This window comes from Desmodus rotundus, chromosome 3 (genome assembly GCF_022682495.2).
Source record: "Desmodus rotundus isolate HL8 chromosome 3, HLdesRot8A.1, whole genome shotgun sequence".
NCBI lineage: Eukaryota > Metazoa > Chordata > Mammalia > Chiroptera > Phyllostomidae > Desmodus > Desmodus rotundus.
The window spans coordinates 133,426,268-133,570,446 of NC_071389.1; the positions used below are offsets into that span (position 1 = coordinate 133,426,268).

At 37.3% G+C, this 144,179-nt stretch overlaps 3 protein-coding genes and 2 pseudogenes across 5 annotated transcripts; 3 read left to right on the plus strand and 2 right to left on the minus strand.

Annotated features, from left to right (window-relative positions):
• Window positions 1-12,467: 12,467 nt before the first annotated feature.
• On the minus strand, window positions 12,468-37,188 carry GLIPR1L2 (GLIPR1 like 2). The gene is made up of 6 exons (XM_024579707.3): window positions 36,964-37,188; window positions 31,892-32,137; window positions 29,759-29,862; window positions 19,555-19,640; window positions 12,971-12,997; window positions 12,468-12,888 (listed from the first exon to the last, which is right to left on the minus strand). Exons 1-6 carry the CDS (start codon window positions 37,186-37,188, stop codon window positions 12,545-12,547), a joined length of 1,032 nt encoding a protein of 343 aa, XP_024435475.2. The 3' UTR covers window positions 12,468-12,544.
• On the plus strand, window positions 23,899-24,326 carry LOC128780520 (RWD domain-containing protein 1 pseudogene; annotated as a pseudogene).
• Window positions 37,189-43,946: 6,758 nt separating the features above from the next.
• On the minus strand, window positions 43,947-67,208 carry GLIPR1L1 (GLIPR1 like 1). Its single transcript, XM_024579692.2, has 6 exons — window positions 67,032-67,208; window positions 59,026-59,271; window positions 56,293-56,393; window positions 50,081-50,166; window positions 44,127-44,153; window positions 43,947-44,038 (listed from the first exon to the last, which is right to left on the minus strand). The coding sequence occupies exons 1-6, from the start codon at window positions 67,206-67,208 to the stop codon at window positions 43,947-43,949; spliced, it is 729 nt and encodes a 242-aa protein (XP_024435460.2).
• CAPS2 (calcyphosine 2) lies at window positions 52,400-118,098 on the plus strand. 3 transcript variants are annotated; one of them, XM_053921371.2, is made up of 19 exons: window positions 52,400-52,460; window positions 75,477-75,777; window positions 78,120-78,188; window positions 78,463-78,569; window positions 85,414-85,466; window positions 87,316-87,361; window positions 88,800-88,976; window positions 91,116-91,238; window positions 94,176-94,243; window positions 95,352-95,471; window positions 99,946-100,020; window positions 100,844-100,939; window positions 101,028-101,121; window positions 103,523-103,641; window positions 104,646-104,722; window positions 106,099-106,253; window positions 109,525-109,644; window positions 112,278-112,374; window positions 116,045-118,098. In XM_053921371.2, the coding sequence occupies exons 4-19, from the start codon at window positions 78,492-78,494 to the stop codon at window positions 116,218-116,220; spliced, it is 1,674 nt and encodes a 557-aa protein (XP_053777346.1). In that variant the 5' UTR covers window positions 52,400-52,460; window positions 75,477-75,777; window positions 78,120-78,188; window positions 78,463-78,491; the 3' UTR covers window positions 116,221-118,098. The 3 variants fall into 3 exon arrangements, with proteins under 3 accessions (XP_053777346.1, XP_053777348.1, XP_053777347.1); XM_053921373.1 differs by lacking the exons at window positions 52,400-52,460; window positions 75,477-75,777; window positions 78,120-78,188 and adding an exon at window positions 75,806-75,918; XM_053921372.2 differs by lacking the exons at window positions 52,400-52,460; window positions 75,477-75,777 and having other exon boundaries at window positions 77,942-78,188.
• Window positions 118,099-125,073: 6,975 nt separating this feature from the next.
• Window positions 125,074-128,238, plus strand: LOC112322152 (cyclin-G2 pseudogene; annotated as a pseudogene).
• Window positions 128,239-144,179: the final 15,941 nt, after the last annotated feature.

Below are 144,179 nucleotides of genomic sequence, written 5' to 3' on the forward strand. Positions count from 1 at the left end.
GAAGACCCAGACACAGAGAGAGAAAGAAGACCATGTCAAGGGGTAGGCAGAGAGAGATTGGAGTTATGCTGCCACAAGCCAAGGAATACCTGGTCTATTGAAGCTGAAGAGGCAAGGAAGCATCATCTCTTAGAGGCTTCAGTGGAACTCGGCCCAGCCCGCACCTTGATTTTGAACTTCTAGCCTCCAGAAATGTGAGATAATATGTTTGGCTTGTTTCAAGCCACCAGTTTGTTGTACTAAGTTACAATAGCCCTAGGAAGCCAATGCAATATTTAACTCAGAGTTGGGAGATGTCAATTCTTGAGTGCCAGAACTGGAGAGAACAACAATAAAGTAGAACTGCTTAGAGGAAATTTTCTTGGGAAGGTCATCCTGGGAGGGTAACAAAGTAAGCATTATAAAGGAATCAGAAGTAAAAATAGTGAAGAAATTATTAAACCCAAATATTGAGGGTTTTAGAATAAAGTAAGCTTTTGAATCATTATATTTATAAAATATACTATTTTTTCTTGCTTTTAAATTTATAAACAATTTAGTAGACTACATCCTACTAAACCTGCAATTTTAATCTGTTTTTAATGAGCAGTAATTATTTAATAAATGTTTAATAAAATTGATGTTATAATTTCATTTATTAGAATATAAATAATAAATTTAGCATTAAAATAGGTACAGAGTAATTTTTATGCAAAAGTTCCTTTGACATTAAATAACTATTAATTGATGCCATTAGAATTTATTTAAGACCTAATAATTATGTATAAATTATAAAACTGTTAAGTTGGAGTAAGATATGTGTGTATGTTTACATTACCTGGCGGTAATACAAGAATGTATTATGACAAGGGAGCGGGAGAAGGAGCAAGGAATGTGGGGGCGAAGGACTCAAAGAATAAACAGAAAAAATAGTGGAAGAAACTGAGAAGCTAAAAATCAGTGTCCCACAGAGGAAAACAACTGAGGAATAAGTGACTACACAAATCAATTGAATAAATATGGAGCTAATTTTCTGAATTTGAAAATTGCGCTGAAAAGTGTCAATTTTTACTGATTTAAAATTAGTGCTCCTCAATTCACATCAAAGATTCAAGGAAATTTCCAACCTAGGTGCTGGATCTAAGCACTCTCTAGGCACTTTGCCTCCATAGAGTTCTTTGCCATAAAAATATTAACATTATATTTTATAACTGTGTTGATATAAAGATGAATAAATCCAGTCTGAATTCATTATTATATATTCATTATTATTATTATTATGTTAATTTTTCTTCAGATTTTAAAAGAAGTTAAAGTTAATTAAACCATGTTCGTGGGTCCCAAAAAGTATGACAGGCCCTTGGGGAAGTGGGCCCTAAGTCAAAGCCCTGGTCCTGCGGAAAGAGCAGCCGGAGAGACAGCTCGAAACCAGGAGGAGGTGGAAGATGGTCCTGGGGGCCCGAGCAGTAAGCCAAGTGGAAGGGATTCAGAACCAGCTGTCTCTGAACTTTTCTCCTGTCAACAGGTCACCCAAAACTTCTAAAACTTACAAAGACCTGACTTTGTGGGATGTATGTGGGAATGGGGCAGAAAGGAAGAACTGTCTCCCTTGTCCCCATCGAGTTAGAACTGAACTCCAGCAGCAGGGAATCTCCTTCTGACCACGGAGATCAATAGCCACCGTCATTTATGTAATGCGTTAGAAAGAACACAGGTATCCAATAAAAGGCGACAGGTCATGTAGACAGCATTCACACGGTAGAGACTCTTGTAGCCATCAAGGAAGATTTAGATTATATTGTATTAGTATGAGACAAGGACATATGATATGACACGAGACTTGGTTCGCAACACACAGGCCTTGTCGGCCAGTGAGCCTAGTCGCACCAGTGGGAAAACAGGGCAGGCCTGAGGACCATTCATGGGGTGCCTCAGTACACAAGGTCTGCCCACGGCCTGCCATGTCACCGCTGTCCCAGAGTGAGTCAGGGTTTGGTCTCCCTTCAACTGTACACCCGTAATCCCCAGGCATCATCTGACTGTAGACATTTGATGCAACAATTCCTATTATATCAATAGTTCTTCTGTGTACCCACGGGGGTTAGTGGTGTCTAGGCCCACCATCTCAAAGCTAAGTTTAGACTGCCCATGTTCACCAACTTCTCAGTCTTTGCCAGGATCCAGAAACAGAAAGTCCTCATGGCTCCCATTTCACTGCTATTATTATTATTATTATTATTATTATTATTATTATTATTATTTTATTATTACACATCTGATTCATAAAAATCAGTTTTTGTTTTTATTCTGACTGATAGCTCCCAAACTAATTATCATTGTACCATGATATCATTGTACCAATCTTATATCAAGATTATACTTTTTGCATAGGATTTAGAAACCATCTACAAAAGCAACGCCATTTTCCTGATGCACAAAATGCAGCCATTTATGTAAAGTAAGCCATTTTCAGATCCTCTCCTAGTTCCTACTTAGGAACTAGGTATAAATGTCAATATCCTGATATAATCCGAAGCATGCATTTCTGCTTTGGATTTCTGTTAATACTCTGGCTGACTGTTTTGTCAGGTAAAATTTCCCCTGGGTTCTTAGTAGAAAATCTCAACATTTATTAAATAACCTATTATTCCCACTTCTATTTCCAAATTACAACTATCCCATTAGGCATTGGCCACACCCACAATGTTCATTCATAATTGCCATACAGAATACCATTTTGTCCAAGTCCATAGCAAGGGGCTCAGAATGATTCTCTCAGTGCTGGAATATTTTCTCAAGATCCCTCCTTAAAGGGTGCAGAACTAAATAGAAGAATGCAAGAGCTCATTCTCTTGTTCTCTACTCTCCTTTAAAGTGCCCACATAGGGTTGCCTAATTCTGCCACCATTTACTTTGTCTCCCTCTGCATCTTCCCTTTTCTCTACCAGAGAAGACAGCCTTGAGATACATTCCAATAGCGAGCAGCAAATACGGCCTGACCACACTCTCCCCTCTACTCACTTCAACTTACATCCAACCTACATCCTGCGGAGTTTCTCTCCTCCTGGTTATGAGACTCTACAGCATCTGATCTGCTTATTCATGAGAAGCAGGGCTGATCCAGCCCATCAATCTTATTGGTGAAATTCTAGCAGTCACATTTGTGTAACAAATCACAGATTACTGGAATTTTAATGTTCCTATCTTGGAGACATATAACCAAATCTCTGTTTTTAAAATAATGACTAGAATAAAAATTGTCTAAAACTTATTTGGGTGATTATGATATGAATTACATCCTTTATCACTACCTCTTTATTGCCAACTCTGTCTCTTAGAAACAATTCAACTGATGAGCTACCTTTAATTAGACTTCAGCATGAGTTGAAGTACATTCTTTTAACCTGGAACATTACTCCTTACTGTTCTCTATTACCCCCCCTATTTTGTCTAGTAATTGCTTAAAGTGTCCATCTTACTTTTCGTTAATTCCCCTGCTTTGTGGTTGCTGTGAATTGTTGGAAGTGTGGTTGATAAAGGGTTCTGAAGAAAGTAACCTCACAGGATGATCCGATCATAAGTTTCTATCTGGGCAGGTCATGGCGAGTGGCCATACCCCACACACTTAACTTCTTTAGTAAATGGTTTACCTTTGCCCTAAGCAAGTCCTGTCCATTGTTTCTATTAAACATACCTTGAAATAAGAAAACACATCTTGTTAACTAACCTGTAACCCAATCCCGCCTTACTTTTTTTCCATTCTCATGTGAGCTTCCAATCATTCCCTCCTTAATTTCAAGTGCATAAAAGAAAAGTAACTGCAAAATCATCACTGTCCCGAGCACTTGAGATCTTGCTTCCCAGCAGTTGTCAGTTTTGGCTCAAATAAACCCTTACAGACGTTATTTACAAGTTTGATGGCTCTTACACTGACAACAGGATCCCTGCACGTCACTCCTTGTCCTTCCGATCCAGTACTGTCCTTGCCGTGAAATGCTATTCCCTGACCTGTTGATATGTAAATCTGGGTCTGTACTTGTGAATAGTTTCTTTTTTTGTCTTTTGTAAAGCTTTAGTCAAAACACCCACAAAGTCAAAACAAAAAAAACGTCAATACCAGAGAAAACCTAGTTATAACTTACTGTTCCTGTGGGTGATAAGCCTGTAACCTTGGGATCTGTTTATTGACTACGATGTCTTTGGCTAATTACAAACTGGACAATCCCAAGAAACAAGAGCAATTTCTGGAGACGTGTCTGTTGAAACTGAGTTTACAGCTCCAGCACCCTCGTCTCAGGAACCTAACACTGCCACAGCTTACACAGATACAGTGCTGCCTTGGTTCTCACCGTTAATTCGTTCTGACAAGTGCCACGTGAGTGACGATTGATGTGGCATTTTCTCCTGCAGGGTGGTGTCGTGACTCATACAAGTTCTAGCAAGTGTGACCAGAGGCAAGCAAGCACCGCCAGTGGCAAGGAAGCACCGAGTGCTGAAACATTTTTTCTTGTCAAAATGCGACCAGTACCAGGTTTGATGAGTTCTGAAGCCAAGTACCGAGGTATGACTGCGAATGTACTTCATTGTCTCAATCAGCTAGCACCTTCCTTCTCTGAACGTGACTGATGAGTATCATCAATATGACTAATTCATATTTTTAGATTAAAAGGCTCATGGCTTTTTCTTTAAGTCCAGCATCCAAATGATGGTATTTTAATTTTGGTTCCCTGCGTCCCACTTGCCAAAACAAATGAGTGGTTAGATCACTGGTCATTGGCAGACTCCAATGTGTTTATCTATCATCTATCTATCTATCTATCTATCTATCTATCTATCTATCTATCATCTATCTATCTATCATCTACCTGTCTATCCATCTATCCATCTATCTATCTATCATCTATCTATCCATCTATCCATCTATATCTATCTGTCTATCTATCATCTATCTTGTCTACATATCCCATTGGGGGTTCATGCTAGTCACGTTGTATCTAACTGTCCATTTTCCTAATATACTCCTTTTTTTTTAACCAGAAATTTTCTGTTAGCTGGTATTTTTCTGGCACAAATCTCCATTAGCTGAGCATTGCCATCCATATAGCAAGCTCCATCATCCTGATTTTATTTTTCTGACTGTAGAAATCACAGAGTGGGACACAACCCTTCAGTGTTAGAGTAAATAATCTCGCAGAGGCAGCCTTGGCCCCAGGGAGATGTCTTCCCCTTGTTTCCAGACAGGTTTCTGAATGTATCATTTCCATTTAATCAGGTTACTTTGATGACCTTCCTGGTGTTCTTTTTTGTTGTTGTTTTTGTTTGTTTGTTTAAATGCTTTTCTGACAGTACTCAGGTTCTGGTTCCTACTGGACTTTTTGATCTAAAATTATTGGAGTCCCTCATTAGTAAGTATAGTTCCATTCAATAGCCAGTATAATGCCTCTATTTCAAAGTGACAGTGGTGAGTAGCTGGATTAAGGGTCCTTAGGTCTACAACCCCATATGCTTCCCTGTAGCCCTTCTCTTCGTTCAGAATACAGTTTCCTTTCGTGCCACATCCACAGGGTGAAGGGAGATCTGTGCCGCTAAGCCTCCCTACATCCTTCGGCATTGACCATTCCGCGTGCCCGCTTGCTGAACGCTGCCTCACTCTCAGGGGCAGCAGCGGAGTTTCCTACCCATACCATCCGTACCAGTAATAGGCTCTGATATTCCTAATAACAGAATTTGTTACTGGTCTGCTACTCTAGTACCTTTTACTCTTCCACCAATGCATCCTTCTCTCCCCTCAACAGTGATATATGGATCTTTCCCTGTGGGTTATATTGCACATCAAGCCCCATGCCCAGAAATTTCTGTTCCCAATCCTCAGGCCATTACACCATGACCTCGTCATACTGTTGGTAGTAGCTGGAATGGCACCAGGTGTCAGTCTGACTGGTGGGGTCAGAGTGGACCTTGGTTCAACACCCTCTGTACTTGAGTTCTGGCTAAGAAAGAACTCAGAGCCAAGACTCAAACTGTAAGAGAAATATTTTTTACGTAGTCACAGAGTAGAATGTTGTATCCCGAATGCGAGCAGAAAATCAAATGGAGACGTGTGGAGTGCACTTAGATGGTACTTTATTTTTACCTGCGCAGGGGCGAACTCCCAGGGTGCCCGTTAAGGCTGCAAAGGGGAGTCGCGCCGAACGCTCACAGGCTAGCTCTTTTATACGGTGAGAAGCAAGCAAGCAAGTTACAAAAGTGGGAGTTGCGGTTATCTCTGCATAGCTCTGGGGTCAGGAGGAACTATCTGTCTGTCTCCTGTTGATAAGAACCATCTGTCTGTCCCACTTAATTTGTACCCTCAGTTTAAAGATAAGGGTCCAGACCCGAGATGAGTCTGGCACCCAAAGTTTTATGGCCCTCTAATTGGCTGTAACTCAGAATAAGCCCTCTGCAAATCACGTATTGTTTACCTTTACCCTTACTTTGGCGACAATGTTGTTTCTCTCCCCTCTATTCTGGTGACCTTCAAGAGGTTTTCTGCTTAGCAATGCTTAAAATTGGCTAGCCCTCTTTCCTAGCTCTCAACATAGAAGAAGTGAGTGGTAGAAGAAACTGCTCAGAAAACAAGTTACAGAGGCAAAGGAAGGGGCCTTGGGGGCTTAGGAGAGAGGAGAGGAGAGGTAACACATGGGGGGGGCGTGGGGGAAGGGGAGGAAGAAGGGAGAGGTATGGGCATGCTGTCGGGAGGGAGGGAGAGCATGCTGGGTCCTTTGTCCTAAGGGCTTTTAAGAACTTAAGGACAGAGATTTTAGGGAGGTCCTGGAGGAGGATCCCAAGAGAATATTCATCAGCTTTCCAGGTGTGTCCTTTCAAGTCTGCACTGACTGCTTGGTGCCAGAGCAGGGGGTCATTAGTCCATGCAGCTGGGCCTGAGGTCAGCCATGGTGTCACTTTTCTGGTTTTGCTGCATTTCTGGGCCTGGAGCTGAAACACAGCTGAGGCCTGGATATATTTGATGTGGGTCAGAACCTCATTGTCCTGGGGGCTGAATGCTTCAGGGGTATTCTCCAGCCCCTCTGTTTGTTCTCACTCTGAGGGGGTCTAACCTGTATGACTAGCAACATGCCAGGGAAGGAAAGGTCAGGGGAGAGTCTGAACTGCATGACCAGTGAACGAAAGGTCAGGGGTCAAAACCGCAAGCCCAGAGATATCCTAGGGGAGGGAAGATCACCCTGGTGGCCAGGTCCTTGTTTTCCGAGTTTTGCCTGTTGCTAGGCACCCAGGGCTTTCTGCCTGGGGACCTTCTGCACCTGGCCCTTCCCCTTGCTCTGCTCATGTCTGTCTGACTGCCCGCCACAACACAGCTTCAGCCTGCCTGTCATTTGGAATTTTTATCTCATTCTTGGAAGTTATTATTTTTATAGGGGAGAGTTTAATCTCAGACTCTTTAATCCAAACCCATTCCCCCATTTTTACAATTACTGTTTCCTGTGACATAAGAAACATCCAGACGTGTACAGAATGTTTATGAGTTTATTTGAGCCAAACCGACAATTTTCAGGAAGCAAAATCTCAACAGATTGAGGAAGTGTTCTGGAAAGTGGTAGTTTTGTAGTTTATTTTATACATTGGAATCAAAGGGGAAGACATAAAGAGAGTTACATAAAATCTATTGGTGGTAGATTAAGGAGGCCAAAGAAAGCAAAATGGGGAAATCTCTGGGTTGGATAAAAAGCAAGATGGAGAGACGCATACTTTTTACACATTGGCGGGTACAGGAAGGTAAACATTTACTGTACAGAGATGGCATTTGGGCAGCAGGATAACGATGCAGGCTTCTGTGGTCTTGTTCTCCAGTGTGGGTGGTTGTGCCCTGAGGGGCCGAGACGAGACTACCCTGACATTTCAAAAGCATGTTATCTTAGCCGCTAAAAGACAATAGACAGGCTCAGGTAAGGTGGGGATTGCCCTTTGTTAGGAAGCTGCAGGCATAGGGTGCGACTACCTGCCACAACCCCTTTTAGTGAGGAATTGTTCTGTTCAGATGCGGTTCCTTTTGGTCTCCGGGTTTGCAGGTCTGCCATGCAGGCCTCCCCTGGGCGTGTCAGGTTTAATATGTGGCCTCTTTTCGTCACCCTCACCTCCTCCCTGGAAGCTGCAATATGCGCTGCCTGTATGGCTGGACTCAGCGTGAAGTGCCAGTTACTGTAGGCAGATACTCTTTGCTCACTGTATAGACGAAGGTCCCTCACATTTCCCCTCAAGATAGAAACTGCCGTGAGGAATGCAGTCAGATGACAGCCTCCAGCTGCAGCAACTTTGGAATCTTCTGGAGCATCTTAGCCAAGGCTATACTTTCCCTGTGCAACCCAAGCCAATGACTGAGCATGGCAGCCGTAAAAGCCATCTCTGCTCAATACCTATTTTGAGAGATCTCTGTGGGGGAGTTTTGCATCACAGCTCCCCCTGGTGTGGGCTGGTATTTTCTTGGACTTGCACTTCAGTTATAGCTGTACGATTTTATTTTCTGAATTGGTTAGTGCCATATGGGACAGACTAGTCACAAATGCTGTACTGTCCCAGCTGGAGTGAGTCAAAAGGCTAGCGATTATGGTTTCCTCTAATGATGAGGGTCTATCAAATCTGTTTAATAAGGGGAATGTCATTAATACTCCTCAGATTTTAACTATTTTTGTCTAACATTACCCATAATCACATTTCCCTCACTCAGGTGGTACTTTGAATTAGAGTGGGCTTGTGATTTTGGCAATTTCCACTTTCAGGACAAAAATATTGAATTTTTACTAGGAAAAGGAGGGAAAATTTACTGTCACCATGCTCCCCGCTCCACCCCAGCCCACCACTGCTGACCAACCTGGTTTCCCAGCAACCTTGTGTTGAGTGATAGAGAAGAGGTTCATGGCTGTGCTAAGTAATTGCAGATGCTACCACCTCTACAGCGCCAAGCCCTTCTGACTCTAGCTCCTCCCGCACTGCTGTGTGTTGTTGCCTGTGAACAGCCTGTACTCCTTCCTCTTCTCCTCCAGCCTCCCTTAGTGTGTGGTGTCTGTTACCACACAGCTCATTGCTATGGGAACTGAGGAACCTATAGCAGGCTCAATAATATTCCCCTTTCTCTGGTTTCAGGGAGTAACTTTCTTAGTCTTTGACCATTTAGATCAAAGACTCAAGATAGCATTTAGACCCCTAACACTTCATCAGTATTTATTGATAAGTGTACTTGTTCTTTCACACTTTCTCAAGCTCTTAGCTAAATCAAGGACAAGTAGAAAATCAACACTGCATCACAGTATCATCTCTGTCCCCTTTATTGTCCCAGAGCTTTCCCCACAGAGATTGATCCATGTTGGATCTGTGTCATTTCCGTTGGTACCACTCTGCACCACCGCTATATTGGCAGTGTAAATGGATCGATGGGCAGACAAAGCACAAACACTTGAAAACATCAAACAAGTTTTACTCATGTAAAGAGCACACACACAAAAAGTCAGGATAAATGGCGGAGAGGTCAGCAACGTTCTCCGGGACCAAGAGGGTGTGAACTTCCTAGTGTCAAACCTCACTGGCACGCGTGTGGCTGCAGCAGTTACAGTTTACATGAATGGAGGACAGGAAGCGCAGCTGGCTTCCCTGGACCAGTTGTATGCGGGACATTCCTGCATGTCATGCACTATGGACGTTTGCTGGAAATTACCTTGCCAGGGCCAGGAACAAGCATTTCAACAGTCCCAGAGTTTCCAATGCAGAATAGAATGCACAGCACTTCAAGAAAGGAACCAAATGCTCGTCTATCACCCTGGACTATTGAGGTCAGAACATCCTGGTCAAAGTACATTCCCGAACTCAGTGCCGTACAAAGAGAATAGGAGTGATTTTCCCTGACATCCCCAGAAGTCATGCGAATAATCCCTTATGCTCGCTGAGGGAGTCAACCTGTAACTTGTGCAATGAGAATAAAAAGAAGAACCCTAAGCATATCGGATGCGTGGCTCTGGGAGAGCTGGAGAGAAATTGGGAGTAAGTTTTACTGGGAAATAAAACATAAGCAGACATTCTATTTCCACGATCACATCATGCTATGATGGACATCCATAGATTGGGTTTTAGAGTCATTATTACTCATGCTGTTTCAGAATAATAAAACTGTGAGTAAAAATAACTTTATAGTGAGAATGTCCTGTCAATGGAATGAGTTATAGAACTCCAACTCAAAATATCCTAAAGAAAAAGAAAACTTACTGGGTGGGAATAGGACATAATCTGGAAAAAAGTTTATGTGAAAGGTCGGAATGAAACTAGGCATCAGAGACAATAGTCTTTCACTGCTCTGTTTGTATTTCATCATTTCCTGCCATGTAGTCTGATAAATAGCCTCAGAACTTTACATATGAAAAACTTAGCTACCATGTAGAAACTTCCTTGAACATCTGTTTGTATCCCCAAACCCAAGACTGCAACCAGGCCCAGCTGTGGTTAGCAGATCATCCCCAAACTAGGGAGACAGGATCACAATTAAAACATGATAGTTCCTATGGTAACCTATGAATATGAAAAGGTGAGGAAAGGGGGGTAGGGAGAAATGGGAGAACAATTTTTAGAAAAATGAGAGTTTGAGGAAACATAGTAACATATGATACATCCATAATTTACATGTGTCCAGACTGGAAATAAGCCTACAGCAGAGTTTCTCAACCTCAGCACTATTTTGACCCTTTTTACTGGATAATTCTTCGCTGTGGTGGCTTCCCTGCGCGTTGCAGCATGTTCAGCCTCGCTCACGGTCTCTGCCCGCTGGACACAGCAGCACTTTTCTGATCATGACCAGCAAACATGTTTCTAGATTTTCCCAACGACCCAGAGCAGGGCGGGGGGAGGGAGTAGCAAGATTCCCCTCAGTTAAGAGCCAGCGGCCTGTGGCAATCACAATCCGTGAAGTTGCCTGGAGAATATGTGGAAGAGCAGCGTAGAGCAGCAGAAGTTAGATACACAGACACATGACACGTTAGTCACGGTGGGAACTGAACAGGGCGTGAAGAATTTCTACTGATCATCAGAATGTTCAGAAATTAGTTTGAGTCACTTCACGAATCCACAGTCAGTTTTCTCATCTTAAAAATGAAGCCAATACTAACTCCACAGAGTGATTTCGAGTATAAGCTAATTATGTGAAAGCATCTCAGAAGCTATGAAGTAGTATACAAATGTGAAATAATAAGAATTTTAAAAAATAACTGTAGATAACCAGCCCTGTTTTCTGCCTAAGGACATTTGTTTTCTTAGAAGTCTGGTTGGAAAGAGGCTGACTTTGTTGAAATATATATATATGTATTTAATAAACACATATAATAAATAAATAGAAATTTATAAATCAAACATAAAATATATAAACATGTAAAAATTAAATATATAGTATAGATTTATAAATATATAATTAAATATATAATATATAGATATATTCATAAATAAATAAATAAATATATATATATATATTTATGACCGAGCTCTTAAAAACAAACAAAACAAATTAAAAAAAAACACCTCAGAAACTATCAAATCTGAAAGGATAATTCAGGGCTTTTTTGTGTAATTCTCCTCTTGCCCCAGTAAAGCACAGGCTTTTCACCTAATAGAGTTAATAAACATAGAGTTTATACTATTCAATGTGTTTGTCTATGTTAAGTATTTTTATTCAGTTCATTTATTAGTATTATAGGTGGTAAGTAGTTAATTTATATTACTAATTTATGCACTTTTATTATACTTTCTGGATAACAAGTGAATAATTATTTTTTAAAGTTTATCACCTAAATTCAAAAGCAGTCAGATTGCTCAAGCACACCTAATTAAATATTGACATTTATTAGCCCTTGGTGGCAACAAATCATATAGTCTAGTAAAGAATTACAGGAAGACTTTAATGAAATATCAAACATAAAGTAGAAATAATAAAGTTTTGTCTCCTAACAGCATATACAAGTACCACTTAAACCAATCCAAACATATAACTACAAAAATAATGATATTTGATGCCTTGATATCAAATGGAAAATACCATCACTACCACGATCACCATTACTAATCCCAACTAAAATAGTAATGATAAAAACAACAAACCAGAAGTTATTAAATGGCTGTCCTGAAATGGATTGTCCTACACACCTCACAGGTAAATCTTAATGCTCGAGAAACTTTTTAACCCACTTTAAAAGTATTTAAAACACAGAGATAGACACATATTTAGAAATGGAAATTTTCTCCTTTATCAAGATAACATAGGGAAATCTTACGATTAATTAGACTGTCATATCCGTTTTATATCACCACATCTTTATCTGTTCTTAGTGCCCAAGAGCATGCCTGGCAATACTTACTATAAATACGGGGTTTTTGTTTGTCAAATTTAAACTTGTTGAATAAGTATGGAAAAATAGAAAGGGATAAAAGGTATTGCAATAGTGGTTTGTACATATTCTTTCTTGTTAAAGCTCAATGTTAATTTAAAAAAAAATTTGGCCATTTTTTGTATATTTTTGTCCTTTGATGGTGGTAAACCTTACCCCTCATCTTCTTTATCCTCAACCTCATCCTTAACCTCCTCCTCTTCCTTGTCGCCTTCTTCTTCCTCCTCCCTTTCTTCTTCCTCTTTCTCTTCTTCTTCCTCCTCCTCTTCCTCCTCCTCTTCTTCCTTTACTTCCAGCATTTCTTCTATTCCTGTTACTTCAGGCGTAAATACCATCTGTTCTTCCAATAATATATTTGGAAAATGAGACTGTATTATCATAACAATTGTGGCGCAGAATATAAAACATAGTGTTCTCAAGATGAAAACAAATATGCAGAGTCTATCACACACAAGTGGCCGGGGCACTTCCCATCTTGGGTACCAATATGGATAATCTGTAAATAAACAAGCAGTTGGAAGCAGGATTTCACATAAAGTAATTAAATCATTCAAGAAATAAAGGACAACAATACGTACATTTGGCTTGGTCGCGATCTGCATTACCTAGAAAGAAAAAAAAGTCCATAAGGAATTACATAATTTTTTTCTTTTGCTAGAATATAAAATAATCTTTCCAGCAATAATGACATCATTCTCCTAGTTCTCAGGCATCATGCTATTATCTTTGAGTTCTCCCCTGGTTTGCTGGAGAAGGCATGCAAGTATAGAAGTGAGGAGATGTGAATTCTAGCACTAATTCTGTCTCTAAATCATTGTGTCACCTCATACAAATCACTTCACGTCTGCCTTCTAAAACTGTTCCAATTTCAGCTTTCTAGGGTTCTGTAACATCTCTCAGGATTCTGTTCACCTCTCTTTTTTTTTCCCTGCTGATCATTCCAAATTAATCTTCTGAATCTACTCACTTTCCTCATTTAATCCTTATTTTCAGAAGCTTTCTGTTCTTCATTTCCTACATGGCAAAGTGAACTCTAGAGCCAGATATTCGTTGTTTTTGCGATCTAGCCTAACTCTATCCTCATGTGTCTTAGGAAATAAATGTTCTTTCCCTTGCTCACTTGGGCAGAGAAGGTCAGACAGCCTTTCCTGGATTCCACGAGGACGGAGAGTGGGAGAATAAATGAGTTCTCACACAGGAAGAGCCCAATGGCAACATGGAGCTCTGTCCAGCAAATGATAAAACCCTTAGAGGAAAATTTAGAAAGCACTCTTCAGGCACTTCAGAGATGGACTGATCTTCTGATGGATCTGTGAGGTTATTTAGCCTTTGGTGCTTTGTCATATTTATTATTTTTTATGTAATGATTTATACTTTAGAGAGAACTCCTTAAACACTTTTGCCACAGAGTCTATATATTTCCTCGACTGCATCCTGTGTAAGTGTACCTACTGATCGCTTTGAATAAGGAATGATGTAATTAGTATGTTCTTTTTTGCATCTGACTTCATTTCCCATCACTAATTTTTATCAATTATTCTTTTAGTTTTGCACTTGATTAAATATTTAAATACATTTAAACTTACATCTCTAGATAATATATTTTGGCCTCTGGCTCTAAAAGGTGAGGAAACTTTTCTCTCCTTCTCCCAAGTTTAAAAAAATTACACCATTTGTATATTGCCAAAATTTACTACATTTATATTTTGCTTTGTAGTTATAAACTTCAGATTTGTTTTAGTGTTTGTCTATAAATAAAGATTCAATGCTTATGGATAATTGTTTCATTGCAGCTTTATGCTTTCCCACTCATCTCTTCTTTTTGGTGAATGTCATCCTCTAGGAGTTTATTGAGGAAATGTTCATGAGAATTATACAGTACAAGTTCCTGCGTGTTCCCATAATGTGTGTCTATTTGCTTATATTTGAATAATAGGGTTGGCTGTATATAAACTCTTAGATGACACTTCTTGTATTAAGGAGACTATAAACATCACTCCAGTGTCTCTTAGCACTGACTGTTATTGTAGAAAAGTTTGAGACCAGCCTGAATCTTCCCCCTCTATACGCAGAAAGGTGCTTAGTCCTGGTTTCAGCTCCACAACACAGAGTTCACTTGAATAATGGTATTAGCAATTCACAGTCTGCATAAAAGGCTGACGTTCACGTCACCAGAATCCCAGAAGGAGAAGAGAGTGTGGTGTTGAAAAAAATATATGAAGAAATAGCTGAAAGCTTCTGAAGTTTGAAAACAGATGAAGAAGTAAAGCTAAGACTGACGTATTTCACTTAGCATAATGCCCTCGAAGTCCATATTTTTTTGCACAAGTGGCAAGATTTATTTCTTTTTTATGGCTAAATAACATCTCATATTTTATACTACAATTTCTTTACCCATTTACCCATCAGTGGACACTTAGTTTGTTTCTATATCTTGGCTATTGTAAATAATGCTGCAGTGAACAGCATTATATATCATTTTGAGTTATTGTTTTCATTTTCTTTGGATAAATATGTACAAATAGAATTGCTGGAGCATATGGTAGTTCTACATTTATTTTTTTCCAGTGGGATACATTCATTTATTTCTTTTTTTAAATTGTTGTTCAGTTACAGTTGTCCTGCCTTTTCCCCCATTGCTCTCCCCTTCCCCATCGCCCAACTCCCACAGTCAATCCTCCCCCCGCCACACTGCCCATGCCCATGGCTTGGCTTGCCCCTTCCCATTCTTTTCCCTGTTATTCCCCTCCCCTGCCCCTCTGCTTACTGTCAGTTTCTTCTTTATTTCCATGTCTCTGGTTCTATTTTGCTCATTTGTTTGTTTTGTTGATTAGGTTCCATTTATAGGTGAGATCATATGTTATTTGTCTTTCACTGCCTGGCTTATTTCACTTAGCATAATGCTCTCCAGTTCCATCCACCCTGTTGCGAAGGGTAGGAGTTCCCTTTTTCTTTCTGCTGCATAGTATTCCACTGTGTAAATGTACCATAGTTTTTTGATCCACTCATTTACTGATGGGCACTTAGGCTGTTTCCAGCACTGGGCTGTTGTAAGTAATATTGCTATGAACATTGGGGTACATGGGTTCTTTTGAATTGGTTCTTAGGGTTCTTAGGGTATAATCCCAACACTGAGATCACTGGATCAACAGGCAGTTCCATCTTTAGCTTTTTGAGGAAACTCCATACTGTTTTCCACAGTGGCCACACCAGTCTGCATTCCCACCAACAGTGCACCAGGGTTCCCTTTTCTCCACAACCTTGCCAGCACTTCTTGTTTGTTAATTTGTTTATGTTGGCCATTCTGACTGGTGTGAAGTGGTATCTCATTGTGGTTTTAATTTGCATCTCTCTGGTGGCTAGTGATGTGGAGTACTTTTTCATGTGTCTATTGGCTATCTGTATGTCCTCCTTGGAGAAGTATCTGCTCAGGTCCTTTGCCCATTTTTTAATTTGATTGTTTGTCTTCCTGGTGTAGAGTTGTGTGAGTTCTTTATATATTTTGGAGATCAAACTCCTGTCTGAGGTATCATTTGCAAATATATTTTCCCAGATGATTGGTTCCCTTTTCATTTTTGACAGAGTGGTACTACTGTAGATATTTCTCCTCCTTCATTTTCAACCCCTGGAAGTCTGGTTGCTCTCCTGCCAGTCCTCTGGGACCTCTCTCAGGTCCCAGCTGATCTCTGTGCTGCCGGTTCAATGTGGGCACTGGAGTACCCTCATGTACTTGTTCCCCTCATTCGTCTGTTTTCCCCATCCTTTCCCCACATTTTCCATCCCCCCCAGGATTTCATTCTTGGTATAACATTTTTGTCTCTGTGTTGTATCTGGGTGAGGTCTTCCATTTTTATGTTTTTAGTCTTGTCGATATGCTAATAATTCTAAAATACAGCCCTGAGTTGTACCTTAAACTTACTAGTCTTATCTCCACAGACATTTAACAGGTGTTTAAAGCTAATAATGAACAAAAATGAACTCATTATTTTCCAAAGCTTCCTCTCTTCACAGAATTCGTATCTCAGTAAACGGCACCGTTAGTCGCCCAAACCCCAAACCTAATATTTATATTAGATTCTCTTTTCTCATCATATCAAATTAGACTCCAAGGCTTGCTAATTTTACTCCATGAATATTAATCAAATTTGTCTCGTTATCTCTAAATTCGTACAAATACTCCAGTATGGGCCTAATCTCTCCTCTGGGCTGTAACAAAAAACCTTCACACTGATTTGATTTCTTTAGATTTTGCAATTTTTAAGACATTTTTAAAATTGTAAAAGACTCCCTAACTCTCAAATGTTTCAATCAGTAAAAATAACTTTTATTCAGTACAAATAACTTCTATTTTGAAATATTTTAATGCAAGTTGCCAGTCTGGTACCTCGTCATCTCAGAGTGCTAAGTGTTTCCTGAGGATATTCTTCTGTCCAACCATAATAGAGCCGGCAGAGTCAGAAATCAGCATTGTTACGTTACTACCATCTAGTGTTTAGATCTTGTTCAGTTTTTTCCAGTTGTGCCAATAGTATCCTTGATGGCAAAAGCATCATGTTCAGAATTACACGTTACATTTAGTTTTGATGTCTCTTTAGTTTCTTTGGTCTGGGACCGTTCTTCATCCTTTATTTGACATTCATAATATTAAAATTTTTGAAGAAAGTAAGACAGTTATTCTGTAGACAAATCCTCAATGTTTAAAACAAATGAACGATTTAGATGTGTTAGATGCTCGCTTGTGACTAGATTAGGTTATGGGTCTCTGGCAGGAACAGCACAGGGGTGATGCTGTGCTCTTCTCACTGCGTGCTCTCAGGTGGCTCATAGTTTGGAAATGCTCTCTTACAGATGATGTTCACTCCCATCACTTGATTAGGGTGGTTTCTACCAGGCTTCTCCATTGTGAAGTTGCTCTTAACCCTTTAGGAATTCAATGTTTTTATGGGCAGTTACTTTGGAACTATGTAAATGCACTGTTCTTCACCAAACTTTAATATATTCATATATATCAGTACGAGTCATAGTTTCTTCTGTTTTATTCAATGGTTATAATTGATTACTATTATCACCATTTTCATGCTCAAAATGTCCCAGATTTGACCAGTGAGAACCCTTTAAGATGGCTTCTGTGTCCTTCTGCGTCTTTTTTGTTACCTGTCCCCATCACTCTCTGAGCGCTTTCTTGCTTTCAGGTAGAAAAAGGTATTCTAGGTCTGTCTTACATTTCCCCCGACCTGACCCTGGAATCCAGCCCGCCTCCAGTGAGCTCTAGCCCTTCTGAGTGCACACTGACATTTAGAAACCCAGATCCGTGTGCTGGTTGTGCTCATTGATTTGAGGTTTGAGGGGCCACTGCTTTCGGGCCATCTCAAAGCAAGGGAATATTTACATCAATTTACTTACATTTATTGAAATCCTTAAGTTCTAATACTTCTAATTCCAATCCATCATGAGATTCACGCTAATTTTCTTCCTTTACGTATTTGCACTCCACTATCAGACAGTGAGAAAACTGACTCCCACTCTCCATCATCCTCTTACTTACTTGCTCAGTGCCCTGGTGTGCTTCCAGTCTCCCATCGCTTCCTGTTCTCTCCCCTACCTGGGGGCCCTCCCGTCCTGCCTGGGCTTTGACACTCCACACCAGGCTGGAAGAGTCGCCACATTTAGCAAATGGAAATACAGATGCCTAGCTAAATGTTAATTCCTGAAAACAACAAATAATTTTTTAGGAATATATTTATACTAAAAGTATTTTTCATTTATCTGAAATTCAAATTTAACTGGGCGTCCTGTATTTAATCTGGCAACCTACAATCTGATCCTTTGCTCGGACCCCCTTTCCCAGCTCAGGCTCTGAAACTTCTCCAATGTGTGGATTCGCTCCTTACCCAACTCGGGCTCTGACCCCTCTGACACTAGGCCACCCACTCCATGTTAAAGCCTTCCTCGCTTTGGGCTCTGACATCTCATGCGAAGTTGCTCCTGAACATGGACTCCCTTTTACCTGCTTAGGTTTTAATATCTCTTGCCAGGCCACCTTTCTGTGAATCTTCTCTTTATTCTGCTTGGGTTCCAACAACCAGTGCCAGACCATCCCACTAGGTGTCTTCCTTACCTGTTCGCATTCTGATACCCCATGCCAAGCTTCTCCCTCCCACCGCAGGTTGATGCTGTCCTCACCTTGCTTGGGCTCAGAGGCCACCCACTGACCATTTCTGCATGAACATTCCTTCGTCCTGATGTGTCGCTGATACACCAAGCCTGACCTCACGCAGGGTCACTGATTCGCTCCACGGGGGCTCTAACTTCCCATGCAAGACCATGTTCCCATGAAGACACCATCCTCATCCTGCTCGGGCTGTCTCCCTGTCCACCGCACTGTGTATCGACACCCTGCCGTCCTGCTAGGTGCTAGCCTGTCACATCTGGCTGCCCTCTGTGTGGATGCTTACCTCATTCAGCCCTACCTTATGGCCTTAGCACTTAAAGTTTCAGGAAGAGAAATAAAAGGGGAAGAGGAAGAGCAATACTTTGCACTTTGATTCAAGTGAACCAAGGGCAGAAGTGTTAGAGTGGAGTCACCCCAGAAGTGGCATTATGAAAAAATTGTCCAGTAGTTTCTTTAACACAAAGCATAATATGCCCCTTACATTCCTCTAAGTATCATATATTCCAGGTAATTATACTTTGGATTCTATGCTCTTATGTTGGGAAAAACTAAAAATAATTAAATCAAACATTTTTCCTACTTTTATCTTTTGAATATTTGAGGAGAAAAACTAAAAGAAAACTATTAAATACTTGCTACTTTACTTCTCTTTATAAATATCTTGCAATATATTATCTTTTAGAGGAGTCATTTTCAAATAAGCTGCTATTTCAGGAATTGATTGTGAAGCCTTTTCAGGGTATAGCTATTAGTTTTCATTTCTTCTTCCAGACACTCTGGTAGGACCTTAGGGGCAGGCGTAGAGGTAGGAGAGGGCAGAAAAGGCTTTGCGATTTAGAAAACTCTAAAGATGATACTGTTTCAACCCTCTTTAATAACGTGATACTATTCTGGTCAAAGGAACGAAATTTAGTATTCCACACTTCACGTTTCTTGTCATCCTCTGCTCTGTGGGTGGTTTTCATGTTAAAGTTCTTTTCTTTGTCTTACTGCATAGAAAATCTGTGCATCTGTCCTGTTGGCTGCACTGCGTGCAAATTGCTCCTGACTGGTAAGGCCTTCTCGTCCGAGTTCCTCTACAGAAAAGCAGAAAACATTTAGTCAGAAAAAGTCTCAAATTGTATGTTATCTAAATAACATGGTTATCAATTTTTTGTTAGGTTATAAACGTGATTTAATTAAGAATAAGGACTCAAGGAAGTACTTAAATTGGAGACGCAATCTTCCCTTCTCTTTTTTCCCACTGAAAAGTCTCTTCTTAAACTAATCTCCATATCCTTGAAACAAAATAGTATAACTTAAATATGATTAGGTTTTAAAGCATCTTTCATCTTAGTTTGAAGCAAAGTTTTCCTTTAAAAATGGATGTTACAGAAGTTTCATAATTAACTGCTTTCTGGTTGGCATAAATGTATAAAAAGTTCTGAAGAAATGACATATTAATTTTCTGAAGAGTATGCAGTATCTTGAAATGTTTATTGTCCCAAAGACCTAGGTGCATGGCTTACTTCGAGGTCTACATGAAAAATAAATACATATATAAACAAGGAAATAAATTTAAATGGAGTTTTACCAAGTTGTTTTAACCATTGTATAGAGCAGATAGAAGAAGTGAGAAATTTCTATGCCAATTGCTCAAAGCTAAGTAAGGAAAAGAGGCCCCAAAGTAGATATGACTTGGGAATCTTATATAAAAGATCTAGGATAAGAAAGAACAGGTAGTCAGGCAAAAATACTTTTGAGTGAGGGGAGGGTCATTAATTCTGGTCATTTAAACAAGATTGCTTATTTACTCAGTGTGAATTGGAAGCTATAAAAACAAACATTAGGCCTGTAAGTCTCCGGAACTTTTCTTAAACTCATACCTGGTTGTACCTTCAGCATATGGCCACCTACGGGACATGTGTCCAGGCCCTAGGTAAGAACATGTTGCCTGGCTTGCCTAATGGGTAACATACCCATGTCCAACCCAAAGTCCATTAGAAAACCACTATTCAAATTTTGTAACAGAACTCTACTGTTTCAGAAGGAGAAACTTAATTACTTACACCATACCCACTTCTGCCACTACTTTATTCACGAAGGAGGTAACTCAGTTCCAGGGATTGACAATGTAGCAACTATGATTTGTAAGCAGATTTTTTCTCAAAGTTTCCATGTACAGACTCACATAGTTCGTACATCGTCCATAGCACAATGGCAAGACAAGGTCAACAGATGTTGATCTTTCTGTGTCATAGTTACAGAATAGTTACACCATGCAAACAATAACCGCTTTCACCACTTCGAAATACCACAATGCTGGCTTCTTGTTTACATCTGGACATCTACAGTTTCCCAAGCAGATTCAAAGAATCTATCCCAGTAAGCTAGAGGGAAATACAACACAATAAGCAGCAAGGAAGATTGTATTTTAGAGAGCCTATCTGGCTCTCCTTCTGATACATCTAATATATTTGTCTTTGCCAAAACTTTATGATTACTTCCTAGATTTATTCAAGGTCAAGGAAAGCATGGATCCTTTTGTTTTCTGCCTCAAATTATCCCTTTATGTGCCAAGCTATGTGACTTTGTGTCACTTTCGGTAAAACTCAGTGGGTCACATCTCTGCCTCTTCCACATCTTGGAATTAAATGGCTAGGGACCACAGTTAAACATTGACAAAGCTCCTTCAAGGCTGATATATTTTGCTGTACCATCCTCTAATCCTCCCTGAGACATTATCTTCTTTCTGATCATGCTTTCTTACTCATTTTGGTGCCTGGCTCACAATTTCCTTTTCAGTCAAAGTTTTGCCATTGTCTTAGAATTTGGGACCTAGAAGATCACAATGTGCTCACAGGTGATTGGTCCAATAACCTGATCTCTCTGTTACTGGGTGTCTTTACCATCACACAACTTCCAAGTACTCTGTAATTGTCGTACTTGTAGCTGCACTCTGGACCTTGTTATCCCCTAAACTGCTCCACCTCTGAACTCACAAAAACCAAACATTACTCTCACTGACTGCAGCCTCCCAGCCTTCCAGGCTGCTCACTTACTTACTTATCCATTAATTTCGCTGGCACTGCAAGTCTATTTTCTCCCAATCTACCCTGTTATCTCTTCTCTATCTGGATTAGGTCTTGACATATTCTCATATTTGCATATCCAGCTAAAAACCTGAAACTCTCTTGCACTATTTTGCCTTCACATCCACCTGATCAAACCCCAGTGTTGGAAAACATGAGGTCATTTCACTGTCTGAATGTTCCATGTCTGCTTCAGGGCGCTGGGTGCTGCTGGAGAAAAATTATTAAGCTAGGCAAAGAATCTTTCTACAGTTCCTCAGTCAGATTTCTCTCTCATTTTCCGTAACAATTGCAAACCTCCCCAAGCTTAAAAACTCCAGCGTCACCGTCTTCCCCTTTTATTCTCAGGTTATCATCTGTCTTACTTCACAGAGAAACATAATGGCCCTCAGATTGGAACTTGAGAAAATTTTTGTCACTAAATATGACAAATATTCCCACCCCATCTTTCCTTCTTTTCTGATAAAACTGAAGAACTTCTTCTCCTTCTTTCTAAAGTTAATAAATTTTATACCATTATTATTGATAAAGAATTATTTTTATTCTATATTAGATACTTTATGACAATATTTAAATATACTCACATCATTCCCATTTTAAAAACAAAACAAAATATAAGCAACGACAAACAGTCCTTGGTTCATTCCAACCTGGATCACTTTCCTCTCCCCACACCAGTGGCTCTTCCCAGGTTTATCAATGAACTGCTCTTTAAATCTGGTATTTTTAAATCTTTACTTTGCATGACCTCTTAGAACTTGAAGTGTTAGGCAAACCTTCCTTCCGAAGACATTTTCCCCAGGCCTACTATGATATACTCTTCTTGTTTTTTCCTTCTATCTGTCTGGACACTCTTCTTGGGTGGCCCCTGCTGTTTATCTTCCTCTAACTGCCCTTAGCTGTTGGCACGATAGTCCAGAGGCCCTCCTCCCCTCTGACGCTGTGCGCTCTCGCAGACAATCCATCTACTCCCATGATTTCAACTGCCACCAGCATTCCAGACATTTGTTCTGTGCCATGCCTCACTGGCGAGCTCCTGATTCATGTAACCACCTGCCGACTAAACATCTCAAAGTGAGTATTTCACAGCCAACTCAAATTCATTACGTCCCAAGTGGAACTCATCATTTTCCCTCCCGAAAGGTCTAGCGTTCCTCATGCAGTTAATGGCAACACCATTTATGACTGAGTCATAAATCCGAGAATCTTCCTTGACTACTTCTTGTCTCTCATTACTTCATAAAACGGTATACAAATCCTGTTATTTACACCTTCTAAAATGTGTTAAATACATCGCCATATCATTCCAGGTATCCTTTGTTGCTATAAAAGTAAATAAATAAATAAAAGTAGTGCATGTATATTTGTAAGTATATGATAGAAGAAGGAAGCAGAAAAGGGCAACCTTAAATAGGAAGAATGGCCCTGGCTGGTGTGGCTCAGTGCATTGAGCGCTACCCTGTGAACCAAAGGGTCGCTGATTCGATTCCTAGCCAGGGAACATGCCTACGCTGCAGGCCAGGTCAGGTTCCCAGTAGGGGGCGCGGGAGAGGCAACCACACACTGATGTTTCTTTCCCTCTCTTTCTCCCTCCCCCTCTGTCTAAAATAAATAAAATCTTTTTAAAAAGAAAGGAAAAATGTCTCCTTCTTACACTTTTCATCTGTCTCCCAAAGATAACTTCTATTAACAGCTTCTACGATTTCCAGGAAAAAAGTTTTTCACAAAAATTCTCAGTACTCATATATTTGTGATAGAGACTGCTAGTTGTTAAATATCTCTTGAAATACTGAAATGAAAATATTTTAGCTCAACATGTTAAGGGAAAACTGTATTTCCCACACTATATTTTCCAACTTGTATCTTAGATGTGGCACGTGACCAATTTTCTATCTAGTACAACAGAAGCAGCAGCGATGTGCACCACTTCCCATCTGGTACTTGAAGAGATGATCAAGCTGCCAACGTGTTCCTCTTACTTACTGTAAGCCAGCTCATATCGCCAGGAGTTGGAGGCACTGGAGTCCGTCTAGCCCGACTTCTCTACAGTACTATCAGAAAATGCTCCCAGCTTCACCGTTACTGTGACAGCGCAGGCTGGAGAAAGTGATAAAACTGTCCACACAACCCTCAGCTTTACATACAGTGAAAAACGCCCAGATAAAGCCCCCTCTGTGGAAAGTTCTCCCAGGAACATCTAGAAGATAATAATGTCTCAGGCATTTTAAGATTATTAGTGTTACAGGCAGAAGAATACCTTGGTATGGTGATGATCTTTACTTTAATGGCAGCTGTGCCAGACAAAATAAATGAAGTAGTAGATCAAATAGAAACTAGAACATAAGGAAAAGAAACAAAAAGAAAAAGAAGCAGAAGCAGCTGAAAAGCAATTATTTCATGGCACTCCTGTTACTATTCAGGATTTCCTAAGTTGGAAAGCCAAGTTTGAGGCAGAACTCTTGGAAATTAAAAAGAAATGAATGAAAGAACAAGCAGGAAAAAATGAACTAAGTGGGGAACAGCTACTTAAATTATTATAGATCATATCTTGGCACATGTGATGGCCAGGTCTCGGAGGGTGCTGGAATCAACGTGGAGGTAAATGAGTCTTCGTTCCAGGAAATGGCTGACGTGGGGCTGGAGGATGATGAGGATGACCCTGCTGAGCCCGCAAGTGACTCGAGCAATTAACAGACAATCCCAGTCTGCAGGGGGACCTGGCTGCCACAGTATCTGTGGCTATGCTGAGAGGGTGTTGATTTTCCTTTTTTTTTCCTAAGAAAAAATAATTCAGGGGAATATTCTTTTGATAGACTTCATCATGGGATTTAATACGCTGACTTTAAAATTTCAAAAAGATAAGAGGAAATCCAAAACAAAACAATTCTGTTGAGAACACTTGGAAGCCAAGTGAAGAACATAAGGCGAGATGCGCAAGCTGGCAAACTGCACGAGATGCTCCCGAGACAGTGAAGAAGATGAGGAAGAAGACATGGCAATTCCATTTAGCAAAGGCTGCAGATGATGTTTTATTGAGTCGTCCCCTTGACAATCCTATGGTTTTGTGAACCAATGTCACATCAATGAATTAAATTAAACAAGAAAACAGAACATATAAGAGATGGGGAAGAATTGAAAAAGCAAGTTCTATCTAGAATAAGACAGGAGAGAATTAAAAGAAGAGAAAATGTAGAGAAATTCTTGATAGTGAAATTTTTCTTCCTTTAATTGGGCTCTTGAGGGTTTAATGTATTTTATTGATCTTTCAAAAGATTTGTAGATTTATTTATCCTTTCTCATTCTTTTTTTGTTTTTTAATTATTTTGAGACATTTCATCTTTTAAGTATTTTTAGGGGGGGGCTATTACATGTTCCTGTTTCTGTAAAGATATGCAATATTCCTTTACCTTCAACCCTACTTACTAATGAGGATATGTACAGTTATATGTTTTCTAGATTACAGTTGTTGCTGGGCCTTAGGGTCCCATATGATACAGCCTCTTCCTTGTTGCTTTCTATGCATTATATTTTAGTTCAGTTCAATAAAACCTTTAGTTCATTTTAATTAAACATTTAATACTTGATACCTATTCATGATAGAAAATTCAAAGGCATGAAGGAGAAAGTAATGTTTCCATACCAGTCTTTCAGTTACCCTCCCCAATATTTTATCAAAAGAGACATTCTGTGCATGTGTAACAGTGTATCAGCCTCTGTGTGTGTAGCTTCATGATTCAGACAGGTGCACGTTATACTTCCTGTGGTGTTAATTATTTTACCTAATGACATGACTGGAAATTTCCAGATCCTGTTTAAGATTTTCACAGTGTTTTTTAATAGAAGTGTAAAGGATTATTTAAGTAATTCTTTCCTTTTGATGGGCATTTAGGCTATTATTTATATTATAGCCATAATTATTCAGGTAGATATGTAATTCTCACATGAGTTAGTATCTATAATATAATTTGATAGTCATGGAATTACTGGGTCAAAGATCATATGTACGTTTAATTTGGGTAGATATTACTAAATATGTATTCATCATGGTCATAGCACTTTTATTACAAAATTATTTTTACATCAACATATGAAAGGGACTGTTTTTCAACTCCCTTGCTAACATATTTTCAACATTTTGCTATTCATTGCTTTGAGTTCAGTATATTTTTAATTTTCATCTCCTATTTTACATGAGTTTAGGTATCTTTTTGTATGTTTCAGAATATTTGGATTTCATTTTCTGGGAATTGACTGCTCCTATACATTTACTATTTATCTCTTACATTGTTGGACTTTTTCTTTCAATTGTCAGAGTATTTTATATAAGTAAGAAAATTAGCTCTTTCATGTTATGTCATTCACCATTATTTTCCCACTTTGATGTTTAACTTTTGACTTTATATATATTGTAGTTTATTTTTGCCAAATATAATTTTTTTATTATAGAAAAAACATATCCATAGTTTTTTCTTGGGTTTTGAGATTTGTGCTATGCTTTTACAAGCCTTCCAAAAATATTATTGGGATGACCAAAAAGTTTGTTCAGTTTTTTCATAAGATGACTCTAGTAGTGCTCGCTGTCTTTAACTTCATTTGAAACAATTTTGTTAGATTGTACTGTGACAGCTGTCATATTAGCATGCATTTAAAAACACTTATCAAAATTGGTGGGGTTTTGTATAGCCATTTTAATATTGAAGATGGAAGAAAATAAGCAACATTTTCAGAATATTATGCTTTATTATTTTAAGAGAAGTAAAAATGCAACTGAAATGCAAAAAGAGATTTGTGCCGTTTATGGAGAAGTTGCTGTGACTGATCAAAAGTGTCAAAAGTGGTTTGCGACATTTCGTGCTGGAGATTTCTTGCTGGAGGAGGCTTCATGGTCAGGTAGACCAGCTGAAGTTGATAGCGATCAAATTGAGACATTAATTGAAAACATTCAGCATTATACCATACGGGAGATAGCCGACATTCTCAAGATATCCAAATCAAGCACTGGAAATCATTAGCACCAGCTTAGTTATGTCAATTGCTTTGGTGTTTGGGTTCCATATAAATTAAGTGAAAAAAGCCTTTTTGGCCACATTTCTGAATGAAATTCTCTATTAAATGTAAGGAAAACATTCCATTTTAAAAGTAAATTGTGATGTGTGATGAAAAATGGATGCTTTAACAATAATGTGGAATGGAAGAAATCGTGGAGCAAGCAAAATGAACCACCATCAACCACATCAACAACCGGTTTTCATCCAAAAAAGGTGATGTGTATATGGTGGGATTGGAAGGGAGTCCTTCTGGAAAACCAAACAATTAATTCCAATAAGTACTGCTCTGAATTAGGCCAACTGAAAGCAGCACCCGACGAAAAGTGTCCAGAGGTGGTCAACAGAGTAGCACGTAATCTTCCATCAGGATAATTCAGTGCCACACGCTTCTTTGATGACCAGGCAAATACTGTGTCAGCTTGTTTGGGAACTTCTGATTCATCCACCGTAATACCAGACATTGTACCTTTGGATTTCCATTTATTTCAGTCTTTACAAAATTCTCTTAATGGAAAAAATTTCAATTCCCTGGAAGACTGCAAAAGGTACCTGGAAGAGTTCTTTGCTCGAAAAGATAAAACGTTTTGGGAAGGTGGAATTATGAAGTTGCCGCAAAGATGGCAGAAGGTGGTGGAACAAAACCGTGAATATGTTGTATAATAAAGTTATTGGTGAAAATGAAAAATGTGTTTTATTTTTACTTAACAACTGAATGAACCTTTTGGCCAACCCAATATTATCTCACATTTTCTTCTAGCAATTCTTTATTTTTTTAACTTTTATATATTTGAAACACTTTACTTCTAGGTGTTATGAAAGTTGGTATAAGAATTAGTCTCTTGCCCTGGCTGGTGTGGCTCAGTGGATTGAGCGCCGGCCTGCGAATCAAAGGGTTGCCTGTTTGATTCCCAGTCAGGGCACATGCCTGGGTTTTGGGCCGAGTCCCCACTGGGGGGTGTGCAAGAGGCAACCACACATTGATGTTTCTCACCCTCTCTTTCTCCCTCCCTTCCCCTCTCTAAAAATAAATAAATTAAAATCTTAAAAAAAAAGAGAATTAGTCTCTTGCTTAAAATAACCATAAATAAGCGCACTCTCCTTCCTGGAAGCACACCTTCACCTTTCCCTTGCCCCCCTTCTTCCCCTACAGGCAAGCAACTGCTAAACTTTAAGGGGCCCCAGGAAACTTGCAACCAGGGAGCAATGGGCAATGGCAGCTTCTCCCAGGCTAATGCACTGAACACGTCTCCAAGGCCTCATTCCCCCAACTTCTCAGTGAGCCAAAGTAACCCCTCCCGGGCTCTCCTACTGCTGCTTCTACCCTAGGTCCTTCCTTGTTTCACTGTCCAGAGCCTTAATAAACATTCTCAAAATAAAAAATAAATAAATAAATAAATAAAATTAAAAAACTTTTAAAATAACCATAAAGACTGGACAAAGTATACAGGGAGTGAGCAAAGTAGGTTTACAGTTGTTGTGAGCATGTGAAATGGAGTTTATTCTTGCGTTATTTCTTATTAATTACTGTATTATTTATTTGTATTCCCATTGTCTTCTTATTGTTATTATTTCATATCCATACTTATGATTTATCTTTTGGCTAATAATGGCTTGTAGTTTAACCTACTTTTGCCCACCCTCCCCTGTATATGAAGTAACTGTTTTCAGGCATTAGAAAACAACCAACGTAGGGCTATGATCTCTGCAAATAAAAAATAACTCAATAGGAACCATATATTTGTCTGGTTTTTCTCCCTGAGAGCATTTTCCAAACATAGCTAGAGAAACAAAATCCAAGTAAAGCGTGTGTATTTTCTGGAAAAAGGAGATATCAGCGTTTATTGATGTTAAGGTATCTGGTATTTAGAACCAGGATCCTAAAGAGGAGGAGCTACCAAAAAAGAGCTCCCAAAAGCCCATGCAAAAAATTTCCATGGGTCTTTGGCCAGTTCCCAAGCTGCATGTGTCAAGGCAAGATTCTGGAAGGGTCTCGGAGTTGCTTGGAGGCTGAAGACCCGCACAGAGATTTCAGAAACTGCACAGTGCTGAGTAGACAGAGCTGCAGTTTGGGCCCGGCCAAAATGGAGAGCTCTTGGAAAACAGAGTGGGACCTGACCAAGTAGAACATAGAAATCCAGAGAATATGGATATATTTGATTCTGTAAAACCTTAAAACTAACTTACGGCTAAAGAAATATCATAGACATTGTCAAAGAAAAAAAATATACTGGGAAAATTATTTCTGGGATATGTGGCAGATTCAGTTGCCTTAATTTACAAAGAATTCCAACAAATCAAAAAGAGAAACAATCCAGGAGAATAATGTGCAGAAGATATAAAGAGGTTATTTCCTGAAAAGAAAATGGCCATTAATCGTATGAAAAGCTGTTGTCCCTCTCATAATTGAAGTGATTGAGGTAAAAACAAAAATAAATGACCACTTTGCACTCATCCATTTAAGCATATGGAGAAGCTTAACTGATACCCTGCACATGTCAGGGAACAGGAACTTGGTGCAATCTTTCTGCAGCTCAAATTTCATATGGATAGTTTGACTGGAAGACTTTAAAAGTACTCTTCCATCTCTGAGATGCTACAGTTCCTTGTATGTATGATATTAGCCCCAATTAATAATGCAATCTCAAGAAATAGTCAATTAAAAGTGTCCTTCATATTACAAAGTAGATGTGCTCTTGAAATAACTCATACAGCATACATTTTAAGACATCTAACCTTATCTTCTCATTACTTTTTTTTATAATATAGGAGTAAACTATTTTGAAAAATAATTTAAACCCAATACTAATTAGGCTAAGTACTGTGAAATAATACTAAAGTTAAGATTTGTTTAGGAAGTAATAATTAGCTAGTCAATACATAATATTAATATGCCCAAATTATAACATTGATTTATTATGGAATTGAAAATATTTCAGTATAACATCTTTAACATCCTATGTTTAATTCTTTTGTAGAACACAAAGACATCTGTAAAAATATACTGGAAGTTAGGAAAACAAAATAATTCCCAATTTATTTGTTTTTACAGTCTTTTTAAAATTTAAAGTAACTTACCCCGGTGCATAGTTGCATATGAAAATTGCTGCGTATCGAATACGTCCGATTTTTGAACATGGAGTAACGGCACAGCCAACTTTGTAAGACTTGTCCCAAACAAGCTGAAATAAAATTTTCAAGGAAAACATGAAGTTTAATGCTAAACATTCACTCTGCCGTATTATAAACAATGCTATATTTAATTCACATAGAACCTTTACAATGGAAGAAATATGAACTATTCTTCATCTGGGAGCAGGTAGAGAATTATCATGGCTGTAGGGAAGCATTTGCAACACTGTGTTTAGAGAAATGCTTTAATAGATTCTAACGGTAAGTATTCTTAGGATAAAGAGTTCGAGAAACACTGATCCAGAATAATGTTTTAGAGCCAAAGAAAGGCCCACCTGTTGAATCAGTTTGCATCTTCTTGTTGGATCTGAACTTTCTGGAGGAAGATGGAAAGAGAAAATTTTTCTAAGAATAAAAGTTGTAAATAAAGGGGAGAGAAAGAGAGATACTAAGGTTATAGAAGGGAAGGAAACGTGATACAAGAGTAAAGAGTAATTGAATACTGTTAGCACTTTTCTTTTGTTGAAGAAATTCCATTATAAAATAGAGTCTGAGCGTTTCATTTAAAAAATGAATAAAGAAGTTTGTTCTTATAAAAGGAAAAACAGGTCTTAAATTGGAGTAATGATATGAGGATAAATAAAGATATTCCAGAAATTCTCTGTATGACTTTAATATTTCTAATACTCTCAAGTGACAAAAATGCAGGTTTTGTTGTGTTCATCTCTGTGGGAGAGAGAGGAACAATTTCCATTTTATTTTTCTTTTTATTCCCAACCTTGTTGGTTTTAAAAATGTGGTTCTTAAAGAAATAGAGAGGCGCGTGAAAAGAACAGAGAATAGAATGTCTGCAATGGTTAAATTAGAGTTGGGTCAGATGCAGGAAACCAAAGTGTCTAAGACACTGGGGTTAAGGAGTACAGTGTATACAGTAGTGGGTCAGGGAGCAGACTGTTAGTTCACCGAGAGTATGAAGTCACATTAAAGAGACTAGTTTTTTGGGTTTTTTGCTGTTGTTGTTTTTTTAATTTTAAGAGACTAGTTTTGATATGAGTAAGGCAATGGAAACCACTGTAACTTTCCAGAATAACAATAAACAGATCAAACATTTTTGCAACATGATTAATTTGATGAAAGAGATATGAGTTCATGAAAAATTTCAAAGATTTAAAGTTATCCATAAAACATGATATTAGAGTATATTGATAGAAAAATAATCATATTTTAAATAAGGTTGGAAGTTCACCCTGATACAAATATTTATTGAAGACCTAAATAATGTCATGGTGTTGTGTTGAGAATAAACATATGACGAGATCCCTCCTCTTAGTGTAGTATCACATGAGGATGATTATTAAACAATGTGATGTGTGAAATAACAAGTGTATGTACAGGAGATAACAAGTGGTTCAATGCTTTTGGAGTATCAAGTGTAAGGGTGGAGTATTGAGTGTAAGGGCAGATTGTTATACATGAAGTAGGGAAATACCATTAATTTGCATTTAAATGTTTTAACCCATCAGGTACATTGTCGTATATGTACTGATCTGTGCAAATATCGAGTATTTTACTTACAGTATGTTTATAGCCAATAATTTAAAAATAAATTTTATTTTCTGGTTTCTTACTTCCTTTTCCAGTATTTATTATGTTTTAAAAAGTACCTTTCATCTTTGGTTTAGATTTCCTATATGTAAAAGAATGTTTTAATTGTAGGGGATAATGGGGGGAAGGGGGAAGGGTTTTCAGGAACATCTATAAAGGACACATGGACAAAACCAAGGTGGGGTGGGATCAGGGGAGGCAGGTGGGGGTGGCTGGGGTTGGGGGGAGATGTGGGGGGAAAATGGAGACAATTGTACCTGAACAACAATAAAAAAGAGAATGTTTTAATTGTATAGTTCACATAATAAATGAAATTACAGACCTTTTGAAGACCTAGGACTGACAAGAATTTCATTCTATTAGAGGTAATAATTTTACTATTTTAATATATTTATAAAACTGAAATAATCAATAAAAACTTAATAGTAAAGCAATTAAGGAGTCCACTGAATTAATAATATAAAAATTAGATACCTGTATATAATTAGAACAGTCACCAGAACAACTGTTATTTTCAAAATTGTACCTTTTCCTCTCTGCATACCAACTTCTGATAGCAATGCTTGCAGTAAATTCATTTTCAGGGCCGACCCACATATTTTCACCAATACCATTAAATACAGGATGGGCCATCTGTAGTTCTTCTAAATGAGTGTTGTGTTCAAACACACACTTCTTCCCCCATGCTCTCGCAGTCCGTGACAAAGCTACATCCCACGTCTGAAAAAGATGCAAAAAGCAAAGCAAACAAAGTAGTAATGATGGGTGTTTTGGGTTTGTGTGCTCTACATTCTTTTTCTTGAGTTCTCATAGTAAGATTTAAGGAAAACAATCCTAACTTTGTGCATATGGGTCTTATTTGTGGAATTTCTGTGAGGCAGTTTTTTAAAGATAATCATACATGACACAACTATTTCCTGAGACAAAGGATTATGCATATATTTGTAATTAAAAAGTCAGTGTGTTAGGTGATGCAAAGGACTGTGATACTTTTACAGGTAGTCCATTCAGAACCCTATAATACTGTATAATACTCATGTAGTCTTTTCAGAATATATATTTTTAATCTCATACCTTTTATTGATAGTAATATAATAAAATATTCATCTAAGAACTATTTATTGAGCACTGATTTTATGCAAAATATTGTGTTGTGAGGAATAAAATATGAAGTATAAATTTAGTGCTCTAGGTGCTTACTGTAAGGTAATAACCTGGGATATTTTACATATATGCATACACACACACACATATATATGACACACACATAATAGATGGTAGTCTGTACATGTTGTAAAAGAGGAACATAAAGTTTTATGATGTTCCCAGAAATGTGAGAAACTTTCATTAGATGCTGCTCCCTGGCCACGCTCTGGAAAGATCCACTGACGGGTACTTTTGTCATTATTTAGAGCCTCATTAAGTTCATTGTTAAGGACAGGAACAAAAAGAACACACATAGAAAAATCAACAAAATAGTAGTAAAACCAAAATGCTAAGGATATATGTTACAGTATATCTAAAACCAATACTAAGATTTCCTTAGGGTTTCCTCAGTTAATTTCATAGATTATACATATATGAGGGGGATCAAAAAAACCCCCCTGGAATCTATTTTTACAAAATTGTGTATTTATTCTTACATGTTTAAACTTCAGTCACCTTCTAGGTACTTTCTATTCAATGCAATACACCTATCAAGATGTTTTTACCACTGCTCCAGTTTTTTAACTCCTTGACTTTGGTACCTTTTAGTGCTTCTGCTGTTTTGTTTTTTTTTTTCACCTCTTCCTCATAGGCAAAACATTTCCCTTTGAGGACTTCTTTCACAGGGAAACAAGGAAAAGTCGCTCCGGGCAAGATCGGGTGAATAGGGAGGGTGGGGCATGGGGGTCAGCTGTTTTTGGTCAGTGTGGTGTGGGCAGGTGCACTTGTGAACCACCCATCATGAAATGGGTAAAGGTGTTGAAAGTCTTCAAAACAAAATTCACTGAAGCCCAACACAGCCTCTCACAACAATGCCAGCTGGTACACTGATAGAGATGGGTTCCTAGAACACTCACCTAGTGGGGGAAGCCGGAATGACAAGGAGCCTGCCCTCCAGAAGATAATTCCATTTTTTTTGGGTCCCCCATCATATATAATATAGAAAGTACAGTATAGAAAATACACAGATCAGACCTTTAGAATACTCTCTCCTACTCCTTCCTTCCCCAAAGGTAATTGTTGTTTAAAAATATGGCTGTTTTTAAATTTTTTTCCTTGCACTATTGACTGGCAACTTACAGTTTTCACTTACAGAGACTGTTCCATATTAGCACAACTAGCGCTACTTAACTTTTGCAATCTCTACATAGTATTCCATAGTATGGATAGCATATAGTAAATGTTATCATTCCACTCTTGATGACCTTTTAGATTGTTTCTCATTCACAAACAACGTTCTGCAAACCATCCTGTTACCGCCTTACTTTGCGTAGTATTTATACATCACATGCCTACTATGTACCAGTCACTATTCTGTTTTATGCATCACTTCACCTTACATCCAGCATAACCCTATAAGGTATGCATTATTATTATTTTTTGTTTTACAAAGTAAGTAACTAAAATCAAACAAGGAGTTTACCTGTAGCCACTTATAGCCAATAAATTGTGGAGCCTGAATTTAAACCCAGAAAGTCTAACTCTCAGCTCCAAGCATGTATGTATTTTACTTCATTGCTTTCCATGAAATGTGTGAAATAAGTTATGATATTTATCAATTTCTTTGCTCACCCTGAAATAAGATTAAAGTTGAAAACAGGCTAATTTTTTCAATTATATAATACAGTGTTTTCAACTGTAGTCAATACCTTCTTACCAACCTCTTCCTATTTCCCCCACCCCCAGCTCCTGGAAACTTTCTTTTCTACTGTTTCTAAGAGTAAGGCTTTAAAATTTTTTTTTTTTTAGATTCTCCATATAAGTGATACCATGTAGCTTTTGTCTTTGTCTGGCTTATTTAACTTAACATAATGACCTCAAGGTATATTCAAGTTGTAAATGGCAGAATTTCTTTTTTGCTTGAATAATACTCATTGTATATACACACCACAGCTTCTTTATCCATTCATGGGTAAAGGACAATGATGGACACTTATGTTGTTGTTTCTCCATCTTGGCTATTGTAAATAATACTTCAGTGAACGTGGGAGTGCAGTAATCTCTTCGATACCCTGTTCTTAATTTCCCTTGGATATGTGCCCAGAAGTTCAATTGCTGGATCATAGGACAGTTCTGATCTTAATTTTTGAGGACCTGCCATGGTTTGCTTGGGGTGGAAATACTATGCTCAGAAACTGAGTTTGTTTTGCCAGTATTTAACACAGGTTCACTGTGGGAATTATAATAATTTCATAAGCCGAGAGCATAAATGATGTCTCTTAATAAGCCAGTAAAAAATAACATACTTTAAAGCAATGACAGCTTATTTACACTATTGTTCCAGGCAAGGGGAGATGATGGGAATAAAGTCCAAATTTAGTTGAGGTGTCCTTTTTACAAGCTGGTACTCAGGAGACACAGCTAGGCAACCTAGAGCTGGTGTCCAGCTGCCAGTGCAAACATGAGAAGTCATTTGGTAGAGCGTGCTGCTAGGGTACAATGGCACTGGTGTTGATGGGCAAGCTGATCTTCACAGGGTCACTGCACAGCTTTGGCCACTGCTAGTAAAAGAGTAGCCTTTACTGCAGTCACAGATAATGCCCCAAAGGTCTTCAAAGAGCTGTTTATCTCAGCAAAGAGTGGCCTTGCTCAGGCTGAAACTCTTTATTATTTGTGGCCTAAATGTCCCCTTCATAGTTGTTGCTTCAGATGTTTTGTATCGATAAGCTCCAGCAGTGCCCTTCATCAGCTTAACTCCTACGTGCTTAGCAAAAACAACAAATGAAGTGCTGACATCCTGACACATCTTACCTCATTCTTATGTCAAAACAACTCTACTCTTAGAACCTTCATTTTGGTCATATACAAGTGGATTTGAAATAATATCAACCCAATACACAACATAGTTTCCGTAGCGGCTACACGAGTCTACATTGCTGCCAACAGTGCACAGCCGTTCCTTTTTCTCCACATCTTCCTCATCAAGACTTGTTATCGCTTGGCTTTTTGATGATGGCCATCCTAATACCTGTGAGGTGACATCTCATTGCGGTTTTGACTTGCAACCTTAAAAATGGAAATTCTGATACATGCTACAACATAGGTGAACCTAGAAAACATTATTGTTGAGTGAAATAAGCCAGTCACAAGGAGAAACGCTACATGATTCCTACATGAAGTACTTCAAGTAGTCAAATTCATAGAGACAGAAGGCAGAACGGTGGTAGCTGGCAACCGGGGGAAGAAGGAAACGGGGAGTTAGCGTTTAACAGGACAGCGTTGCAGCTGGGAAGGTGAAAACGGTCAGCGGATGAATGGTGGCGGTGCTGGCACAACGATGTGGTTAAGGGGTAGACTTTATGTCATGCCTATTGCCGCAATAATAAAAGCAGTTTTTATCAGTTTATCAAATGATCGAAAAACCCACGCCACTGCAGATATGGTGGAAACAGAACATTTATACACTGCTGGTATTTGCTTATTTTGGCACAATACTTTAGACTAGCAATTACTATGTGTCATATAAATTAAAAATAGCACATTCTTTATTTATGCCATTTTTGCACTTCGACCTAAGAAACCAATCCAGAAGGGAGAAAAGACTCAGGCCTATGAAAGTAATCCTTGCAATATCATTTATAATGTTAATTGGAAGCTCCTAATTGCCTGATAATAGTTAGTTCAGTACATTTTGCAGTCATTGTTAATGACAATCATGAAGACTCGTAACAACATGGAAATAGTTGATGAGATGCAAAATAGAAATGGGTGGAGGGAGGATGGGAAAGAAGCAAGAAGCATTTAAGGGAAGGTAAAATCAGGGTTGGACAAGGGCGATGTGACCGAAACACTCCCTCAGGGCCAATATTTAGGGTGGGTACCAAAATATTCAATAATCAAGATAAGTAATATTTTTAAAAAGCATAATTAACGTAAAAACAGCCATTATGAAAAAATTTTTAAATAAAAACAAGATCTTTTCACTTGCATCAATCTGAGAGTGCCTCATTTGCCTTTTTAATTCAAGCCCAATGGTCTTGTTTAAGTTCATATTGTCTTCACCAATGACATTTTTGCATTGATTTTATATATATATATTGCATTCAACTATCAATTTTTCGAATCGAAGCCTCCTTAAATTTTGGACCTCTGGTGAGTGCCTCTACTCCCCCTAGTCCCAGCCCTGTGCAAAATCTTGGTAATAAACGAGTTAGAGAGAGAGTGGTTTTTATTTCTTGAGTGGATAAAGTTTGCAAGTACATATTTTTAAACCCAAACTAAGAGTTCAGGTGCTGCGATCCTGAAGCCTCAGAGCAGAGGCCTGCACTTTATGAGGCCGAAGGGGTGCCTCGCAACACCCGCAGTCTGAGAGGTTCGGGCAAACCGCCTCTGGGCCTCACCATGAAGCGCAAGTTAGCTCCTCGGGGCCTGGCGTTGCCTCGGAGTTCATTGTGGAGGTTCACGTACTCATTGATGAAGCGCACGTCCTCTTCGTGCGGCAAAAAATCCGCGCTCAGGCCAGAAGCCAGCAGCAGTAGCCAGAGCTCACAGAGCCACAGCTTCGAATCGCCCCCTGGCGGCAAATGGACATACGAGTCCGGAGCCAAGGAGCTCGGAGCTTCCATGGTCCACCGGCCGCGGACAGGCCAGTGCACACGCGCCCACCCGCCAGCCCAGTGACCGCAAATCTGCCGGGTGCACGAACAGGTCTGGCCCCGCCCCGCCCCGCCCGGACTGGAGGGGAAGCCTGGCCTGAATCCTGGGGAAAGGTGATCAGGGCTGTTGGCCGGTGGAACTTAGGGCAGGCTTGAGTCAGATGAGTGTAGGCTCTTCACTAAACTAATTAACGTAGTTGGATATTATCCAGGTTGATTTCTGATACCAAATGATGTGTCATCATTCAAGCCCTCTTTACAGGAAGTGCCAATTGCTGAATAATGAACATGTCTGAGGAACCTTCTAATTATGCAAGGATAGATGATCATTCTTCCGAGATTTTGTTGAATATAATTACTTTTTCATCCTTACCTGTTGAGTTGGGAATTTAATGCAGAACGCGTCCTTTATTTTCATCACGGACTGACAAATACCATCTTTCGCTTAGTGTTTTAATGATTCTTTGTGGAGATCACAAAATAAATGGGAGATTGGAAAGCTCAGCATTAGGGGTTAAAGTAGGGATCGTCATATTCTCATAAGCTTGAAATATTTACATGTTTTCTCCCATCGGCACTTTGTAGACAGCCTGGAGTATCAACAGTGATCTTCTCTGACAAATCGTCCAGTGCACATTAGGAAAGAGCGTATTGTTTGCTTTCATTTCTTCTTTCAGACAAAACTGACTAGTGTTCTAGCAGATTTTAGCCTGTGCTTTTTACCTGCAAACATTTCGCTTTCAAAAACTTGCTTTGAAGAGAGCAAGTTTTATATGTTCTAGGCACAAAATAAAAGCACATATTTGTTTGGGGGGGGTCTCATTTGTATGTAATACATTTGCTTGATAGAATTAAGGAGATACTCAAATCATTGACACAAGGGTAGAATTTTGCCACAGAGAAAGCATTGTTAACTGCTTGGCCAAAATGTCTACAAAGAAATGCGCTTTTAAAAATTATCTATGGTGTACACAGTTGAAAGCAATATACCTCATAAGATGGTTGCATTCAAGCAGTAAGTCATATAGTAAATATTTAGTACTAGGCAATGTATTACAGGGTTGAGAAAGACCGGTGGAGGAGACACAGACCCTGCTCCAAGTAGCTTACTGCGTAGAGAGCTAGAAAATTGGTAACTTTTATACCATGTGAAAAATAAAAAACCTTTCTGGAAAATGTGACATCAAGAAGGCAAATAACACAGGTAGGTGAAACAGTGCATTCTAAAAAAAGGAAAAGCCGTGTAGTACTTTGCCCAGGAGAGTGGAAAAGGCTAAGAGTGCTTTGCTATGACCAGAGCCTGCTTTAGGGGCGAAGATGGCAAGTGCTGAAACGGAAGTCTTTTATTGTGTTGAGACTGTTCCTAGATTATGAAAATTGCTTTAGTAAAGCACGAGATAAACAGAATAATGGACTCTTAGATTATAAAGAAATTTTAGACACTTTTACTAGTCCCGTGTGTTAGACATATTCTCTGACACATCACTGATAGGTGAACATTCTATCCTCTGCTTAAAAAATTACGCTGACAATGAAGCCACCATCTCTCAGGCAGGCCATTTCAATGCTGGACACCTCACTCAACAAGTATTTCTTTAGGACCCCCTTTGCATCAGAGCTACAAATGCTGAACAAGCTAGATATTTCTATCCACATGAGGCTTTTGGTTAAAGGTGTTCCAGACCAATCATCAAGCAGTTATAATACAAAGTGGTAAGTGCTAAATTTATTTCAAAAATCCTTGCTATGAGTCAGGTGCTGTTTTATTTTATTTATTTTATTATAAAATATACGTAATGAAATTTACCACTTAAACCATGTTTAGTGTAAAATTCATTGGCAGTTCCATTCCATTGCTGTATAATCATCACCACTATCCTGTGCTGTTTTAAATGCTTGGAAAATACCAACTCATTTAAAAAACAAAAACCTTAAAAAACCGATATTATTATGTTCATTTTACAGATGGAAAAACTGAGAAAAAGTGGGAATGTTAATGGGGGAGACCTGAGTCAGGGAGGGACTCCCCATCCACCTCAATTCTTGTCTCACTTGCAAGAGACAAATTCAAAGGAAAGATAAACTCACACAGTGGAAATGAGACAGCAAGTTTCCTTATGAAGCACCTACGATCACAAAGCCGCAAGCAGGCGCCCAGCTAGTCCGAATGCCCCACATACAGAGGAAATAAAGTTGTTAGTAAGTTTGTTCTATACACTTGAGCTGAGGCTGTAAATGGGCACTCAGCTGTATCAGCGTTCAGGGGCTATATACTTTACTCAATTTCTGGGTCCTCCCCCCCACCTTCTAAACCTTGGGAATAATGTACAGCTACAAAGGATTTCTTTCGCAGCTAGGAAAGGCTCTGTGTATTAGTGAAATTGCTACAGAGGCCCCCTTTCCCAGCAAAGAGTCTGGGGGACTCCCCTTCTCCTGTGCTAACCCCCACTTGGGACGTTTGGAGCCCATGGCAGTCTCACTGGACCGGGCTCTGGACTGCTGAGTCAGCAGGTGAAATGTGTCTCCCTCCTCCTCCCTGCCTTAGTTCACTACCTATCCTACCAACAGGAAGATGAACTTTATTAAAATATAACGTGCCATTCATATACTTAAGAAAAATTTAAAATTCCTAAGGAAATGTACAGCACCATTAGAAAAATAAAATGAAGGAGGTGAACAGGGACAAAAAAAGGACAAAATAATGTGGTGAAAGGTAGTCTCAGGAGCTACCCAGCAGTTTGCCTCTGTCCCAAAGTCAAAACCATAAAGTCAAATATAAATCTGGGAATATTTACATGAAATGTTGACCCCTAAATTTTCATTACTCTAATATTCTTGAGCTCAGTATTTATTCGGTAAGGTAATATGTATGCAGCAATTCCTAGAAATCTTCCCCAAAAGGACAGCATTCTCCCAGACTATCTTAATTACTCCTAAAAATATATTTGTAAATATGAGTTCAGTTTATGAAAATGTGTTTAAGTCTGCTAGTAGTTCAAGAAATAAAAAGTAATAGCATTTATCTCACAGAATTATCGAGAGGATTATTATATGTGAAGCACTTATTGCTTGGTACGTTGAAAACATTACTTACTATTAGGTATTTTCAAATTAATAGTGTTAATAAATTCTACCTCATTTTCACTTATATTTACAAGAACTAAAATACATTTTTAACACTTGGCATTTTGCCAGACATGTTATGCATTCTCAGTACATACTTACTAAATTATTCTTATGACAGTGGTCTCACTAGCTGCAAGGAGCAAACCCAGTGTGTACAACTCCAGCTGTACACACCGGGGAGTACACTTTCCTGAGGGGAAATGGGAGTTCCACGGGGAGTGGTGATTATGGGATTTAATTGTTTCCTGTGCTGCAGTGTGTCAGTCCGGGTAGATTTATGCAGATTACATTACCTAGTTTTAACGAAGCCGAGCATCACAAAATTATCATGCCTTGCCAAATAGTTGAAAAGATGTTGCAGATTGTAGTTGTATAGATGCAAGTACAAGCAAACAATATCAATCATTTGATTATCATTTTCCTGGCATAAATGTTTATTTCACACTTATTTTAAAATTCATCTTATCTCATCTTTTTAGGTTTAATTTTTGCATACTTTGCTCTATTATAAAACTATACAGAATACATGTAATTGGTGCTACATCTATACTTTTGGTTCAGAGTTAGGGTTACCAACTTCCTGGTTTGTTTAGGGAATGCCTTGGGTTTACTGTGTTTTCCTATGGTCTGGGAAACCCCTCTGTCCTAGGCAAATCAGGACTGTAGGTCACTCAGCAATATATTTCTTTAACTGATAGGGGTGCATAAAAATTACAGGGAAAAATATGTATTAGAGAGAGAAGAAGGGAGAGAAAGAAAAATATCTATGTGAGAGAGGAACATCTGTGTGAGGCAGAAACATTGATCGGTTGCCTCCTGTAGGTGCCTGGACCAAGGTTCAAACCCACAACCTAGATATGTGCCCTGACTGGGAATCAACTGCAACCTTTTGGTGTGTGGGACAGTGCTCCAGCCAACTGGGCCACCTGGCTGGAGCTACAGGGACTACTTTAAACCATCTCTTCTCCATCCTGCCTAAGTGTTAAGAATGGGATAAGTCAGGCCCTGCTAACACTGACAAGTCTGATCACTTAATCTCCAAGCAATTAGGCAATTTCTGGGAATTTCAAACATAGTCTAGTAGGACAAAAGGCTCTCTAGAAAATTGCACTGCCCAAACCCTGAGTTAACTGCCTTCCTTTGTTTGAAGAGGTCAAGCCCAGAGCAGTTTGTCTAATAAATCCACTGTGAGTGAAATAGGAGGGTTACTTACTGTGACTATTAAGAGTAAGATCTCTTCAGAATAAAAGAATTCCAAGTGATACCAGGCCTCCCAAAATACCTCATCATCCTGCCAAGGGTCTGTCATTAGGATCAAAGAAATAGGGAAGGTATCTCCTTGGTCCAAATTTTTTTCTTTTTGCCAATGAAGGGAAACTCCACTAGTAAGGCAGAGGCCCCCCACCTGCCCAGCCTCTGCTCACAGCTTAAGTGTAGGTAGAACTCTCTGCAAATAGACACCCCATTTTCTGAGAACTGTCACTTCTAGCACATTCCTGTAGAAGGGTCAATTTAATACTCTGACAAATATTTCTTCAAAATCAGAGAATATAATTCTGTAAAAATTCAGTTTTCATGTGGTCTGTAGAATTTCAATAATCTAATAAGAGGAACTTGTACATGCTTGCATGAACAAGGAGACTGAAGAGGTAAGGGAGTAATTATATTAAAAAAATCAGAGGATATTTTAATTATTAATGAAAAAGTTTAATTGAAAATCCATGAAGACAACACAAGATAGAAAAGTGTATTCCGTATATGTCAATTTACTTACAGCTATTCGAAACTGCTGGTTAAGGAGCAGTTATGAATTAAAATTTTAGTAATGCAATAGTTAAATAGCAATAGTTTACTAAAAAGGCAATGACTCTGTACACGATATCAAATAGCAGTGTTAATTTTATGTGAACATGTGGCTAGACTATGGTGGCCAGTTTTTGGTCAAACACTAGTCTAGATATTGCAGTAATGTGGGTGGGCCACATTCACTCAGTTAAGAGCAAAGACAGATTTCTTGAAGAAAGATTAGTGCCTTCAGATTGCAAAATAGAAATTACGTCTTATTTTCTAGGCTTCAAACTCAAAACCACAATAGCACGTCTTACTTGAGTCTCCATCCTGCCATCTTGCCCTACAGATTCCAGACTTGGTAGCTGCCACATCAGGTAAACTAATTTCTTTTTTAAAAAAATATTTTATTTATTTGTTTTTAGACAGAGGGGAAGGGAGGGAGAAAGAGAGGGAGAGAAACAGACATCAGTGTGTGTTTGCCTCTCATGCAGCCCCTACTGGGGGCTCGGCTCACAACCCAGGCATGTGCCCTGACTGGGAATTGAACCGGTGACCCTTTGGTTTGCAGGCTGGCGCTCAATCCACTGAACCACACCAGCCAGGGCTAAACCAATTTCTTAAAATCTCTCCCCCACCCTGTTTTCCTGTTCTCTCTCACAATCTCCCCCTGTTGGTTTTCTGGAGAACCCTGACTAATGTAAGCAGATTTGAAATGAAAAATCACTTGGCTTCAATTTTAATAAAGCATCAATCAACCAGCAATGTGGAAATTCCTAGGTATTTGGCAATGTATATAAAATAACTCTCAGTTAAAAATACATTTAAAATGGCTTTTAATATTTATAGCTGAGGGAAGTTGGTTGTTTTAGTTTAGAAGGAAAAGATCTAGATAATTTAGTCCAGAGGGGTCAACAACTCAACATAAAAGAGTTTTAAACTGCATTAATGGAATAATCTGGTGGGTTTATTTAGTTATTTTTTGTCTTCAGATGAAATGCCAGAATCGAGCAATTCTTTGGTTTGTAAAGATATTGTTAACTATGCGCGTTCTACAGATAATTTGGTGTAGGGTTTTAAAAAGTGTACTACCTGCATTTGTTATCTTTTTTTAAAGGATTTTATTTATTTTATTTTTAGAGAGAGGGGAAAGGAGGGAGAAAATAAGGGATAGAAACATCAGTGTGTGGTTGCGTCTTGCATGCCCCCAGGAGACTGGCACTCAATCCACTGAGCCACACCAGCCAGGGCTGCATTTGTTACCTTATACAGGACCTATTTTTAAAAAATCTCTTAAAAGAATGATTTTAATTTGCAGAACACACGTACTTTTATCTATCAGTTTTAAAATAGAATCAATTTCCCTTTTTGTATATTCTGTTCTCATCCATTTCCACAAATATTGATATGAAATAATATGACATGTTTTCTGATACTTACATTAGTAATATTTTGTTTCTGAAAATATTGATGGTATTCTTAAAGGAAACTATTGGCATATAAGAAAAATACCTAACATCTGCAATGTGTAGTTCTGTAGGTCTGTTGTAACTGAAAGGACTATTTAAAATATTGTAGAATGGGATTTCTGATGCATATAAAATTGTAATTTCAAATGAATACCCTGAAAGGTTTTTTAACTGCTATCCCTCTTCTATACCCCAATACACCTTTTGAATTATAGCCAGCCATTAAATTTAGATAACAGACAAGAGTGTAGAAGTTTTAATAATTAAACTGATGAGACTTACATTGAACCATAAACTATTTCTTTATTGTCATTTCTAAGAAGTTTTTTTATACATATATTAAAATTAAAACATGCTCAGAAGAACACAGACGAGGCACAATAGATTACACGCTCTCCAGTGAAGTGCTTTCCCCTGAGGATTCCAATTCGGATATTCTGTCAATAAAATACAACAGTTAAGAGCTCAGTTTCGTTTCAAGGGAATGAAGTATTTAAATTAATACTCAAATATTTTGATACATACTCTGAGTTTTATCACGTTCTTTATTTCCTAAAATAGAAAAAAAATAAAATTAAAAGCATTTATTTGCTTTTCTGGTTTTTAGAATAAGATAATCAACTCAGGGGGAAATATTTGGCTTTTTAACTCAAGAAAATGAAAGCTTCCTCCCCACATCCCATAGAACTTGAAAATCTGTATGATGCTCCCTGCCAACAAAGTCACGTCCACAAGTATTTCTAGAATGCCTCTCGTGTTGAAGGCATGAGAGTCAAACACAGACAAAACTGTGAAACTTGACCTTTGCCGCTCTGATTTGCCCATTTAAAATCCCTGCAAAAGGTAGTCCTTCATGTTGAATTTTGGGTGCCCAGAGCCTTCCACCAAATATTTCACTCATTTCTGTAGTGGCCCTTGCTCCAAATTTTGCTCTACATCTTTTCCTCATCAAATATTTCTCCCCTGTTTACCATTCTATCAGTAATCTGCAATTTGTTAAGGGTTCATTTATTTTATTTTATTTTTTAAATTAATTTATTCATTTTTTTGAGTGCCTGTTGGGTATTAGCATGATTCTGGCCTTTGGATATGGATGTAATGGTTATCAGGAGAAATAAAGTTCTTCTCCTTACAGAAAAATAGAGGAGAAAATCTATCACCAATTTAAAAATTGACTAAATATGTAAAAATGAGTAAAAATGATCATTTCAGAGCATGATTAGTGCTATGAAAAAAACAAACTGGGCCAGCCCTGGCTGGTGTGGCCCAGTTGGTTGGAACATTGTCCTGTAACCAAAGGGATGCAGGTTCAACTCCTGGTCAGGCCACATAAAATCGTGGGCCTGGCACATATGAGAGGCAGCTGATTGATGCTTCTCTCTCAAATCAGTGTTTCTCTCTGTCCCTTCACCTCCCTCTAAAAAGTAATGAAAAATTGTCCTTGGGAATGGATTAAAAATAATAAATAAAGAAATTGGGCCAAAATATAGAAAATAATGAGGAACTTAACTGAAATAATAGCTAAAATTTATTAAGAACTTACTTTATTTTGGGCTCAAATCACTGTGTGTGATTTATCATACTCAAATGCTCTTAATCACCTCCTGAGTTAAGCCTTCTTACTCCAAGGCCTATCCTTTTATCCATTAAGCTATATATCCTGTCTCTCAAAAAGGAAGTCAACAAAACTAAAAGCTGGCATTCATAGAAACTGAGCAACAACAAAGAGAGAGAGAGAGAGAAACCACAAATCAAAAATCATAAGACTTATGTAATTGTAACAAATAGAGTAGAGTTAAAAATATAACAGATTTTTATTAAAACTTGTATAAAACAGAAACTTGCTAATTTTACCACCAAACTTAAATATCATATAACATTTAAAGAAGTTACACCAGTAATTTAAAATGTACAAACACATACAACCCAGAACAAGATTGTTTTACAGAAAACTCCCAAACATTCAAAACATAATCACAACTGTAACCAAAATATTAAAAGAGGTAACACTTCCAACTTTCAACTTTTATTATGAGACTATTTCAACCTTGAAGTCAAAATCATGTGAGAAATGAGGAAGGAAAATTTCAGGCAAATGATATGTCTACAATTAAAATTAAAACACTAAGTAAAATGTTAACAAGAATCTAACCACCTATAAAAGAAATCTTCTGACCCATTTGGATTTATTATGGGACTCAAAAATGTGTTTTAAGTTGGATTTCTAGGACATAACTTAACTTTCAGTACCTACATGAAAATATAAATCGCACTGTTACAGTTGTCTATATTAAATATATGTATAGCTTTTGCATGTCAATCATACCTCAATAAAGTTGTTTAAAAAATAAGAACAAGGGAAACAATAAACTAAATGGAAATGGGAAACAGGATGTGATAAAAGATTTAAAAAATTAAAAATCACCACATATGTATCTCTTTACAAAAATTTGAAAATATTACTGAATTGAACCAGTTTGTTTCTAAAAATTGTATCTACTCAAGAGGAATTGAAAGTACAAGTAAATTAAAAAAAATTAAAATTACAAACTATTAGTTCCAAAACAATTTCCAAAAAGAAAGAAGAAAGAAAGAAATCCTTTGGTGTAGTTTACGACATTCAGACATTAAAGGGAAAAATTTGGAATCATTTCAAGAGATGTAAAAAAATAATCTGATAAAATTAAATACTCATTGAAGATGAAAGCTCAGAGCAAAATAAGGGAAAGAGAAAACTACCATAACCTGGTGGATCATCATCCTTAAAGTCAGGAATGAGAGAATGGTGTCACTATCCTGACTTCTGTCCCATGTTGCACTGGAAGACTCACTGACCACTAGTATTAGTGAAGGTTAGGTGATTGAACAAACTCACATTTTTTATAGAAAACATTAGAAAATCCAAGAAGAGGAACAAACTATTAATAAAATAATTAAGTAAGATTCCTGGATAGCAGACTAATATGAAAATAATTTACCTTTCTATAAATCAACAAAAATCAATTAGGAAATACAATTTTAAAATACCATTTTAATAGCAACAAATACATATTACTAAAGAATGTAATTTGATGTGCAAGGCCTTTACTGAGGAAATTTCAAAACTTAACTGAAAAATGTTTGAAAATCCACATAAACAATCTTCATTAATATAGTCAATGCTGTAAAGATGTTAATTCTTCTCAAATTTATCTATAAATCAAATGTAATGCCAACCAAAATTTCAAGGTCTTCTGTGCAATTGATAAGCTTATCATAACATTAATTTGTGAGAACAAAGGGCCAAGAATAGCCAAATAATTTCTGGAAAAGGACCAAGTTGGGAGAAGACCTACCAGGTCTCAAAGTTTATTGTAGCCTTTGCAGCTCGTGCAGTACAGAGTGAGATTTTTCTTCAATTGCAGTAAGAAACAATTGAGAAATAATTAGAAAAGATGGTATTTGATCTGATTTTCTTTCTTGGAGACTATTGTCAATTCTTGCTTAAATCTCAGTAATGGAGTCATTCGTAACAGACAGAAGTTGTCATCAAGCACAGCTAGAAAATCCAAATAAAACACAACAAAACGATGTTTAAGAGCATCAGAGATTTAAAGCAACGAAGACTGGAGGCTGAAGATTTCAGGGCAGAAGATCCGTGGAGAGGCGGGCTGAAGTTATGAATGTTGCTTTCTTTCTGGGGCCATTTTTTAAATTCTGGACTCAGGTTTAGGTCCAAAAATATGTACTTTGCTCTAGAAGAGGCTGATATTTGGGGAAAAGAGAAACCAGCAGGGCTTTTGTTGGTCTTGCCAGGCTTAGAGAGAGAAAATTGGAGAATTGAGTAGGTCAAGATTCTGGTGAGTGGTAGAGGTGAAGGAAATTAGCCGGTGGGTATCCATTTTGTACTTAAGCTATTTTAATTTCAAATCTGTGAGGGGCAGGAGGTTAAAAACCCAGGCTGAAAGCCTCTGGAAGTGAAAGTGGCTTTTTTAGTAATTCCAGTGTGCTAATGTAAAAAGAGACTGGAGTTCAGAAGCCACCAGGGGAAGGCCACAGTGAACACACCAGCCTCTCCGTTGAAAGCCCTAGAAGTCTACGCCCTTGGAACAGGGAAGGGTGAACAGAGGTAGACCAAGCTTCACCTAAATTCTAACCCAGCCTGGACTAAACTGTGCTTGGATTCAACTGAACAACCCCAAGTCCATCTGTTCAGCAGAGGAAAAGGAGGAATTTTCCGTAGTTTGTTTTATACGTGTTAGGTGTTTAATAAAAACAGTCATACCAAGTGTTTCTGCAACAGACTGTTGTGAAACAGTCTTCCCAACTTAATGGCTTAAAACAAAACCAGTTCCTTATTTCTCACAATTATGTGGATCAGGTGGCTCTACTAGGCAATTTCTCTGTCATATGTAGTGTCATCAGGATTCAATGACATGGCTGCATTTCACTGGAGGTCAGCTGGGGCTGAAACAGAAAGGTGACCTCTCCTCTTCCAGGGCCTTTCCCTATGTGACCTCTTGAGCAGGAGAACACGGATTTCTCCATACGCTGGGGAGCTTCCCAGAGAGCAAAAGCCGAAGCTGCCAGGTCTCTTAAAGTCCAAGCCCAGCACCGGTACAATATTAAGTCCCCTATTCAAGGGGAGGAGAAATAGCTCCATTCCTTGATGGGCATAGAGGCACGCTTGTGAAGGAGGGGAGGCATTGTTGGTGGCCATCTTTAAAGGCAATGTTCCACAGTAAGAAACAGCCTATTACCAAAACTAGGAGAAAACAAAACCATCTTGAAAGTAGAAGCAGACTCACAGGTGATTTGGACACGGGAGTTTTTAGAAGGAGGTTGGAGCTTTTGAAAGTGGTGATGTCAAAGAGAGGGTAACAAAAAATACAGGAGGGAGAGGGAAGAGTCAGATCACACTCGTGCTTGGCAGCTACATGGTTTAGAGTCAGACTTTTCTTCAATTGCAATAAAAAGCAATTGAGAAATTTTAAGAAAAGAAGGTATTTGATCTGATTTTCTTTGTGTAAACGGGTTGGAGTAGAGTACGAACAGAAATAGGAGACTGTGCTAGTTCAGAGAGAAATGACAGTGGCTTGGATACTGGGCAGGAAGGAAAAGTGGGAAAAAAAGTGCATCGTTGTTATCTTTATATGTCTTTGACTAGAAAACAATAGTTTCCGGTTGCATTATGCGTAAACCCAATCTACATGTGGAGTCAGCACAGCTCCTTACCCTGACCTTGCCTTTAGAGGAAATAGGAGTTAGTAATTACAGGAGGGCACCAGAAGGTTAGCTAGGTGTGTTCACTTTGTGACAATGCGTCAAACTTTCCACGAGATATGTATATTTCTATATCCACATTATACCTCAATTATGTTATGTCCCATAATGCAATAAGTTTACTTGTTATTTATTTTTTATTCTCACCCTAGGGCATTTTCTTTTTATTGCTTTTAGAGAGAGAGGGAGAGAGGTGAAGGGAGGGAAAAAGAGGGGTGGAGAGAGAAACATTGATTGGTTGCCACTCATATGCGCCCTGACCGGGGACCAAACCCACAACCCAGGCACATGCCCTGACTGGGAATCAAACCTTTGACCTTCTGGTTTGTGGGACAATGCCCAGGTAACCGAGCCACACTGGCCAGGATCAATATGTTTATTTTTTAAATTGCTTTAAGGTAATGTGAAATTAGGGGCACCATTCTTCTTTAATGGAGTATAACATGGATATAGAAATATACATATCTCATGGAAAGTTTGATGCATTGTCACAAAGTGAACACACCTAGCTAACCTTCTGGTACCCTCTTGCAATTACTAACTCCTATTTCCTCTAAAGGCAAGGTCAGGGTAAGGAGCTGTGCTGACTCCACTGTAGATTTGTTCTGCCCGACTTTGGACTTTATGTAAGTGGAATCATTTAATATGCTTTTGTTTGGGGTCTTTCTTGTTTTGTGGCATCACAACTTTGTTTTTAACAATTTCTAAATCATCTATCCCCTTCACCCATTTCACTTGATCCTCAATCAAAGGATTTATACACTTATCCTTAAAAATATCTTTGTTTTGAGAACCAACAGGCCGATGATAGAAGAGAAACATTCATTTTAAATCACAATTAATTTGGACATTAATTAATGTATTACTTCTGAGTGAGTCACTATATTAATGGTAATTAATAAGAGGAGGAGAATGGAGGCAGGTACTAATAAACATTTTAACTGGTGGTGGTTTGTATAGCAGCAAATATATACCGTGTAGCAGCACACTTGACCAAACCTGCAACTCACTTCTTTCTGTGCATTAGCCTGAGAGGGAGAACATTCAGTGAAGAAGGGAGGGATCATCTGAGTTTAAATATGATGTATGACAAATGACTTATATCATCATATTGCAGCAGTCAAATCCTGTACACAACTTCTTTAGAAACTTGAGGAGAGCTAAATTTTTGCTTTCTAAATAGAACGTTACAATTGTTTTTTCCCGTTTTTACTTACGGCAGAGCTTGTTTTCGCAGGTTTCTCCTCCACACAGAGAGCAGGGCGCTCCTCTTTTATACGGGAGAGTGTTTATATAATTTCCTCTGTAAACAGAAAGAAACACTGGGTAGCCAAATGGCTATTTATTACTCTAATTCTGTTCATTCATTTTTGTAAGCTTTTTGGTTGCTCATTAAATGATGAATTTTGAAAGGAAAATAACTTTTGTCCCAATTTTATGCTTATTTCTTTTGTAAAAAGAAACTTTAAAACTCTTCTTTACAGTGTATTCATAAAAGGAAGTTATATTCTTTTAAAAATATTTCTTTATTAATTTTTCAAAATTTATTTCTATTGTTTTTCATGTATAGTTGTCTCCATTTCCCCCCATCTCCTACCCACTGGCCCATCCACCGCTTTCTCCCCCCCTCAATCCCACCCTCCTTTGCTTCGTCCATGGTCCTTTACACATGTTCCTTGATGACTCTTCCCCATCTTTTCCCCGTTATCTCCCTTGCCCCTCCCCTCTGGCTGCCATCAGTTTGTTCTTTATTTCAATGTCTCTGGTTATATTTTGCTTGCTTGGTTTTGTTGATCAGGTTCTGCTTATAGGTGAGATCATATGGTATTTGTCTTTCACTGCCTGGTTTATTTCATTTAGCATAATACTCTCCATTCCATCCATGCTGTTGTGAAGGGTAGGAGCTCCTTTTTTCTGCTGCATAGTATTCCATTGTGTAAATGTACCACAGTTTTTTGATCCACTTCTTAACAGATGGGCATTTAGGTTGCTTCTAACACTTGGCTATTGTAAATTGTGCTGCTATGAACATTGGGGTGCACAGATCCTTTTGAATGGGTGTTTCAGGATCCTTAGGGTATAATCCCAGCAGTGGAATTGCTGGGTCAAAAGGCAGTTCCATTTTTAGTTTTCTGTGGAAATTCCATATTGTTTTCTACGTGGCTGCACCAGTCTGCATTCCCATCAACAGTGCACTAGGGTTCCCTTTTCTCTGCATCCTCTCCAACACTTGTTGTATGCTGATTTTTTTATGATAGCCATTCTGACTAGTGTGAAGTGGTATCTCATTGTGGTTTTAATTTGCATCTCTCTGATGGCTAGTGATGATGAGCATCTTTTCATATGTCTCTGGGCCCTCTGTATGTCTTCCTTGGAGAAGTGTCTGTTCAGGTCCTTTGCCCATTTCTTAATTGGATTGTTTGTCTTCCTGGAATGGAGTCATGTGAGTTCTTTATATATTTTGGAGATCAAACTCCTGTCTGAGGTATCATTTGCAAGTATATTTTCCCAGATGATTGGTTCCCTTTTCATTTTGCTGATGTTTTCTTCAGCTGTGCAGAAGCTTTTTTATTTTGATGAAGTCTCATTTTTTAAATTCTTTCCTTTATGTCTCTTGTTCTAGGGGACATATCAGTGAAAATATTGCTGTGTGGAATATCTGAGATTTTCCTGCCTGTGTTCTCCTATGGTACTTTTAGGGTTGTTGTGACTTATATTTAGGTCTTTTTATTCACCTTGAGTTTATTTTTGTGTGTGGTATAAGTTGGTGGTCAAGTTTCATTTTTTTGCATGTAGCTGTCCAGATCTCCCAACACCATTTGTTGAAGAGGCTATTTTTATTCCATTTTATGCTTCTGCCCCCTTTGTCAAAGATTAATTGGCCATAGAGACTTGGGTTTATTTCTGGACTCTGTTCTGTTCCATTGATCTATGTGTCTGTTCTTATGCCAGTACCAGGCTGTTTTGATTACCTTGGCCTTGTAATATAGCTTGATGTCAAGTATGGTCATCCCTCCTACTTTATTCTCCTTTCTTAGAATTTCTGCAGCTATTCTGGGTTGTTTATGGTTCCACATAAATTTTTGAAACATTTGTTCTATATCTATGAAATATGTCATTGACATTTTAATAAGGATTGCATTGAATCTGTAAATTGCTTTGGATAGTATGGACATTTTGATGATGTTAATTCTTGCAGTCTATGTACATGGTATATGCTTCCATTTATTTGTGTCTTCCTTAATTTCTTTCTTTAGTGTTGTGTAGTTTTCTAAGTACAGATCTTTTGCCTCCTCGGTTAGGTACCTTATTTTTCTTCTTGTTATAGGAAATGGGATTTTTCCCCCCTGATTTTTGTTTCTGATATCTCATTGTTGGTGTACAAACATGCTTTCAATTTCTGCATATTGACTCTGTATTCTCTTTATTAATTTTTTGAAAGATAGAGAGGAAGTGAGGGGTAGCGAGAGACACACACATCAATTTGTGTTTCATGTTATTTATTGCTTGATTCTCTTATAGGCCCTGACCAGGGACTGAACCTGCAACCTTGGCATGTCAGGATGATGCTCTAACCAACTGAACTACTTGGCCTGGGTATTATATTCTTGAATATTCTATAGAACACAAATTAGATGTGAACCCAGTGTAATTATATGTGTAACAGACACAGATTTTGTTTTTATTGTAAAACACTAAGACTATCTCTTTATTTTTGTAAATGAAATAAGCAACATTTAAATTGCAAATGGAAACATGATACCACAGTCCTTATCTAGTTCTGTTTGGTGGTGCACCAAATAATGGTAGCATTTGGTCATCCATTTGGCAGATGTTATGCCTGCTTTTCAATAATATAAGCTGATACATTCTAACAAACTTGCTTTTTTTTTCATCTCTGTGCCTGTGGAATATTTTAAAAAGTGTTACTTAGGGTACACAAAGCAAAACATTAATGACGTTATCAGTATTCCATTAAAGAATAAACCACAATTCATTTATCCACTCATCTGTTGATGGACATTTGAGTTGTTCCAGTTTTTTACTGTTACATACAATACTACTATGCACCTTTGAACATTTATATGTCTTTTTATGGACATACATTTTCATGAATACATATCTAAGACTGGAATAAATAGATCATGTGATTGGTGCATGTTTAAGTTTTTGAGAAATTGCCAAATTGCTTTTACAAAATAGTTGTGACACTATATACTCCCCCCAGCTGTGGCTGAGAATTCTACTTCCTTCACATCTTCCTCTGGGTGTGGAATGGCCAGCCTTTAGCCATTCACATTGTTGTGCAGCAGTATTCACTGTGGTTTTAATTTTTATTTCCCTAAATGATTAATGATATTCAGGTTTTAATCATCGCTTATTTGTCATCTGCATATTTCTTTTATTAATCTTTTATCCATTTTTATTGTTTTAAGTATTTCTGATATTGAGTTGTGACAGTTCCTTCTATATTTGTAGTACAAGTTTTCTATGTGATATGCTTTGCAAAGACTTTATTCCGGTTTGTAGCTTATCATTTTATTCTCTTGTCATTGCTTTTGAATAGTTTTAATCTTTTTTGATGCCTCCATCTTGACTGGAAGGCAAATAGCTGTAATTTTTAATTTTAATGTAATCCAACTTGTAAATTTGTTTTTTATGGATCATGCTTTTGGTGTGGTAGCTAAAAACTTTTGGCTGTTAAGGTCCCAACGTTTTCATCCATCTTTTCTTCCACAAGTTTTATAGTTTAGGTTTTACATTTAGGTCTAAGATCTGTTATGAGTTATTTTTGTAGGTTGTATTTTGTGTAGATTCAAGTTTACTTTTGTTTTTATATGTGGATGACATATTGTTCCAGTAGCATTTGTTGAAAAAATCTGTTTTCCACTGCATTGCCTTTGTGCATGTATGAAAAATTGTTATGGCCAACCGTCTGTGGGTTTATTTTTTGTTTCCTTGTTCTGTCCAGTCATCTGCTCGTCTAACTTTATACCAATATCACAATGTTGTGGTTATTCTAGCTATAATAATTTTTGAAAATTCTTAGTTGTTTTGGCTATTCTAATTCCTTTGCATTTCCATATGAATTTTAGAATCAAGGTTTGTCAACTTTTATGATAAACACCTGCTAGGATATTTATTGGGATTGTATTGAATTTATAGATCAATTTATTGAAAAATTACATCTTAACAATATTGAGTCTTTTATCCTATTAACTGGGCGTATTTCTCTATTTATTTGTGTGTTAATTTCTCCCATGAATATTATGTAATTTTCAGCTTATAGGTCCTTCATATCATTGCCAGATTTATCTGTAGATAATTTATAGTTTTTGATGCTATTATAAATGGTATTGTCATTTTATTTCAACTTATGATTATTTGTTGCTAGATTATGGGTATGTAATTCCATTTTGTATTTTGATTTTGTTCCCTAAAAAATTTCTAAACTTACTAATTAGTTCTAGAAGAGTGTTCGTAGATTCTGTTGGATTTTCTATATAGATGTATAGATTGGCAGTCAGCAAAGTATGGCCCCTAAGCTAAATCTGGCTTGTGGTCTGTTTGTATGGTTTGTGAGCAAAGAATTGATTTTTTATATTTTAAAGGGTTATTTAAAATGATAAAAAACACAAAGATAAGTATGCGATAGAATGCATATGTTTTGCAAAGACTAACATTTTTACTATCTGTACTTTATAGAAAAAGTACTGTCTGGTACTGTACAGAAATTTTTTTTACTGTTTGGTGTAACATTACATGCAGGTTTTTCAAAGAGGCTCTTTATTAGTTTAAGAAGTTTCTTTCTATTTCTAGTTGGTGAGAACTTTTATTGGGAACGAATGTTTGTCCTTTTCTCAGTCTAGTGAGATAATCATGTGATCTTTATTTTTAAGCTGATTGATGTGGTTAATTACATAGATTGGTTTTAGAATGTCGAACCAGACCTACATTCCTGGAATAAACTTCATTTGGACAAGGTGTATTGTGCTTTTACTATATTATTGTATTCAATTTTAAATTTTGTTTAGAATTTATGTACCTATGTTCATAAGAGATACTGCTCTGTAGTTATTTTTTCATTTTACTTCTTCTTTGTAATTTGTGTATTTTGAGGAATTTGTTCACTTTATACAAGTTGCCTGATTAACCCCATTATTATTTTTAATTGTCTTCTTTATCCCTGGTGATATTTTTTCCTCTGAAATTCACATGATCTGATGTTAATATATATACTAGCTTTACTTTTTACTAATGTTACTATAGTAAAGCTTTTTCCATCCTTTTGCTTTTAATGTATTTGTGTCTTTATGTTTAAAGTATATTTCTTGTAGGCAGCATATAATTGGTTCTTGATTTGTTATCTATTCTCACAATCTCTGCTTTTTCACTTGGGTGTTTGTAGCATTTACATTTGATGTGAATATTGACATCGTTAAGATTAAGGCTATCATCTTACCTATTCTATTTGTTCCATTTGTTTTTTATTTTTCTTCTCTTTAAGTTATGCTTTTGTTATACTTATTTCTGTTGCTAACTGAGGGAGTGGAAGAAATACAGAAAGAGATATACACCATTGTTCTTCTCGATAGCAATTTTGGCACACCTCCACTTCTTTTTTCTCCTTCTTCTCCCCCTCCCCTCCACTCCCCTCCCCTCTCCTCCCCTCCCCATCCCCTTCCTTCTTCCTTCTCCTTCTTCTTTCTTCTCCTTTCTTCTTCTTCCCCTTCTTCTTCTTCTTTCTTCTTTTCTTTCTCTTTCTTCTTTCTTCTTTTTTAACCAATCCTTGTATATTTATTCTATGCCTGTGTTTTCATCTTTTGTACATTTTATTTTAATATTTTTGTTTGTTAAATGGTTGGATTGTGAATGGATTTTATCTTCTTCCTTGTACAGGTCATTAAGATTACAGTTCCAGAATTTCATTTTTGGGGCCTTCCCTTAGGCTTATGTTATATTTCCAGTTGGATGTACATTTATCAAAAAGGCAATAAAACTTACGATATTTCTTCTTAGAAGAATGTGCTTTTTACCATCATTCCAAATCATTTGCTCATTCCAGTTATGTTGTATTATGCTAGGAGAGCATCTACCAACTCCTTTTGTTTTCCAATATTTAATGTGACAATGCATTTTAGATTATCTGTTTTGTATTGTTTTGTTTTGTTTTTTTTACCTAACAAACAATGTTCATCATTTTCACTCTAAACTTTAAATATTTCATGGCAGGTACAATTCTTTACACAAGGTAATAGCAACATTCTCTCACCGCTTTCTATTTTCATCTGTATCATTTGACTAGCATTATAGAGGGAGACTTTATTTAGTAAATATACTCTTGTATTTTTAGTGTAAGACCCTATTTTGGAAATAATTTGTAACACTTATTTCAATATAAAACATTTTTAATAGCAAGATTACTCACGCAGGTCCATAGTCACATACGAATATTGAAGTTTCGGCTCTCCCGAGTTTAGGGCAAACTGTAACTGCGCAGCCAACTTTATGGGAATTGGCCCAAACTATCTATAAGGAAAAAAAATTAAATAAAATGTTTAAAACAACTCTATGCCACAGTGCATTGTAGGAATAGCTATATTCTTAGTCATGCCATAAAAATGAATATACGTAAATTCTTATGGGCCATTTTTCTTAATTTCTAATATTTAGTTTAAAACCATTTTAAAAAGGCTGCTCTCATGAGGGGTACCTAACTAATTTTCCCTCATTGGTAATTCTCAGAAATCAAAAGAATATAATATATAGTGAAAATAATAATTTCTTCTTGATGATTTATGAAACATTTGTATTTTCTCCATGGGTGTTTAATACAAACAATGTTAAAATCATATTTTAAAAGGGAAACAATTATTAACTTTTATTTCTTTTTCTCTAACTGTTCTAATTAGTTTATCATCACCTTTCAAATTTTGTGGTCTTAACCATATTCTTATCTCTGTCAAACCAAAAGAGACAGATAGGGACTGAGACTAAGAACATATTGGGTTTGTGCAAAAAACATGCCGGCCATAAGAATGGTGAATACTTTTTTTTCGTTGTAAAGAATATCAGTTATTCAGGAGAATAAGATTTCTATGGAAAACTAGCTATGGGCGAAAGAGGTAAAGAAGTGAAAAACTTAGTATTCTTTTGTAACAATGATATAATGGAGTTTTCCTCCATTTCCCAAATGAACAAAGGGGAAAACACTCTGTTTTGGAAACAAAATAACGAGGAAAATTGACACAGATTTTGATAACACAAGTGAATTTTCTGAATCCATTTATTTTACAATTCAATTAACAAAGTGTGTTGACACAGTTTATAAACTGATGCATTACTCACTATTTCCCATTGCCTGGGTGTAGCTGTAATCAACAGTTTTACAAAATGTATTTTAATGGCTCTTTGTTTGCCTGAGGGGCAGCAAAGTGCAATAAAAACACTGTGAACAAAAAAGAGATGAGTTTTACTTCGAACCATGTGTGTGGCTTTGGAGAGTGAAGAATCAATTTTGAGCTACTTTCCCACTTAATAATGTGAGATTAAGCTAGATTCTGAAAATACCCCATTGCTCTTGAATGTTTTAGAAAGTTAATGAACTATATAACTACATGTATATATATACATATATATATTTTCAAGAAATTCATGTTTAAAAATTTGGTTCATGACTGACTGCACCATGAAATTTTATTTTCTTAATATATCTAAACTGTAACATTTTTGGCTTTTGGAATGCTAAAGATAAATATTGATTATGTATAGGTTTAAAATGTTTTGCTTTAAAAACAAAACCAGGAGAAGCTTGATGGATTCACGTAGTGGAGAGACAGTGGAGAGTCTAGGGAGACCAAGGAGGTGGGAGTTTAGTGGTGTAAATCTAACTCTGACACTACTATGGAGATCTTCAGGGGGTCCCCATCATCAGTTTGGCGCAGTACTAATCAGAGCGTGCACTTGAATAAACCACCCTCGACCTGGGGAAGAACCACCTATAAAAACTGCAGGAAAGAATACTGGGGTTTACGCTGGGCCCAGAATAGAGTCTTTTCCACTGTCTAGATTGGTGAGTTTCATAATTTCTGGGGCCCTAGGGTAGAGTATGCAGAAGAGTTTGGCCTCACTGGTGAGAGATAATTAACCCGACTAAACATTGCCTTCATTCCACTTAACATTTTAAAAGCAGGAACAAAAAGGATCTAACAAATTCCAGGTAACTTAACTGTAACCCATAGGGGAATTGAAGAATATTATAAGTATATAAATAAATCAAGTATCCAACAAGGCAAAATTTACAAAATTGGGCATATAATAAAACATACCTAATGTGATAAGCAGAAAAATTTGACCTACAATCAAGAAAATGTTAAAATAATTACTGTAACTATCACATATGATTGAAAGGCTAGATAAAAGGTCAAGAATTTTAGGTAGTTACTGATGATATAAAAAAGACAAAATCAAACTTCTAGAGAGGTAAACTTTAACATCTAGGATGAAAAATAAACTAAATGTCTTTAACAGTAAATTAAACATTGGAGAAGAAAACATTTGTGAATTTAAAGAAATAAGGCTATCTGAAATTAATCACAGAGTTTGAAAAATTTAAGAAATTTAAGACAAAAAAAGAAGAGAACATCAATCAACCACAGGAAAACTCGGGTGGCCTTCTCCACTGGTGACTGCACTCCGGGAGGAGAGAAGTGAGAGATGGTGACAATATTTCAAGAAACAATATCCAACATTTTTCAAAATTTGATTTAAATTATAGAGCTACAGTGCTAAGGAACTCAGTAAACTGCAGCACAAAAATATGAAAAAAACTTTAGTAATGAAATTGTTCAAGACTGACACAAAGAAAAAATTTTAAAGTTAATCAAAGGAAAAAAGACACATTATATACACAGAACTAAACAAAAGGCTGCCTGACGGTAGAATGCTTATTGGAATTAATGCATTGAGATGAGAGGAGAGTAATCTTTGAAGTTCGAAAAACAAAAGCTCCATGGAATTCTATACCCAGTAAAACTATCTTTTAAATGAAGGTGAGTTTTTAGGATATACAACAGAAACTCGAAAGAAAATGCTAAAAAACATACCTTGTGATTGAAATGGGCATAAATAAGAACTAATCAATAAAATATCAAATACTTACCTGTGTATAATGGCCACAAACTTTGGAACAATGTAGACTACTGTAATTATAAAATTTTTTTTCATGATACCAAGAAGCAATAGCAAATTTTGGTTTAAATATAGGTAATCCACCTATCCAGATATTTTCTCCAATAAATTCAAAAGTTGGATGACATTTATATGATTGTTTTAAACAGTTGTTGTGGCTAAATTTGCACTTGTTTGCCCATGCTTTTGCTGTCTTTGCTAAACCTTCATCCCAAGTCTGAAAGACAAAAATAATTTAAATTGAATTGTGCATATTTGTTTGCATCGAAGTGATTCTAGTTATTGTAATCAATTAAATTTTGTTTAGAGTTTAATTTTAATGAAGTACAGTTCTTCTTTGGCATTTATTATGTTTGTAATTTCTTTTTAGTTGTGCTTCAGAAACCCCCCACGACCCACTCTATGACAGTTCACTTTGGCCTGGTACAGGGTAAGCAGTCAGCAAATATTTGAGTGTGATTTAGATAAGTTGAAGTTCACAGTCCAGTAATTCAGAAAGACATGCAAACATATCATAAGTAAATGATGAGTACCCACTTATAATTAAAAAGGAAAAATCTTCCTAGCACACTAGGAATAGAATTTCCTTAATTTGATCAAGTGTGTGTTTGTGTAAAACCCAACAATATGGCAAGCATTAATACAAAGATTGTGAAATATTGAAAGCTTTCACACAAGAATGGTAATGAAACAAGATGTCTCATTTCTATTTAAAATCGCACTGGAGCCCTGGCTGGTGTGGTTCAGAGGTTTGAGTGCCAGCCTGTGAACCAAAGGGACGCTGATTTGATTTCCAGTCAGAGCACATGCCTAGGTTGCAGGCCAGGTCCCCATTAGGGGGTGTGTAAGAGGCAACCACAGATTGATATTTCTCTCCTCATATTAAAGCTTAGTCCTTTTGGTACTCACACCATCTGCTGTGGGCTCCAGGAGATGCTACACCCACATGGTTGCACGCTTCACAGTGAGAGAAGACATGTGAATGCCCAGGGCAAGTGGCAGTCATGAGCAAGGGAGAGACAGAGCCTCTTAGTTCTCTGGGATAATAATTAGCTTGGGTTTGAGATGGACCAGGTGCTTTTTCAAAATGACCAGTCAACTTCACAAGTTTTTGTGGGTTTTGGATGGGTTCATGCCCCCTAGTTAGACTGACAGTCCTCTTTGGTCATGCACCTCCTTCGCACCATTTCTACTTCTATGGTGCATGTGCCTGCCTCCCCTGCTATCCTCCAGGTAATCGTGTATGGGAGGTGGGAAGGAAGGATTGTTAAACCCCTTGGTGGAGAAATGCTGTGATCCTCTGGAGTGTGAAGCTGTAGCTTCCTGGTGAAGCACACAGATACATGCTTCTCAATTTATTCCCTTTGTACCCCTTTTCTTTATTAATAATTAGCTAAATAGTGATGGCAACATAATGATTGATTGGAATTTACCATTATTCACAGATGACAAAGCTGCATAATAGAAAATTCAAATGAATGTACAAAGTAGACTGTAAGACATAAGTAAAACTATCAAGGTTGCCAGATATCAGGAAAATATAAAAAGCTGTATTTCCATATTACTCTGGAAGCAGTAGTATCAAAAACATGAAATATTTATAAATAGAATAAATGAGTGATATAAAAAGATCTTTATACTGATAACTAGAAAATATCACTAAAAGAAAATGTAAAAGACTTAAATAAATCTGGAAATATATAATGTTCATGGACTGAAAGACTCAATATTGCCAAGAATATTAATCTTGCTATTTAATTCACTTTCATGAAAGTCCAAGTAGAGTTTTTTGAAATTGATGATAAAGTTTATATGGAAATTCAATTCAAAGACCTAACAATAGCTAAGACAACCTATAAAAGTAAAGCAAAGTGAAAAGACTCACTCTACCAAATATCAAGACATCACAAAGCTGCATTAAGAACAATGGTACCAGCACAAGGGTAGACAAATAGCCCAATGGAAGAATGCAGAGTCCAGAAACAATTTTAGACAAAAATTGTAGCTATTAATAATTGTAGCTATTAATATAACTATTAAAGCAAGATGGTTTTTAAACGATTTTTATTTTAAACTAATTGTAGATTCACAACAGGTCACAAAAATCGTAGACACAAGTCCTTTATGAATGTCACCTAGTCTCCCAATTGGTTATGTTTTATGTAACTATTAACCTAACATAGCATCAACAAACAAGAAATTGCCATTGGTACAATCAACAGACTATAGTTTCAATAGTTTTACATGCATATATTTTGTGTATGTAGTTTTACTACATGTGTAAATTGAAGTTACCGCTGTCAAAACATATTTGAGGACTTTTCTATTTCTTCTTTTAGTTATATCAGCCTTCTTTCCTATATTTTTACGATATGTTGTGTGGGGAATACAAAATGTTATTATAATTTCTTTGTGATGGAATGATCAATTTATTATTATATAATGACACTCTCAGTCTCTAGTAATTTTCTTTGCTCTGAATTCTGTTTATCTATATTAATAAAGCCACTCCTGCTTTTTTTGGATTGTTTGCATAACATGTTTTTCTTCATCTTTTTTACTTTTCACTTACTATATCATTATATTTAAAGTGAGTGTCTAGGTCATAGCATTTTGTTTGCTCACCTTTGTTTATTTGCTTAATTTCTGATACGTTAGTGTGTAAGTCTACCATTTTATTTAATCCTTCTAGTTTTTATTCCTGTTTCTCTTTACTGCCTTCCTGTGAGTTACTTGACCATTATTTAGAATTTCACTTTGATTCTTCCATAGTGTTTTTAGGTATGTATTTCTATACAGGTGTTTTAGTGGTTGCTGTAGGTAACTAGTCACAAATGACTGGTGTCAGCATTTTACCGGTTTGACTGAGTGTAGAAATATTACAGTAGAACCCCTTATCTGTGGTCTTGCTTTTACCTTCTTAATTACTTGTGGTCAAACACAGTCCAAAATAAAGTATTAAATAAAAAAAATTCTAGAAATAAGCAATTTATAAGTTTTAAATTGCATGATGTTCTGAGTAGCTTCATGAAATCTTATGTCATCTTAAGATGTGAATCATTTCTTTGTCAAGTGTGTCCATACCGTTCATGCTACCTGCCCATGACTCACTCAGTGGCTGTCTTGGTTTTCAGATCTACTGGTGCAGCATTGCCGTGCTTGTGTTCAAGTAACTTGTACTTTACTTAATGGCCCCAAAGTGCAAGGGTGGTAGGGCTGGCAATTGGGTATGCCAAAGGGAAGCTGTAAAATGCTTCCTTTAAATTTGTATGCTGAAGTTGCTAAAATCTATGGTAAGAATGAAAAATCTATCTATGTAATTATGAAGAAAGAATGAGAAATTTTTGCTAATTTTGCTGTTGCATGTTGAGCTCCAAAGTTATGGATATGGTATGTAATGAGTGCTTAGTTAAGATGAAAAAGGCATTAAATTTGTGGGTGGAAGACATGAACAGAGAATGAGTGTGTGTGTGTGTGTGTGTGTGTGTTTATCATGGGTCAATACCATCCACAGTTTTAATATATAGGGTTTGGTGTTATCCATGGTTTTAGACCCCCACTAAGGGTCTTGGAATGTATCTCTCACAGATAAGGGGGGCCACCGTACTTCTGTTTAGGTCCTTTTACCATTCACTCTACCAATAATACAAATACATGTCTTAAAAGTATGTCCATGCTATCCAAAGATATCTATAGATTTAATGTAACCCCTATCAAAATACCAATGGCATTTTTCACAAAACTAGAACAAATAATTCTAAATTTATAGGGAACCACAAAAGACCTGAATAGCCACAGCAATCTTGAGAAAGAAAAACAGAGTTGGTGGTATCATGCTACCTGTTGGCAAACTACACTACAAGGCTATAGTAGTCAAAACAGCATAGTACTGGCATAAAAACAGACACATAGGTCAATGGAACAAAGTAGAGAGCCAAGGAGTAAACCCAGGCATATCTGGTCAATTAATCTATGGCAAAGGAGGCAAGAATATACAATGGGGTAAAGACAGTGTATTCAATAAATGGTGTTGGAAAATTGGACAGATGCATGCAAAAAACCAAACAAACTAGACCACCTTCTTACGGCATATAGAAGAATACACTCAAAATGGATTAAAGACTTAAATGTAAAACTAGAAACCATAAAACTTCCAGAAGAAATCATAGGCAGTAAACTCTCTGACATTTCACTTGGTAATAATTTTTTTTCTGTTATACAATATCTTCTCGGACAAGGAAAAGAACAAAATAAGGAAATGGGACCACATCAAACTAACAAGATTTTGCACAGCAAAGGAAACTATCAACAAAATGAAAAGACAACCTACTGAATGAGAGAAAATATTCACAAACGATACATCTCATAAGGGGTTAATACCAAAAATTTAAAAAGAACCCCTACAACTCAACAACAACAACAGAACCCCAATCTAATTAAAAACTGGGCAGAGAACCTGAGTAGACACTTCTCCAAAGAGGACATATAGCTAGTCAATAAACATGAAAAGATGCTCAACATTACCAATCATGAGAAAAATACAAATTAAAACCACAATAAGATATCACCTCACAGCTGTCAGAATGGCTATCAACAGTAAATCAACAAACAAGTTTTTGTGAGGACATGGAGAAAAGGGAACCCTCATGCAGAGTTGGGAATGCAGACTGGTGCAGCCACTATGGAAAACAGTATAGAGGTTCCTCAAAAAATTAAAAATACAACTACCTTATTACCCAGAATTCCACTTCTGGGTATTTATCCAAAGAAATTCAAAACACTAATTTGAAAATATATATATGCACTCCTGTGTTAACTGCAGCATTATTTACAATAGCCAAGATATGGAAGCAATCTATAAGAGACAATCATCAATAGACAATTGGGTAAGGAAGGGCTTGTGTATATATGCGATTAAATATTACTTGAAATTTTATCATTTGAACTCATGGGTGGACTTAGAGGGCATTATACTAAGTGAAATAAGTCAGACAGAAAAAGACAAATACCATAAAATTTCACTTATATGTGGAATGGTAAAAAACAAAATAAATGAAACACAAAATAGAAAAAATATGTCTTAAATATCTACATACATAAGAACCATGTAAGACAATGGTATAATTTTTGCTTCAAGTGTCAACAGAATTTAGAAAATGTAAGAGAAGAATAGTTTATTATATGTACCCATATTTTTACTCTTTGCCTTTTTGTTTCTTCGTTCCTGATGTTGCAAGAGTCCTTGTTTTATCATTATTTTCCTGTTTGAAGATCTTTCCTTAACTATTATTTTAGAGTAGGTCTGCTCATGACAAATTATCTTAGTTCCTGAATATGAGTATATCTTAATTTCACCTTCATTCCTGAAGTATGTTTTCTCTCGGTAGACTTCTTAGATGAGTCTTCTTTGAAACTGACACTGAAATTAAAATGGAAAATGTTGTGCCACTTCCTTCTGGCACCCATGGATTTGGATGAGAAATTTGATGACATTGAATTTGTTGTTCTCTTTTAGCTAATGTGTTATGTCTTTTCAGCTGCTTTTAAGATTTTTTTTTGTCTTTAGTTTATGAAGTTTTATTATATTGTATCTTGGCTTGAAATTCTTTAAGCTCATCATATTTGGTCATCTCTCAGGTTTATTGTTTATGTCTTTACCCAAATTTTTTCTGCTCTTCCCCATCTTTCTCCATTCCTTCTGGAATGCCAATGCCATGAATGTTAGATGTTTTGTTATCATCTCATAGATCCCTGATGTTCTGTTCAGTTTTTTCAGTCCATTTTCTCTGTTGTTCAGATTTGGTATCCTATTGCTCTACTTTTGATTCACTGATTTTTTCCCCCTTGGTCGCATTCATTCTGCTATTGAGCCCATCCAGTGAGTTTTAAATTTTTATCAAGTTTTTCAGTTGAAAATTGGGCCAAGGAGGATAATGGACAAGGAAGAACATTTTGGAAGGAGAAGATGGGGACCCCAAAAAAACATGGGACAAGGGAACTCCTATCACCCTTATTGAAAGAAATTTTCTGACCTCCAGGTTAGCAGCTCCTCGTAATACCTGCTCTAAAGATTCAAAATCGCTCTGAACCAATGATTGCTCTGTGGGTCCCATTCTTCTACTTCCTGAATGGAAATGTTCATTGTAGTTGTCTTTGTGCTAGCACTAAATGTTGTTTCTGTGGAGGACACACACAGTCACATGGCCAAGGATATTCACAACCAAATCTTTTGAAAAAAGGCTGCATACCACTCAATGTTATGAGACTCTGATTCAGTAACTGAACACTACTGTGTTTTATCCTTTGAGTGAGGCCTTGAATTTGTTCTATATATGGAAGGAAAGGAATAAAACAATATCTGATGACCACAAAAGCAGTCTGCGGTAGAGACATTTAAGGTAAGCCTACTAGGGTCACCAGACTAATTCTGGCCAGAGATACACAGGTGGGACAGGCATATATCACATTTAGGTCTGATGGTAAAACTCCGGTGTAGCCCTCTAGCTTTCTCAGTGGTGATTCTGAAGAACAAATGTTGACATGAAAGAACGAAGAAGTAAACAGCTCAAAGGCACTGCATGGAGAACAGATGACGTGGAGAGTAGTGTGAGTGAGATGCTAAACCTGCGTTGGTTTAAAAATTACCTGTATGCTAAGTGAAATAAGTCAGATAGTGAAAGACAAACACTGTATGATCTCACTTATACGTGGAATGTTAAAAAACCAAATTCATGATACAGAGAACGGATTGGTGCTTGTCAGAGTCTGGGGGTGGGGAGTAGGCGAAGGGGTAAAGGTGTCCAAAATGTACAAACTTCTGGTTACAAGATAAATAAGTTTATGGCTATAGAGTATAGCATTGCTAGTATAGTTAACCGTTTTGTAATGTACATTTGAAAGTTGCTAAGAGATTAGATCTTAAAAGTTCTTATCACAAGAAAAAAATATAACTATGTGAGGTAATGAACCTTAACTAAATTTACTGTAAACATTTCGCAATGCCCACAGATATTAAATCATTATGTTTTATACTTTAATAAAAGGTTATATGTTAATAAAAAATGAAAAAGCTTGCATGATTTCAAGGTTTATTTGTTAACACATTGTGGTGTATCTTTTCTGACATTTATAGAAATTGATATAAAATGAGGGGCCTAGTTTTCCTGGATGATTCAGTAGTACGTGACAGGAGAAACACATGCTGAAGACTTAGCTAACAGCACTTCTGTTTTGGGCCAAGATGCAGTAACAGGACTACATTTAACTTCTTACTTGAAACAATGAACATAAAATACATATGTGAAAAAACAGTTGTCGAGACATCAGGCAATAAAGACCAGTAATCTTTGAGAGGAGGGAAAGCAACAAGGTGAGTCCTGTGATTGCCCAGGCCATACTGGAATATCAGAAAGGAGGGACCTCTGCCTCCAAAGATGAGTATTTAGCAGACTACTGATTAGCACATGCATATGAAGAATATATCCAAGGCCAGGGAATGACTCACTCAAAAGGGTAAGAGCATATTACCTAGTACTTACACAGTACTGGGAATATTGCCTCTACCCACGAGCGAGATTGGAAAACCTCAGAATCTTGGGCATCGTGTAGAGTTCTCAGAAGGATCTTTCCTTACTAGAGGGAGATAATTATCCCTGGCCCCAACCACTACTTTTTTCCTGCCTTACAAATTTTAAAAACAAGACTCAAATGGATCAAAATGTCAATTAACATAAATCCATGCCAGAAAAAAGATCCCCATCATGTATGTAAACACACACACCTATTTAAGTGTAGGCAAAGATCAGCTTCAACATTTCCTTTCTGATTCCCTTCTATCACCACCCCACAGGAGACAGGTCAGCCGAGGTGTGATTTTTAACTGAATGCTGAGCGAATTCATACAAATGCAACCACAAAATTAATCACCGAGATGCCTTAGGATGAACCCAGTAAGATCCCATCCCGGTTCTTCCTCACCATGTATTTCATGTCGGCCGCGGGGGGCTGAACTTGGCCGCGCATTTCATTGTGAGCAGCGACACATTCATCTATGAAACTCTCGTCTTTGATGGATGGGACAATGAGAGACAATTTACTGGCTACTAGGCAGAAACCTAAAGTCCATAAGCAACTTAACTCATTCCTCAGAACCATGGCGGAACGCAAAGGATGCCCTGGCTGCACGGACCCCTAACGGCTAGGCCAATCTTCCCGGCCCCTGGGGACCACGCTCTCTGCTGGCTCCAGCCTCTTGCACAGGCTCGAGCCCAGCGCCCCGGGTGCGCGGCAGCCCCAGAGGGCGGGGTCAGAACCCAGGCCAAATAAGCTGCACGAGTAGCCGGCCAGAAAGCCGGAGCAACAGGAGAAAGCCTTGAGTGGCTCTGATGCAGGGTTTAGACCATCCTGAAGGCACTTTCTGTGGACCTAATCCGGAATCACTGCGAAGGGCATCTGGATGCTAATCCAGATTGCAACACGCGGGCAGCACTGTGTTTTGTAAAAGAGGTCATGTGCGAGAAGATGCCGACAATGGACTAGGCCCGTGCAAAACCCTTTATGTTAGTTTCATAGACTCGGCTTCCGTGCATCGTTTTTCTGTTGTTGTTTAAAAAAAATTTAAACATCATATTGCCTGTTTCCTCAGAGATGGCGGATAAATTCAGAATATACTCTACGACATAGTGTCATCCTAAATTACTATTTTGTCAAACACTTAATAATTTGCTGCTTGTTCTCTTATCTAAAGAGACTGTCTAGAAAGATAAAAAATAAACACGTGAAAAGTGTAGCCAATTAATTCTTCTGGACAAAAATCTTTTCCTTTAGAAATTTAAGTTGGAAACAGACTTATGGTTTTGGTGACTAGGAAAGTTCAAATGAAAAACTGCTTTAATTGGGTTAAAATTGAGGACAGAGTGCATTAAATTGCTAATTTTGCTTACATTGCAAAATAAATCAACTTTATTTCGCTGAATGTTTTAAATCCATGGTATCACTTACATTGTTTACCACAAAACCAGTATTTTTCTGTGACAATAAATTAAAATTTTCAGTATTTCTGTGTTTCAAATAATTTTTTACTTGATGATTTCAGGTTGTTGACAATGCCCTATAATTCAATAGGGCATTGTGTGTGTTGTGGACACACTCACAAGTACTGACCATTGTAGTCAGTTAACCTCCACATGGGGGTGGGGCAAGGGACTTTGACACAACTATTTATCATTTTTTAATAGAAAGCAGAAAATTAAGTTATACAGTGGGAAAAAGTACAAGTATACTAATGGAAATTCTACTGAACAATAGAGAAAATATTTCTGGTTTACTCTCTGCTGATGGAGAACTGCACTGTATGTGACTTTAATATTACATCCATAGCGCAAACCGAGCTTCTGATACCCCGTACCCCAGTCCTGATCCTCCCCCAGTCTTCCCCATCTCAGCTAATGGCAGCTCCATCCTTTGATTAATTTGTCATGTCCCACACTTGGAGGATTTGGTCCTTTAGCAAATTCTGTTGGCTCTATATTTTCAGACCTTGGTCACTGCTCCCCATTTGAAATGGCCCATCCTCGATTTCATGGGTAACTGCAATAGCTTCCTAGCGGAACTTCCTGCTCCTGCTCTTAACATCCCATAGTCTATTCTCAGGACAGCAGTCGGAGTGATGGCATATACTCTTTCATATATTTAAATATTTTGAGTATCTTCTACGTACCAGGCATTCTTCTTGGTGCTTGGAATTACAACCATTAAAAAAAAAATAAAAACAAACAAGCCTTTCTGGTATTCCAAGAAGGAGACAGACAATAAATGATAAGCACAATGAATAACTTCTATAGTATGATAAAAAGGTGGAAATATCTATGGACAAAATAAATTCATGCTAAGGAGTTTTGGAACACTGGGTGTGTGTGGAGGTGGGGCTGTAGGTTGTGATTTCAAACGGTGATCAGTGTGGATAGCTTTGAGAAGGTGCCTTTTAAGCAAATACTTGAAGGGGATACAAGAGGAAAGCATGTGGATACTGGAGGAAGAGTGTTCGAGGAAGGAGGAGAATAAATACAAGGTCCAACATAATACTAGGCAAATGTCATGTGGAAGATGGGAGAGCTTGGTGATTATAGGTGCATTATTCTATGGTGCTTGTATTGCTGGGAGAAGAGTAAACTATTGATCACCTTTGACTTTGTTAAGTGATGCACATCTAAGAGCCCAGAAATAAACCCAAGTCTTTATGGTCAATTAATATTTGACAAAGGAGGCAGGAGAATAAATGGAGCAAAAATAATCTCTTCAACAAATGGTGTTGGGAGATCTGGACAGCCACATGTAAAAAAATGAAACTCGATCACCAACTTACGCCATACACAAAAATAAATTCAAGGTGGATAAAAGACTTAAATATAAGTCGTGACACCATTAAAGTCCTAGAGGAAAACACTGGCAGGAAAATCTCAGACATTCCACACAGCAACATCCTCACAGACACGTCCTCTAAAGCAAGGGACATAAAGGAAAGAATAAACAAATGGGACCTCATCAAAATAAAAAGCTTCTGCAAGGCTAAAGAAAACAGCATTAAAATAAAAAGAGAACCAACAGTATGGGAAAGCATATTTGTTAATGACACCTCAGACAAGGGCCTGATCTCCAAAATATATCAAGAACTCACACGACTCCACTCCAGGAAGACAAACAACCCAATTAAAAAAATGGGCAAAGGACTTGAACAGACACTTCTCCAAGGAAGACATACAGAGGGCCCAGAGACATATGAAAAGATGTTCAGCATCACTAGCCATCAGAGAGATGCAAATTAAAACCACAAGGAGGTACCATCTCACACCAGTCAGAGTGGCAAGCATAAACAAATCAACAAACAAATGTTGGAGAGGATGCAGAGAAAAGGGAACCCTAGTGCACTGTTGGTGGAATGCAGACTGGTGAGGCCACTGTGGAAAACAGTATGGAATTTCCTCAGAAAACTAAAAATGGAACTGCCCTTTGACCCAGCAATTCTGCTGCTGGGATTATACCCTAAGAACCCTGAATCACCAATCCAAAAGAACCTATGCACCCCGATGTTCATAGCAGCACAATTTACAATAGCCAAGTACTGGAAGCAACCCGAGTGCCCATCAGCAAATGAGTGGATCAAAAAACTATGGTGCATTTACACAATGGTATTCTATACAGCAGAGAGAAAGAAGGAGCTTATACCCTTTGCAACAGAATGGTTGGAACTGGAGAGCATTATGCTAAGTGAAATAAGCCAGGCGGTGAGGGACAAATACCATACGATCTCACCTTTAACTGGAACAGAATCAACAAAAGAAAAAAGCAAAGAAAATATAACCAGAGACATTGAAGTTAAGAACAATCTAACAATAGCCAGAGGGGAGTGGGGAGGGGACAGTGGGGAAAGGGGATTATAGGAACTAATATAAGGGACACGTGGACAGAATCAGGTGGGGGTGGGGGAGGGAGGTGGGTTTGGCTGGTGTGGGGTGGAGGGATGGGGAGAAAAGGCAGACAACTGTAATTGAATGACAATAAAAATTAACAAAAAAGAAATACAAGTAGAAGGAGAAATTTAGCTTCTTTTCAATGACTATTACACATTATAAATCAGGTAGTGTGTCAGACAATATAGCATTCAGAAATTTCATAATTTCATTTATATTTGAGAACCATGACTGATAAAAATATCTTCATGAAAATAGAAGTTTCTTTTGCTTTGATTATTTCTCACACATCTCTAGTCATAATATTGTGCAACATATATTAAATTCACTTTCAAAACACACACTAGCTGCGCATGAGAAGGATGTCTTGGTTATGTGCAAGGAGCCATCTCACAGGCACTATTTCTCCTATTCGGAATGACAAGCAAGCTATCACTCACTATTCCCTGTGATTGAAAAAAAGAAATCAATGTCGATATGATCAAGGTATAACCACGATCAATATTCAGAAGTTTTAAAAAACTGTAAGCTGGCATTGGAAGGAACGCCATGGTAGACTTTTTTGTAAATTTATCTTGTATTTAATTAAATACAGTATAAAGGCTGGTGAAGTGTAATATAATTGTGTAAACAAAAAAAAATTAAGAAAAGCCATTAAAAGAAAGAGCAAACCACTAAAGGGAAAATGACAAATGAAGGATACTTAATAGAAGTCAAGAAATCAGAAAGAGGTTTCCCCTTTTTTTTCTGTCTTCATGTATATATTTAAAGTTATTAATGTTCCTTGAATTGTGATGTTATCTGTAACTCATAGGTTCAACGGTGTACTACTTTTATTGCTATTCATTTATAAATATTTCATAATTTCCATTATGACTTTTTCTTTAACTTATTATGTTGTTAAATTTCTCTGAATGTGTGTGTTTTTGTTATTGATTAAATTTCTGTACATTTGTGATCAGAGAATATGAACTTTGTGATATGAAGTCTTTGCTAGTGGACTACTGATGAAGAAATAGATAAAATGAAGAGAATAAAGAGTCAAGAAATATCCATGTTTACATCCCAGGAATTGTATACCCCAGGGATGGCATTTTTGATGAGTTAGGCATCCTGGACTTTTTAAATACTATTTTCAGATAACTACTTATTCCTGTAGACAAATGTAAAATTTAATCTCTTGCTTTTCCTTACACTAATATAAATACCAGATTAAGATTTAACTGTGAAAAAAAAACCTAGTGGAAAATAAGAGTATTTCTATAACCTCATACCTATTGCCTCTGTGTATTCTTCTCTTCATATTCAAATATTTAAATACTATTCTCCACACAACATCCAGAGTATTTCTGTTAAATGTAAATCAGATCATGTTACTCCTCTGCTCAAAACCTTCTGATTGATGGCTTCCTGCAGCACTCCAAGCAAAATCCCAAATCCTCAAAATAGCTTTCCGGCCCCAAATGGCAGGGCCTCACTCTGATACCATCTCTCACTTTTCCCCCTTCCTTTTCAGACACTCTGGCCCCAATTATGTTTACTGAAAAAGCCAGGTGCTACGGTCTCAAGACAAGCTATTGTTTCTTTTGGCTACAAGGTTTTATAACCACATTTATAACCTCTATAAATATTTATTCAAAATACATCTTTTCAAAATACGTGAAGTGGCATTTTATATTGCCCATCATATGCCTATCACTTCCTATTGGCCCTTTTCTGCTTAATATTTCTCCATAAACCTCTCCTCACATATGATGTAATTTACTTATTTATATTGTTAGCATCTCTCTCCTCAATTGAGTGTAAGACCCATGAGTCAGGGATTCCTTATTAATTAGTTTTTCTTACTACTGTATCCCCATCATATCAACAGAGGAGCTCAATATTGATGAACAAATTAATAAACAAATCCCTTAAGATTCCAATCAAATGTTATTTCCTTTTATGAAGTCCTCTAATTAGAAGGAATCTCCTATGATTCAATCAACTTATGTCCCTATATCTTATTACTTTATTTTATTTTCCTCTCCTATTAGTTAGGATTATCCAGAGAAACAGATACAATAGAACACATATCCCTACATACACACCTGCACAGTGATTTTGAAGAAATTCGCTCACACAGTTGGAGGGGCTGGCTAGCCCAAAATCTATAAGGCAAGCTGACTGGTTGAAAGTTCAAGTAAAAGTTGATGTTAAGGACTTATGTTGAAGCCTAGAAACTAAGGCAGAATTTCTACATTGCACTGTGGAGGTGGATTTTCTTTGGGAAACTTCATTCTTTGCTCTTAAGTCTTAAACTGATTGGACGAGGCCCACCGACACTATGGAGAATAATCTGCTGTATTCAAAGTCTATTGATTTAAATGTTAATCACATCTAAAATTTATCCTCATGAAACATCTAGACTGGGATTTGAACATATAAGTGGTATCCTTCTACTCAGTTTTTCTGTATCCTTTCTTTCTTCATTGCAATTTGTTTTCTATAAACAACCAGATTATTCCTTTTAAAACATAAGGCCTTCTCTTTTCCAAACCCTCTAATAACTTCCTATCATACTTATAGATCTAAAGTTCTATGATCTAGAGTTCTAGTTATGCCCTGCAAGGTACTAAAAACTTGACCATGGCTTGTCTTTGGCCCCTATCCTACATTCTTCCCTGGATCACATTGCTTCAGCCACATCCATCAGCTTGATGAGGATGCTCTCTCCTTAGGCCTTTTACCCTTGCTGTTCCCTTTGCCTTCAGAATCCCCCTCAGTAAAGCCATACCTGATTATACCACATTCCCTACCTATTGCTATCTGACATCATATTACTTATTTACTTGTTTATTTAGTGCTTGTCACCTCTGTTAGATTGTAACCTGCACTACAACACTGGCTTTGTTTGCTTCGCTGCTGTATGTGTAGCACCTGGGTCTGGTACTGATCCCTTATGCCCTCAAAAACATTTGTTGAATGAGTTACTGAAGAAATGAGCACTCTTTCACTTTCCAATGATGTTGTATACAAATGTAAGCTTCTTTAGAAACTATATCTTGTTATATACTAGTCACTCAACAAATATTTGAAACTCAGCTTAGAAGACAATATTAAGCAGTCTTATGTATTTTTACTTTTTATGACATTGGATATATTTTCAGATAGTAGGTGTTCAACAGATGTTTGTTGAGCTTCAAATGCGAATTATTTTGATACTGAAAATAATATACATGGTTGACATGGTTAATTTAGTTTCATTTTGTATATAGAGAAATTAATTGGCACAATAACAACAGAACTTTTGTAAAGTAATGAATTGTATTGTGGCAAAAAAGTATAATTTATATAACCAACACATAATCCAAGATTATTGTTTTTATATAGATGTTTTAACACAATATCTGAATTGGATAGATTTGTTTTACTTAGACCATGTTCCTAATTGCTTAGAGAACCATGTCCAGAAACACTGAAGCAATTTAGGGGTACTACGCCTAAGTGCCAGAAGTAGACAAGGATATTTTATTTTCTTGAATATCTGTTTGTGGAATGGGCAATGTTGGTTGGGTACTAGAATTTTGAAGGTCTTTGATAAATTTTTAAAAGTTGAAGTTTAGTTTTTGTTTCATCATTACTTTTTAGTTTATTTTTGCTTTTCTTTCTGTGTGGGGATAATGAGTAGATGAATTTTATGGCATGCAGGGAAGAAACAGGATTCATTATCTTATACCCATTAACTTTACTGTTTTTATGCTTTAAAATTGTATTTGTCTTTTTATTCTCAAGCTGGGCCCAATTAGAAATTTAAATACATGTATTTTGAAGAGAGCTATCCTCACCCGAGTTCATTTTTCCATTGCTTTTAGAGAGAGAGAGAGAAAGGGGAGTAGTAGGGGGGAGAGAGAGAGACAGACGTGGCAGTGAAACGGCCTCTGGTTGCCTCTCCTATGCACCCTGACGGAGAACCTGCAGTCTAGGTATGTGCCCTGACTGGGGATGAACAGGCAACTTTTCGGTTTATGAAAGTAAAAAGAGAGAGAACCACGAGGTTCTGAAATGGGGAAAAGGACCACACGGTTCTGAAGGAGAGTAGAGAGGACCACGAGATTTTGGAGTGCTTCTTTTTGCCACGCGGCTTAGGCAGCAGGAAAGACTTTGCCGGGAAGAAAGGGGAGGAAGGACTCTTGCTGGTGGGCCATGAGAAGGTGCCGCATGGCTTTGGATTGACTGGAGATTGCAGCAGCCACCGAGCTGCTGGTGCCGGGAGCCTGAATCACGGACTTCTACTTCTTTTCCTGAGACACGGTACCCCGGACTGGGCACAGGGAGAGGGAAGGACTGTGCATCTGTGGGTATTCTAAAGGACTTTAGTACCTTATTGAAGACATTAAGCCATTACTCTAAGTCTGTGTAACTTTTAAATAAACAATTCCTTTCCTTTTCACCAGAAAAAAAAAAAAAGAAAGACGCTCCAGCCAACCAAACCACCGGTAGGGGCAAGAAGCTAATTTTGAAAAGAAACTACAGGATAGAATACGACTTGATTTTGTCAGGAGAGAACTGGACTAGGCTTCAGTTGGTCTTAGTTCTAGTTTGAGTAGCTGACACTTACCTGTGAGGTTCGGGAAAGTGAGGCACCTTGGAGTGGAATGGAACCTCAGCAATACCTCAAGCCAGACTGTTCCTGTTATGGAAGAGGAACTGACACCCGAAGACATCGTGTGCAGATCAATGAGTGAAATGGAGGTTTCCCGATTCCTAGGCATGCTCCTATTACATCGGTATTTTAATTTGTAATCATATCTATTATAAGTGATCATATGTATTTATGTATATGTGCACACATAATTAAAGTAATATTTCTATCTATGTCTATATATCTCTCTATAATACCATAATACAATCTTATCTTTTAAGTAATTGCAAGCTCCTTGAGAGCTCACGCTTAAATATTTTTCTCTTACAGGGACAAGTGTAATTGAAAAACAATAAAATATATTGTACAATAAAAAACACCCAATGAATTAAAAAAATCATTCTTGGAGCTGACACCTGGTAGATCTCTATAAAATATGTTACAATAGAACTCACCTAAAGGAAGAATTATGCAACTGCCATTGATCCGGACCGGGTTTTGGCCCTCTCCCTGCACTAGAGAAGCTCAGCTGAGTGAGTTGCAGCGGTAACTCTATCCCGGGACTTAGAGGCGTCTTGGAGCCGGGCCCGGGTTGAGGCTCCTAGGCTCGTACTAGGATTTCCTTTTTTCGGTGAGTACCTTTGAGGGGGCTGCAGGGTTTTGCCTCGCGTACCGGGGGAGGAGTACACAGCCTGCAGGAGGTGTCGTGGATGGAGCAAGGGACTTGGGCACTCTCTTTACTGTGGATTTGAGGGAAAGGTTGGAGGCCCAGGTGAGGCGCCTGTTGCCAGGCAACCTGCCGACGCAGGCCTGAGTTGGCTGGAGCCTTTGCTGGGAACTGTCCCTGTTTCAGTTTGGCCTGTCTGGACCGGTCTCTAGAGGGTTGTTGGTGGAATCGCCCCAGCTTATAGCTTTCCTAGTTCTCCCACTTTGGTCAAGGTCTTTACCCAGCTTAGGGAACCAAGTCTGGATGGCTGTCCCTTGTGTCCCATATAGGAAGAGCCTGGAGCATTCCTTCTAGTACTTTGCAAATACCATGGTCTCAAGGTATAATCTCAATTTTAGGGGGAAGGATGCTGGGGAATTACTTTGCCTTGTTTGAAATTATCAATGACCCCAGGTTCAATTAGGATACCTGAGTTTGTTATCACTTGGGCGCTGAGACAGACTTCCTTGTGGTCCTTGCTTGCATGGAGCTTAAAATACTAAATAGTATTTTCAAATCTCATTCCTCTCTTCTTGATTATGGGCTGGATTCGATCAGTTTACTCTTTGCTCTCCATTGTGCTCTGATTTGGTACAAGCAACAGTATAGCCACTAATATCACTAACCAAGCGAAAAGTGATGATAACGAGAATTGGAAAGTAACATCCTCAGAAAATGAGAAAAGTGGGAAGTGATTAATTCCTTTTGGTGGTGTTGAAGATAATGTGGTAAGGCTCACTGCATGCTAGCAATAACCTGTTACCAGCAGGAGCAGTTTGGGTGAAGACAGAAGCCATTGAGGTGGGCCTAGAGATGTGAGGGTATAAATTTTGTTGCTTTTCATATTGGCAAATGGATTATAGTGATTTAAAGTGACCTATAGCTATTTGAAGTGACTGTAGTAATTACTAAGGTATAAATAGTTGTGTGACTGATGTTTGGAGAAAATCACCCTCCTGATTGTTCCACACCCGTCTGGGGTTGTTGGCCGCAAGTCATCATGGGAAATACCAACAGCTCTTGTGATATGACCGAGAGCAAACAACAAACTCCTCTGCCCACTGAACCAAAAACAACTTTAAAAAGTTGTTTCTTTGTGAAAGCTCTCTGTGAGAAGCAAGCCATCTGTCAGTGCTGTACTAGTGTTTTGAAGTTGTGATCTGTTATGTTTTCGTAATGTCTACTGTTGGTTGGGCAGTCTTCCTGACTTTGCTTCCCTGGTGGGATTCCAGTGTTAGTTAGGGAATGGGGTATTTAGGGGAGGTGGCGTTGGTAATGGGGTGAAGGGGATCATATGGATACATTAATAAAGAGTTGGTATATCTTTCAGGTAAGAGGATTTCATCGGACATGGTAAAACTATATTTTACATGTCATATTAATAATGATGGCTACCATGTATTGAATGTTAACCAAGTTCCACATGATAAAGGTGCTACCATTAAACTCATTTTACATATTACATATATTAGCTCAGAAAAATTAAGTTCTTACCCAAGCTTATGTTATGGGAAAGTGTCAAAAGTGAGGATTTTAATGTCAGTCTGTCTGACTCCAAGCACTATGCCATGATAACTTTCCTTAAAAATATAACAAACCAACCATATTTTACTATTAAAATAAATCCAAGTCTAATAATATAAAAAGAAAGTATGAATGCATTGATAGACAAAAATGTATCCTTGGGAACATAAGGTTGAAGTATGAAATAAAGTACTCAGAATTTGGATGACAGATATTTGTATGATTTTTATTTTGTACATGTTTCCAAGTTGATTATTTTGCAAGCATTTTTACCTATCGCCTCATAATTACTCATTGGATTATTTACCCCATTTTATCCTTTGTATTAGATAAATAATCCTGCTTGCTAAAACATATTTTCATCAACCTACTGTGGGAAAATTAAACTCATAAAGATTTAGGAAAAGAGTAAAGAAGGTAAAACCAGGATAGTTTCCTACCGCCTGTGTAAAGTTACCGCAAACACAGTGGTTTGAGGCAACAGGAACCCGTTACTTTGCAGCCCTGAGGGCCAGCATGCAGACTGAGCGCTACAGGACCAAAGTCAGGGTGTCAGCAAGGGCGGCTGCTTCTGGGGCTCGGGGGGGGGGAGGCAGTCCTGTCTCTTCTTGCTTCTAGAAACTACTCGTGACCTTTCCTCCATTTTCGAAGCCAGTGGCAAACGCCTTTGTTTCTCTGTGACCTCTCTTCCATCCTGACCTCTTCTCTTTCTCACTCTTCTCGTCCTGTCTCCCTTTTATAAGGGCTCTGGGGATTCTAGTGGACCCACCATTTAAACCAAGATAATCTCCACATCTCAGAACCCTTGTCAGGTAAGGTAACATATTCATAGGGTCAGGTGACTTGACATGGACATCTTTGCGGGGCCATTATTCAGACTCTTATTTACCCCATAAATGTTTCCTCACATAATGTAATTGCTCCACAATAGTTAAGTTCAGTGAAAGAAGTAAAAGTGACCACAGGATTTCTATGTCATATTATTATGTAATTTGTATGATTTATTTAAAATTAGGGTAGGAATTACTGTATCTTTATATGTGTGTGTGGGTGTGTGTATGTGTGTATATACTTCTCTTTTTCAAGGTGCACTGCGCAGTCTATACGGGAACTGAATGGATGTAGAGGTTAAAGGAGTTGCTGCTTCTACGAGTCAAAGTCAGTTGTTCTCCGGAAGAAAGAAGCCACTGCAAGTAGGTGTGCTGTACAATTTCCCTCTGGTAGTATGAGTCGTTAAATAACATTCTGACTCCTTTCTGGAAGTTTCTGACTACTTACAAATATTTAAGATCAATATTTCCCCAATTTAAAGAATTGAACCTCTAAATTTGAAGGTAATCATTACTTGAAAATTGGTAACTGCTTGAATTTAGTTTTATTTTAAAATATTAAGCTTATTACTATTTTCTTCTTATTACTTAAAAATTATCTGTGTATGTCTGCAGAAAATATGAAAAATAAAAATAGAAGGAATAAAATATGAATGTTTAAATTCATGTTTTGTGTTAACTAGGTAGGAAGAGAATCTGGGCTTCTGCTGTTGTGACTTTTATTCTTCTCAACTTCTCTCATATACTGCTGTGCATATCACTGATTAAGGACGTTTAAAGCTGCTTTGTTCCTCCATCCACCACACGATTGGGTGTATATAGAGTTTGGTCTAGAAATACATAAAAGTGATGTATGTTTCCTCGCTGTTCTTATTCCAAATATGGAATGCCCACTGCTTGTCAGTGACCGCGATAAATGTTTTGATAATTTATCTCACTTAACTCTTATAATAAACTTTTGAAGTAGGATTTATTTTTACCTGCTTTTAAATATGGAAAAAGTGAGGCTCACAGGGAAAAGTGACTTGCCAGGATTTTGAACTTCAGTTCTGACTTCAAGATCTGTGTTCTCTGTTGAGTTCAGCTCTCTCCCTTATAACAAGTTGGTACTTTGGTGTTCTCATGTTTCACAGTATTACGTGTCAAAACAAGCTGAAGTGTTTGATAATGTGACTCAAAGCAGACTTCTTATTAGTGAAAACATCAAGTACAGCATTACATTCTTTTTCACTGATTATTTGCTTAACATATTAGCAACTTTTTTCCTGGTTGCTAGTAAAAGCTCATGTTTTAAGTTCTTTAAAAGAAAGATTTCTAAAATTACCTTCTTTTCTGCCCAAATAATATCTTCCTTTAAACTTAATGCCTGTATCTCTCTATTAGAAAGGTCCAGATCTGGTATTGGATTTAAGGGGCAAGTTCCTGTTTTGTTTTGTTTTTTTCAGAACTCTGGTTCCTTAAGAAAAATTAATCCCAGATATCTAGGTTATTGTTTCTTAGGGTTTAACAGCAAAGTATCACTATTGTAGTTATCAGCTACCATTTCTAAAATTGGAAGTAAAAGATAGAAATAATGCATAAACTTTTTTAAGAAAAGTGGTATTTTGTGCTTCAAATATGATTACAAAGATCAACTGATAAATACATATGGGAGATAAGAATATAAAGAAGTTGTTCAGACCTACTAATAATCAAGAGAATGAAACTTAACATAATGATATACCTCTGTGCCTCTATTAAATTAGGGAGGCAATGTAATACTGACAGTCCTCAAAAATACAGTTGGTGCATTGTAAATTGGTGCCACATTTATTGAAAATGAGATTGACCGTGTGTATTAAGCTATAGTAGCAATTAAAAATATTATTATTTTTTTAAATAATATTTTATTGACTATGCAATTACAGTTGTCCCAATTTTCCCCCCTTTGGACCTCTCCACCCAGAAGCCCGCACTCCCTCAGGCAATCCACCAACCGTTGTCATGTCCACGGGTCATGCGTATAAGTTCTCTGGCTGCTCTATTTCCTATACTGTACTTTACATCCCCATGGCTATTCTGTAACTACCTATCTGTACTCTTAATCCCATCACCTCTTCACCCATTCTCCACATCCCTCCCATCTGGAAACCATCAAAACCCTCTCTGCACCCATGATTCTGTCTCTGTTCATCTTGTTTGCTTACTTTGCTTTTTACATTCAATTGTTGATAGGTATGTATTTACTGCCACTTATTGTTCATAGTTTTGATCTTCTTTTTCTTAAATAAGTCCCTTTAACACGTCATATAATAATGGCTTGGTGGTGATGAACTCCTTTATTTTTTTTCTTGTCTGGGAAGCTCTATATCTGTCCTTCAATTTTAAACAATAGCTTTTCTGGGTAGAACAATCTTGGCTGTAGCTCCCTGCTTTTCATGACTTTGAATATTTCTTGCCAATCCCTCCTAGCCTGCAGAGTTTCTTTTGAGAAATCAGCTGACACTCTTATGGGAACTCCCTTGTAGATAACTAGCTGCTCTTCTCTTGCTGCTTTTAAGATTCTCTCTTTATCCTTAACCTTTGGCATTTTAATTATGATGTGTCTTGAAGTGGGCCTCTTTGCATCCATCTTGTTTGGAACTCTCTGTGCTTCCTGGACTTGCACGTCTACTTCCTTCACCAAATTAGGGAAGTTTTCTTTCGTTTTTTTATCAAATAGACTTCCAATTAGTTGCTCTTTCTCTTTCTGGCACCCCTATGACGCAAACGTTGGGATGCTTGAAGTTGTCCCAGAGGATCCTTACATTATCCTTGTTTTGGGGGGTTTTTTTTGGTTCTTTTTTTCTTGTTGTTCTGATTGGTTGTTTCTTACTTCCTTATGTTCCAAATCATTGATTTGATTATCAGCTTTAGTCACTCTACTGTTGTTTTCCTGTAAGTTCTTCTCCTATAAGTTGTTCTTTATTTCAATTAGTGAATCTTATGTTTCTGACTGAATCTTTTTTATGCTGTTGAGGTCCTCACTAAGTTCCCTGAGCATCCTTATAACCAGTGTTTTGAACTCTACATCTGATAGATTGCTTATCTACATTTTGTATAGTTCTTTTTCTGGAGTTTTGATCTGTTCTTTCATTTGGGCCATGGTTCCTTGTTTGCTCATTTTGTCAATCTCCCTGTGTTTGTTTCTATGTATCAGGTAGGGCTTCCATGGCTCCCTGTCTTGGTAGCATGGTTTAATGTATTAGGTGTCTTGTAAGGTCCAGTGGCACAGCCTCCCCTATCACCCAACCTGGGTAGTTGAGGTGCACCCTTCCTGTGGGCTGAGTATACCCTCTTTCTGTAGTTGAGTCTTGATTGCTGCTGGCAGGTCAATGGGAGAGATTTACCCAGGCCAGGCAGCTGCAAGAATTGGCTGTGACCACTGACCACCAACATCTGTCCTCTGTGGAGGATCAGCTGTGTAGGGGTTGGCTGGTGATGTCTGACATGGTCTGTAGCTGTCCACTGGATGTGCAAGCTCTGGAGTTTCCTGGGTGGTGTAGGCCAAGGTCAGCTCCTATTTGTTTTTTGCTTAGGGCCATCCTAGGCTACAAAACAATCTGGAATGGCTGCTACTTGTGCTGGGCTGTAAGATTCCCAGATAAAGCCAAGCTGTGAATCTCGGCTGGCTGTTGCTAATATTGGGGCCAGGGCCACTTAACAAGAGGAATGGGGGTTGGGTGATCACTAACGCCAGCTGTTGCCTGTTTGAGAAGATTTAGGAAGATGTGAAGCATGAGCCAAGACCAGCCATTCATATGGAAAAGTCTGTTAACAGCTTGGGTGGGCCCATAATTTGGGTGGAACATAGTCTCAGGGGATCTCAGGGTAGGGAAATAGTATTAAGCCAGGTTGATGGAGTCTCAGATATGGCACCAGCCTGCTGGCTTTGTGACTCTGTTGGGGGAGGGTTCAGAAAAGAGACAATGGCCTCTGCCTGCCTTTCTGTCTGGGAGAAAGCTGTCCCTCAGCTCTCGCCTTGATGCAAGATACTTAAGTTTCTCCCTGTATGCCACTGGTGCCTTTCAAGCTGCTACCCTGGTGCTAGAGCTCAGAGGGAGTGAGTCTGAATAAGTCCATGTGTGGGTTTTTTTAAGAGGAACTGCTTGGGACTCTAGAAGTTTCTTCTACCAATTCAGTCCCCAGTGATTTTTGCAGGCAGAAGTTTTGGGGACTTATCTTCCTGGCACTGGAACCCTGGGCTGGGGCTCTGGTGTACGGCTGTGACTCCTTGCTCTTGAGATATCCTTCCCGAATTTTTTCCACCACACACAGGTGTGGGACCAGACTGTTTCATATCTCTGCCCCTCCTACCAGTCTGATTGGATGTGGTTTCTTTAATTTTGTAGTTGTCAGCCTCACATTTAACTCAATTTCTGGTGGTTCTGAGTGACGACTGTTCTATGTTTTAGTTGTAATGTTGATGTGGTTGTGTGAGGAGGCAAGCTGTGTTTCCTTATGCCACCATCTTGACTGGTAGTCCTCAACTGAAAAATATTAGGTAAAGTGTGGTGCAACCTTTAGATAGAATATTATGTAGTCATAGTAACAATTTTAAGTAGTAACAGAAATGGCTTATAATAAAAGTTGAAAAAGACAGTGTACATACCCTTATAAATTCATCTAAACCTATGTAGAATGTACAACGCAAAGGATGAAACCTAATGTAACCTATAGAGTTGGGTAATAGTGGTGTGTCAATGTAGGTTCATCAGTTGTAACATATGTGCTACTCCAGTGGGGGGTGTTATTACTGGGGGGAGTTATGCATGTGTGGTGTCAGGGGTGTATGAGAAATTTCTGTACCCTACACTCAATTTTGCTGTGAATCTAAAATTGTTCTAAAAAATAAAGTCTACTAAAAAAAAGACAGGACACAAATAATCCAACATCTTAACTAAGAGGCCAGGTAGTATATATTTTTAGCTTTAAATATTTTGGCTGTGGAGTTGCAGCTGCTCCCCTCTGCTTCTGTAGTGAGAATCCAGACAATCTGTAGATAAACGAGCCGGGCTGTGTTCCCATAAAACTTTATCTACAGAAGCAGCTGGACCAGAGTTTGCTGACTCCTGGCCCTGGGGATTTATGAATTCTGTGTTATTCTGGATTGGCTTAGAAATTTGTAAACTATAGGTTATCTTTATTCTGGATTGGCTAGCATCAAATTGGCCAGCACAAAAGAAAGATAACTATCATTTAAAAAATATTTACTCCTGTGACTTCAGCAGACTGTCTGTAAGTCCATTAAAGCTCTTTCTGGGAAATAATAATGATGATGATTACGACTATGACAACAACAGCTAAATTCTATTTGGATTTTCTTACTACAATTAGATGATGTCATGGTGTTCCTAAGTACAATTAAGAAAACCTTTGATGTGTGATGAAAATGTACTGCTGTTTTAGGCTGATATACAGAGTCTGGCACAAATAATGCTCTTTTTAAATTACAGACTCTTTTATTACAAAATCATCAGCATGTAATTCTGTAACATAACAGTATCACACTCAAGCACACCATATCACATTTTATGTGAAATGTTCAAATTGAAACTATAAATTATTATTACCTTAGCAACCATACTCAAGCAGGCCATACTTCTGCTGGACCTTGTGTATATTATTTTATTAATATATAAAATTAATTAAATATAACTAATATATATTTTGTTTGATTATGATATATTAACATATATTTACATTGAAATAATCTTGTGATTTTATATATCTACATTTTGACTATTAGGATAGTATTTAAAACAAGTCATATTAAAGTGGATACAGAGCCAACTTTGTCTTCTCTTACCCTTGTGGTCAGAATGATGAAGCTCAGTCTTGTATATAATCCCTACACTTGCTGTCAGGATCACAAAAATGACAGATAACATTTCAGAATAAGCTGTAAGTGCTGATGGGTGAAATCTTTCCTGTTTGTATTAGCTTGAACTTTCCCTAAGATTCAAACATATTACTTATTACAGTGGCTGAGCTCACTGTAATTTTCCGTTCTCTGCACAATTTTTTTGGCAATAAGACGGAATATTTACAAATATATACATGTATTTATTTGTCACTTTCTTGCTTAAATTCTGCACTAGTTTCCTCATTACCTTTAGGACAAGGAGCAAGTTCCTTTACTTCTGTTACAGAGTAACAGCTCTGGTCATTACTTTCTCTCACTCTGGGTTTCCACCCTCTCCCACTGCTCTTGCCTGGGGCTAGTTCAGCAGGAGTTGCTCCTCTTGCTGAAGCAATTCTCTCCCTTCTGTCTTCCTCTGGCTAACTCCCACTCACCCTGCAGAGCTCCATTTAAGAGTTGCGTTTTTGTTTTTGTACATTTCATCAATTCCCTAGACTGGGTTGGACATACATGGTATATGTAGCCGCTCTGTCATAGCACTTACGCTTCCCATTATTGTTTGTTTGAGTGAACGTCTTCCTCCGCAGCCGGATTGCAGGTAGGAGCTATCTGTTGGGTTGGCCAAAAAGTCCATTTAGTTTTTTCCGTAACATAAAAGACACATTTTTCATTTTCACCAATACCTTTATTGATTCAGATATTTTGAGTATGTCAGCTATCTCCTGCTATTGGCATTTGGTGGGTAGAAGCCAGGGATGCTATTAACAAAATGCCTAAGACAGCCCCACAGTAAAGAATTATGTGGCCAAAATGTCAATAGTACCAAGAAACTTTGCAAACCACTTTTGACATGTTTGATCAGTCACACCACCTTCTCTGTACACTGTACAAATCTTTTTTATTCATTTCAGTTGTGTTTTTACCTCTTTTGAAATAATAAAGCACAATATGCTGAAAATCTTCCATCTTCAGTATTAAAATGGCTGCACAAAAATTCACCAGTTTTGATAAGTTTTTTTTTTAAATGCATGCTGATATGACAGCTGTCACAATACAATCTAACAAAATTGTTTAGAATTAAGTTAAAAGACAACTAAGCGCTACAAGAGCCATGGTATGGAAGAAATGTAACAGTTTTTGGCCAACCCAGTATGTTGCTTATCTTTCTGTCTCTGTGTTTCAAGCATAGTTGGGAGGGACTTAATAAATATTTCTTATATAGTTTACTGAGGAAAGTTATAATTAGCTATACTGCATTGATTCATTGTTTATCTTTTAAAATATAAGTGAAGGGTAAATACTGATTTTTTTTTTTTTAAATTAAAGCATGGATGGACTTCCAAATCATGGGCAATCCAGAATCCGCCTTCCTTTCCTGTGTAAGTCACTTTTTTTTTTCACATTTGAGCTGTTTAATGGGCAAATATTTATTGATAAGGATAAAAAGAAAGTAAAATATATATATATAACTATGACTGTGAACCACAGAGAAACTTATGTGCATGTCGATGGCCTAAAATTATTATGACAAAATTAAAGTAGCTCTTATATAGGATGGTAGGATTAAGGATCATAATTCCCTTGTTTTTTATTTCATTTAGTATTGTTCTTATATATTCCTGAAAATGTATAAATATTGCTTTATTTAGAAAATTCAGCTAAGTTCATTTATTAAAGAAATATATAAAATTTTGCATTTTATAACTAGGATAGTCAACATGAATTTGGAACTTATTTTGAGGAATATGACAATTTAATTTTAATCTTATTAAAATGATTTTATTTTGAACTACAATACATTGACTGGTTTTATGTTTTATATTTTTCCGTTTTAAAAATTGGAAGTATATATTTTTATGTCCTTTCCGGTATTTTAGACTATAGGGCTTCTTGGAAAATAGAAATTAAAACCAATGATTATTAGGCTGAACTACATGAAATTGGCAAGTATCAGCAGTTTCTTGTGATTCTACATAGTAGGTACCTGCGTGCTCCTCTACACAATGAATAGAGCTGGGTGCAAGCACTGGGTACAGGGTGTTGAGTATGGAACAACAGGCAGTTGTGTGCTGGTAAATGTTTTTAACAACTGGTTTTTTGAAACTGTACTGTACATTTCATATAAATTTCAATTGTTAATTATAAATAATCTAGTATATTTTAAGTTGATTATAAATTTTACAGATATAAAGGATATATAGCAAGCAATTTATAAAGACTAATAAAATATATAAACTCTTGTAAATTCCATATAGTGAATTGATTGTCACAGAGACATATCTTTGTTTTTTGTTGAATTCTTATATCTGTAGTCAACCTATGGCTGTAATCGATTCACCAGTGTAGCTCCAACAGAAATATTGGTTGATATTTTCACTTATTGTAGGGTGATATGATTTGTTTGCTGAATCGAGTGGTAGTTTTGCATACTGGAACAATATTTCCATTTTTGGTTCTTCATGGTGTATCAGTTAAGACAAGATACTTTTTTTTTTATCCTCACCCAAAAATACATTGAGACTGAGGAAGGGAAACAGCAATGCAAGGGAAACTTCAATTGGTTGCGTCCCAAACACGTCCTGATGGTAGACTGAACCCACAACATAGGCATGTGCCCTGACTGGGGATTGAACCCGCGACCTTCTGGTTCATGAGACAATGCTCCAACCAGCTGAGCCACACTGGCCAGGGCAAGACATGATACACTTTTAAGTTTAGTCTGCATTATTAACATTTTCTCCACCACTTTTTCAGACATCAACAAAGTAATCAATCAAGTCCTGGTTCATAGCATTTTGCCAGTTTCTGTGTAAATAATTCCATTGTGGTTGATTTCAAGCTATCTATGTAATAACACTGAACACAGATTTGGAGAGATGTTTACCATTATCTCACCATACAGGTATGTGTATAATAACCCCTAGGACACAAATAATAGTGAAATATCATAACATCACTAACGAGTAATGACCTTTGAGTATTTATTACTTTTGTTTTTATATAACTTATTTAATGCTTAAGGTCACATAATTTGTTTTTAATGATGTTATGGTAACAATACGCTAAAAAAATTACTGAACATTTAACAAAAGCTAGCACAGCTGGTAGGCATGAGCACACCATTGGTTTCAGTGTACCGTTTTATATAAGCTTCAACTATTATATAATTTTCAACTATTAAGGTCTTATTTGTAAAAGTTATGGGCTGCATACATTATTTCTTTTCAGGGTCCCACGACTTGATTTGGGAAGCCTTGTTGACTCTGATGAAGAGGTAATTTTTATTAAGTATTTAATATAGCAAACATTTGAACACAATATTACACGTATTGTAGCATATAATACGTATCATTTAATTTTATTTTTAGGATGATTTTTTAATATATTATTTAGTACAGCGCATATTCATTTTTACCCACCAAATTTACCTTCTGCTCTTGACTGGGCCACACCATGTCAAATACCGTATACTCAGCATCACCTAAATGAGCTGGTTAGTGTTTATTTCTTATTACCAACATTCTAAATTATAGTGTGCATTGTAGCACTGTATTTAATCCAGAAATTTCATTAGATTTAGTCTATGTTTTATTTAGTTTAAGTATTTTATGTATATTAACATCCTAAACAATAATGTTGGTGAAATAACTTTACTTTGTTTTACTTTTTTTTCTCATATAGAAGTGGTATTATTAAGGTGTCTTATAAAATTGGTAAAGTATAGGCTTATCCTAATACGGAACCCAGGAATTTAAAAATTATGGCAGAATATTAGATCAGATCTTGGTAGTTTAACAATATACTATTTGTTTCTTTCAAATTGACTCATTCTTTAGGCTACTAGTATGCTATAGAATAAATAAGTATACTAATTTCAAGGTGTCTCCTTGGGACATATTTATATTTCACACAATATTTCGTGTTTTATTTCACATTATGAAAAAAAATGTGAGTATTCTATGAGTAAGGCTTGCTTTTCCGTCATTGTTATTCTTTTTCACGTAACTGCCTGTATTCATGTTCTCCTCAGTCTCATTTTGGGTAATTGTGCCGATAGTACCCTGGCCTGTATCATGCTGCAGTTTCCCCCCCGAAGTTTGCCTCGTCCTTCTCTTCTGGGCTAGACTTGGATGTCATCAATGGTTTTCAAGGGTTGTACTGGCATTATATTCCTTTTGAAGTGACTGCCTCTCTCTGGGCCAATACAGTTGCCCTGGGGTTTGCTTAACACTTCTGGTCTCTCTTATCCTCTGACTCTATTATGTCTCACTTCCATGGAAGTGTGGCAGGGGACCGAATAATACCAGAAGATAGAATATCTTAATATTCTACAAATGGCAACCAGTACTTCTCAGTATTAGTGATCTGTAATTCCTATGACTGCTCTGGAAGAAATGATTGACAATGGAGGTTTTCTAAAAACAAAAGAAAGTTGTTCACTGTCTTCTCAAATTATTTTAGAACCAGGGATGATTTTCACTGGGAAACAAGGTTCAGACTTACTGGCATTGGAAGCCAATGCCCGTTCTGAGCAGTTCTGTCTGCTCTGATTGCTTAGGGATGCTGCAAAGCGAAATGTTTTAACGATCACTTCTGTTGAAAACGTAGATGTTAAGTGTTAAGGTAAATAGTAAACCTGTTAATAAGACGAATTAATAATTACTTTGATTTCTTTCTGGCAGACAGCATACTTTTTTTTTTTTTCACCTTAGGAGCAGAACATTGTACCTGAAGATTTGCCAGCACCAACAGGAAATTATAAACTAAGATATCAGCAATGCAAAACTGAAATGGGAGAGAGATATAAACAGCATAGTCAGAGAAACGCCGAAAAGACAAGATCAAATATCACACCTCGACCGTCTCCAAGAAACGAGATAGATGACAAGGTAATGTATGAGGCTCTATCCAAAGAGCACACACATTACAGAAACGTCTTTTGTTGTCTAATATGTCTTGCTGTTACATATAATAAGTGTGCCCCAGACCACTTTAAGTATTTTACTTAATTAGTTTATTATTCAGAATAACTCTGGAGGGCTATTATTAGCATTTGAAGGTGGGAAAGCTCTGGCCGTATGACCTAGTCGTCTTTCCTCTGCTGGGAATTTTTCACTTGCCTTGGAACTGGAAATGAGACAATATTATGCAGCACAGCTGTTTCAATATAGCTGTCTTGAACTCTGTCTTTTGGTCTAAATATTAAAGTTGAAAAGTGGTTTCAGACTTTATAGTGACCCTATTTTATTGTAAAACTATCATTACTCCATGATTGTCTTCTGTCTCATTTTGGGAGATGTTTTTTTAACATCATGAATGCATAAAGTTTTTAGGCTTTCATTTAATATTAATTAGGTATAAATTCAATAAAAGCAAAGTTAACATAATGAGTTTCATGGATTTCCTGAAGCATACAGGAAAGGTCAATCCTGAATTTTGGAAAGAAAGGTTTGGAAAGAGTTCATGATACAACTGGCCATAAAAGACTGGACAGTCATATACAATTCTTAATTCAGTTAGCTTTTTATAAGAATAATGTATTTTCAGGGAAGTCTGATGGTTGTATTTGCTTAGGATTTTTCTATAGGTAAAAAAAGATTATAAGTATGTGTAGCACATCAGCTAGTTTTTCCAACCCATGCAGTAATTATCTGGAATTTACTGAATCTGTGGGGTTTAGCTGAAAGCACAACAAGCAAAAGCTATGGGATTATTGGGTCTCTATCTTAAAACAAAATCCCCAGATCCAAGCAATACACACACATATAATAATCTAGCATCTATAATAATTTCATAAATCTTTCACATCTGATGAGAAGCGGATTCTGGATAGATTTTGAAGGTAGAACTGAGAATATTTGCCAGTGGATTGGCTGCAGGCTGGAGAGAAAGGGAAGACGAAGAGTGATGCTAACTAGGGATTTTGGCCTGAGCAAGCGAAAGGGTGGGGAAGCCCACAGGCAAGTCTGGTTGAGGAGCTTAAATTTGAGATACCAAGTGGAAATGTCACTGTTTCCTCTTTGTAAAGGTGAAAAACAAGCTGAAACTAAAATGCTTTTCATTTTTTTCCCGATCTAAACATAATGCAGAGCTTTATGTTTGGAAGAATATCTGACAGAGATGTTAGCAGGTAACTAAAAGTGTAAAATATCCTCATAAATTGATTTCCCAACAGCTAATATTTGAACAAGACTCATTACTCAGTCATTGAACAAACATGCACCCAGGGCTCACCGGGCGTGGCCCTGTAGTGGCAAGGTGCCAGGCAAGTTCCCGCCCCCAGGGAGCTGACCACAGCAGGAGAGGCTGGCCACAGATCGTAAGTGAGTGTATGAAAAAATTTCATGTACCAGTCAAAGGTCCTGAAGACCAAGCATGAAGGTGGACCTTTCAAGGAGGATCTGAAGTGAGATCACACCCAGGGAGGAACTCTTGACATCTGTTAAGTTTTCAGTGGTGACTGGCCTACTGGAGCCCTCTTGCTGTTATTAAGGGAATATCAGCATATCTTATATTCAGAGAAAAATGTAGTGTCTATCTCTTTAGGACCCCGAGGGATCTTTGCCTCAAAGGATACACCCGCTCTTTTTGTACTTCAGCTCCCAATTTAAGTTTATAAAGGAGTGGGCATGCCGAAATTCATTAACTTTACAGACTTAGATGGGCAATAATAGTTGTAAGAGTTACTACCTTTTATGTAATGCTTACTCTATGCTGGGTACTTTCTTAAGTGTTGGACATGCGTCATCCCATTTCATCTTTTTCTGTGTGCGTTTATAAAGTAGTTCCTATTATTAACTCCCATTTTAATTCCCATTCCCATGAGTAAACCAAGGCACAGAGGTCATCTGGCTGGAAAGCGGAAGAGCTGAATTCCAGCAGGCAGTCTGATATCAGGTCAGAGCTAGTCCTGTTAGCCCCTGCACAAGTAACCACTGACGTGTTCGGTGGGTCTTTAATCCTTTCTTTGTTAAAAACAAATATGCAGAGTATGTGTATGAGGGTTCACTTGTTGCTTTCACGTACAGTGTGCACCAGGGGAAGGAGCGCTCACGGAGGACCTCACCACCCCGGATCGGAAGGCCCTGCTGCAGCAGCGCTTCGCAGACAGCCCCGGGGGTGCGCAGCAGCGGGCCAGACAGTCTGATGCCGTAAGTCAGCAGTGGGTTTTCTTAGGTGGCGGCCGGTACGATAATTTGCCCTGCAAGGTTTTACGGACTTATAATTGAATAAATAATTTCAGCAGTTGACTTTGGACTGAGGTGAACATTCATGAATGTGCAAATTGAATCCCCATTTTTATCAATGATTGATGTTTGATATATTTACTGTGGAGAAGTTGTCTTGAATTTTTTAGAGTGTGTAAAAATTTTGTTTACAATGTTCCAAATTTTAATTGGCTGCTATTTGTGTCAGTGGGCTTATTTGGCATTGACCCTCCCCCAGAGTAGTCTGGTTAATTTTCCTAAGTCAGAAGCTAAGAAAACTAGAGAAATTCAGAGCAGTTAAAGAGAAGGACAGGCATAAAGTAAATGCTCTTTAGGAAAAGGGAAGCAAAAGTTTAGACTCTTGATGTTAACTAAGATGTTTTATAAAAGATACATTGTATCTTTTAGAAAATCAATTATATTGTTTGATTAGTCTGGACCTGGTACAAATAGATAATTACACCATATATTTTACATTAAAATAAAATTTTATTTTTTATTCAATAGCTGTGGTTTAATGTTATGTTTATTTTTAATTAAATGTATTGGGGTGACATTGGTTAACAAAGTTACAAGTTTCAAATGTGGGATTCTATGATGCATCATCTTCATGCCGCATTGGGTGTCCACCATGCATCAGACCACGCGGCTTGAAGCTGGAGCCCACTGGCCGCCCCAGACACTCCCGGGGGATTAAATCTCAGGCACACCTGTAATAGATTGAAAAACTCTTCTCTAGATAGACTAAACAATAATAACGCAGTATGGATTTCGCCAGTTACATTTTCATTGTCACGGAGGGAAGTTTAATCTACATTTTGTTTTGGTTGCGATCATGCAGAATGACGGTCTTCTGAATTGACAGCCTTGCGCAACCAGTCTCGACCAGGCGGGCTGATTTTTTTTGTGGGTGTCCCAAGTTACTAACTTGTCGTAGTTCTTTTACTAAAACCACAAACACATTATTTTCTATGCCTATTATTATTTAAATAGTTATGCTTAGTAGAGTAAGGAGTATTGGCAGGATCATTCTAAAAAATAAAGCAGCTACTTTATAAGGCAAAATAGTGTCTCACATGAAGCTTTCTGGGATATGTGTCCAAAGTTATACTTGAAATACATGTCACCAATATGTACTTAAGGTCCATTGGGTATCGTTCTTGGTACAATCCAGAGCTGTCTGGGCATTAGTAGATTTCCTCTCCTTACAATTACTTTGTTAGTGGCAACATATATAAATTCACTATCAAGTGCACTTCGCTTAATTGTGGTAGCACCCATTTATCTGTGTTTTTCAAGGAAATGTTTATGTAAGTTAACTGTAAATGCATCAGGAATTAGTATTTACTTTAAAATATAGTTGGCAACTTTCTAATTTAATTTTAACTGCTTAACTGGACAATGGAAGCAGTGAGTGTGTGGTTTTATGCTCCTCTCTTCTAGTTTGCGGGAGGTTTTTCTATGTTATCAGATTCTTTGCATCAGTTGATTTCTGCTTCTCGTCTGCTTTCTGCTTACACAGACCTCTAAATCAGTGTGCCTGAGGGCAGTTCTAACCTTCTCTACAAAATGTAAACCACCATAAATGTCAGCGGTTAAGGTGGGCTTTCTGCATGGGCTCTATATGAATCTAACCTCTTTTGCTTGCTTCTGGGTTTTACATCTGTGTTCTGGATGATCTTTTTTTGTACATAATTTCACATTTTAGTCAGTGTCCACTTTCTGAATCACCCTTTGATATTAAATGAACCTTGCTTACCTGTAAGTTACAAAGTTCTTCTAACTTTTAAAAAAATCATGAAAGATCATTATGAAGTGTCACTAGCTTAAGAACACAAGATGCAGTTAAATCTTAAATTATATGAACTTTATATAGGGCATATTTGGATATATGTAGTATACATCTTAAATTTCTGCCAAACAAAAATCAAGTTAAATTATAGACTAACATATAAATGATTGTGCTGAACTTTTCCTGGTTTCTTAGGAGTTTCTACCTTTTGTTTCTATAATATGTCTCTAGTTATTCCTGTTTGAATTTTGCTTCACTTTTAAATAGTGCACTCTCTCTGAAGTTGCAAAGCCTCCATCTCAAGCAACACTACCTTACTTGATTTCATTTATTGGAGTGGTCAATGGGGATGGATGACAGTAGTTTACATTCTAAAAATAGAACAAGTTTGAAATCATAAGGAAAGTGGGGACAGACTCATAGATGGAGAGCAGGATGACAGCCAGTGGTGGGGGGAGGTGAGGGGGTGGAAAGATTGAGCAAAAAAGGAGCAAGGACTCGTTGACATGGACAACAGGGTAGTGATTGGTGGGGGGAGGGGTATAAGGAGACTAAATGGTAATGGAAAATATACAATAAAATTAAATAAAAAGTAAAAATAGAACAAGTTTTATTTCACTTCTTAATTTTTTAACCTGTTTTATTTACCCTTCAAAAGAAACATTTTAGTGATTCTAGTTACATGATCATCTAATTGGAATTGAGTGATTACGCATCAGTCTGATGTGACCTAAAGTGTAGTAAAATAATTTTGGAAAAGCAAACCAATAAAAAATTAAAATTTAAAAATAATAATAATAAAAAATAAATTGGAAAAAAAGCAAACAATATTATGAACATAGTTTAGTCAAAACACTAATTGATAAAAGCTGATCAAGGCTTATTAATGGATTATATGTGTGGAAATTATTAGTGTCCTTTTAATAATGGGACAATTTTTTTTGTTTTTGGAGTTTCAGTATAGGGTTGAATGATTTCAATTCAGTTCCAGCTTCATGCACCGTGAATGGTTTAGATTTTAGGACTCCTGTGTTAACTACAGTGTTATTCTGCTTTATGGACAGTGAGATTTTGTTTTCCCCTTTCAGGAGCTCGTGGCTGCTGAGAAGAAGAAGCAGACTGTTGCGGAGCAAGTGATGCTAGACCACCTGTCTAGGTGAGCGTTAGTCTGGTGACGGAAGTGCGTCCAGGAAGTTTGCGTGAGGTTTCCTTTATGCCTGACGACCCATAGCCTTGCTCCATCAAGAGCTTGCCAACTCAGACATTCCCACACTTTCCTGTTCAGTGCACTCATAGTGTTTTAGTAGTTTTTGTTCACAGGACTCCTAGAAATACCCATCAGTTCCACTTATTAAATATTTCTGTCTAAACAACTTAATGAGTATTTACTTCCTAACAATTTAATGGCTATTTGAAAAAATAATACACATACATTAGAAGAAGGTCTATATTTTTTCATTCTTCAGTAACCATAAGCACTTACTAATGGGATGGATGCACCATTCGGGGCACTGTCCAATCTCTCCAACCTTAGGGCTGTTTACGATGCTGGTACTCACACTTTCTCCTTCACATGGCACTTGCGTTTTATCACAGGATGGGAGAAAGCCCAGCTTTGGAAAGATGAGACATCACCAAAGGAGTGTATCTTGTTGAAACGGTGAATTGCTTTGAGTTAGTAGTTCCTGTGGTGTCTAATAAATACCAAATACTGTGATTCTCTCAAAAATTAAGAATACCTTGCAGTGTTCCTGGGAGGTGGCTGGAGCATCCCAGGGGGACTTGGCGTACAGTTTGGGAACTGTGGGACTAACTACATGAATTGTAAAACATATCTAAGTTTAATAACCCTTAAAAACTCTATAAAGTTTTGGCACCTGCTGAGCTAAATTGCATGACAACATGTAAATACTCTGAGATTTCAGAAGTAAGACTTAAGTTTAGCTTTGGAGAAAATTGTTTCATTAGGTGGCAAAAAGAATGATATTCTACATGCATGTTTTTATGTAACTTGAAATGATTATACTTTCAATCTCCAATGTGTCTCTTTTCGTTATCTTGTGAACTCACTTTATTAATATTTCTACCCCCCACCACGCCACCACAAGGTGATTATTCATTTAATATCTGACAGATATGTAATTCTGATAGCAGTGTAAATTTGCGTTCATATGTGGGCTTTTTCAAAACTGCTTACAAATATGTGAACGCTAACACAATAGATTATCCCATTTAATTGTTGAACTTTGTGTTTTGCTCTATAGGGCTGTAATCAGCGATCCAGAACAAAATGTATCCACTGAGAAAGAAGAAGGTGCGTTTATCCTTCCAGATTCAAAGGTAGTGCCTCTTCGACTTAGGAAAAGAACACTACACGAAACAAAGTAAGAGTTTCTGTACACAAAGTTAGGATGTACTATGTGCACGTGTATTACTGAAAATGTTACTTTGTGTCCAATGAGAAAGTTCTTGCTCTTTTCTCTTTAAAGAAAAGTGGACTTTTGGAGTTTAGATTCTACTCCTTCCACTTTAAGATACTGGGATAAAAATTGTCCTTTGTTAATTGTTAATTTCTCAACAACTTCACTGCCTGTTGACATTTAGCCTCAGCTCTAATAGACAGAAAATCTACCAGTTCCTGTAGTAATTCTTTTATGTTTTCAGACAGCTGTAATTGTTGGGCAGCTACTTTTTTATAACTTTTATCTTTTTGTCTTATTCTTATTTTCTTGAAGCTTTAGTTTCCATAACTTTAAGTATTTGAATGTATCATGTAATAATTTCTCATTGCTGCTGTAACAAATTAATACAAATAGTCTTCTAAAACACCACAAATTTATTCCCTTACAGTTCTAGAGGTCAGAAGCCTAAAATCAGGATCTCAACAGGGTACATTCCTTCTGGAAGCTTCAGGGAAGAATCTGTTTTCTTGCCTTTTCAGCTTCCACATGCTGCCTTCATTCCTTGGCTCTTGGCCTCTTCTCCCACCTCCAAAGCCAACAACGGCTGGTCAAGTCTTTCTTGTGTCATCTCTGACACTCCTCTGTGTCACATGCTCCTCTGCTTCCCTCTTATGAAGGCCCATGTGATGGCACTGAGCCTGCCCAGAAAGTGCTGGAAAATCTTCTCACCTCCAGATCTTCAATCACATCTGCCAGGTCCTTTTACCATATCATGTAAGGTAACTTGTTTACATGTTCTGAGGATTAGCACATGGACGTCTTTAGGGGGTCATCTCTAAATCTCTTTTTTAAAGTAAACTTTTATTGAAATAAAACATACATTCAGAAAGTGTACACATTTTACCCCTGGCTGTGTGACTCAGTGGACTGAGCACCAGTAAAACGAAAGGTCACTGGTTTGATGCCCAGTCAGGGCACATGCCTGGGCTGCAGGCCAGGTCCCCTTTTGGGTGTGTGATGTATCTTTTACACACCGATGTTTCTCTCCCTCTCCTTCTCCTTCCTGTCTCTCTAAGAATATAAATAAATACTTAAAAAAACCCAAAGTGTACTCATTTTAGATGTATAGCATAATGAATTTTCACAACCTGAACAAGTTTTTAGATGAAGTAGGCCGGAAGCAGTACCCCAACCCCTCATCCCCGTGCTATCTCCCAGTACCACCCACTTCCTCTGCCGCAGCAGGCCGACCTCTCTCTCCTGTCATAGATCCTAACTGCCTGGTTATGCACTTAGATGAAAGCACAAAATCTCTACTCTGCACCTGGCTTCTTTTGTTCAACATTGTGTTGGTGCACATTTTATCCACATTATTAATTGTAGTTGCCATTTACTTTCATTGCTGTACAGTATTTCACTGTAAAAATGTATCACAATGTATGTACAAGTGATGATGGACATCTGGCTCTTTATGAATACTGGTGCCGTGAACTTCTGTGCATGCCTTTTGGTGAACACACGTACTCACTTCTGCTCCGTGCACACCTAGAAATGGAATTGCTGGGCCATTTAGTATGCATGTGTTTGCCTTTAAAAAGTATTGCCAATTAGTTTTCCAAAGTGGTTGTTGCGATTAACAGTGTCACCAGTTGCAGTAAGAGGGTGGTGTTGGCACCGTATGTTTGCCCGTGCTTGATATTGTCTATATGTTTTAAGTTCGTTCTTACAGGGATGTGTGGTAATTCTAACTCACATTCACTGGAGAATAATGAAGTTTGGCACTTTGACGTATGTGTGTTGGTCATGTAAATATATTCTCCTATGAAACGTCCCTTCAAGTCTGTTGGGTTATCTTTTCATATTGGCTGTGGGACTTGGTTATATATTCTAGTTACAAGTCCCTTTCACTTACACGTTTGGACACGTTTTCCTACTCTGTGGTTACCTTTGCATTCTCCTGATCAGGGTTCTTAAATTTCGGTGTAGACTAGTTTTCCATTCTTTCTATTTGTTGTTAGCGTCCTTTCTATCGTCTTTAAAAAGTCTCTGTTTACTGCAAACTCATTGTTCCTCTCAGTTAAAATGCCATTTATATCATATATCAAGTTGTTGTAAATGCGTGGTAGGTTTCTAGGCTTTTTCTTTAGTCTCATCTACCTGTATTATTCTATAGTATATTAAACATTTCTCTATTGTTATCAGTATTGCTTTTTATTATATACCTACAGCTTGTTTCTCTTCAATGTTGTCTTGGCATAGTAGACCCTTCTCTCTTTAACAGAAATTTTTGATTTAGCTAGTCAAGGTCTATGGAAAATTCTATGGGGATATTGATTAGAATTTTTGAGTTTGTGGATTTCACCCTCTGCTCTTATTCATTATTTCTAGAGGAAGAGGAGAAAATTCTGCTTCAAAGAGTCAGAAGCAGAAAATTGGCAGGTGAAGTGCGACCCTTCCTCTTGTCTTTTCCTTGTATATTGTGTACAAGGAGAAGAAATTGAGAGGCAGCCGCCTGCAGCAGTCCACACTCTGTCCTATGCATGAAGTTTTCCACGTCCCCCCCAGAGGGAATGAGTGGGTTAGTCTGTTTAATTCTGGTGTCAAGGACTTAGCCTCCTGTTGCTGCATTTTTAAGCCATAGTTGCCAAAGGCTTTATTAATAATAAAATTCATATTTTGGTCTTGATCTGCTTATTTCTGTATTGGTTAAAAACTTGGGTAGATTATTGGTACTGCTTATCAGATACCTAAAAGCGTAACATGGAACTTTCCATTGATAATATAAATGCCTATTTACTTCTTTTATATTTTCAAGGAGACTCTAGACTTCTTGAAGCTATTACTTCAACCTATCACCGTTAAACTGAGTTCTGTTCACCTTTGAGAAGCAATATTATGTAGTGGTTATGAGCAAGTTTTTTTTCTAGCTTTGCTGTATTCTAATGGTATTATGGCTCTGTAAAATTTATTTGTGAAATGGGGTAACAATACTTCATGGAGTTATTGCAAGCATTAAATGAACCAATACACATTAAAGTGATTTTAATAACAACTAGTGTCTAGGAAGTTCTCAATAAATGGTAGCCATTATTAGTGCTGTTATTTTCTCAGCATTTAGAATTGTTTATGGCACCGAATGGGCATTCACTAAACACATTAATACTAGTAGATTAAATTGAATCGAGATGTCCAAGCTTTTATAGCTTGAGTCTGTTTTCACAAACGCACTTGGTCCGCTGACTCTTGTTGGCTATATCTTATTTACCTTTCCTAGGGACCTAGATTTTATAGAGGCATGTTTCAGGACCCCTATGCCCCCATACGACTAGTTACATTATTACAATGCTGTTATACCTGCAGGAAATATTATAAGGCTATTTAGGAAGTGAATAAAGATATCACCGAACCTTTAGATTTCTTAGCATAAGGAAGACAGTAGTCGAGTGCCAAAGTGTGTGTGTTTGGGTTTTGCTTCATATTATTAAACAGAATTTTAAGAATTAGCCATCTTTGTAAGATTATTCAGTGCTGTCTCAAGGCCATACAGACTAAATAACTGGCCTGAGGTCTCATAGCTAGACCAATGTCAAGGCTAAAAACCCCACCTAACACTCTTTTCCACTGTTCTGTTATTTTGGTAAGGAATGTTTTGAGCTACCCCTAACTGAAAACCTGACCTATAGTGGCTTAACCAAGTCAGGATTTATTTTTCGTATGTAACTAGCTGCTTGGGGTTGTTGCTGGTTTCAGTTCAGTGGCTCAGAGATGGCGCAGCTGTGGGCTGGCATCCTCGAGATGTCACTGGCCTTTCTGGCGTGGCTGCTCGATGGCCACAGTGGCTCCAAGCGTCACATCCCCGCCGTGCTCGCAGGCAGGGGCTCACGTGCCGCCCTCTTATCAGGACAAAACGAGGTCTTTCTTGGAAGTTTATGGCCAGAACTGGGTCGCTTAGTCACCTCAACTTAAAGAGGCTAAGACAACAAATTGTATGGTGGAAGGGAGGCAAGGGGAATAGGGCTAGAAATGCCTGTCGGGCTACGCTGCAGCAGACAGGACAAATGTGCCGTCCCTGTTCAGTACTTACTTTATAGCACCCTGTCACCATTCCTTCTGCACAGAAGTCATTCGTGGCTTATGTACTGTATTTTAGGGTTATTTCTTATGTGTTGGTTACAATGAACAATCTGAAAAAAGAGGTTTATACACTCATCCTAATGCAATTTGTGCATTTCAAAATACTAACTTTTTTGTACTTTTATTGTTTATATCAAGTGTATATAACTTTAAAATAATTGTTGACTAATGTGTTTCTCTTTTTTTATTGTTTATTCTATTAGAGTTGTCCTAATTTCCCCCCTTTTCCCCCTTCCCCCCACTCCCACAGTCAGTCCCCACGCCGCTGTCCCTGTCTGTGGGTCCCTCACACATGCTCTCTGACTAGTCTCTCCCTTAACAGGATACGAACGCGGTCTACCTTAACCGAAAATGTGCTTTCTCATAAAGTTCAATTTGAGGGCAGGATCCTATCAAGGTAATTTTGACTTTATTAAACTTTTAAATCTTAGGATTACAAAATGTATTTTGTTTTCAAATAGAAGTAACAATAATGAGATTAGTTAAATTTATCACAAAGAAGTGAACATGTGAATTTAAAACATTTTTGAGTAATATATATGTTAATCTGTTACAAAAGTTATAGGAAGTATGAGCCTAAAGAAAAGCATTTTAATTAGAAGTCATTTAAAATGTGTTTAAAATGTCTTTCAAAAAGAAATGTAGACGTGAACTTTAAAAAGGTATATATTACTACTAGAAGATTATAAACCATTTGAAAATTAACCTTTATGTAAGATGCTTTATATAATTTCATGTAATGACTTTAGTTAACAGATTATTGATAGATGCAAGAAGATGACTAAGTAGGTGATTCTTAAATCTCTTTTCTCAGTCTTACAAACTTCCAGTAAAACGTGATGCAACTTGATATTCTTTGTGTATACTAATGGGAAAGTTTTATTTTTAATTATCATGTTTGTTTAATGATTTTAAACTTTCTAAGACAAAGGGTAAGAAATATATCTCACTGAGCGGCTTCTTGCAAGCTCAACATTTTAAAAAGATCTTTCACTTTCTCTTGAAAGCTTCTATTGAATTAGTAATCTGTAATCTGTATATCCACATTCATACCAGTGTCACGAAAGCTCGTCTCCACCCAAATCTAACTTAAGTCGACACTTAAGCAAGCTGCCGCGTGTTTTCCCCCGCGGCTTCCCGCTCCCTTGCTATTGCTGCACATGTGAGGGAGTTACTTTTTCTCCTCTGACAGAAGTCTTTGGTATTATTTCTTTTTGTAGAAATGGACGTGATGCTTGCAGAGAGCTGGTTGGGTTCTTTTTTATCCATGACCAGTCCCTTACAATTTACGAATATCGGCAATTCGGGAAAAATAGGTACGCCGTAAAGCACTGTCACAACTCCCAAGGTGATCACTTCTGAGAGAAGCCGGATGACTTCACTCTTTTGTCATTTAACTTCTAGAACAAATGTGCTTCCTTTTATTCAAAAAAACATTTATAGTCATCAGCGTGGACGAAGAAAAGGAAAACAATACCAACTTGGTGATTTTTATATTGTAAGTTAAGGGTGTGTGTACAAAAGTTTTAATCCCAGACATGGGGTTTGTGGGATCCTGTGGGGCTGGCGGAGCAGGGTTTCTCATCTTTGGCCGATTTGCTGTCCTTCCTGAGCAGGGGTGTTTACTTGTGTGAACCGCTCCTGGTTGATGTGTCCCAGGAGGTTCTGCCTCTCTGGCCCAGCTTTTATTCCCTTTAACACTACCTTCTGCCCCTCCTGCCCCCTAGATCCGCAGCATAAGCCCAGGGGAGCTTGTCTCTTGGTATTTTTAAAGGCTTTACAGGGCTGTACCATTGAGTAAGTGGCCACTTCAATAGAACTAGCAGTGATGCTCCCCCAGAACAGGCTTATCTTCTGAGGATGCACATTTTTTTCTCCATGCAGAAGGGTAGTTGGCTTCTGGAGCTGTCATATCTGTTAGCTTATTTTGTGATTTTCCCACGTCATGCAACTTCTGGCACATGGTGTATCACACGGATATTTCTAGAATGGGTCAATCATAGATAATGCTACAAACTGTATAGTGCTCTTACACTTTGAATCATTACAGTCACACATTATCTTGTGATTAAAATGCAGCACTATCCACAGGGATCATAACAAATATATATTCATAGGTAAGCATTGGAAAGAGAAGAGTGAGTAAGACCCATTTCCTGCTTTTGTGGAGTTTAATGGGAAACATTCAGATAGGAGAGGTAAAAATTTAGTTTTATGGGGTCAAGGGGCTTCCCGAAGAAAATGCCATGTAAACTTCACCTAGAGAAGGAGTTAGCTAAGGGGATTGGGGGATAGGCGAGGGTAGGGAAAATCCATCTGGAGTATAGAGTTCAAGGTTGGTGTTGTCAGGAATGAGTGGGAACTTAAGCACGGCCTCTGTTAGTTACCTGAAATGTGCTGGAGAGTCATTGAAAGACAGGATGTGGATGGAAGGGGGAGAGGTAACATTAAGTTTGTGATTCAGAAAGATCTCCTGGTTACGATGTGGGGAACAGATTAAAGACTAGGTATAAAGAACCAGATTGTGTTGAAACATGTAAATTTAAGAAGGACGTTATGGCAACCTGAATTAGACAGATGGCTGTGGCTGTGAAGCTAATTAGAAAAATAAAACAAAAAAAGAAGCCTTTAGGATGTAGAATCATTAAGATGTAGTAACTGTTAGGTGAGAGATTGGAGGTGAGGAAAAACTGCACATCTTAAACTTGAATTAAATTTAAAAAATATATATATATACATATATGTCACTCAAGTCTGCGTTTTGGGATCCGGAAAAAATGAGCTTCCCCTCCCATCTCACAGCCTGCAGAGAGGATGTTCATGCCTATCCCACAGCTGCAGTTACCCCCAGCTCCGAGTGCTGTCTCCTCTAATGTAGTGTCGTGGCTGCCTTACTCCCACTCCTTCTGTTCCATGTCACTTAAGAAGATGTAGAACTCTGCTCCCTTTAGTGCTTTCCACGACAGAAAGGAAGGCAGAAAAGAAGGAAGGGGGAGGTGGGTGGAATCTGCAGGCAAACCGTGCACACGATGCCTGGTGTGCGGCAGGCACCTGGAAAGGGAAGGGACGTGCAGAGAGGTTCACACTGCAGCATGTCGGCAACTTGCAATTTCTGATTAGACATTTTCATCCTTAGAAATATGTCCCTTGAGCATTTCCCATGGTAGAAGTCTTCCTCTTCCTTTTTTTGACTCATTGCATCTTTTCCTCCTCCCTACAAAATTCCATTTCTTTTTAAAAATTTATTTATTATTATTATTGTTGTTACTATTATTCCTTCCCTGAAGCTCTATTTACAGAGAGAGAGGAAGGGCAGATATATTTTACCGTTTTCTGCCTTTTGGGGGAGAGGAGGTTATTTTCACTTTCCAGATGTTACTCTGCAACGTATCTTTTCCATATGCCCCAACCAGGTCTTTTCCTAAACACTTCCTCAAAGAATTTATCCTTTCTTCCTCAGATTCTTATAAAAATGGAGTTCTTACATTGTTTTTTACATGGGTTGTTAAATAGATGATTCTAATTCAGAGATTGATTGGGAGGTTATTCTTTTATTTTCCTGTATTATTAACTGAAGCTTGTGTGATTTCTAAATGGTCTCCAAAATGCTTTTTATTTTTTTTTACTGCCAAATTCCTCTAATGTTTTTATTTTTATTTATTTTTTATGTTGATATGAGCAAATATCTTTTATTTTTTAATTCTGATTATTTTATTTAAAAAAATTTTATTTTATTGTTGTTCAGTTATAGTTGTCCCACCTTTTTCCCATTGCTAAAAATCATTATAAAAGAATACCATGTCACATAATCAAAATAGAATATTTAAAATTAGTATTAGTTGTATTTCACTTCTTATAGATTTTCTAAGCTTTAGATAATTCATTTGTTATTTTTTCAGGGTGCAAACTTGACATTTTTAAGCTCTAATCATCCCACACTTCCAGAAAGCATAAAAGAAAGCACATTACTTATACTTCGAATCACAAATATTGACCAGATAGCTTTGGATTCATTCAGGTAAGTCAAACATACATTTGTCATTTTGAAGGTAAGTGAATACACTATTATTTATTACTTTAAAATGAGATTCAATCCCAAAGCATTTTGACTTTAGTTAGATTTATACTTTTTAAAACAAAGCATAGCTATGCTTATCTATTTTATGTGTTATCTTATATTCCATGCGTGGGAACAGTTACAATGAAGTAAAGAACAAAAATGTCCCGTTTTATGTTAGAGGTACTTTATTAATTTGCCTTTGCTATAACACTTTCACGAAATGCTAAAAAGCAATAAAATTTAAAGGATGGGGTACAGTACACTATTAATAATTTTCCCCACATTTTAGTGTGATATTTTTTAGCACTAAAAAATGTCTCGGCTTCTACATGTTAATAGTGTTCATTGGTAATATGAATAATGAAAGAATAATACTATGAATCAAAAATGCTTTTAAATGAATTTGAGCTGTTTCAGTTGTTTTTATGTATGCTCTTATATGCTGTTATTCTTGCTGAGTGACTATTAGTGGTAAATATATGCTATTCTTACAAGTATTTCTTGGTAATAAGTATAATTCAAAGTGCTAATAATTGCTGTACTGTATGTGCACCAGAGGCCATATCCCACAAATTGGCTACAAGGTAGGTTTTGTTTTTTTTTTTTACTATGTCATTTTACTATATAGCTCAAAGTGAATTTTTACATTTTATACTTTATAAGGCAAAACTGCTTTTAAATTTAATAGTTTCAATTATTTTAAAAGGACACCAAAATAGCTTAAAAATGAATATAATCTTAAAGATACTTGTTGGAAGGTTTTAAGAATTTTAGCCCTTAGCATATTTAATCCTCCTGGGAATTAAATCAGCAGGTAGAAGGTGGGATTTGATTAATCTTGGCACTCGTCCAACTTTGATGAGCCTTTCATTTAATCTAGAATTGGGGAAGAGTTTAGAGTTTCCATACTCGAGGTTACAAAACAGAATATATTTTTGTCACTGCAAACATGTCAATTGCAGGACTGATTCTGTGGAACACGAGGATGCTACCAGCAGGCAAGAAGCCAATGATAGGCTGGTCTTTAAAGCCATTCAAGGTAGGTGTCATTTTATTGCACTCCTGAGTATTTCAAATGCTTGACAATTTTGTGTGTACCTAGTAAAGCAGTATTTTTCAGAGATTTCTTAGTTTTATGGCACTTGATTTATATTTCCGATTTGCTTATCTTTTTGTAAGTTAATTATATATACATATATGTCTAAAAATACTTCTAGGATTTCTCCTACTTTAATGATTCTAATTGAATAACTGGTATTCTTTGAATTATGAATTTAACAATTCTAGAAAGAACTCGATGATATGGATTTTATATTTATGTACTGAATAAATGTAGCTGATTTTGCGGCATAATACTCATCTCATGCATTAGATGACACCCTAAAGACATGTGTGGTCGCCTAGCGTAAAAGACGTGAGGCTAGAAGCCACAGTTGTTTGGACTCTGTCCATCAGCAGACACACGACTGTGCAAATCTCTTGTAACTCTTTCTTTGTCTCTAAAATGGGGGGAATAATCTGTTCTATTAGCTTTTCATGGTTGTAATGTATACAGGCTTTGGACACTCAAACATGTTGTATATTTTATTTCTCGAGTCTGATTTTTTAACTACTACAGTATACTAGGCTCAGACAATTCTTGTGCTCAATTTCACAGTCTAGAAGTAATCACAGGAAATCAACATGTAATTTTTGAATTTTAATAAATTCTGGTTTATCATTTACAGACAATCAGGGAGTAAGAAGACTAGAAATTTTCAAAGTTGTCTGGAATTGGTATTTGAAGTCTCAAATGTTTTTGATGTCATTGTTAGTAAATTGTTTATTCTATCATGGTCAAAACAGTATTTGTCACCATTGTATCTAGTGACATGCACTGCCTCTAATGTATTGCATTTAGTAACTACTTTAGTGAAGTTCCCTATGTGTTCTTAAAATGGCACAAACTTCACTAAGTGAAATCACTTAATGACCCACAAAGAAAATGCTGGGGCCTGAGAATATAGCCTCTTACGAATTGCTGGAGGAAAGGGTAACTTTAAATACGTCAGTATGGGATGACACTCCAAAGCCGTGATGCCATTTCCCATATATGTTATAATTGGAAAATGCCAAAGTATTTTAGACATTTTGAACTGATAATTTTTGAGTGGCTTGCCTGGTGTCAATTTTGAACACTTTCACCACACAGTGGTGCTATAGTTCTGGTATATTTACATGTGATTTTACATCTAACCTTCTGTATTACAAGGATTCTATTTTCCAAAGTTTTTTTTTTGTCAGTCATAATATGATTTGGTTGGCACTTCTTATAACAGTGACATCAACTTTAATTTTCTTGCATGAGAGACAACTGCAATTTGATGCATTTGTGAATAGGAACTATTGGTTTGCATCTCTCCTCTTCCTAAACAGATGGGCTAAAAAAACAGCTACATAACAAAGGTGTTCGTATTTTGACTGGTTTGGGAAAATACTTTCAACAGTTGGACAAAGAAGGAAATGGACTTTTAGATAAATCAGATTTTAAGCAAGCTCTAAAAGTATTTCACTTACAAGTGTCTGAAAAGGTATGTGCCACAGATACTTCACTGCAGTAAATGATTTATTATTCTTAGGTGATATTCACTTCTCTACTGACATTTTAGTGGTTCATTTGTCTCCTTTTTCTTTATGCCCTGATACCAGTGTTCAAACATCAGTAACAAATCCTGTTGGTTTTTAAAATTTCAACATTCATTCTTCTGTCACATTCATGTATATATATAAAGAGCATATTAACTAGCCATTGTCCTAAGCTCTGAGAAGATACACTCTGCACTCTAAGGTCTTCATAACAAAAGGATTGAAAATACAAATGATTACAAAACAATATGATATGTGTTATGTAGAGAATGCTTTCAGAACACATGGCATAAATTCCAAACCATGTTATAGGGAAGGAGAGGGAAGATCATACAAGGATTCCTGGCAGAGGATATATCTGAGCTGAAGTTTAAGGATGAGGAATTAAGCAGACAAGAGGGAGGAGTGTGGATCAGACAATGCACAGTTCACAAAAAGAGAAGCACATTGTGAGAGCGTGGAGGACAGAGGGAGTATGGCCTGTCCAGGAACTGCAGATGGTTCATCCCCTCGCTCCCCACCCCCAGAGCCTTCATACACACTCTTCCGTCTGCTGTGTGTAGTCTTCCTCCAGACCTTTGCATGGCCAGATTTTCTCATCATTCAGGCCACAGCTTTTGCTACTGAGAGTACGCCCTGACACTGCTGACTATAGGGGCAGCCCATCTGATCTCCGGTCCTCTGCCACTTCCCCATTTCATTTTCTTTATGCCACTTCGTCCGCAAGTAGAATGTTAACTCCATCAGGGCAGGGGCCAGGGGGCTTCTAGTTTCCTGCTCTGTTTCTGACACCTTTTGATAGAATCTAGCACATGGCAAGTACTAAATACATAAATACACAATGTGTTAGTTTTGATGGATAGATGGGTGGAAGGAAGGAAAAGAGAAGAATGAGGAGAAATGAGCTTCGGAGGGTCTATTACATCACAGCCTTGCATGCCATGCTAAGAAGTTTGGGTTTTATTATAAAAGTATATGAATTTGAAACAAACATACCTCAACAGTTTCAGTTAAAAAATCTTCTTCATTGTTCATTTTTGCTTCAACAGTCTTGTTGCAAGATATAATGTATTTTGTGGAGGCAACACCGGAAATTGAGTTTATGAGATATGGGTTCAAGTCCTAGGCTTACTGCTTGAACTGTGTGGTCTTGAGTAGGTCTTTTCACTTTCTGAATTGACAGGCTCTGCCTGGCAATCCAGAGATGATACCTAGAGTCGGAGTATGTGAGCTCTGAAGCTCAAGCGGGAAAATTACATGGGAATATACTTTGTTGACTGTAAACTCTGGACCAGGATGATGCTGTACACTGTTGTGACAGACCTAACTTTTGTGGTTTTGCAATGTTTAATGTCACGCCTGACCGTGTGACACGCTCTGTGAGTTACTGAACGGCCTCCACCTTTTATGAAACAAAACGAAAGCAAAACCCAAAAAAGACAGCAATAGAAAGTTAGAAAGCCTTGGTGTCTTTCTCAGCAGTTATACAGGTAATTAATAACTGAGGTAAAATTAGAGCCCAGGTAATCTGGGCCAGTCTGTATTCTTTCTGCATCCCCACAGTACTTCCCTTTTGGATTGGTTTGCTCTATTTTATGATTAGGTTCAGGAATAAAAGCTAAAAACAATTATGTAAGTTACCTCTTACAGGAAGAACATATATAATGAGAATATGAGTAAGCTTCCCCCTTTTTTCATATATTTTAGATAATAGTCCTTGTTTCCCCCCCGCCCCTGATATCACTGGAGACTGACCATACAATGATAAACAAATGTAAGTGGCTATAAAATAAGAAAATAAGAATCACCAACCTAATTGTAGAGCTAGTTTTTCATGAGGCATAGTTGCTCTCCCTGATGGGAAATTCAATAAAAACAGTCGGTATACAACCTAATAGCTTAATTTCTATAGAAATAGTATGATTGAATGAATCTCAGTTTTTTTCAACTGAATTATCATTTTTCATTTTGTACCATATCTGAAAAATAAAGAGTTACATAAATTTGTTGCCACTTGGGGTAAATTATTCAATTCTTGAAAATTATTTATTTTAAGCCCCTAGTATTATCTTTTTAATTCTAGTATTCTATGAGTTGGTGAGCAAATTTATCTTTTTCTATCCATACCACTTATGACTGTAAAAGCCCATTTTATAGCCCTGGCCGGTGTAGCTCAAGTGGTGGGAGCATCATCCTGTACACCAAGAGGCTGTGGGTTCGGTTCCCAGTCAGGTCATATACCTCAGTTGTGGGTTTGATCCCCAGCTAGGCAGGTGGAAGGCAACCAATTGATGTTTCTCACATCGGTGTTTCTCTCTCTTAAAAAAAAAGCAATGAAAAATGTCCCCAGGTGAGGATGAAAAATAAAGCTCATTTTACAGACAATTAAATTATTATATACAGGTCATTAAGACAGAACCAAAAAGGTACGGGTTATTGAAAATTGGAAAGAAGCAGAGCATTTTAGGATTTGGTTTTTCTTATGAAAGTGTTATTTGAAAAATTAAGAGGAAGTAGAAAAGAGGTTTTTTTGAGTATCTATTATTTGTCAGTCACTTTGTAGGATGTTTTATTTACATTCTTATTTAAAGCTAACACCATAACTGAAACATTGAAAATATATTTACCTAAGCTTAAGAAATTCTCATGCTGTAATTTCTTTGCTCTGGAACTCTGGGAATAGAACATTCTATTAAATAGTGCATTTATAAAAACAGTAAGTGGCAATGGTAAGATGAACAAATTTGCATAAGCGATTTACTCAAAATAGCATCTTTTGGTGTAAATTATGGGATAATATGAGAGTCGTTCAATATGCTTTATACTTTCAAGCATGAAGACGAGCAGAAATAGTTAGTGGTCCTAATGCTATTGGAGGCATCCCAGAACCTGAAGTGACCTTCTCATTGTCACAGATATAATATGTAAAAATAACTAAATGTTCAAATCCAGGCAAATGGTGTTTTTCATTTTTGTATAGACAGGAATTGAATTTAAAGTTAATTTGTGTCTTAATGCCACTCTTAAACGGTTATTAACTCTACAGAGCTGCCCACCACAGAGTTTCTTTAAAGAGTTTTCTGAGTGGCTTTGTTTGGATTTATTTATAATTTTTTGCTTTGTCTAGGACTACAAAAGATGTAACAAAATACCATTATCGTGTAGTCATGTACATCTTAAAGGGGTAAGAATGGTTGGTCTGTGTGTTGTTTCTAGGATTTCGAGTCCTCCTGGCTGATTCTGAGTGACAATGGCAGTGGCAAGGTTGATTACGGAGAGTTCAAACGTGCCATTGTTGGTGAAATGAACGAATATAGGAAATCGTTTGTTCGAAAGGTAACTTTGTTAAGTAATCTTTCAAATGCATGTAGTTTCTTTTAGTAGATTGGTAGGTTCCTTATTTTAAAAATTTAATTGTTACATTATTCTTAATTTCAATAACCAGAGACATTGAAATTAAAAACAATCTAACAATAGCCAGAGGGGAGGGGGGAGGGAACAGTGTGGGGAAGAGTTTTCAGGAACTACTATAAAGGACACATGGACAAAACCAAGGGGGAAGGTGGAAGCAAGGGAGGGAGGTGGGTTTGGCTGGGGTGGGGGGAAAATGCAGACAACTGTAATTGAACAACAATAAAGTAATTAAAAAACTTCAATGAATTACTATTGAAAATGTTTTAAATCCCTTACCTATAATGTATTTTGGTTTTAGTAAAGCACAAACAAAAAACACATACAAATACAACTCTCCCAGGATAAAGCTAAATAATTTGTGCATATGTTTTAGAAAATACTATAAAATGAAAATAAAATCTGAATCAAATTTTCACTCACAAATTACTAATTCCATAAATTGCTGGCTCAATAAATTACTAGCTGTGTGACTCTATGTGTTTTTAAATATCCCCAACCTCAGCTCCTTATCTCACAGAGTTGTTACAAGGTTTGGAGGAGATAATACACAGAACTTCACGTCGTGGATTTCCTGTGCTCGAGGCTCAATATGTGCTATCTTAGCATGACTAAGATGGTTCTCTGGTTTTTATAATATGCATGCTAAATGGTAAAATGAGATTAAAACAATCATGTTAAATTGCAATTAAAAAACAAGAGTCCTGGTTTTTATAGGAAGCTACAAATTAACCCAGTTCTGGCAGCCAGTTTTAGAACATACTTCTGAGCAATGTAGTTTTCTTTTCCTTCTGTTCGTGGGCCTAGTGTAAAATGTGCATGTATCTAATGCTGAACGCAGCTATTGGATGTAGAGTCATATAGACAATTACATCAAGTATCGATCACAAATAGAAAAACATCAAAATCTTAGCTGGCCAAAAGACACACAAAAATACCTTAAGCCAAACAAATTCACCTCATAGTATTTATAAATTTGCACATATTGGTACTTTTCATATCCTGGTGACAGGTTTGGGTATTGGAAGTAGAAACCGGAGAGTTGTCTCCTTTATTTATCTTGGAGTTTGGAGTAGAGGACAAAAGTAGGGTTATAAAGGACAACAGCAGTTTGCTAGGGCTGCCGTACAAATACCACAGATTGGATGGCTTAAACAACAGAAATCTATGTCCCCAAATTCTGGAGGCTAGAAGTATAACCCCAAGGTTTCAGCAAGTTTGGTTTCCCCTGAGGCTCCTCTCCTCGGGTTGTAATTGTCTTCTCCCTGGGTGTTCACAACCGTCCCTCAGTCTGTGTTGTCCTCGCCCCCAATCTCCTTTTTTTATGTGGACACCCATCACATTGGATTAGGGCCCACCCTGATGATTCCATTTTAACTTAATAACCTCTTTGATTTTAGTGATAGAATAGTTGGAAATTCACTTATATGTCAAAATAGTTCTGACAGTTTGTTTTAGCCATATATCAGTTTCATGTGAATCTTAAGCTGGAACTTACCTCAGGGGTTTTTAACCTAACTCCAGTGTGCAGAGGAGGAAAGCCACGGCAACAGAGATTAGGTTGCTTTATCAAAGTCAAGGTGCTAGGCAGTGATAGAACTGGAAAGAAGATACCTACCAAGAAGGGCTGCTGGTGGCTGTTCTCAAAGGCATAAACAGAGCCTAGCAGCCATTTCTAAACAGGAGTGTCTCACACAGACCATGCTTCAGGGAGAAGCCTGCAGGGCTTTGGTGTGTTCCTGCTCTAGGAGCCAGTCCTTATAAAGGAGTTCCTGGAATTGTGTTTCAACCAATAGCACTGAAACTTTGCTTGCCAACTGGAGCTGTGCAGCTATATTCTCATTAGCATCCTACCAACCAATCAGAGCAGCTCCCTTCTGACCAATCAGGACAGTGCCTTTTAAACCAAACTATGAGAATTTGGAGTCCTCATTTGCATGAGAATGGGCCAATTAGGGTCCATGGGTGGGGACTTCTCTCTCTATAAGTCAGCTTTCCTATGACTCTGGGAGTGTACTTTCTCTTTCTGTTGAACACTGAAACTGCTTTCCCCAGTTGGAGCTGAAACATTGAAAACATCTCCTGAGACTAGAGCAAAGCAGACCAGTGCGGAGCAGAGCAGACAGATCTGGACCAGAGCAAAGAGGAGCAGACTGGATGGGAGCAGAGCTTTGTGAGAGGGGCCTCACTCAAGGGCCACCTTGCCTGAGGACCACCTTGCAGCCATGCTTTTGCACAGCCTGCTGTTTCATATAGAGCTGTAACTCACGGAGCTGTCCGCACCGTGCTACATCACAACTGAGTTGTTTGCACTGGATACCTTTTCCTTCTTCACTGTACACTGCAGATTGGGGATTCCAGTTGGTATTGAATTGGTGCCAACAGCCATCTTGCTCCAATACCCTTCTTCCTTGTATTCATGATTCTGCCATCATATACCAGTTTAGTATTTTTAAACTGTCTTGTTTAGAGCCTATAAATAACTACAGCAGAATAAAAAACTAGGTTCACATGTCTAGTGGTTTCATAGAAAAAATAATGTTTCTTTCATTATTTAGGCCTTTATGAAACTGGATTTCAACAAAACTGGCAGCGTGCCTATTATGAACATAAGAAAATGTTATTGTGCAAAGAAGCATCCTCAAGTGATTTCAGGTAATTATTATGAGTCAAAATGCATTAGATTTCTAAAGTGTTAGTTAATAAAAGCAATATCTTCAAATAATATTAATTCATAATATGGACCTGAGGCTATTAAGGGAGGAATAAATAATTATTTTTAAAACTGAAAAGGTGAGAGCTATTTAACATTCATTAAAAAATTCTTGGGTCTATTGTCCGTACTTACTTTTTTCTTTGATGTTTATAATCAATATTGAACTTTTATTTCCTATTGAGATAGTGAGGAATTTGAGTTAAAACAGAATAGATGTAGAGAACAGATAAGTACATGTGCAAATTCTCTGAGTTAGTTTTACTGAACGTGTTTATACTTGAAGATTTAAGGCAGAATGAGGGGATGTCTTTCTCTAGGGACAGAACTATACATGTAATGAACATACATATGTGTATGACAATTTGAGGATATAGAACATATCTCAAAGTAATTCTAGAGATTCATTATCTGTTATATTTCTTTTGAACTTATAGTTACATAATTGATTTATAAGTGAATTTTCATTATATAGAAAGCATTTGGCCATAGTAACTTCCTTCTTTACATTACATTTCCCTCTATAAAGGTAGCAGTTACTATTTTTTCATGTACACATGTATTTCAGTACTAGCTGTGTATGTGCTATGAATATCTAATACTTGTTGAAGTTGTTTTCGTGAACATAGTGTTCATGAAACATAGTGTATGTGGTTTGCTCTTTATACTCAACAATGTGTCTTAGAGCTCTTCATGTTAATCCACACTGAGCTGTTTTCTTTTTATCTTCTGCATGTCATTCTTTTAAAAATCAATACACTACAGTTTACCTGGGCCCATATTATGCTATTTTCTTGGAGTACTATCACGACTTAGAACATGTACCTTTCCAGGTTTAATTGATACTTCCACATTGCTTTGGAAGATGGCTATGCCAGATTGTACTGCCATTAGTTGGAGAATTCATTTTACCTCAGATTTTTGACAATTTAATAGGCTAAACTTCTTTAAATTTGTATTTCTGTGGTTACTGTGGAAGTTAAACACATTTTTGTATATTTGTTGACCATTTATAATTTATATTTAATGAATAATTTCTAATTCTTAGTTTAGATTATATAGTTAAACATTATAGAATACTATTCTAGAATTTGCCTTAATATTAAAAATACACTGTAATTATTTAGGTTTATTACTGTTATTAGCCTTTATAGTTTATTTATTACTTTTAATTGTGAAGTTAAAAAAAAACAGAATTTGTTATGAAGAGTAAAGTTAATAATCACTACTGACTTCCCAATTTTTTAAAATATATTTCAGGTCAAAATAACTTTATTTGCTTATCAATGACTTTAAATGAACTACAGTTGCCATAAGAGAATTTACAGAATGATTTAGTTATACATATTCTATCTTTCCCTTAAAACCCATGTCATTCTCTGCTTTTTTCCTTTAATTAGTCACATTAAAAATAAAAACAAGATAGTTTACTTATTTCAAAATTAGGTGATTTAACACCATGTGTTTTTTCTCTTTGTTTTCTCTAATAATCTTAAATTGTTTAAGTAGCTTTAGGGTTTTTTTTAATGTGTTGTGGAATTGTTGGTGAAGGTTTTATTTTGTACTTGGATAAACTTTTGTTAGTTTAAGAAATTACATGCCTTGTTTTTATGTTCAAATTAAAGAAGATAAGCTAACCAACTATACAGTCTTAAAAAGAGGAAAACCTGTTACTGTTTAAAAAATATATTTTTATAATATATCATTACAAATTATAATTTATTCACATGCCCATTTTTGGGATATAGATTATTCACAATTTTAATTAATTTCAAATTAAATCTTTTACAACAGACATAATTTAATTTAACTACAAAAAATAGTTTACTTTTTTAAAATAATTTATTTTAAAAAGTATATTTAGCTTTACTAGAAATGGAATTTATCAAGTATTTTTCTGTGTAATTGTATTAGAAATCTAATGTTGTTTATTAAAATCTTAAGAGAAACAAAAGAAAGGTTAGTTACAAATAACAGAAGGTAGGTATTTCCTGGGTGAGAATACAAAGTACAAATTTCCCAAGTATTTGAAATAAATTTAAATAAAAAATCTTTTTCCTAGAAAAACAGTATGAAAATTTATCTGTTCAAACATATGGATTGTAAAAAGAAAGGGAAATTTCTCTCTATATTTTTATATAGATTAGAACTTGATTAATTTTTATGCGTGATTAACATTCAATCACAAATTCACTTCATTGTTTTATATTACTGTCTCTGCATAGCCTAAGTATTCAGTCCTTGCTTATTCGACCTGTTTTTTTTTCTTTAAATAGTTAGTGTTCTTCATTTCTTTCATGTTTTTAAAAGACAGCAAGCATTTTGCTATTCAAAGCAGATTTTATTCTTTTAGTTTGAAAGGTACTTTACAACGAATTGTTACCTAAGCCCATTAGAGGACGTCTGATGTTTGAGAAAGAGCCAGCTCTTACCCTAATGTTGCTTCTTCTGTTAGACAAACAGTTAAGGTGGTGTTCCAATTTAAGTTTGTTATTTTAAAATGCAATATGACTTTGAAATGATTTATACCAACTATACTTATAAAATATATTAAAAACATAAAATCATTTATAGAGTCCAAAGATCTTTTTAGACACCTTTTCTGCTCTTGTACATGGGCCTCTATTTTCTTTAGTATCTGACTGTAGCTTCCTTTCATCTCTTATTTCCTTTTTTCTTATTAAAAAATTAATGAATGTCTCTTTTCCTGTTCTATTCTAAGATCCTGAGAGTAGATCAGTGCAAGAAAGGGTAGGCAGTGACGAGGATGGAAAATTAGTGAGAATAATTCTGTGATGGAGAACCTACATTCAGGGTGGTCAGTAAAAACTTCCCAAGGGAATAGCATTTAAGCTGAGATTGATCTTCTGCTCCAACTGACCTTAATATGATCAAAGTTACTTATTTAAATAGCTTATTGTTCTCTTTCTGAATTAAAAAATCAAGTGAATTTTTTAAAAGAATCAGATATTTTATGTTTTCTCTTTAAATAACAAACTAAAGATATGCAATTACTTACATATATGATTCTCAGCATCTCCTAATAGGTTAAAGTCAATCATATTTAATATAAGCCAGTGAAAATAGCCTACTTAATGTAAGAGATGCAAATAGAATGACGTAATCAAGTGTAAATTCTTCCAGCAAACATTTTCATAGGCCTTTGAAACTTGTGTTTGTAGTTATATTTTCTAGCTGCAATTGTGACTGATTCACAAAATAACTAATGCCCGAATGTAGAGATATCTTTCATACATCGCATCACTGTGTTAGCCTTTGAAAGCACTTGCTTTCTTCTTTCTAATGGGAATGAAGGTGAGTCCTTTAACATTAAGAAATATCAGGGTATCTGCAGTAGTAACTATTATTTTGCCTCTACAAAGAGGATGCATCCCATTAGAAGTTTAAAAGATGCCTCCAATGTTTGTTAAAAGTCATTATCATTAAATTCAGTTTATGAAATAAAATGTTTAAATAAACTGGGAGGTAGTTTGACATAAGATTTCAAATCATTGAAAAGATTTTGCAGGGTGATTAAGTATTTCTTTACCACCATCAGTCATTTTCCTGAAATTTTACGGAGATTTTTACATGGTCAGTACTATTTTGCAGGTCATTCCACAGAGGAAGAAATCAAATTGTCTTTTCTAGAAACACTCAAAGACGCCTGCAGCAAGTCTGACGAAGTGTCATATGGGGAATTTGAAGATTTCTACGAAGGGCTAAGTATAGGAGTGGTGGGTGATGAGCGCTTTGCTACTATCTTACGTACTCCATGGGGGATTTAGTTTTTTAAAATTAGCCCTAAGCATTTTAAAGGAGAGATGAATTTAATGCAAAGTATGATCAACCATTGGAATATATTTGTCTAGAGCTCTATTCTGTTTTTCTTTTTCCTCAAAAAAGTTGAATCTGGAAAGAGAAATATTCGGAAAGGAATATGTAGGGGTATGTATATATTTATGTGCAAGTATGAGTACTTGCCTGTCTATAAGTTTGAAAATATTTGTATTTTTGGTTTATTACTTACCTTGAATAGATTTCAGAGCTATTTTTATTAGCCTTCATAGGAAAGCAACATTTGTATCAGAATTTATGAAATCTCTTATTGTAGTAATAACCAAGTTTCTTTCCTTTTTTTTTATTCATTTCCCAAAATAAAATTGCTACCTTCTCAATTTGATAAATTGGAATTAGGCTCAAGGCTTTTAAGATTGAAATAGTTCAACTTGTTTAAAACATGAAAATGTTAAAGGAACTAAAGGATGTGCAAGAGAAAATTTTGATGCAGGGTGATTATGGATGTTTTCTGTAACATAAAATATTTCAAATGATGGAGGCCTACCCCTAAAATGCATATTTAAACACAGACTTGTGAATTCTTGCCTTCTAAATTATGTGCTGTTGTATGTTCAATAGAACACAATGTAATTATTCTAGGGGCCAGTTCTATTTGTCTTTGTATTTTATTTTTTAACTGTGATCCTTATAACCTACACAGAATTATTATTTAGCGAGAAACAATGCAATATAGGAGATGGGATGTTTTCTTAGATTACTAAATAAGCATCGCAAAAAGTGCATTATCACATATATGGACTGAGGGATAATTTAATAATTCTCAATGAAAATATAAAAAGATACTTCGTCCCTTAAAAGGAATGTAAGTTATTCTAAACACTTTTTTTTTTGGTATATAAGCAACTGAAACATTTTCTTCTGAATAGATGTTATTTAATGGTTAGATGTATTATAATCATTTTTCTAAATTCTTCTGTTTTTCACTTGTCTTTGGAAATATAAAGAACAACTTTATGAGTTCATAATTTCTTTAAAATAATTTTATATGTCAATAAAAATAATTTTATGTGTCAATATAAATTAGAAAAAAATAGTGTTAAGCAAAATAAGTGGTTAAAAATGAAAATAAATACTTTGTTGAATATGACTTTTAGCATACAATTTTATTCATCTATACAGTTGACAACCTTATAAAAAATGTGTGTGAACTAAATAAATTCAAAGTAGTACCTTTTCAGTATTTGAGGAGGTACCAAAACTGACTACTGAAATATCAGAAAGAAAATATGTATAATTATTGTAGTGCTGTTTTCACTAGATAAATTCTTTATTCCTTGGAATTTTTTCAATTAGGTTATTGTAGTTAAAACAATGTGCTGGAAGACATTTTGGCAGATATGGCTTCAACGCTTTCTCTGCGCCATTCTGTTACTTGGAAACATTTACATAAGTACAGGCATCCAAAGCCCTATGAATGGCTTTCATATTGAAACGACTCATAATACTGTGGGTGCTCAGTATGCATGCAATGTTTTCATTGATGAAGTTGTATTTAGTGCTCCTTAACAAATCTATTTTAATATCACTATGTCATATTTTCCTGTGAATATAATCAGAAAATGTGCAAAAACGGGGGGGATGGTTCTTCTGGGATTTAACACATTAATATGGTAGCATACTTTTAAATAAACCTCTATACTCTTAGTATAAATATTCATATGTGGTTATCTATAATAAGTTTCTCTATTTAGTAGTTAATTTCTTACCTTATGCAGTTATTTCTGTGTAAAGTTAGAAAACATATATTCAATGTTCTTTGGTGTATTCTGTTAAATTAGAATTGGTGGCACAATAAATCATTCTGCTGTTGCCTCACTGTCTGCATTCATTCTTCTTTGAATTTTGTGTGTGAAATCTATTGTTTACTATTCAGTTCAGTAGAAGAGCATCTAATAGAAGCTGTATTTTCAAACATCCAAAATGTGAGAATTGACTATTGAAATTCTATTCTCAACAGTCTTGAGTATTCTAAAATATCTCTTGATTAACTTGAAAATATTGTTATATGTTGTAATGATGTTACATGAATTTCATAGATAAGTGTATTTTATCATTCTCTAGATCTTTAAAAAGTAGTTACTTATTTTGATATAGCATTGCTTTCCCAGTTAGCAATCCTGTTTATTGAGTTCAATATATTGATTTACTTTACTTTTTCTATTCTTATAAATAAAGTTTTATAGGACCTTCAGGAAATATTCACATTTTATTGGAAAACAAGGGATATCCTTTAGGAATTTTTTAGCTATATTTAATTAGGAAAAAATATGACTTTACATGATGGAGCAACTATAGATAAAGGTGTATGTTCCTGTTTTAAACTATATAGTATATAAATATATATTGTTTAATGAAGTGACTGCACAGGGAGAGTCACTTAGAATAATTCACAATTTTGATACAGACATAAAACACATTTTATTAATCGCATTGGATTTCCAGTCAGCCTAAGTTGTCAGCTACTTCAGGAGACATCTGTACACAGTGAGCTATGCCTCCTGCAGATTAACGTGCACCTGTGGGATGAGAGTTTCCAGTGCTTCGTAACAGCGCGTGCACCGTGAAGAACTGTGATTACTGTGGGCTGACCAATGAGGGCAAATACCTGTAGTGAATGTGCTTCACGAAGTAGAAAGAACTGAGCCTGTGTAACTCAGGTCAAGCAAGAGAAAAGAGAATCGAGTGGGTGCACAGGGTGTATTAGTATCTGCTAATGAGAAAAAGCTCTTGTCACAGCCTTCCGCTTGTATTGTATGGTTATAAAACTCATAAGGAAAACTAATTCATTGGATGCTTAGTATATAAAGAATAAATGCCCTATGTTAAAGCCACTGTTGACCTGATTAGTCACTGATTTCAGTCATCCTTAAGTGTGCAGCACTACCCATGCAATTGCCCAAGGTTCTGAGAAATTCTAGAACTTTCTCACACTCCTATAGCACACTCACTCTCAATTCCTTTGGCTTATTTCTTTTGAATCTGTCCCCTTCACTGCTCTTTGCTCCTGCTCTCACCACTTCCCATGTGCATTAACCCCTCACCGACTCTGTCTCCTCCCAGTCCTACTGCAGCCCATCCTCCACATTGCTGCTGTTGATGGGATTTTTCTGAAATGTACATTACTTCCACGATTAAAATTCTCCCATGGTTTCTCCTAGCTCTCAGAAAAGTTCAAACTGCTTACCTTAACACACAAAACTAAAATGACCTCATTTCCCTAAGTTCATCTTCCTGTACTCAGCTCTGGTAAGCCTTTCACGCCCAGCGGTGCAGAGTGGTGGCCGGAACTCCCAAGGACAAACTGCGGGGGTTTCACTGAGCTTCCAGAACAGCTGTGTAGTCTCTGTGTGCCTCCCTGCTAGGGCACGCCGGTTTAATAAATGACTGTATGTGTTGGTCCGAATTTTTTTTCATTAAACTGGATAGTGAGGTTAGGAGAAACAGCTAATTCTCACCTACCTTAAAGATTTTAGTGGGGAATGACAGTTAATCACCATAAAGAACCTTATTACTTGTGCACAACTAAATTACTCTTAATTTAGTTGTCAGTTCACAGCTGCAGTGCTCTGCCAGACACTGCGGCAGTCCTCATAGACCCAGAAATGCTATGGTTAAGTAAGTGCCTAAAGCAGAAGATCAAAGATTTCAAACACCCCCAGGCCATGATTAGCATGACACAAGCGTAAACTAGGCACAGTAGACCACGGAAGAACTGTTATTATCCTTTCAGGAGGTAATAATTCACTGCTCTGAAAACATATGATTTATTAAAGTATTATTGAGGTGGCAATTAAAGTGTTCTACATAAAAACTGAAATAGCCAAGATTTTAGAGATTCAATTATATAGATTGTAGGAATGTATTAATTGAAAAACTCGAATAACGCATATATGCAAGTTGATCAGTATTGTTTTTGGATATCCAACAAGGCAAAGGTATTTGGAAGGATTCGAGTTATGAAATCACCTATCTGGTGACAAATTTTACTCAATGAGAACACAATTAAGGTCCCTGTTGTGTTCAGTACTGTGTTTATGAAGTTAGAATGGAAGTTCTGAGCCATGGCTGAATGAATGCAGGTACAAATGAGAAGATTCTCGCCTCTGCAACCGTGTGCTGAGCTTCCTGATACTTTCAGACGATGAGAAAGTTGATATGATACAGATGACTGCAATTCAAGGAAATCATTATGTGTCACTTACGAAAGCTGCATACTTATCTAGTATTTGAAGAGATACTTACTGAAGAAATTTTAAGAAAATATATGTTGTCAAAGAAAAGTAATTGGAGAAAGTCCTCAGATGATCACTCAATCAAGAAACATTACGTATCTCTACTAGTATTTTAATGTAGATGGTGTTGTGGAAAGAGCACACGAACACCGATTCCAACTGGAGCTCTGCTGCAGATTAGCGCTGTGACTTTGGGGAGCTAACTTAATGTTGCCGAGTCTCTACCTCACCTGAGGGTGGGTATGAGGATTGAATACAGGTAGGGATGTACTTGGAGATGGAGATGGAGACATATGCATATCTAGAGACATAGTACTTACCACACTAGAGCAGACAAATGCAACTTAGCACTGATTTATCTCTGTTTTAATGAAAAGGTTTAATAAAAAGTTTTAAAGGAATTAATGAAAAATTAATGAAGAAATGACCTTATTTTTTTCTTGATTAATCTCAAATAGCAACCATAAGAACCATTCTTTTAAAGAGACATAATTTAATGGGTAAGAATAATTTGTCACTATTAACTTATGAATCTAATAAACATTATTATTAATTATCTTCTTTCATCAGAGTCCATGAAGGAAGATCCAGATCTAGTGTTAAGGCAGGTAACAATCTTTTCCTTCAAAACATGTAGTGAAGTGACAGGTTAAAAAGCTGGTTAGTGACAAAATTTGTAAGCATTATGCTAAGTGAAAGAAGCCAGGCAGTGAAAGACAAATGCCATATGATCTCACCTATAAGTGGAACCTAATGAACAAAACAAACAAGCAAGCAAAACACAACCAGAGACATTGAAATAAAGAACAATCTGACAGTAACCAGAAGGGAGCGGGGAGAGGGATAATAGGGGATAATAGGGGAAGAGCCATCAAGGAACATGTATGAAAAACACATGGACAAAGGGGGTAGGTTTGAGGGTGGGAGGTGGAGATGGGTGGGATGGGGGGTGTGTGGAGGGGTGAAAATGGAGACAACTTGAACAGCAATAAAAAAGAACAAAAATTTGTTGTTACTGAAATTACTTGAAAGGTGATACATGTGGAAGACTAGTTTTATATCTGTAGAGACTTTAGGAAACATTCCTAATATTTTTGGTGTATACACCAAAACAGTCGATGGCCTTGAACCCTGTTGAGACATTGTGTATTCTGAAGATGGCTGCAATAGTATCTTTCATTCCGTGTCTTACCTAGTGAACTTGGCGTCTACGTCCCCGCTCCTTGGATCTGGGTGACATGTTACTTTTTTGTAACAATAGTTTGTAGCTGAAGCTATGTTGTGTTACATCTCTGACTAGGCCACAAAAAGCCTCTCCTGCCTTGTTCATTGGAATACTTGAACCGCCAAGTTAAGAAGTCAGACTCTGTGAGTCTGCCGGACTGGAGAGGCTACATGTAAGTGCTCTGGTTACCAGCAGACAGGAGCTCCGGCCGATAGCTCGTGTCCGCAGTCTACCATGTGAGTGAGTCATCGCGGGTGGACTGCGGCCCCAGCCAACGCCTCCCTACAGGGACATGACAGACCCCAGTGACAAACACCCAGCTGAGCTCTTTCATATTCTTTGTTTTATCTCAGATTTACTAATGTATAATTGACCCATAACTTTGTGAGCAAAATCAAATGGTTGCTTTGAGCTGCTGAGATGTAGGGTTATTTTATGTGTAAAAATAGTAATTAGAACAAATCCTTAATTAGCATTCTAATAAAGCAAGGGTATTAAACTATTTTATTAAATATTCAGGGGATTAAATTAATATGGCCCACATTTATGAAAGTTTTTTGACACATTATGGATGAAATTAGGCAAGATAAAGTCTGTGTGGTCTCCGTTGTGTGCAGGAACGTGAGCCGATGACTTGAGTCATACACCGAGTCCAAAAGGTCACACTTCATTCAAGATAAGTGGAGTCGAAATGTAAAGTTAAAGCTTTGCAGATCATATATTTTACCACTGTAATAATGACTCATGATGTTGTATTTATTCTGGCAATTAGTGAGTTTATTTATTACTGTGTTAAGTAGTATATCATTTTCTTGCTAAAAAATTTGCCCACAATAAATATGACAAGATAATTTGTAGAGATAATTTATGTTTGGTTTTCATTGCTAAAAGACACGGAAAAGAATAAAGGAGACTCCTCCAAACCCATTTCAAGAACACAGGCAAGCTTTTGTTTTTATCGTCCCAGGGTTGGAAGCAGAAATGCCAAGAACTCAATTCAGGACCTGAATTTCCCTCTATCTTTGAGTGGCTGTGTGTGGGGGGGGTGTTTTAAATGAGTTTGTTTAAATAGATTATAATGCATGCAGGCCTACCTGAAGTAGAAGAAGGGACTTCTGAGAGTGTCCACCGAGACAGAGAAGGACAGCGTTTTCCTGTGCTAGACCCTGGTGGTGTGAAGTGGAACGACCATCTTTTCTGTCCTCGAGAAGCTTCTTGTGTCATGGAGACTGCGGACTGAGAAATCAGCAACTATAGTGATTGAGCTAAGTGATGGGCAGCATGGGCAGATGGCACAATAATGCTCTAGGTGAGTGCCTGTGTCATGAAAATGAAGGAAGAGATGGAAGATGATACTTGAGCAAGTTTGAATGGAGTTGTCTAGGGCAACGAAGGCTAGAAGGGAAAAGTACCATTCAGAATGTAAGCATTCTACTTATGAAATTTCTTGTAAACAATTTCAGTCATACTTTCAGTTCTTACCTGTAAGGCCAGGAACGTCAGGACTCCTTCTCATACCCTCCGTAGCCTCTGAGCATCCTGCGCTATCACTCAGCCATTGACACTCGTTTGCATCAATTATTCTTACTTGAGATGCAGTTGGCATTTTGTCGTTATTGTTCCTCACTGTCTCATTATCTAGTGCAGTTCCTGGCTGCGCGTCTGGCATGTAAATACACAACAAATATTTGTTGACTGATATAATACATAATATTGCATCTGCCTCAGCAATCCCCAAACTTTTGGATTTTTTTATATTGGGTATTTTATGTTTTTTAATCTTTTCTGTTTCTGTCCTGTCATATTCTTAATGATTTTTATATAAAGAACTGACACTTAAAGTATGATTTTGTTCTGAAAATTATTGGAGTTATTTAAAATCCATACCAACTTCTTCTGGATGTTTGCATTTTACTCTTTTAATAATCATTCTTTTATATTTTCTTCCTTTATATTATTTATGTATGACCAGAATGAGTAATTTGTTGACAACACATTCGAAGATTTTATTTTGAGTTTCCCTTTAGCTATTCATGTTCCAAGTACAATACTCTGCCGTTCTCTGAAGAAAGACACATGCGTAGAAAACACACTAGAAGTCAGCCTGTCTGGGAACAACAGCACGGCAGCCTTCTCCCCTGCTTTCTCTTTACGTAAGACTGTTGGAGAGGTCACGTCGCTGTCTTCTGCAGGCTGAAGCTCTCTGAAGTTTGGTGTCCTGAGAGTAATCTGTTTACTTTCCTTCTACTTTTGAACTTTGGGGATTCCTTATTTTTTTTTTCTTGAGTTGTACAGCTAGTGTGACATATCACAGTATTGACTTCAGCTTGTTCACTTGATATCAGACATATTTTCTACTTTTTCTGTTGCTCATCTGTGTTATTTTTCATTTCAGGATTTTTCTATTGTAATGTTGATCAATTTTCTCTATTAATCAGATTTTTTTCATACATTTTAAGATTTTATTTCATGGCATAATAGCCATGTCTATATTCTCTTATATAAATTTTTTTCTATTCTTTATATTTTTCTTGAATCTTAATGTTCTATTTTATAACAAGCATGTGTGTGTATCATTACATGTTTTTTACATGAAAAATACCTCCTACTGAAGTCAGATGAATGTTTCCCCATTTTCCTCTCTCACTTGCGAGCTCTCTTCTCTCCACCCCAAGTTAGGACCTAACAAGTGCATCCCCTGAGCCAGCTTTGCCTCAGAACTTGGTGAGAAGTTATCCTGGAAAAACGGAGCCTAAGAACACGTGGGTAGGTATACACATGCCCACAACAGGAATGTTAATTTCCCACAGTCCCTGTGTCAGTATTATTTTTTCCAATTAAATGATTGAAGTTTCGTTCTTTCATTAAGAGTCTCAATGGTATTCTTTATGGTTGGATAATTCTGAAGCTATAGATAAACACTAATCTTAATTGAAAGTATTTAGCCTAATTGCTTTTTACCCTTAAGCCCATGGTTCTTCTCCTTTGTTCTTTCCTTCAACAAATACATATCGAGTACTCTGGCTGGCACTGTGCTAGACACTGAGAGTTCAAGCACGAACCACAAAGTCACTATACTCATGTGACCATAGTTGCACAATAGAAAACATAAGCCAACGTTTAAAATATAAAGAACTGTTAAAGCCCAGCAATGTGATGGTAGAGATTGATCAGAGACAAATACTTACAGGAACTGAAGCCAGAGGTGCTTCTTAAAGGGTGAGGAGCAGTTAGCTCATGAATATTAGGCACGGAGATGGGAGAAGTGTGGAGGAGAAAGGCATTCTAGATGGGCCCAGATGAGCAAGGCACAGTGTGTGCGCATGCGCATGCATGCTTGCGTACGGCTGTTTTTCCCGAAAGCTGACCCATCTGATAAGGAGTGGCAGACGCCTCAAAGGTACTGGTCGGAACAGGTCCCGGAAAGCCTTGTATGTCATGTAAAGAAACCTGGATTTTATGTTGAAGGTGAGTGATTATTAATCTTTTGACAATGTTTCACTTGAAAGTAGTACTTCACATGCTCCCAGAACCCATTCTACAAGCTGCATTAGCTGTGCTCGTGTTTGGGTGTTAAAGGATAAGGTCCTAATTTTAGGATTGGTTCAGCTACTTACCTTAGAATCATGTGGTTTACATGCCTCTTTATGGGTTTGTTGAAAGCAAAACTAGGAACCACAAGTGCACCATAAGCAGGGGGAGGCTGATTACTCAATGAAAGGTGACTGCAGTTATTTTGACAAAACTAAAAAATATCAGCCAAGATGGTTCCTGCCTGTAGGGACTCGTGAGGCTTTTCTCTCTCGCACTCTACACCCCTTTCTTCTTGCCGTGGAATGCAGGGTTCTCAGCCACACAGACCCCTCCTACTGAAGGCAGACAGGGAAGGCAGTCAACAGGCAGGTGGGCACATATGAAGGTGGCAAATGAATGTTAGGTCGAATTTAAATCTGGGGAAAGCTGGAAGTCTATTACTTAAAATGACAGCTAGGTATTTGCTCATTGAATGGTACAGGCATGGAATAGGACCTCTCCTCCAACGCTGGGTTTGGGGCTGAAGTCAGCTGTTGGGCAGATTTCAGGCATCAGGGTAAATCCAGGTTAGTTTCTGTCATTTCCTACATTTGTTTCAATTCACGAGACAGATCATAATGTCTTCATCTAGGGTATAACACTGGATTAGGATGATAGCTGCTCGGGGATTTAAATTCTGGTCGTACATTGAAGGTTGAGCAAAAGGGCATGCTAATGCCACAAATGATATACAGCATCACATATTCCTCTCAGGTCGCATGTACACTTACAATGTCCAGGGTTTCAGCAATGTCAACCACTGACTACTGAGCCCCTCCAGTTAAACTTGACAGATTGGCCATCCTGTTCATCATCTCTTCCTCCAAAAACTTTATTATCAGTGAAGAACTAAAACGCTATTAACCATGAGGACAAATAGAACATAAGAGAGAACAGTGGATGAAAGATTTCAAAAAATATTTGCACAACAAACTGGTGGTGAAGATTCAGTAGACTTAGCAGACTAGAAGAAATAGGATTGAGTGGCTGCAGGAGGTGGAATTCCTATAGCTGATCTAATTTGCCTCATAGAATGTCCACAATGTGGGGTGAGGTGTGTTGGCACCATGATTGAGCAAAAAGTCTATGTACCAAGTGGTTGAACTTCCCAGCTCTTCTGTATTTCCCTGAATGTTCTGGAAACTACCCTTCTCACATCCATATAGGAAGCAACAGGCTTAGTCTGAAGACACTGAGCCAAGGAGCTTCAGGATTCAGAGATAAGAGATACAGGATAAGGTAGGGGTGACTACAGGAGCTAAGGATAGTAGCATTATGGAAAAATCTACATATTGAATACAGGGCCAGCAAGCAGGCTGCTTTTCCTGCCTTGGTCCTAGAATCCTAGACAGCCAGGTTGACAACCTCCCCACTAACACCCACCAATGCACTTCCTGCAGGAAGCTTCTGATTTTCACGTATTAAAAGATGGCCAACAATAGCCAAACGTTTGAGGAAAGATACCTTAGAAGACAGACAAAAACAGGAAAAAACTGAACAAAAACAATCAATGGAAGAGAAGAAACAAAAAGAAATTAGTATCATCAAGGATATAAGAAAAGAGAAAACGCCTGTGAAACAAAAACACTCATAAAAAAAAGAAAAACTCGAAAACAGTTTTTAATCTTGGAAATTAAAAATATAACGAACAAAAAGAGGTTTGCTTCAGCCTCTGCCGGTGGCATGGCACGGCCCCAGGGCTGCTGGGAGGCCAGCTGTCTGCAGGATCGGGTGCTGCCAGCAAGAGGGTGGGAGTGGGCAGTGGCATGAAGCTGGGCTGAGAGGCTGGGGAGGAGATGGCAGTGGCAGTGGAGGGTTGGCTGCCTGTTGAGGGCACTGCTGAGCTGGTGGGTGCCTGAACCATGGAAGAGTCCATTCTGTCCCTCTTTACTCAGTGTTCCCTGGGCCAACTGCTGCATCTCCCACCTGGCGAAGGAGCCGGGAGCATAGGTCTCAGTAGTCTGGATGAGCGCCGCTATGTGAATTGTTGACACTCTACCTGGAATAAAAGCAGAAATTCCAACCCCAAGAAAAAAGGGCTTAGCTTGGTGAAAGCTACCTTTGAGAACAAACACATTTTGTATTGAAGACAGAGAAATGTCAAAAATAAGGTATTTATCCAACTTTTTTTTGGTGGGGGTTGGATCTTGCATATAAACTTTTATCCTGGCTACCAATAGTTTAGACAGATCCTTGGTTTTTATGAAAGTGAACCTAAAATTTTTCTTACATTGGAGTTTGTTATTTTGCTGGCTTCCAGAACAGTGGAAGAAGAATGCAATGTTTCATCCACTCATGGAGTAATCCTGATTACTCAACGTAAGTGCACTGCTTCTAACAGAAAACAAAAAGAAAAATTCTCCTGGGGAAAAAATCTGACTTATGAAATTAAACGTACTGGTGTCTTATACTATTTTTTTGCTTATATAAGACATTATATTTTATATTTAAGAAAGAGAAGAAATATTGAGCCCTGAGAAACTGGAAGCTCAGCTGAAAGCATAAAATTCTCTACTGGTCTTTTCAAAAACAAAGCCATCTGTACTAGTTTTTTGCCTCCTCAATTGGGAAGTAGAAATGTAATTCATTAAACTATTGCAAATCCTCCTTCTTGTTATAAAGTGTTCAAAGATTAATGACACTGAGTTCTTTTACTGGAGGGAAGTAGTTTCTAAATGACTAGCTGAATGTTTTCTCCTGAATGTTGCAAAAAAAATTTTGTTTGGATTGTTTCTAGGCACAGAACCCAGATTCTCCAAGACAGCAACCATAGTGTTCCTGAGTTGTCAATAGTACCGGCAGGCAGCCGTCCCGATGACAGTGAGGGCTCTGAAGAGGGGAGCTGCAGAGAACGAAGACTCAGCAGCTCTCTCTACAGCACAGCAATCAAAGATGGACCGTCGTTTCCAGCTTGAAAGTGGCATGGTCTCGTGCCACCATGCTGAAACGCTTTCCATTTTAGAAATCGGTTGTACTGTGTCAGAATTTAAAGTGTGTGTACGGTTTGTAAACAATAAGTGGGGAAGTAGGTAGTATTTTTGTCCAGTTGTCATGTAGACAGGAATACATAGACTAGAACACCTGTTGTCTATAATTATTCAGACTAGATTGGGTCTATTTCTATATTCTAAGAAATCTAAGCTATCAAATGAGTTAGGGCCTCTGAAATGATTGAAAATAGTTTTAATGTTTTTCTCTGAATAAAAAGATCTTTAGTTACTTGTTTATATAGAGATAATGGATTTTGTGGGTAACAATGTAGGAAGCTGAAGGATAGAGCCTTTGTTTTCTTCATGAATATGAAATAAGGGACTGAAATCTGCTGAGACTAGAGTCCAATGTTTTCAACTACCAATATATAGAAACAAAAAAGGTTGATCGTTACTGCTTAAACATTTGGGTTGTGCAGATTGCTGGTGATACTAAACTTCAGAAGAACAACTTTGAAGTCCAAGCTAAGTAAGGAAAGCAACCTAGGAACTGAACTAAGAAAAATTAAAAGAAAAAAGAGAGTCCAGGGGCTGGAGGGCTTGTTGAGATTGTTGTACAAATTTTGTGGGAATGACAGTATGAGAGAGGTGAAAAAAATCAAAAATTTGTTTACAAACCTTTGAATATGGAACTTTGAGGTTTCTGAGTGGTAAAGGTATTTCCCCTGGAGAAGGGCTGTAGTGCAGTGGAGGACAGGGTGATGTGAAGGAGATCTAGGGAATTACAAATTAGGATGGGATCTTCTCCTACATGAACACTGAAATCTCCTAGGATTGTGGCAGAAAAAGACCGTGAGCCAGGTCTGAAAGCCCGGCTTGAATGGAATGAGTTTAGCAAGGATGATACAACATAAAGAGCCTTCAGTGAGGCTGGGCTTCCATAGGCCGATGGGAGAGTAAAGGCCTGGAAGCAGAACTGGAGGAGCAGCGGAATGTTGCCTCCACCATATCTAATAAACACACGTTCCTGTGGATATGTGAAAAATAAGAACTTTCACTAGAGAGGCCTATGGGGTTACTGAAAGCCACAATTAATCAAGGCATATCTTCCTGTGGCCTCCATTTCTACACATGCTAAACGATTTCACACATCGTACATTAACACAACTCATATATACACTGGCACAAACAACTCCCCTTTTTATTACAAAATCTTTTTTTAAAAAATCATAAGCATGTAATTCTGTAACATAATACTATTATACTCAAGCACACCATATGACATTTTAGGTGAAATGTTGAAATTACACCTATATTGTTACCTACCAACCACATGCAGGCAGGCCTTACTTCTGCTGGACCCTGTATTTCGAAGTTGGGTGAAAAATTTATGTACATGTTGATGATGAAACAACAAATGACAAAGGAAGTTTACAGTTATGAAATACTGTTTTGGGCTAAATCTCCAGTGTCTTCAGAAGACTGTCTTTCTACTGTTGTCTGTGTGAAAAGACTTTAAAATTATGTAAGAGGTGCGGGGCGGTGAAGAGACCCTGAAAGAGAGGTTGGGATAAAGGGCAGTTCATCGTCCACAGTAAAGGGGCTTGCCTGGTGGGAGGACAAAGGAGGAGGGTGGTTGGGTTGTTCAGTGAAGAGAAAGGTTTGAAAGAGTAGTCTGAAAACTAGTGGTGTGAGCACCCTGAAAAACGAGAGAGGAAAGTGTTCAGAATGTTGAAATTTTTCAGTGATTAAGAAAAATGGAATGGGGATTGCTCACAGGTTTGAACCTTGAGAAAGAAGACACCTACCAAGATGGATTCTTGGTGGCCAACTGGGCTCAAATTTTAAAAAGGGGCAGAGAAAAAGACATAGAAAGAGACAGAGGGGGAGAGAGAGAGAGAGAGAGAGGGACCTTAGCAGTCATTTGTACACAGGAGCCTCCCACGCAAGCCACCTCAGGGAGAGGCCTGCACTGAACTGCCTGGCTCTACACTGTTTCTCGGGTTTGAGCCAGCCCTTATTACAAAGCTCCTAGAATCCTATTTCAACCAATAGGACTGAGGCTTTCCCAATCCAAATGTAGTTTTACAGCGCCAACCAAACAGAGAGGCTCTATTCTGACCAATCAGAACAGTGCCTTTTGGACCAATCCTGCTGCGAGCATTTGGAGTCCTCATTTGCATGAGGAGAGCCCAATCCAGGACCAAGGATGGGGGCTTTTGTCCACGTAAGCCAGTTTTCCCATGGCTCAGAGAGTGTACTTTCCCTTTCCGCTGTAGACTGTGTCTCCCTAGCTAAGCTGAAACACCAAAGATGTTTTGCCAGAGCAGAGTGGCACAAATCGGAACAACCAAAGCACAATGGCGCAGACCAGTGCAGCATGGAGCAGCGTGAAGCAGACCAATGAGGAGAAGAGCAGAGCTGTCCAGCAAGGGAGGGGCCTGGCCCCAGGGCTGCGTCAGAGATGTGCGGTATCACAATTGAGCTTCTTAGTACTGAATAAAGTTTCCTGCCTCACAGCACCCCGAAATGGGGATTCCTGTTGGTGTTGAATTGGTGTCAATGACCATCGGTTGACACTGATTGTCCTCAGATATTTCCCATTCTAAGTTTTTCACAAGTCTATTTTTTGTGCCGAAAGTACTCTATACCTTGTCTGTCTCAAGGAGGTGGTAGGACTACACGTGAAAAGATTTTCTGCAAGTATCAAAAGTTCTGACCATGGAAACAAGGAACAAACTAGAGAGGAAGGGGGATAAGGGAGGAGAGAAGGGAAAGGAAGGGTCTAGTTAAAGAACAAGTCTAAGTGACCCATGGACATGGACATCAGGGTGGGGGGTTCACTGTGGTGGAGGGAGGTGGGTGGGTCAGAGTAGAGCAATGGGGGGAAATTGGGACAATTGTAATAGAACAACCATGAAAAAAGAATTCTGACAAATTCATGGCTTTTTCACTGTGTGAGAAGCAGTGATGGGTCATTACTTGAAGTCCCTTTAAGTCCCTTCATGGAACCTTCCATGTGGCATAATTAATTCAGATGGTGACAAGATAACTTACTTGAGCTCAATAACTCTTTCCTGCCACATTAGATATAACCAATAAAGACTGCAAAACAGGATTTTATTTTTTTAAATTTTGTTTCTATGATGCTTGTCTCTTCAACCTCTTTAAGACAGTTTAAGTATGTACAACATGACAAACAACAATGAGATTCTCAGCAAACTTAACTTTTAAGTCCCCAAATATCAGATCTTCTAGTCCTCCATTCATAGTGTCATACCCCTGATTCTTTTGTTGGAACTATTTACTTTCATCAACAATTACAGCAATGCTCACTTTCCCCACATAAAGGCTATTTCTTCCCCATAAAAGATCTCTAAAAATGCATCAAAGTGAAGGCGTATTTCAGGACCCTTGAAGCTCTTTTCCTCCATTGCCAAGATGATTCTGTTATTTTGAAATTATGTAGCACTCTCATCTATGAAGTTTTATGAAGAAATGCTTCCTTCTTCAAATGTTATTGGATATTGATTTATAATTCTTTCCCCTGACATTGAAAAAGTGGTCATGTTATCTTCAGATAAACTAATTTTGTAATTTTTTAATGATTTTATGGCAATAACAAACTGGTAAGGATATGAATGGTGAACTTAAAAAATTTTTTTGAGATACTTTGGAATTTAAAGAATTGTATTTTCAATCTAGCCTGTGAGAGCTACAGTTATTTCCAGAAGGAAATAAAGGCAAGTCAGTTAAAAAAGATTGGGAGGTTGGAACAATTGACAAAAAGATATTTTTCTAGAAAGGCAGGCAGTGGCCTCAGAAAAGAAGACTTGCTAAATGTATTGGACACAGGCAAGAAATAATAAAATTTCCAGATTGGGTTTTTGAGGATGTTAGGATGGGGCTTTACTGGAAATTCCCAAGTTTAAAGTCTAGCAAGAGAAAAAGTAACATGTGGGGCTGTTACCAGTGGTTTGCTAGCCTGAAGGGAAAATATCAAAGTAATGCTAACCCTGAGATGAAATGATTAATTTTTACTTTTGAGAGATGCTGCTCTCATCTAGATACAATAAAGCATCAGCTGACATCTATTAAACAAAATCTGAACTTATTCAGTCATTTGTCAAATGATTTACTGAATTTTTTTTAAAAAGACAACTTAAAATTGTATTAGAAAATTCCACAACTTTTTTGAGAATAGGTGGGGATGCTTAAAGATAATTGAATTAGTTTAAAAAAGAAAAACATGGTGACATAAGGAAGTTCACAGAAAAATACTGCCCATTCTTAAATAGAAAAATAGCGGTGACTTAGGACTCTTAAATAATGATATTTTGGACTGGCAAGGATTCATTGGACATGAGGTGGTGGCAGTTGTTGCAATAATCCAAATATTAAGTGAATCTTCCCTGCCGGACATGTTTTGTGATAATGGAGAAGAGGAGGCTGTGGCTGCAATTGATTGCATTCACGCCACCACTGGATCCAGATAGGTCTTGTGTGCATGATGGCGATGAGGTCTACCAGGGCTTACCTACTCTGACAGAGGAGGCTTATGCCTGAAAACCTGACCTAAAAGGAGAAGGAGTCAATACAATTAACCTCCAGATATTAGAATAAAAGGCATTCATCACCCTTGGGGAATGGTGATGCTGAGTACCCATCATTTTTGCCTGTTAGATTTGTCTTCTCTATGGACCTATATTTAAAAGTAAAAAATAATTTTTATTTATAAGTTTCTAAGATGGAAAACGAAGGACTCTGCTGTGTTCATGTAAAAGTGATAAGCATTTTCCTCCAAGTCAAAGATCTGATGTTTTGAGATTTGAGTTTTTGCCATTATGATGAACATGCAGTGTATGTCGTTGTTATTTTTACCTGCACTCTGTGATTCCTACTGAAGTGGGTTTTCTCTTTATAATTTTATGGTGTCTGTGTCTATAAATTGCCTATTCATATTCTTTCCCAGTTCTTTCTGATTTCCTTATTTCTTGAAAATTTATAGGAGCTCCTTGTATAATCCAGACCGTAATCCTTTGTCAGTTTTGGGTGTTGCAAATATTGTACCTTCCAACTGCTAACTTTAGCACAGGGGCCCTTTTGAGGAAATCCTTACTTTTGACGCAGTACAACATGTGATTTTCTTTTATTTCATTAATGCCTTTGGGTCTTATTTAAAATCATTCTCCATAAGGAGATAAAAGATATTAGAATAGCTTTTCTACTAATTCTGTTGTTTATCTTTTCACAATATGTCTTCAATCCACAGAGCTTATTTCTGTGACATAGAGCCATAATTTGTGTTGTCCATATAAAGAACTAATTTTTTAAACATTATTTATAGAATAATCCATCCTTTATTCACTATATGTTATTTTAGTCTTTTACATTTTTATGTCAAATATTGCTATTTGGAAATCTCAGGTAAATGATTCAAATTCAAACTCTTATTACTCTTTTCACTTTAGAAACGTTAAGAATTGTCTTTATGTTTAATATTTCAACATATTTCTGTACCACGTATATGTATTGTGTTGTGTGTTCTGTCATGTTCTGTAGTCTAGAGGATTCTCAACTGAGCGCATGTGTCTTTTTTTAGTTGTGAGAAACTTGTGACTATTCTGTCTTCAATTCTTTCCTCTCCACCATTTTCTGATTTATTTTTCTTCTTTCTGGGGTTTTTATCAGGTAGAAATCGGTACTTCAACTTTTAATCTTTGCAACTCTGAACTGCCATTTTTGTAGGGTTAGTGTTTGAAAAAGTACATAAAAGTCTATCTCATTCATTTAAATAGCTATATAATACATTGCAATATTATAAAAATAATTAATTGATGGATATTTAGGTTTCCAATTTTCACTAACAACAAAGAAATAACCTACTCTGTACATTTTGATACTCATCTATGAATATTTCTTTGGAATTGTTTTCTATAAATAGAACTGCTTGAGTTAATGGAGTTGCACAATTTTATTTGGTTAGGACGTTAACTTATTTTCCAGAATTTATTCAATTTGTACTCCCACTAAGAGTGTACAAAAGTACTACTCCTTGCATACTTGCCAAGGCTTCATATAATCACTGCAATTCTTGTCAAACGTATGAAAAATAATTACTTTTAATTTGCTTTTTACTTTTAACTAACTTGTCAGGTTAAACATCTTTTATATACTTGGATATTTGTGTAGATATTTGCGATTATCCTTTGTGACTTGCCTGCTTATATCCTGCCTGTTATTTCTATTATTTAAATTGATTTCAGGAACTCTGTATATATATTCTGGATAGTAGTTTTTGTCCTTAATATATGATGCAAAAATTTTAGAACTTTGCTAGAATTTTAGCTTTGTTTATGATTTATTTTAGGGGAGGCTTTAGTTTGTATGAAATAATATCTGTTGGTTTTTACCTTTGACATTTGTTTTACTTAAAAAAATCACTACTAATATTACCATATTACTAATAAACTTACTATCATTTGATTATCCATTTGGATTATTTTCCAGTTTTGGGCTGCTATTAATAATTGGCTTTGTTAATTTTTTGTTGAAGAAGGTAGAGAAAAACATGATTATGAAAAGGAGAAAATTGGAAGATATAAAAAAGACTTAGATGACACTTTTTGAGATAAAAGTACAGTATCTAGATGAAAAATAAAATAGATCATAATATAGTAAATGTCTGTGTTCCCCTCTCCTAAATTCATGTACTGAAACCTACTCCCCAAAGTGATAGTATTTGTGTCCTGTATTTGTGAGGCCTTGAGGGCGTGATTAGAGCACAAGCATGGAACCCACATGAGGGAAATTGCTGCCCTTAAGGAAGAACCCTCGAGAGCTTCTCAGCCCTCTCACCACAGGGGACACAGGGAGAAGACGGCCAACTGTGAACCAGGAAGTAAGCCCTCAGCAGACACTGAATCTATCAGTATGCTGATTTTGGACTTTCCAGCTCCCACAACTGTGAGAAATAAATATCTGTTGTTTAAGCCAATAAGCTTATGGTATTTTTGTTACAGTAGCCTGAACAGACTGATACAGAAAATATTCATGTTGAATTAGACACAGTAGAGAAAAAGGACTTGAACACAGAACTTTAGAATTCATACAAAATCATGCACAGACACAAAAGATGAAAAAAATGAACAGAGCATCAGGGACCTATGAAATAATATGAAGCAGTTTAACATACATACAATTATGGTTTCAAAGGAGAGAAGAGAGAAATGTGGGAGAAAAAATGTTTGAATAAATAATAACTGGCAATTTTCCAGGTTCGAGGAAAACTATAAACCTACAGACTCAAGAATCTCAACAAACTTCCAGCAGAGTAAACTGTATAAAAATTACACTAAAGTATATCTTAATCAAACTGCTGAAAACCAGCGCTAAAGAGAATATATTAAAAGCAGTCAGAGGAGATGAAGACAGAAGACTTGACTGTGGTAAAATTTATATGAATACGATATTTGTGATTGGCAGTATTTAATTGACTTAACACATTTAAGATAGATTATAATAAAAAGCATAAAAGGTTTATTATTACTTTTTAAGCCTATACCATTTATCTCTCATAAGACCTATATTACCAAGGGAGTATAATAATAGATATTATGTGAAAATATATTAACAACAAAGATTTAAAAAGAGTGTGGTTCTTATTTAAAAGATTTGAAGAACTGATCATTCATAGAGGAGGTGAGAATGTGTTGGGAAGTCATGTCATCCCAAACCTCACTGAATGTAAAACTCTAGCCCATTTCATAAAGAATCAACAAACTATTACCACTACCTAATTTTAAGTGGCAAAAGCTAGATAAAAGTTTGTGTGCTGACTACTAGGTAAGAAGTATAACTTAATCCGAACACTACTACTACTACTACAATTTCCTGCTGGATGCCAGGATTTCTGCCGGGGAGGCAGCCTCCTGTACAGTTGATTCTCCTGTTACACTTTTGACTGAATCAGGAGACAGCTGAGAGTGGCTCCCAGTGAGAGCTGTCGAGCCAGTTGGAACAATTTTATAGAAAGCATTGGGACAAGCCCACAATTACACAGGAGGAACTCTCCAGCAAAGAAGAGAAAATCCGTGCTCTGCTTGCATCCAAGTATAATGTCCTTGCACTAATTTTGCAAAATAAAATGATGTTCCTAAGTTTTTCTCTTCTTGTTTTCTCGATCAATTTCTTATAGTTCATTTTAACCACAATGTTGTTCAAACACAAGTTTTTGATCTCTAGGGCTAACTAAACCAAAGAGTTGTTCAATATATTGAAAACTGTATGATTTTAAATGACACTAATCTGAGGAAGTAAAACAAATGCACACCTATAAAACAAACTTACTATAAGAAAGTAGAAAAACCTAGCTAAAAATCCATAATTTGTAAGTGTATCAAAGTACAAAAAAAATAGAGTAGAAAGCAATTAAAGATCCAAGAAAGATATTTAGAGATTAAAATTATGACTGCTGGATTTTGAAAATGCAATAAAGAAAAAAATGTATATTGTACAGTGTACTGATAAATTAGCTAGTATTTTATCTTCTCAAATTAAACAGAAAAGAATGTAATGATAAATGCAACAAAGAGAGCACTTGAGAGCACAGATGCCTGATGTTATACTGCCAATTCTCTCCCTGTGTGTCTGCTGCAGCCAGACGTAATATTACAACAATATTTCGGTGTTTCCCTATGTTGGTGATAACAGGGACACAGAAACTACCCAAACTGAAGTGCAGAGAAAAAGAACGGGAAAAAAGAGGCTAGAACATTTGAGATTGGGACAACTTTCAAAGATATAACATACGTGTAGTTGGAATATCTGAAAGAAAAGAAAGAAATAGTAGAAGAAAAACTTGAAGTAATAATCTCTGAGAATTTTTCAAAATTAATGACAAACACTATAGATCGAGGAAGCTCATAGAATATAAAGTAGGATAAATATGAAAAATCCACATCTAAGCATATCATCTTCAAACTGCAGAAAACCAAGACAAAGAGAAAATACTGAAAACTGTCAAAAGGGTGGTTGGGGAATCTTACTATAGAGCACTAACTATAAGAATTATGGCCAACTTCTTGGAATAAACTATGCAGGCAAGCACGATGTCAAGAAAATGGCCAAATAAAATATTTCTTGCTCCTATCCCTCCCTTAACGAGAATACTTTAACATCCTTTCATGGTCAAAATTGCCTTTGTGGGAGCTTTGGAATCCAGGTAGGAGACCACAACCTTGGCACAGTTCAAGACCAGAGAGAGCTGTGTTAAAAATGCAGGCTCACACTCAGGCAGTTGACGTGCCAACTGGATCCCTGCTACAGACCCAGAAACAGCTCTAGACACGGAGAAGTTGGCTAGAGTCCGCTTTGACATTGGTGTGGTCACTAGCACCTCACACCAAGCGACCCAGGAGAAGTCCTCAACTGTGTGTAGGGTACGAAACATACAGAACTCAGTCCTCTCTGTGGACCATGAAGTGGCTTTTGAACAAACTCCAGCCCCTCTTAGCTGCAGTCTTGATACTTAGAGAGGTAAGACTTATAAACTTATTTGGACTATAGATTCTGAAAGAGCCTTATAATGGGGCTTCAGCCCTTCCCAGGCACAGTCCACAAGAGTCCCGCTGGCACAGGGACCCAGCAGAAGACACATCTATACCTCTACATACCCTGAAAGGGCCCTCTCTGGTCTTCTAGCTTCCTCACAAAGAGTCGGCCTGCAGTCCAGAGAGCCTGTGGTTGCAGCAGGAGCCACTCCTATCTGCATCCTCAGAGATCCTAAATGGGTCTTTTATTCCACTCTAGACCCCTTCAAGTTGCAATCCATGTGCAGGCCTGCTGGCAGAGAACCTTCCACGAGATCTAAACTTTGCCTGACAAAAATTTAAATAATAATCTTAGGGAAATGCAAGCGAACACAGATACAAAGCAAAAAATGAGGAAAACATTACATGAACAAAATGAGTGATATGATAATATAGAAACTAAAAAAAAAGAACCAAACAGAAACCCCAGAGTATTTTCAACCCCATTGAAAATACAATGATAGAATTGAAAATTCAGTGGAGAGCTTCAATTACAGGCTTGATCATGCAGAAGAAAGAGTCAGTGAACTCTGATACGGATCATTTGAGATTAGTCCATTAGAGGAACAAAAAGCAAAAGGTGTGGAAAAGAGTGAAAACCTACACTAATTATAGGAATCAAGCCAATGAACATTTGTATCATGAGACTCACAACAGGAAAAAAGAGAGAGAGAGGAGCAGAAGATTACTTAAAGGAATTTGGGGAACTAAAAACTCCTCAAATCTTGGGAAGATATGGCTACCCAAGTACAGGAAATTCAAAGGACCTTAAGCAAGATCAATCCAAAGAGGATCACTCTGAGACACATTATAATCACGATGTTAAAAGTCAAGGACAAGGAGAAAATTTTGAATGTAGCAAGAGGAAAGCAATTCACACCACACAAGGGAACCCCCAGAAAGGTATGTGAATTCTCTGCAGAAACCTCGCAGGCAAGGAGATCGAGAGGTCCCATAATGGGGTAGGGTTATATACACGAGTTAGTGTTGCAAGTACTATACGCACATATTTCCTAATCTTGTCAGCTGAGGGACCCTAGATGCAATGAGCACACCCCGACCATGGTTTTGAATATCATTCTCCAATAAAAGAAATCAGGTCACTTTAGGGGAAATGACTCATTTTAGGATGAGGATAGAAAATACTTAAGATAGCCTGGAGCACCTCATAGAACCAGAAAATGCTACAGAAAATAAAGACTTATGAAGCGCTTAAAAACAGCCCTTGCCAGCTGGCTCAGTTGGTTAGAGCACTGGCCTGATATTCCAGGTTGAAGGTTCGATCCCCAGTCAGGGCACATACGAGAAGCAACCAACGAATGCATAAATAAGTGGAACAACAGATCCATGTTTCTTTCTCTTTCTCTCTTTCTCGCCATTCCTCTCTCTCTCCAAAATCAATACACTTAAAAAAACTTTAAAAAAAGAAGGGGAAGGGGCAAGCCAAGGAACACAAATAGAGGACTCATGGGCATGGACAGTGGGGGGCATATTGACTGTGGAAGTGGGGGGCTGGGCACAGGAAAACAATTGGGAAAAATGTGGGACAACTAACTAAACAACAATAAAAATTATATTTGACTTTTAAAAAAATGCTCAAAACAAAGCAACCCCCTCAATGATGGTGGAGTTCCTAGTGCCCAAAGCCAGAACAAGTTGAGCAATAAAATAAATAAATGTTAGATGATAGCTCAAACTATAAAATAAGTATCCATGAGTCCATACAGATATACACACATTATTGAATAAATACATCAACGGGGGGAATAAGCACAGAGAGTCTCATTAACCTGAACAGCTGGGAATAGGAACCTGAGGTTGCTTTTTTTTGATAAGTAAAAAAGGCAATTCTATTCACACTAAAGATAATGAATCACTGTTTTATCATATGATATGGCATTGGACACAATAATATATACTGTCTCTAAACACTCTTTAGTCTCCATCTCCCCAATACAGACATTTAATTTAAGGTTGCTATACAATCTAACTGATCCATGACCAGCTCATAGTTCTCCATCTTTTCTTAGAGGTTTCTTTAAAAGACCTTGCCCATATGCACAAACCAAATTTCCCTGACCTGGGTGCTTGGAGTACAGAGATGAATAAGACAGACATACGAGGTCTGTCCAGAAAAAGTTCAGCCATTGTTAATATGATGATAATGGTTTCAGTGACATCGATATAACCTGACAGACAAGGAGAGTGGACTGGAATGCACATGTGTGAACAATGACGACTTCATTGTCCTAGTCAGTGGGGGTGGTAGACACTGTTGAATGAGCATGTGTCCTGTGTGGCTGTTGCATTCAAAATGCCTGAGTGAATAGAGCAATGAATCTGCATCTGATTTTGTATTAAGGTTGAATATTCCTCTGTGGAAACTAGTTGGATGATTCAGAAGGTCACAGCTATGGGCAACTGGTGATTAGCAGCTTCATCATGACAATGTGCCCATTCATGCATCACATCTCGTGCAAAGTTTTTTGGTGAAACATCAAATCGCCCAGGTGACTCAGTCCCCCTACAACCCAGATTTGGTGCCCTGTGACTTCTAGCTTTTCCCCAAACTGCTCATCTTTGAAAGGGAAGAAATTTCAGACAGTTGATGTGATTAAGGAAAATATGATGGAGCAGCTGATGGCAATTGGGAGAACTGTGTGAGGTTCCAAGGTGCCTACTTAGAAAGGGACTGAGGCATCATTGTCCTATGTACAATGTTTCTTGTATCTTGTATCTTCTTCAGTAAATGTCTCTATTTTTCATAGTACATGGCTGGATACCTTCTGGACAGGCCTCGTACATGCTTCTCATTCTGATAGAGGTTACAGTATGGTAAGAAAGATAAGTATTAAACAAGTAATTATCCAGACAACTGATCAATTATAAAGGTAATAAATGCTATGAAAGAAGAACAAAGGATAGAATAGGAGACTCTGTGGAGAGGTGGTGTCAGGATTCTATAGTGAACTAAGGTTGAATCTGAGACATAAAGGATGGATTGAGTTAGCTAGATTAAAGCCATGGGGTCTATGAGAGTTCCAATCGAGAGAGAGAGAGAGAGAGAGAGAGAGAGAGAGGTTTACAGACAGAGGGAAGAACATTGCAGAAGTTCTGTGTGAAAAGCCCAGTGGAGGATATCACATTGGACAGATTGAAAATTGAGAATCGAGTTATTCATTCCACAAAAATTGATTGGGCTTCTTTATATGCCAGACTTTTGGTTGAGAGGGAGCCCTCTATGGTTGGAACGTAGCAATGAGGGAAGGAAAATGTTAGTATTAAATTACTTGTCATTAGTAAACTATTTCCTAATAATTACCACTTTAATTCATAAAGTTCATAAATTCCTTTGTAACCTGTTCTAGAACTGTTATGTAGATAAAAGAGTCTGGGATTTTTCACTTCGTTCTCTACCTTCTTGAATATTAGAAAGACATTAGATGCTCTCTAGGCTTTTAGTACTCTTGCGTCCATCAGAATTTCTCATAAAGATTAATGCCCATCACACACCCTTTGGCAAACTCCTTTGCAAGTTCTTTTATCACTCGTTGGATAATTCACCTGGTTTAAGAGAACTGACCTCATTTTGCTCATTTTGAGGTGATTCTCTTTCTCTTTAAGTATTTTATGTTTTGGCCTTTAACTTTTCTCTTTGTGGTATGTTTATTCTATTCTTTAAACATAGTCATCTACCTTGTAGAATACAAATATAAAAGTTTTATTTTCTTTTTCAACATTTCCTTAAGCTTCTACTTTGCCTTTTGCTCCAAAAAAAGGAAGAAGAAAAAGTTATTTTAATTGCCTTTAATATTTTTGTAATTTTAAACACACTTCCTGAAAGCATTAAGTGCCAATATTTTATCACTGTCACTACTTCTTCATTTTAAATTGTGTATCGGAAGCTTTCTTTGTGCAATATCAGCCTTATCGTTTTTGGCCCCCAGATTTTCCATAGTCATGTAAGGAGAATTACATTTTGTGTGGAGCATTTTGAGGCCTCCCCCTTCGGTTCCTACAGCCAGAATCCATTTTCACTACATTTTTAAACTAATCATTTGTCCTTGAAAAACTTAAAGAATGTTGACTGAATGGGTCCCAAATTATCTTTTGTTATTGTAAAACCTTAAGGTAACATTGCTTCCTGCTCCCAAGGTTCTTGTCACTTCTGTTTTACTAACCTATTTTTTCCTTTTTGGTCATGAATAACTTCAGAGTAGCAATTTTCCAAGTTGCTTCACTACCTTCTGAAAGGTAGAAATGTCGGTAGAAACAATGTAGTTACTACCTGTTTAAACAGTCCAGGGCACTCCTACCAATTTAGTGCCTTAACCGCACTTTTTTTAGTATTAGAAATATTATGGGTACTATGGGTAGAAATATTATAACAGTTAACTTGCTATAGTATAGCACAATAACTCATATTGTACTCTATTTTTAAAAAGTCACAGAACAAAGATGAGTTGTTGTTACTGTAGCCCACAAGGTTGTCCGTGATCCAAGACGTGTTCCTCTCCAATTCCAGCTGATACTAATTTTCTCCTCACTCATCTTGGCCATGATCTGCTAACACAGTGAACTTTTTCCTGCCTTGAGTCTGTTGTTTATTTACTCCCTCTGCCTGGACACTGCCCAACACTCTGCATAGGCAGCTCCTTCTTAATTTTTAAGTTTCAGCTTAACGTTTACGTTTCTATAACAACCAGCTGTTTATCCCCATCAAACCACTTTTCATAACCTGGAGTTGTTATACTTGTTTATGTGTTTGCCTATTGTGTTACAGCAATGAGAAGGTAAATGCAGTGGGAAATTTTTGTATCTTTACATTATTGTGGAGTAAATCCTCAGTAAATAATATTTAAATAGGTGATAAAAGATATACTGAAATGTAGTATTCTTTTCAAAAATGAACGAAATGAAATTGTTGATCAGTTCTTTGTTGTACACAGTTACTAGATCAGAGCAGCCAATTTACACTTCCACTGAGTAAACTTTAGGAAAGGTCACAGAGAAGGGACTCTGATAATAGGCCAAAAAAAAAAAAAAATGCAGGCCATCTAGAACACACAGAAAAATGGACAAATTATAATAATTAAATTGCTTGAAAGCACAAAAAACTAACAAGATAGCGAAGAATTATAGGGCAAAGGCTTGGGAATAGAGGGCACTCAGGGAAGCGATCCTGGCATCTGGGGCCGCTCACGGGGATACCTGCCGGGGCTGAGGAAGGGGAGTCCGCGCGTGTGACCTACGCAGAGCTTTAAGTAGCGTTCCAGGACAATAGGGGGAAATTGCCATCCAGGACCTAGCAAGAAGAAATAGAATTGGCAAATCTCCCACCTTTAGGTGGGAGGTCGAACTAGAAGTAGAAAAGCCCTTCAAGACAGGATACACACACACTTCAAACCAACCTGGTGTATAGATATTTCCTCAGACTTTCAATCACCTAATTTTATGACTTTAGTAAGTTCTGAATTGCAGGAATTCAAGTAAAAGACAAGCGTTTACAATTACAGACCTTATCAGTAATGAATATTTATTGTTCCGTTTGCACCCTTGGTGATTTCCTGAGTGAAATCTGAGACGAGGGCAAGAGGAGCGGGAATGAAAAGGCAGGCCCCTGCAGGTCAGTAGGGGGCAGGCTCTCCCAGCAAGGGGCTTATGTATGAGGCTTCTCTTGGGCAGCAGACACGGAGCGAGAGATCTCTGCACCCTTCAACCTGCCAGAAACTTAAGTTTATTTATAGACCCTCACTGGGTTCAGACACATACACAGCCCAGATGGTCTTAACAAGCATTACTCTCTCAAGACTTCATCCATAAAAAAGGCTCCCATTCTGGGAACAATGGGTAGAACATACATTTAAAGGACAGGGGAGGGGGGTGAGGAGCTTCCCATTGTCTGGGTCAGGCAGTGATAATCCCCTGTTCATGACCTCTTCTAACACGGTAACTATCTCTATGCCCATAATTTATTTCTATTATTTAATTTATTGCTTACAAAAACACCATGAGCAAGTGCTAATATTATCTTGACTTTACAGATACAGAAATTAATAATTAGAGAGGTTAAATAACTTTTTTTCAATGCTATACAATTAAAGCATGAAAGAGATGGGGTTGAAATAAGTATACTGTGTATGAATGAAGAACATGTTTTAATCACTTGGCTACACTTTCTTCAATAGTTTTAAATTGTTTTTCTTTTCTACCTATTGTTTATTTCTTTTCCTTCACCTGTGGCTTCATTAATTGAGTATAAAAAACATTTTTTTTCCAATTATCCTTCTATTAACATTTAGCTAAAAATCACTTAATTATGTAGGGGTTACTCAG

What these genes read in the sequence shown, in the direction of transcription:
- GLIPR1L1 (XM_024579692.2), bottom strand. Translation starts at nt 67,208, where the DNA reads ATGGTTCTGAGGAATGAGTTAAGTTGCTTATGGACTTTAGGTTTCTGC. An exon ending in TTTGTGGCCATTATACACAG is followed by an intron (nt 56,394 to 59,025) that starts GTAAGTATTTGA and finishes TTTTCCTTATAG; the next exon opens with ATAGTTTGGGCCAATTCCCA. An exon ending in GTATGTGACTATGGACCTGC is followed by an intron (nt 50,167 to 56,292) that starts GTGAGTAATCTT and finishes TTCTGTTTACAG; the next exon opens with AGGAAATTATATAAACACTC.
- CAPS2 (XM_053921371.2), top strand. Translation starts at nt 78,492, where the DNA reads ATGGATGTAGAGGTTAAAGGAGTTGCTGCTTCTACGAGTCAAAGTCAG. An exon ending in AATCCGCCTTCCTTTCCTGT is followed by an intron (nt 85,467 to 87,315) that starts GTAAGTCACTTT and finishes ATTTCTTTTCAG; the next exon opens with GGTCCCACGACTTGATTTGG. An exon ending in GAAACGAGATAGATGACAAG is followed by an intron (nt 88,977 to 91,115) that starts GTAATGTATGAG and finishes TTTCACGTACAG; the next exon opens with TGTGCACCAGGGGAAGGAGC.
- GLIPR1L2 (XM_024579707.3), bottom strand. Translation starts at nt 37,188, where the DNA reads ATGGAAGCTCCGAGCTCCTTGGCTCCGGACTCGTATGTCCATTTGCCG. An exon ending in ACTGTTCTAATTATATACAG is followed by an intron (nt 29,863 to 31,891) that starts GTATCTAATTTT and finishes ATTTTATTTCAG; the next exon opens with CTTGTTTGGGACAAGTCTTA. An exon ending in AGATCGCGACCAAGCCAAAT is followed by an intron (nt 12,889 to 12,970) that starts GTACGTATTGTT and finishes GTTTATTTACAG; the next exon opens with ATTATCCATATTGGTACCCA.